Genomic DNA, 144,179 nt, shown 5'->3' with positions numbered 1-144,179 from the left:
TGCTCCGTTCCTCGGGGGAGGTGCGCGGTTGGCAGATTGGTCTCCTTGAAGAAAAAGTGTCCCTGTATGCAGATGACACTCTTTTGTATTTGGCTGACGTTTCCTCCTCCCTGCAGGCGGCCCTGGCCATTTTTGAAACTTACGGTGGGTTCTCGGGGATCTGGATTAATTGGGGTAAATCTGTCCTGTTCCCCCTGGATCCGGACTCCGGGGCCCTTGCAGCTCCCTCCCCTCTACTATGGGTTGATGACTTTAAATATCTGGGTGTTAGGATTACTAAAGATCCGGGGGCATACCTTGCTAATAATGTCCTCCCTATTCTGGAACGGTTGCGGGTGCGTTGCACTGGCTGGGCTGTCTTGCCTCTCAACATCTTGGGCAGCATCAATATCATCAAAATGTTTTTTTTTTGCATAAATTTCTTTACGTTTTACGTCACTCCCTGTCGTGGATTCCCGCCGCCTTCTTCCGAGACCTGGACAGCTGCATCAGTTCGTTTCTGTGGGCTGGTTCACATCCCCATCTGGCACGCTCTACCTTGCAACTCCCGATTGCCTCAGGAGGCTTGGCCCTTCCCCACTTTAACCACTTTACCACCGGAGGATTTTCCTGCTAAAAGACCAGGGGTTATTTTGCGATTTTTTACTGCGTGACTTTAACGGACAATCGCACGGTCGTGCGACGCTGTACCTAAACGAATTTCACGTCCTTTTTTTCCCACAAACAGAGCTTTCTTTTGGTGGTATTTGATCACCTGTGCGATTTTTTGATCACGCGCTATAAACAAAAAAAGAGCGTAATTTTTGCAAAAACAACAATATTTTTCACTTTTTTTTATATGAAATTCCCCCCAAAAAAAATGTAAAAATCAAAATTTTTTAAAATTTTCGGCCAATTTGTTTTACGCTACCTATGTTTGGTAAAAAAAATCGCAAAAAGCGTATTTTGATTGGTTTGCGCAAAAGTTATCGCGTTTACTAACAAAGGGAAAGATTTTTGTCATTTTTGGTGTTTTTTTTTTTAACGAGTAATGGCGGCGATCTGCGATTTTTTTTGCGGTACTGCGACATTGCGGCGGACAGATCGGACCCTTGACTGACATTTTTGACACTTTTGGGGGTACCAGTGACATTACTGCAGTAATCAGTGCTATATATATGCACTGTTACTGCAAAAATGACACTGGCAGGGAAGGGGTTAACAGTATTGGACAGGGAGGGGTTAAGTGTGTCCTAGGGGCGTGATTCTAACTGTGTAGGGACATGGCTACTAGTGTAAAAACAAAGATCAACAGTTCTACATAGTAGAACTGTTTGATCTTCACTTTTACACAGGGAGAACTGACAGGTGGCTTGTTTACACAAGCCGCTCTGTCTTTCTCCCGCTGTAGCGGCGATCGTAGTGTGACCGGCGGACATCGGGTCCGCCAGTCACACTCCCGCACTCCTCCGTGAACGAGCCGAGGCGGGCGCGCGCCTCGGCGGGCGCGCGCCCGCCCGCTATTGGCTCTGGAAGGAGTGACAGGCGAGCGACGTAGACCTACGTCACTCTGCCTGGCCGGGGCCGACTGCCGCAGTAAATATACTGTGCGCAGTCGGCAAGCGGTTAAATGTTATTTTTGGGCGGCCGTGTTGGTCACCATTCATTGGTGGTTCGCAGGGTCTCGGTCGAACGAGGCGACATGCCTGGAGGCGGCTTGTCTGGGCTCCTTGGCCGGCCTTGGCAACCTGGCCTACCGGGGCGCGGGTGTGTATCCGTCCCTTCCCCTTCCCACAAAAACTACTCTGCGGATTTGGAAAGTGGCCAGGGCACGCATTCTTCAGCCTAACACCTGGTCTCCTTACCAGCCCCTGTGGGGCAACCCATCGCTCCCTCACCTGCGGATGCTTCCTGATCCGCAGGTGAGGGCTCAGTGCGGCATTCAGCGCCTGAAGGACATTATGCCCCTCGGCACGCTTTGTACGCTCCCGATTCTGAAAGGTTTCCCCCGCTGGATAGGATTCTGTTATCTACAGTTGCGCCATGCGATTAATACTCAGATTCCGGTCACCCCTGTATTGCAGACTGACCTTCTGGAGGATGTGTTGGCGCAGGCTGAACTACCTAAACCACTCTCTACCCTTTATACTACCCTGCTGGCTACAGACTCCCCTGCATTGGAGCGTCTTTGGCAGAGGTGGTCTTCGGACCTACCTGACTTGGATAGGGAGGAGTGGAAAGACTGCTTGGGGAGTGGCTCCAGACTGGTAATTGCTTCTAGGGACAAGATCATTCAGACCAAGTTCCTCCACAGGGTTTATTTCACTCCGCAGATACTGCACAGAATGTACCCTGCGAGGTCCGCAATGTGCCCCAAATGTCTCACTGCAGAGGGTTCATACTTCCACATGTTCTGGACATGCCCATGGGTGGCAGAGTTCTGGGGGACGGTGTTTGACATCCTGAACACCCGTCTACATCTCTTGGTCACGCGCGCCCTGGAGCTGGCGCTCTTGGGCATTGCCGACAAGATCAGGCGTTCTAAGTATTCTCGTTTGTTGATTTATCTGTTGCTTTACTATGCTAAGAAGGAAATTTTTCTTCGCTGGGGTTCTCCCTCCCCCCCCCCCCATGACTACCGCGTGGGAGGCCCTGGTCAACGGGGCCCTCCCGATGTACAAACTCACCTACATTAATAGGAATTGCCCCCAAAAGTATGAGAAAATTTGGCAACCCTGGTTGGATAGTTCGGATTAATTATTGGTCTGCATATTGTTGTTTATTTAAGCTGTTTTTGTTATCTGTGGGCTATATTTTTCTTTTTTATATACTTTCTATTCGATTTTATGCTGTATCCCCCCTGATTGACTGTGCTTCTCTCCCAGCACACCTATTTTCCCCCTGTTGTGCGCGGTTGTCCACTGGCTACACTAATATTGTATGTTGTTATTTGACTTCTGTTTTCAATAAAGAGCAACCTTGTTTGTAGAAAAAAAAAAAGTGGTTGTAAACTTAACTTTAGCATTTGTAAGCCTATAACACAGCTTGCCTATAGGTTCTGTAAATATCTCCTAAACCTGCACTGTTTAAGAGATATTTACATTGCATGCAGCCGATGACATCATTGGTGCATGTGCTCTAAAACCTGTGCTGTCTCTTCAGAGCCCTGTGCCGTATCCGGCGGCTCCCACGTGCATGCACGCGAGTGATGTCACACGGTTTCGGCCAGTTACACAGCCAAAGTCCGCAGACCCGGAAGGAAGATGTGGCCTTCAGCTTATCTGCATTGTTAGGTCTGGTGTCTCATCTTCCTCTTGACAATACCCCACAGATTCTCTATGGGGTTTAGGTCAGGTGAGTTTGCTGGCCAATCAAGCACAGTGATCCCATGATCATTAAACCAGGTATTGGTACTTTTGGGGGTGTGGGCAGGTGCCAAATCCTGCTGAAAAATGAAATCAGCATCTCCATAAAGATGGTCAGCAGAGGGAAGCATGAAGAGCGCTAGAATTTCCTGGTAGAGGGCTGCGCTGACTTTGGACTTGATAAAACACAGTGGACCAACACCAGCAGATGACATGTCTCCCCAAATCCTCACTGACTGTGGAAACTTCCCACTGGACCTCATGTCACTTGTATTCTGTGCCTCTCCACTCTTCCTCCAGACTCTGGGACCTGGATTTCCAAATGAAATGCAACATTTTCCACAGTCAGTGATGGCCGGAGGACGCTAACCCGGTAGTGAGACGCCTGAACATTTCGACCTTGTTGCCGGTGAGCTGGCGGCACTTTGGGAGCTTTGTTCTAAGGTAAGTATTTCATAATCAGCTAGTATGTGATGCATACCAGCTCATTATGCCTTTGTCTTAAAGTTTTTTTTTTTCTGAGGTTTACAACCTCTTTAATATGGTGGAGGAAATGCGTATGGAACACGGGTTCCCAGCACCACCTTTTTAGGTAAAAATACTTACCGTATATACTCGAGTATAAGCCGAGATTTTCGGCATGTTTTTTCATGCTGAAAATGCCCCCCTTGGCTTATACTCGAGTCACTGTCTTTTAAAAAATGGCGCCGCCCGACACCGTGTCACCGCGCATGTGCCGCATGTCCGGGAATAGCCGAACGTGTACGGGCTTTCCCGAGCATCGGGGGCGCATTTGCGGTGACGTATTGGCGCCAGGCTGCGCAATTTTTAAATCGAAGGCGCCTCACCGAAAGGTAAGTGAGACTCCTCTGCAGTCCCTGCATTTCCTCATGCAGTGCTGCAGGCATGGTACAGGACATTCTCCTGTACCATGCCCGCAGCACTGCATCTCCTGTGCCATGCCTGTACATACTGTGCCATGCCTATACCATCTCCTGTACCATGCCCGCAGCACTGCATCTCCTGTACCATGCCTGTACCATGCCTATACCATCTCCTGTACCATGCCTATACCATCTCCTGTACCATGACCTGTGCCATGCCTATACCATCTCCTGTGCCATGCCTGTATCATGCCTATACCATCTCCTGTACCATGACCTGTGCAATGCCTATACCATGACCTGCGCCATCTCCTGTACCATGCCCGCAGCCCCTGTTTTGTGTCTCGTGGTGGTCCAGTAGCTGCTGCATTTCCCACCCTAGGGCTTAATCTCGAGTCAATAAGTTTTCCCACTTTTTTGTGGTAAAATTAGGGGCCTCGGCTTATATTCGGGTCGACTTATACTCGAGTATATACGGTAAAAAAGTATTATTAACCCTTTTACAGGCAGATTAACATATGTGCAGTGGCAAAAAGGGTGGGCTGTAACGACGCTCATGCACCGCGCATATGCCTTGTTGAGTGGCCGATGTTTCTTCCCTGAGATTGCGCTCCCAGCACAGAGACTGAGCTGTGAAAAACAGGTCTTCGTCCGCACTAGTGATTGGTAGCTGGCAGGACTGGAATTCAACCATTTGACCTTTGCGGCAGCCAATCGCGACACACATGCAATTGGCTGATCTTTCCCACCCCAAGGCATTTAAAACTTTTAAAGGGACGCCAGGGGTGGGAGGAAAAGGGATAAAGGCAAATCATTTGCATCACAGCCAGTCAACTAACATTAGTCCACCATGGCCTCCTTTATGTTTTTCTAATGATGAGTTTCCTTTATGCTCCCCAAATGAGCCGTAGTAGCTCCTCTAGAATACAGAGCTGAATCTGGTGTGTAGCTTCACTTTCAGGTGAGAATGCCCTGCGTTCCATGACCTTGTTGTATATAGACAATATATAGTGTATATACTGCATGTATTCTGTAAATAGTGATGTGTCATTCCTCTCTTATCAGCTGCTCACATTGCTCAGCTTGACGTAGAACCAGCTAGTAAGTGAACTCTCCTGTGCCCGAGACCTTCCTGCAGTACTTCCATAAAAACCATATATTGCATATTGCTTTTAACCACTTGCCGACCACCCCAGTTACTGCTACAGGGCAGCCACGCTGTGCAGAATCACGTATATACACCTGATTCTGAACTTCCGTGTTTTAAACACAAGTGCGCGGCACCGGTGTACAATTACAATGTTACTAAGACCAATTTAAAAAAAAAAAAAAAAAAAAGAGGATTTTTAATACAGAAATGTTGGCTTACTGAAAAGTATGCCCATGTACAGTATAGTATGCACTCAATAATTGGTTGGGGCTCCTTTTGCATGAATTACTGCATCAATGCAGCGTGGCATTGAGGTGATCAGCCTGTGGCACTGCTGAGGTGTTGTGAAAGCCCAGGTTGCTTTGATAGCGGCCTTCAGCTTATCTGTATTGTTGGGTCTGGTGTCTCTCATCTTCCGCTTGACCACATGTGTCAAACACAAGGCCGCGGGCCAAACCCAGCCCTCCAGGGCGTTTCATGTGGCCCTTGCACCTCTCCTGCAGCTGCAGGGGAGCTCCAGCCCCCCTCTGGTCCTCCTCCAGACCGTGTACTTTTTTTTGCTTTCCAGCAATGCATACAGCTTTTTCCCAGCAGCAGCACAAGATAAGGGGGGGGGGGTGCACTGTGATGTAAGGGAGGGTGGGGGACTCAATGTCTGATGGTGGGGAGGCTCTTGACATCTGATGTAAGGGTAGGGGACGTTCTGGACATCTAGTCTTACAGATACAACCGACCCTTTGGAGGTCAATCATAATGCTGATGCGGCCCGCAATTAAATTGAGTTTGACACCCCTGCTCTTGACGATACAGCTTTGGCTGTACATCTCCTTTGCGCTGCGCATGCACAGCTCAGTTTACATTCCAACACAGACCCTGTGTGCAGCGATGACTGAATTCCTGTACACATGCAGGAGTGAGATCAACCTCTGCTGGACGCATCCCGGCACTCGGAAGAAGCCAGGTAGAAGATTTCGCCAGAGGTGAGGGACTTAAGCTGGATACACACTATACAACTTTTGTTGTTAGATTTCCTTTAGATTTACCTACAAACTATGCAGTGCACAGGCCTGCCTGATTGCATACAAATTAAAAGTGTTTAGGTTTGAACTCATATTATATGGTTTTGGTAAATCTAAAGGAAAAAAAAATCTATAGAAAATTGCATAGTGTGGTTCCAGCTTTAGGATCATGGAAGGAGAGGCAAGTATTGTGGCCCTTAGTTCCACTTTAATGATGGGCCGGTGCTATGCGTTTTTACAATACATTGTACAGTTTACTTTTTTTTCTTTTTTTAACTTTATTGAAAAATGTCAGGAAATGACATTTCATTTATTCATATAACTTACCACTATAAAAAAAAAAAAACATTAAACCCCTTCCCACCCGCCCTGGTGTATAACCAATTCTGAACGCCTGGGGGGGGCTCAGCAATCAGATGACCTTGTCACAGGAGGTGGGGCAGAAAGGATCTGCAATCATGTGACCACTGTCACAGCAATATGTTTAGGTTTTAAAGTTGTTTTCAAATTCGATTTTTAGGCAGAATTTTGTTATTTTAGATTAGTTTAAATTTGTTACCACTGTAATTCAGAAATTAAGATACGCCTGAATCCCAGAATAACGAAAATTTCGTCTGAATTTAGATTCAGAACAAAACGGACCGCACGTTGAGCGGTCACATGGCTGGAAGCCGATCCCACGGGGGACCTAACATTAGTCCAGACCGAGAGCACTTTTGGACAGCTCAGTCCGTGTTGAGAGGGTGCAGGGTGCATACTCTCAGCACATAAACATTGGCTGCCCAGCGGCGTGTGGGCATTTAAGCCCACTCATGTGTTAGGTGATCCTAAAGGGTTACAATCTATTAACAAGACTGGTCAAATTTTAGTGATTGGTCACTCTAGGAAACTACACTTCCATGTTCCATCATAAGCCCTCTAGGGCCCAACTCACACTTTGCATTGTGGAAACTCACTTGTAATTTTGTGTGGGCGATTGTCACACGATTCCGCGTGTCACAAATAGGGCAGCTCCTTCACTTTAATGGGCTGCCCTATGCATTTTTGTCGCCCCAAAAGAAGCTCCTGCTGCTTTTTGGGCGGCAAGCATCATGCACATTTTAAAGCTGCATTTTGCTGGTGTACGACAACCGTGGCAAAAATCGCACCGTGTTTGAGGTGCCAATAAGAACGAGTGGCTCCCAAACACGAGTTGCCGGTTTTGCAATGATTTGGAATCACGGGGAGAATTGCGCAGATTCCGTCCCTGCTTCCAAATCGCTAAGTGTGAATGGAGCCTAAAATGTATATTTTACCCAGCTCTTTAGCATTTTGCTAAATAGGTTGGTGTCTAACGCTGATCAACTTTGTTATCATGGATTTTGCACCATAACCATTCGTAAACTCTGCAGGGAAACAAAATACAAAAAACACCCCAAAACCTTTTTTTTTTTGCAATGTTTAGATTTATTAAAAATTATTTAATCCTTTATATTTACAATTTCCATTCATTAAAAAAAAAGATATAATTCATACATTTCGAAATTAAAAAAAAAAAAAAAAAGTATCAAAAAAATGATTTGAAATATTAGAAAGAAAACCTGACCTGGCCTAAAATGTTTCAACGTGTGGCAACACGTTTTAAAAGATCTTTCAGAACTGTACAGTAATAACACTTATTGCTCAAGGAGCAGATGTGGAATATTGACAATCATTTGTAGATTTGCACGGGTGTTTTGCCATGCTGGAATCCCAGCGGCAAGAATGCTGCGATTTCAGTGGCTGGGATTTGACAGCTGTGTGCAGATAACTAAGCCGTTCCATGCAATGACAGGTTGTCGGTGGCCGCAGCCATTTGTGCCTGTTCACACAGCCAGTGATCACTTGCGGCAATCTCAGTTGGATGCATTTTGTGCACAAAAAAGACTCAGGGACCGCAGCTCTCCATATTCAGCTGTCAACCCCAGCAGCAGGAATGAGCAGATTCTTGCCGTTGGAATTTGCAGTGTGAAAAAACGCCTGTGTAAATGGAGCCTAAGGCGCTTTTCACAATACCCGACCCCAAAGTTGTGAGACTTTCAGTGTGACTTTGAGCCTGGGTTCACACTACTGCGAAGCAGGAACCAGTGCGATTCTAGTGTGGGTCCCCGCATCGCATCTCCCTCGCAGGCAGTTCACACTGCCCTATGCGGGTGTCAATACAAAGTTAATGACACCCCCAGATCGGTTCGCAGATCGCAGTGCAAACTGTCAATTCGGACAAGAATCGGATCGCATGGGTTCTTATTCCAGTGCGGGGGGAAAAAAAGGTCCGGCACTCAATTTGAGTTCAGTCATACAACTGCATGGCTGAATTCGCATTGCACAGACATCGCATGTGATCTGCACAGCAATGCAGTGTGAATCACATGCGATGTCTGTGTTCGCAATAGTGTGAAGCCAGGCTGAAGTGGGTCAAAGTAGTGCAGGAAACTTTTCTAAAGTTTCAGTGACTTCAGTAGTGTCAATTGGAACGGTTCTCAGAGATTTATAGAATTTCACATGTCCTGCGACTTTGGGTCTCACAAGTCGGATCCTAAGTCAGTCACACAAGTGTGAGAGGAGCCTAATACTTTTAATGAATCTGTAGTGAATAAAAAATTAAATATTTTAGATTAGTACCCATTTAGAATATTCAACAGTATATATAAATGCATGCTGGACAAAATAAAGCCTCAGTCTAGTGACCCTTAAAGCTCAACTATGGGCAAACAAAAAGTCCTCCCTTGCAGTTGGGCTGCACCCTGTCTGCCAAGGAAGCACTATTAGGGCTCTTTCACACGGTCCGCCTCCGTAGGCGGATCCTAGCTGCTCAGCGGGGATCGATCCGCGATCCCCGCTGAGCCGGCGGATGACAGCTCCGTCTCTGCTTGCAGTGCGGAGAGGGAGGTGTCACTACCCCCGCTGCTCTCTATGGGGAATCGGATGAGAGCGAACCGCCTGTCTGCTCTCATCCGATCCCCAGGACGGATGGAAAATAGGGTTTCCATCCGTCCGGATTTCACGGACAGGATCGGATGCGGATGGCAGCGGGGGTCAGCGGACATGTCACCGCTGACATCCGCTGCTCAATAGGGCTGAATGGGGCATCCGATCAGATCCGCCTAAAAAACTGACAGGCGGATCTGATCGGACCGCCCGTGTGAAAGAGCCCTTAGGCAAGTAAAAGTTCTCTTACTCTCCCCTAGACAGAACCAGCAGTTAAAGTATAGGGTTAACTATGTGGTTAATAACAAAGGTGATAACTGCGCTCAGCATAAAAAGTGCTATAGGTGCATTAATAAAAAGTGCTATAGGTGCATCAATGCATTAGTGATTGTTCACAATCAATAAATATGCAAATACAATGGTGTATAAGTAAATAAATAAATAAATATTGGCATTCATTAGGCTAAAAAAGTCCTTAAAGTGCTCTGTGCGACTGTGCAAATCTAAATCTTCAGCAATCTTGGATTAGATGGGAACCTCCACCACAAACACCTCCACCCAGTGGTCAGATGATATACTCCTTACCAGAATGCGATGACCCCTTAATTACAGGGGGTCAAACCCGGCATATCACTCCACATTGGCTCAAGGTTATCCTCATCACTGTTATCGCCTCAAAGGATTTTGCCCGAATGCTTTAACAAGGTTCCGGATCTCCGGACATTAAGGTGCAAAGAAAGATAAAGAAACTCCAATAGTGTAATACCGTTTGATACTGGATTTAATAAAGGATATATTGCACTTACATCATCGCGGTGTTTAAGCGCCTGTAGTACAAAGTAAACAGCTGGTCTGGTGGATGGGACGCCGCTCTCGCTCCACGCCTCACCGGAACTCTACGGTCTCACGCTCCCGACGCACGTTTCGTCAGCCGCGCTGATGTCATCAGATGATCCCCCTGATGACGTCAGCGCGGCTGACGAAACGTGCGTCGGGAGCGTGAGACCGTAGAGTTCCGGTGAGGTGAGGCGTGGAGCGAGAGCGGCGTCCCATCCACCAGACCAGCTGTTTACTTTGTACTACAGGCGCTTAAACACCGCTATGATGTAAGTGCAATATATCCTTTATTAAATCCAGTATCAAACGGTATTACACTATTGGAGTTTCTTTATCTTTCTTTGCACCTTAATGTCCGGAGATCCGGAACCTTGTTAAAGCATTCGGGCAAAATCCTTTGAGGCGATAACAGTGAGGAGGATAACCTTGAGCCAATATGGAGTGATATGCCGGGTTTGACCCCCTGTAATTAAGGGGTCATCGCATTCTGGTAAGGAGTATATCATCTGACCACTGGGTGCACTTTAAGGACTTTTTTAGCCTAATGAATGCCAATATTTATTTATTTATTTACTTATACACCATTGTATTTATTTGCATATTTATTGATTGTGAACAATCACTAATGCATTGATGCACCTATAGCACTTTTTATTAATGCACCTATAGCACTTTTTATGCTGAGCGCAGTTATCACCTTTGTTATTAATTATTCACGTTTTTACGTTCAGACTGCAGCTCGCAGTGTGGAAGCAATTCCCGGAAGTTAATTTATTATAATTTATAATTAATTTATAATTTATCTTACTAATTGAATGAGAAGTCCCTGGTGTCAAATAATATCCTTTGCGCAGGTCTTTTTGGTTAGCACCATTTTTTTCGTTAACTATGTGGTTACCTGTGTTTTACTACACTGTGGGAGGTGGGGAGGTGCTTTTACTAGAAGACGACATGGATCTATGTCCCTGCTTAACAGAGACACAGGATCCATGCCTTCCCTCCTGTCAGAACGCCAATTTGCCTTGTCTACTTAGACAGACCGCCGTTCTGGCTTTGTGCTGGATGATTGGTGAGTGTTCGCAGACATCAAGGTCGTGGTATCTGCCACTGGACTCCCACTGTGTATGACCACAGTGGGAGCAAGTGGCCGCCGCCGCATGTGCATGCCCCCTACCTGGAAGAGCCGGATCATGTATATATACAAGCAATCAGGGCACAGCAGCCACCCTGTAGCAGTAAAACTGCTATGGGCTAGACAGCAAGTGGTTAAAGCGGAGTTCCAGACAAAAATAAAACTAGGTCCTAAACAAAGGACCACCCCACTCTCCCCCTCGTTTTTGGATATTTTTATTTTGTACCTTTTGAAGTGTACAAATGTTTACTTCCGTCCTAACGCTGCCACGGCGAGGTACGTCATGTCTGCATCTGGATTGGCCCCCTCCTCCTTGCCTCCTGTAGCCTTCTGGGACCTGTGTGTGTCCCTGAAGAGGATGGGGCCAGTCAGGAAGCGCAGCATGACTTGCGCATGCGCAGTAGGAAACCAGCTGTAAAGCCTAAAGGTCTCACTGCTAGTTTCCCCTTAGTTGCAATGGCGACGCCAGCACCCGAGCCGATGGAATTGGCTTCGGGGGGGCCAACATCAAGGGATCCCTGGACATGCAAGTGTTCTTATATTAAAAGTCAGCAGCTGCAGTCTTTGACTTTTACATTCTTTTTTAAAGGCTGGAACTCCGCTTTACGCTTTGACAATAAATCCTGAAAACTGATTGGTTTCTATGCTGAGCTGCACCACATTTCGCACTCTCCACTTTTAGTGAATCAACCCCAATATTTTTTGCAGTTCACAGAAGTGACAAGGCTGCTGCCTTTCTGGCAGAGGTATATTTCCGTACTTGCTAAAATAAGTTCTTGGACTGAAAAAAAAAAAATGCAGCCACCACATCTATGGAGAGTAAGTTGCAATGTATTATATTTAGGTTTGAATATGCTTTAAAGACATCAAAATTGTTTACTAAGCCAGCTTGAAAACAGAACTGGGGGGTAATGGTTTAGTGTATTAGTTCTTGCCCATCACAGTCTACAGATGAGAAAATACTGCTAAATAGATTAAAGGAAACCTTCGGTAAGAAAAATGTGAAGAATGCCATTGCTGAAGCCATATCTGGAAACGTTAGCTGTCAAGCTTCATTACTTTCTGCTTCGTTGGCCTGAAACAAACAATGCTCCAAGCTAAAGCAGAGCGAAGTCAGAACTTCCGATCTTCATACTCATTCTCTGCCATTCTCGGCAATTATTAGGCTCTTTTCACACTTGTGGGACTTGTTCTGCGACTTGGGCCTGCAAACTCCATGATTTCCAATGAGTATCATTCATATCTGTACGACTTCAAAAGAAGTCCTTGCACTACTTTGTAATGCATTTTGAGGTCCATAGACATAGCATTGCTTCAAGTCCAGTCAAAATTGCGGCAAAATCACGGTTAAAAAAAAAAAAAAATCGCATGACTTTTAGGTCGCATAAGTGTAAAAGGGACCTTAAAACCACTGGATCAGTATGACACTGCCAGACAACTAGCATTTCAAGAAGGAGGGTAAGCAATGGCAACCTGTTTCCCTTAAAAGAACAGAACAAATAATATTATAAACTTTATTACTATGAACATTAAATTAATTATCCACAGGGGTGTGAAGTACAACCCCATTTCACTTCAATCTACAAACAATTACTTTTCATACACTTATCTGCCTTACAATTGCTGAGTATTGTAGTATACCTCTCTAAAAATAAATGGGGTACCAGGACAACCGTCTGATTCTCAACCGTATGCTTAGCATAGACACCAGGTTATGGAAAATATTCTCACATTTAAAGCTTATATACAGTGGTTGTAAACCCTTACATATACCCAGTGAAGGGACTATCCTCCTTAGGTGATACACAGAGATGAAACAAATCTTCTTGCGTGGGTTGTACCTGTTTATCTGCAGTATTCTATATTCTACACACATTCAAGGTGCTAATTTTAGAAGCTTGTCTGAGAGTTCAGAAAAAGGGGGCGGAGAGCTGAAGTTACACTCTGCAGAGCTCAGCGAGGAGAGCTGATTGGAGGGAAGAGAGACACACCCCTTTCCTCTCCACCCAGGAACAGAGCTGAGGCTGTCAATCAGCTGGAGGTCCCTTCCCTGTCACCATTTTTCTCTTGGTGTCAGGAAAACTTTTCAGAAGTGATTCATGCTGATAGCAGAAGAACTAAGCAGCAGACCAAAATTACACTTTTAATATAGACAAGTACACATTATAGAGCAGGGATCTCCAAACACTTTTACCGAAGGGCCAGTTTACGGTACTTCAGGCTTTAGGGGGGCCAGACAGTGAGGTGGCCAGTGTAGAAAATGTCCCAGTCTCAGTGGGAGTAGACAATGTCACTGGTTTTAGCAGGAGAAAAAGTGCCCCATGGTTGGTATCAATGGGAGGAATAGTGCCCCATTGATGGAGTCAGTGGGAAGAATAGTGCCCCATCACTGGTCTTAGTAAGAGGAACAGTGCCCCATCATTGTTATCAGTGGTAGGAATAGTGCCTCATTATTGGTCTTAGGATGAGGAATAGTGCCCCATTATTGCCCTCAGTGGGAGGAATAGTGCCCCATCACTGGTCTTAGTAGGAGGAATAATGCCCTATCAGTGGGAGGAATAAAGCCCTATCATTGGTCTTCGGAAGAGGAATAGTGCCCCATAAATGGTGTCAGTGGGAAGAATAGTGCCATCATTGATGATGGTTCGAGAAATAGTGTCCCAAGGGCCAGATAGATGCAAGCATGGGGCCTGCCTGTGGGCCTCTGGCTGTAGCTCGGAGATCAATGCTATAGAGGGATGTGTTTTGTTCATGTATCAGGACTAAGGTTTAAAACCATTAAACCACGTTACCTTCCCCTTCCCTGCCCCCCCCCCCCAATCAACAAATCATTATACTGTACTAGTGATCGACAGATGTCTTTTTTTTTTTTTTGTTTAATGCCGATACCGATATTTTGTCATCAGATATCGGTATCGGCCGATATTTTCGGGCATTTAAAAAATATTATTTCTTTTTTTTTTTTCCAGGTACTCTTGTGGAGGGATCTGCACTGAAAAGCATTCAAAACGCCAAGTTTGGCTGTCATGACATCACTTCTGGGTTTTTACATGGAGACCCGATCAGAACCGAATGTTCGGCGGCCATGCAGGTAGGATGCCCGGGTCTCCAGGTGGGACAGGAGATCCGGGCGAGCCACGGAAGTCGGCGGGAGGGGAACGGACGTCCCCTCCCGCTCCTTGTAATGACAGCCAAGCGGCTTCTCAGCTGCATCAGTTGTCATTACAAGATAGCCGACCATCGGCTATGGACGCCGGTACCGGGGTGATGCCTCTAGCTGTAGGCATCACTCCGGTACAACCACTTTCTGAAATATCGGCAATATCGGTAACCTCCGGGGGCCGATTCCGATATAATCGGGGAAAGTGCATATCGGCCCCCGATAGATCGGTGGTGCCGATAATCGGTCGATCTCTACATTATACATGTTTAGTAAAACCTTTACATTTTTATTACATACTTTTTTTTTAGATCCAGTGACATCACTTGGGCTCTGTGCCTCTCTGCAATACAGGAGGATCATGGCCAGTGGGGTGCTGCCCATAGCTTCCTAAAAAAAAAACATTACAGCACCCGGCCTCAGTACTCCTCTCAAGAGCCTTCATCCCTGATGCAAGCAGTGGGCTGGTTATTAGGATGCATTATGCAAATATATTGATGCCTTGGTGGGTGGGAGTGGAGAAGCGGGCATTCCTTTGCTGACTGTATTTGCACGCAGACCACCATAGGTGACACCCACAAGTGATGCTGAGCCACTGAGTGAAATAACTGAAATCCAAAAGAAAGAAAAAGGGGTGAGCCAGGGAGAATTATGATGGGGGGGGGGAAACCACAAGGAAATGAGAGATTGGACAGTGTGATGTGCGGATATTGGTGCATTATCACTGCACTGGTCCGGCAAAACCACACTACGGAATGGACTCTAAGGAGGATCCCCTCAGTTTTGACAGCTGTCACTGGAAAATGTTTTACCATTAGAAGATTTCCCTTCACCTCCTGTTCTGATGACATCTCAGAAATGTGGGATTTTCCATCACTTTGTGTACAGGAGGAAATGGCCTCCAGACAGCAATAAAAACCTAATCAGTCCACATTCTTCCACAAGGACACTCCACCAGCCTACTACCTGAATAATAATGATGTAACTGACCGGCTCACGGGGGAGATTTACTAAAACTGGTGCACACAGAATCAGGTGCAGCTCTGCATATTACCCAATTAGCTTCCAGGGTTTTTGGTCAAAGCTTAAAGCGGAGTTCCACCCTGGGACATTTTTTTTTTTTATAAAAATACCCCCGGAACAGTCAGGACTAGTGCATTCCACAATGGCTAGCCTCTGATCTTTCCCGGGTCGCACTTACCTGCAAGAAGAAAAACTTACCTTGAAAATGTATTGTCCAGCGCTGCCATCTCAGGTGTGGGCAGCTTGAAGCCAGCGCGATCCTCTTCTGTGTCCTCTTCCGTCTTCTTCGGTCCCACGATGCACTGCACCGGCCCCGCCGTCACTTCCGGTGCCGCAGCGTCATCCCTGCACAGCTTCTGGGCATGCCCAGAAGCTGTTTAGCAAGGTATGACGGCGCCCGCCCTGGAACTGACGTCGGGGCCGGTGCAGACGCATTGATTCCTGGGAGCGATGACGTTCAGCTCCCAGGAATCATTGCAAAGCCAGGAAGTGACGACTCGCCGTAGCCGCCGAGGGGAGGAAGAGGAAGTAAGGTGAGTATACTTTCTTCTAAACCAGGTAAGAAAAAAAATTGCGATTATCCATTTGTTTTTCAGGTGACCCGGAGCAAGAAGATGGAGGCAAGTATAATTTTAGGGTGGAACTCCGCTTTAATAGAACAAGCTGAAGATAGAAGCTAACTGACTACCATGCACAGATGCACCAAATGTTGCACTCTCCAGTGATAGTAAATCTCCCCCATAGTGCAAATGTTCTCTCTCTGCTGTGCATGGGGCTTTTAGAAACCCCATACAAATTCAGTTATTCATTGTTATTTAAATACAGTTAATTTGTTAAAGCGGAACTTCACTCTCTGAATCAACACTGACTATATTCTTACACTGCTAGCATTCGTAAATAGATAGGGAAGTATATCATATTTTATTTTTAACATTTCTTCAGTTACTTCCTGGTTTCTGGCCTAGGCAAATGATGTCATACACCCCAGGAGTCTTCAAGAGGGGGGGGGGGGGGGGGAGGAGGGTGTTTTCTCATTTAAAGCGGTAGTATACTAATTTTCGTGACTTTTACCTACAGGTAAGCCTATAATAAGGCTTACCTGTAGGTACAATTAATATCTCCAAACCTGCACGGTTTAGGTGATATTTGCCCTGCATGCAGCCGCTGACGCTAGCGGTGCATGCGCTCTTAAGGTCCGGTGGACCTTCAGAGTTCCATGCCGGGCACTTGCCGGAAAATGACTCCCACGCGCGATGCATACTAGCTCATTATGCCTTTGTCTAGCAGGGTTTGTTTGTTTTTCAGTATACAACCGCTTTAAGCACACCCTCCTGCCTGTATGCCTGAGCTAAGAGCAGACGGATTCCATGAAAAACTGCTACTTGAGTAATCTGTCCTTACTGAACATGGCCACAGCCAGAATGCTAGAGGGGGTGGGGTTCATGGATTGATGGGAGAGTTTGCTTTGAATATTAAAAATTTATTAAATGGTGTTTTTGATTTTTGGTGCTCAGATGCAGCGTAGTTCCGTTTTAATAAACGCATTAACTACTGTTATATAATGTCTGCTCAGAGTTCAGCTTTAACCCTGGTTTCACACTGCTGCGACTTGCGACACAAAGCTGCATGACAAGTGAAAACACATTTATTTCAACAGCAGCCATTTCAATCAATGCAGCTTAAGTCACAGTGACTTTTAGTGCTGGTTCACGCTAGTGCGATTTCTGATGTGACTTGAGTGGCACAGAATTAAATGAAAAAGGGGGGAAAAAAAATCATTTTATTCAATAGTGGCAATTCTTATCAATGAGAGCACTTTGTTTGTGATATACAGTGCAACTTGGCACCATAGAACATGGAAAACCACAGCCAAGTCGTATCAAAGTCGCACTTTAAAATCACGACAAAAATTGCATCACACTAGTGTGAACCAAGACTTAAAAAAAGGTTCCTCCACTACATTGATTTGACGTTGAGTCCCATAGACTTAAACCCCTTGGCACCGACAGTATGCATAATATGTGGCCTTTCAGCAGGTGGGCCTTAACGCCAAGCGGCCGCACATATCGCCCCTCGTGTAAACAACTTACTGTGCTGAGAATGCGCTCCCTGCACGCTCATAGTGCACTTGTGATCGGGAGGATGCATACTTGCAATCGGGAGCTATCCGATCAGGTCACCTCTGTGACAGCCAATCACATGGCTCAAATGCCCATCTCCACCTCCTGGCTTTTAGAACTTTTAGGGCCGGGAGACAGTCGGCAGGAAGGGGTTATTGTTGCATGAAATTCTCAAAGTCGTCAAACTACATAGTTGCACTGAAATTCGCACGACAATGGGGTTGCAGCCCTTTGAACCAAGGCTTACACTTACAATTTTACAGTTTTTACAGTGTAGCTTACACCTACGGTTTTATACCAGGAATAAACTGTACAAGTTTGCCGCCAGGGCAGTCAGAAAACCAGATCTGCATACCTATTAGTTCTTTAAAAAAAGAAGCCAGTGGATGAGCATGAATGCAGGTCTGGAAGTACACAGCTGAATACCTACAGACCAGAGGCACAGAATTAGTTCTAATAATGACACCTATAGTCACCTTGACCCTAGAGAATGGGCGGGAGTGGTTTGGAAATCCCTGTTCTTTACATTGAAGCTTCTGTTGCATTCTGGAAGGGCAGCAAACTCCCGGAAACTCTGCCCGGGGCTAAAAGTCTACACACCCATAAAGCCATAAATACCTGTCACAGATATATGCATACATGAGCAAATTATATCAGCCCAAGTCCAAAACCTTTTTTTTTCCTATGTTGTATAGAGTATGGAAGGGTGGAATCCCTAGCATCTAAGTTGTGGCCCTTTGGTACTTGTTACGCAGCTCTCAGACTCCAGCAGTAAGTAGTTGGGAGTATAAGTTTGAATTTGTATTAGGGTAATAGCAGTGATCTCTACTAATCTCATGTAATATGTCCATAGTACAGTGATGGAGAACCTTGGCACCCCAGATGTTTTGGGACTACATTTCCCATCATGCTCATGCACTCTGCAGTGTAGGTGAGCATCATGGGACATGTAGTTCCAAAACATCTGGGGTGCCAAGGTTCACCATCACTGCCCTAGAACCTGTAGCATGCCCCCAGTCCCTGACCACTATTCTGCTCGGTGTACACAGCCCTCTCTAGCATTACCTACACTGAACATTATGTGCGACCCTTTGGTGAAGTCAGGAATCACAGTTGAGACCCCTTTAAGCCAGAGGTCTTCAGACTATGGCCCTCTAGTTGTTCAGGAACTACAATTCCCATCATGCCTAGTCCTGTCTGTGAATGCCAGAGTTTACAATGCCTCATGGAATGTGTAGTTCTGCAACAGCTGGAGGGCCGAAATTTGAGGATCCCTGCTTCATGCTGTAATCACAGGTGTCAAACTGGCAGCCCTCCAGCTGTTGCGGAACTACAAGTCCCATGAGGCATTGCAAGGCTGACAATTACAAGCATGACTCCCACAGGCAGAGGCATGATGGGACTTGTAGTTCCGCAACAGCTGGAGGGCCGCCAGTTTGACACCCCTGCGTTAACAACAACTGGGTTAAAACCGCATGAAAAGAAAAGAATGTTCCTGCTCAGAGTGTCTTCCCAAAACTAATAAAACAGAGATATGAGGTAGAGAGCCGGCAACTCGCCCTTCCAAAAAAGTCACTTTATTACATCGAGTGCAGTAGAGGTGCACCAAATGGAAATTTTGGTGCTGAAACCGAAAATGCAGGATGCATTTTGCCGAAAATGACAGTTTTTAAAAAAAATATATATATATATATTTTTTAATATAATTGTATTATATGTGACTTTTTAATTAAAAATCATAAATTTAAATGATTAAATTTATTGTCAGCCATTATTGGCACCTTAAGCGCAATAAAAATGTACCCTTCAAAGTCTATGTATGTCTTTACACTGGTCCGTTGCGCTTCCATTGTGGCTTTTATAAAATCCTGCTTGCTGAATTTTTGGCTTAAAAAAAAAAAAAAAAAAAAAATCATGCCTCCCTGTTGAAATGCATTGAAAATGCATCAATAATGAACCGGGTTATGTTTTTGATGCAGTTTTTCAGTAACATGACCTGTGATAACCATACCATAAGCACAGTAAAATTGTGGTTAAAAAAAAAAAAAAAAATAGATTTTTTAGCGCGATTATCGGAACCCTTTTCTCTTGCCAGCAAAATGCCGATAACACCATTTTCGGCTGCCGAAATTTTGGTGCATCTCTAGAGTGTAGTGTACAAAATGCAGTGGCTTACGCATTTCGACAAAAAGCCTTAATCATAACCATAACATACGCCCCCGTTCACACTGGGGCGACCTGTGAGGCGACCTGGTCGCCTCACAGGTCGCCGTAGGTCGCCTGCCATACAGAAACTATAGACCCGTTCTAATAGGAGCGACACAAGTCGCTCCGACTTAGAAAAAGTGTCTGGAGCTTCTTTGGGGCGACCCGGAGCGACCTGCATAGAATTTAATGTTTTCAAGTCCGCGCCGGCCCGCTCCGAGGTCGCGGTGCGAGCAGCGCGCCGCGACCTGTGTGGTCGCCTGGGGAAGTCGGATCGCCCCAGTGTGAACGGGGCCTACATGTCAGGACACTATTTATTTATTTATATACAATTTATTTATATACAATAAAGTAAAGAAAAAACCCTCCCCTTTCTAACTGAAAAAAAGCTCATGAAATTAATTAGGCAAATCAGTTGGTCAATTAGCTGTAGAGGTCAAAGAGTATCCCTGACCTGTGTCCTGGCTTGTTTTTATGGCTAGGATTAAAACGTATTGCCCAAAACGCGCAAGCCATCACATTTTATACACTCCACTCAATGTAATAAAGTGACTTTTTTTCAGAAGGACGAGTTGCTGGCTCTCTACCTCATATCTCTATGGAAAAACCTCAGTAAGGTTGTATTGCAGTACCCCATTAGTGAGATCTTTCCTAATATCCTGTGTAGTCACTGAGAGAGGAAGTTAGGGAAATCTCTCCAACAGGGAGGCAGTAAGCCATTACAGCACAAGTTTAGAACTAAACTGCCGTGTTCACTGTTGGCGTTATTCTCTTTTTTTCCTGTGAGGTTACCAGGACAGGAAGTACGGGGAAATCGGTTACCAGGACAGGAAGTACGGGGAAATTGGTTACCAGGACAGGAAGTAAGGGGAAATCTCCCCAGCAGGGACAAAAGCAGAAGTAAAACCTGATAAAAATTCTAACACCTCCCACCTCTGTCCAAAACTAGAAAAAAATGGTTTGGGCTAGAAGTGGACTCATACATTCTGAAATCCTGGACAGTCAAGGTACAATATCAATCATCATGATCACTCCAACATTTTAGCCATTCAAGTATAAAGAGGTTTACCAATACAATCCCCAGCATTTAAAGGGGCCAATCTGCTATTTCAGTGCATCCTGCAGCGATATACAGGATTTATTTAACCTGCTTAGGCTTGTTGTATATCAAGAAGTCCGAGATGTCGTGCCAGATGTTGCTGTCATCATACAGATACGTCATGGAGGACTGCAGGGAGGGCTGCAGAGTATGGCGGTGGTATTCAAACAGCCAAAGCACAAATCCCCACACCAGGGCTGAGAAAATAGGGAAGACATCAAACTTGGGCTCCGGGATGATTCCCTTCTCTACTGCCAGCCGGGACAAGCCGAATAGGATCCGAGACAACAAGTACATGTTTATCTGCAAGACACAGAAAAGGGGCGAGGGGGGTACTTTGATTTAATGCCAAACTCATAAGGGAAAAGCGTTTCTGGTTGTGGTCTACAAATTTATAAACTGACATTTTTCGTCTTATTTTTTCCCTTGTCACTGAATAATAATATTATTATTATTATTATTATTATTATTATTATTACCCACTTGCCCCCTGGAAGATTCACCCCCCCCCCCCCTCCTCATGACCAGGCCATTTTTTTGAGATACGGCACAGCATTATTTTAACTGACAATTGCCCGGTCGTGCAGCGCTATAAAACATATCGAATTGAAAAAATAAAAAAAAATAAATCTAATTTCTTCATAAATGTAGGCCAATAATTATTCTGCTACATATTTTTGGTAAAAAAAAAAATCCCAATAAGCATATATTGATTGATTTGCACAAAAGTTATAGAGTCTACAAACTATGTGATATTACCAGTAAAAAAAAAAAAAAAGAAGAATGGCAGCGATCAGGGACTTATAGCGGGACTGCGACATTGCAGCGGACAAAGCAGACACCCAACACTTTTTGGGGACCAGTGACACTAATACAGTGATCAGTGCTAAACATATGCACTGTCACTGTACTAATGACAATGGGAGGGAAGGGGTTAACATCAGGGGTGATCAAAGGGTTAACTGTGTGCCTTGCTGGTGTTTTCTTACTGTGGGGGAGGTGCTTGAACCATGGCAAGGCATGGATCAGTGTCCCTGGTTTGCAGACACAGGATCCATGCCTTCTGTACTGACAGAATGGCGATCTGCCTTGTTCGCCGCCTTGGCAGACCGCCGTTCTCCCTCTGTACCGAAGGATCCGCAGACAATTGAGTCCACAGTACCTGCTGATCAGCTCCTACTGTCTATAATCACAGTGGGAGCTGGCCCACGCCAACGCGATTGGGTGCCCCAGACCCAGAAGTGTCAGCTCACGTACTAAGTACGTCATCTGGTGCAGAGCGGCTGCCCCGAGGCAGTATAGTTACAGTGGGTGGTCCGCAAATGGTTATTGTTGCACCGAATGTCGGTGCCAATACCGAGTATTTGCAGGAGTACTCGTACTTGTGCAAATGCTCCGATACCGGAAACCAATACCTTTTCAGTGCAATCTGAACCCATACAAAATGAACAGGCTCAAATCGCAGTTGCAAAGAATCACACGCGATTTTAAACAGGAATGCAGTGAAATTTCTGTTCGCATTGTATGTGGTTTCCTGCACCGCTCCTCTGTGCACTTGTCATAGTGACTTCAGCCTAAGTTCACACTGGGTGGTGCGGGAAACCGCATGCTATTCGGACAGGAACCGCACCCCATTCCTGTTCAAATTTCATGCCATTTTTTGCAGTGCGATTTGAGCTCATTCATTTTGTATGGGTTCAACTTGCACCCCAAAGGTATCGGTACTTTGCATCAGCGAGTACTTGACCGAAAGAATCGGTATTCTTACTCGCAAAAAATGGTATCAGTGCAACCCCAATTATTATTATTCTACAGGATTTACAAAAATGTAAAAAAAAAAATGGAGGTATACAGTGCAGTTACAATACAATTCATTCAAGAGAAGAGAAAGTAGGGTAGTTAGGCAGAGAAGTCATCAGGGAAGCTTGTTAGCGGTCCAAGAGGCCAATAGATTGCAGCAAACCCTTAAAGCAGTGCTTCTCAACTCCCGTCCTCAGGGCACACTAACAGGCCTGGTTTGCAAGAAAACTGAAATGCATCACAGGTGATATCATTTGCTGCTCAGTGATTGAAGTATTCTGTCTGCATCTCCCCAAGGTAATACCTAAAATCTGACCTGTTAGTGTGCCCTGAGGACCGGAGTTGAGAAACACTGCCTTAAAGGATAACTCCACTTTTGTGGGGAAAAAAAATAGCAAATAAAAAAAAACAATATAGCGTATACAATTGCAACACAAATCATATTGTAAGTGAATGTTATTAAAAAATTCCTTTTCCTATTTAATCTGCAGCCGCTGTAATCTTCTGAAATTGCAATGCAATATGGCAACCTGGAGCGGTTCTGTACACAGAATGTATACTGACCACACCCCAGAAACATAATTTCCTGCTTGTGTGATTGGCTCACCAATTTTCCCAGAAGTCTGCCTAAGATACAAGTCAGATTTCTGGCATCCCCTGCAAAAAATTTAATTTTTGGTGAGATACTCCCAATAGGAGCACGTCTAAAGGGATGCAAGCCCAGCAGCTTTCCTCATTAGTGCTCTGCAGCTGCACAGCTGGTAGATAATTATGAAACCACTCCCATTCGACCCACTCAGCACAGAGGAACAAACAGGGATTTCTTCAGAAGACCAAAAGGTAGGAATCTGCAACAAAGTTTGGTAAAATTCTTGTAATATACATAAATTACCCAGAGGGGAATGTTTTTTTCTCAACAAAAGTGGAGTTACGCTTTAAAGAATCTGTAGAAACTAGATGAATACAATGATCTTCAAAAAACCGAGGGAAAAAGGAGGGAGACAAGGGAATAATCTGAAAGGTGCGTTGTGTGGATAGAAAGATTTAGACTCCCTCTCTCTTCCATTCACTGGGTCTGGGTGGCTGAGTCCACCATAAGAGAGGGCAGCTGGTGAGACAGAGACAGATTCTTGAAGTCAGGTTTCAGTAACAATAAGTAGGTTAAAAGAATTTGTGATTAAACCGGAGTTCCACCCTGGGAATACTTTTTTTAATAAAAATATCCCCGGGACATTCAGGGCTAGTACATTCCACAATGGCTAGCCTCTGATCTGTCCTGGGTTGCACTTACCTTTTAGGAGAAATACTTACCTTGAAAAAGTATTGTCCAGCGCTGCCATCTCAGGTGTGGGCAGCTTGAAGCCAGCGCGATCCTCTTCTGCGTCCTCTTCTGTCTTCTTCGGTTCCACGATGCACTGCACCGGCCCCGCCGTCACTTCTGGTGCGCGCGTCATCCCTCCACAGCTTCTGGGCATGCCAGGGAATGACGCGCGCACCCCGGAACTGACGTCGGAGCCGGTGCAGGCGCAATGATTCCTGGGAGCGATGACGTTCCGGCTCCCAGGAATCATTGCAAAGCCAGGAAGTGACGACGGGCCGTGGCCGCCGAGGGGAGGAAGAAGGAAGTAAGGTAAGTATATTTTCTTCTCTACGAGGTAAATAAAAAAAAAAATAAAAAAAAAAAGTGATTATCCATTTGTTTTTCAGGTGACCCGGAGCGAGAAGATGGAGGTAAGTATCATTTTAGGGTGGAACTCCACTTTAAAGGTCATGGACAGAGCAGATTTATTTATTTATTTTTTCTTTACAGACTGAGTGGATATTGCAAGGGGCTAATGAGAAGGGGAGGCTTGTTCCGAGAAGAATAGAGAGGGGAGGGGGGTGAGGATCATCTGTTGGGTTAGCCTTACCTGGCTATTGATGTGATTATTCTCTCCAAATACCACCCATCCACCAACACAAGCTGCCAGGAAGGAATGGAACTGCCATTTGCTTCCATGTATTTTCTCCTGAACTGTCAAGAGGCTCTTATAAGTGAAGACGAAATAAGCAAGATTCCGCGAATGAGTTAATGTCGCCTGGAAGATGGCTTTCAGCTTGTCTTTTAGGCTAGGGAAACATGAGGTTAAGAAAAAGAAAACAGTTAAAGACCCATTTACATTTGTAAGGTGCGCTAAAGTGGTTGTAAAATTGACATGAAACATTAACAAAGCATATCCCTCTATAGTGTGTATTTGTCTCAATAAAAAGGAACAGTTCACCTTTTGTAAGATGTTAGACCCACATTAAGAGTGTAACATGCTTCAAAATGCACCAGCCCCCGCAACCCCTTCATCACCTGTTTTGACAGTAAGTGGGGGGGATCTTCTCCCCCCGCTCACTGTCACAATCTAAAAAGAATGCGTGCGGCTTTGTGGAGGCATCATTCATTCACAGTGTTCCGTGAATAGAAGAACTATAAGTACTGACATCCTTTGCAATTGTCGGTCGGTTTGTTGTTCTCAATGGACTACCAGGATGTTGTTGATTACTCTAGGTCACAGGTGTCAAACACAAGGCCCGCGGGCCGAATGCGGCCCCCCAGGCCATTTCATGTGGCCCTCGCAGCTCTCCTTGTCTCTGCCCCCACCTTGTCTCTGTAGGTGGCAGCAGAGAGGACAGAACTGCACTCCGCTGTGCGGCTGCAGAAAGGCTCGTCTTTGCCCACCCCCCCCCTCCCTTCTCAGCAGTCCGCAGCTGAGAGGAGGGCAGAACTCCTCCTACAGATCCACCACCTTGCCTCTGCCTCCCCTGGTCTCAGCATTCAGCAGACTCTGGAACTCCAGAGTCCAGACTCCAGGCCTCCTCTGGTTCTCCTCCATCCAGACCCTGCACTTCTTCCCATATCCATCTTCTTCCTGGCAGTAGCACAAGGTAAGGGGGTGCATTGTGATGTAAGGAAGGGTGGGTGACTCTTGACTTCTGATGGTGGGGGGGCTCTTGACATCTCATGTAAGGGTGTAAGAGGGCGGTGGGGTGCTCTGGACATCTAATCTTACAGGTATAACCGGCCCTTTGAGGGCAACAATAATGCTGATGCGGCCCAAGATGAAATTGAGTTTGACACCTCTGCTCTAGGTAGCTCATTGAGCTTCCTGTCAGAGTGTAACCGCCTGCTTGTTTCAGAGGTAGAGGCAGACAGATGCAAAGACCGTCTGCAGGACCGTGGCATTACACCTATAATCTGCTGATTGTGGGTGCAGTGCTTTACAGATTCCTAACAAAAAAATAATAAATGCATATTTTTTACCTGCAAAAAAAAAAAAAAAAATGTGCATTTATTTATTTTTTTTGTAAAAGGTGAACTTATCCTTTAGAAGCGCGGTGTCATTTTTGTCTGCTGCTTCATTCCTCTGCTATCAGAATAAATCACTTCCTGACACCAAGAGAAAAATGGTGACAGGGGAGAAATCTCCAGTACATTGACAGCCTCAGCTCTGTTCCAGTGTGTGGGGGGTGTCCCTTCCCTCCAATCAGCTCTCACTGAGCTCTGCAGAGTGTGACCTCCCTGCTGGCAGAACACAATGATTGCTATTGGTGGCTATAGCGGCCGGCAGTAATCACATGCACAAAAACCAAAAGGCTAGTTGTACTGAAGTCGCTTGATGAATGAACTTCAGTGCAACCAGGCTGCCCATAGACGGATCTTGCCTCAGCCGGGTCATAAAGAATGGCCGTGATTCGATCCATCTATGGCAGGTTAAAGTGTATTGCCAACTTTACTCTAACTTCTGCAGAACAGGTTATAAGATTAGAGGATGATTTTGCTTGACATTTTCAACAGAGATATTTCTTATTTCAGACACTTTGATAGATGAAGCCCACCCACAGTAACAGTTGCACATGCTCAATGCAAAAGACAGATACAGGATCCCATGACTTTCTGTATATACATTGGTAGAATAAAATTACCTTCCAGACTTAAACAGGAATGTCATCACCAGGGCATGCGGTGCTCGGATTTTTGCTCCATACCTTAAGAAAAAATAAAGGACAATCATGATTTCAGTGTTATTTCATTTACATCCCTAGTCATCCTCACATCTGTATGGTTCAGGTGACGGACTTCAAGCTGAGTATTGAAGAAACAGAATGGATGGCAATGTGCATTTTAAAATGGAAGTAAAGATCTAAATATACAGTCTATGTAACACGCACTTCCCGGTTAAAATGCTTTGAGAAGCCATCAATAACGCACCCGTGTTATGTTTTTGACGCGGTTTTTGAGTCACATGACCTATAAAAAAACATACCTTAAGCATAGTAAAAATGCGTGCATTTTCGGCACAATACCGAAAAAGTATATATATATATATACACACACACAGTGGGTACGGAAAGTATTCAGACCCCCTTAAATTTTTCACTCTTTGTTATATTGCAGCCATTTGCTAAAATCATTTAGGTTCATTCTTCTTCCTCATGAATGTACACATAGCACCCCATACTGACAGAAAAACACAGAATTGTTGACATTGTTGCAGATTTATTAAAAAAGAAAAACTGAAATATCACATGGTCCTAAGTATTCAGACCCTTTGCTGTGACACTCATATATTTAACTCCGGTGCTTTCCATTTCTTCTGATCATCCTTGAGATGGTTCTACACCTTCATTTGAGTCCAGCTGTGTTTGATTATACTGATTGGACTTGATTAGGAAAGCCACACACCTGTCTATATAAGACCTTCCAGATCACAATGCATGTCAGAGCAAATGAGAATCATGAGGTCAAAGGAACTGCCTGAAGAGCTCAGAGACAGAATTATGGCAAGGCACAGATCTGGCCAAGGTTACAAAAAGATTTCTGCTGCACTTAAGGTTCCTAAGAGCACAGTGGCCTCCATAATCCTCAAATGGAAGACGTTTGGGACGACCAGAACCCTTCCTAGAGCTGGCCGTCCGGCCAAACTGAGCTATCGGGGGAGAAGAGCCTTGGTGAGAGAGGTAAAGAAGAACCCAAAGATCACTGTGGCTGAGCTCCAGAGATGCAATCAGGAGATGGGAGAAAGTTGTAGAAAGTCAACCATCACTGCAGCCCTCCACCAGTCGGGGCTTTATGGCAGAGTGGCCCGACGGAAGCCTCTCCTCAGTGTAAGACACATGAAAGCCCGCATGGAGTTTGCTAAATAACACCTGAAGGACTCCAAGATGGTGAGAAATAAGATTCTCTGGTCTGATGAGACCAAAATAGAACTTTTTGGCCTTAATTCTAAGCGGTATGTGTGGAGAAAACCAGGCACTGCTCATCACCTGTCCAATACAGTCCCAACAGTGAAGCATGGTGGTGGCTGCATCATGCTGTGGGGGTGTTTTTCAGCTGCAGGGACAGGACAACTGGTTGCAATCGAGGGAAAGATGAATGCGGCCAAGTACAGGGATATCCTGGACAAAAACCTTCTCCAGAGTGCTCTGGACCTCAGCCTGGGCCGAAGGTTTACCTTCCAACAAGACAATGACCCTAAGCACACAGCTAAAATAACGAAGGAGTGGCTTCACAACAACTCCGTGACTGTTCTTGAATGGCCCAGCCAGAGCCCTGACTTAAACCCAATTGAGCATCTCTGGAGAGACCTAAAAATGGCTGTCCACCAACGTTTACCATCCAACCTGACAGAACTGGAGAGGATCTGCAAGGAGGAATGGCAGAGGATCCGCAAATCCAGGTGTGAAAGACTTGTTGCATCTTTCCCAAAAAGACTCCTGGCTGTATTAGATCAAAAGGGGGCTTCTACTAAATACTGAGCAAAGGGTCTGAATACTTAGGACCATGTGATATTTCAGTTTTTCTTTTTTAATAAATCTGCAACAATGTCAACAATTCTGTGTTTTTCTGTCAGTATGGGGTGCTATGTGTACATTCATGAGGAAGAAGAATGAACTTAAATGATTTTAGCAAATGGCTGCAATATAACAAAGAGTGAAAAATGTAAGGGGGTCTGAATACTTTCCGTACCCACTGTGTATATATATATAAAATTCTTACTCCGAAGAATAAAAATGGCCTACGTTGCAACATTTTATGTCATACAGAATTTGTTCAGTGGTCTTTCAAAAGATATATTTTGGGAAAAAATACACTTCGCTGAATTAACCACTTTACCACCGGAGGATTTTGCGGTCTTACGTCCAGGCCGCTTTTTGCGATTCGGCACTGTGCGACTTTAACTGACAATTGCGCGGTCGTGCGACGCCGTACCCAAACGAAATTTATGTCCTTTTTTCCCCACAAATAGAGCTTTCTTTTGGTGGTATTTGATCACCTGTGCGATTTTTACTTTTTGCACTATAAACAAAAAAAAGAGCGTAAATTTTGAAAAAATAACAATATTTTTCACATTTTTTTTATATGAAATTCCCCCCCCCCCCCCAAAAAAAAAATGTAAAAATCAAAATTTTTAAAATTTTTGGCAAATTTGTTTTCTGCTACCTATGTTTGGTAAAAAAAAAAAAACATCACAATAAGTGTATTTTGATTGGTTTGCGCAAAAGTTATTGCGTTTACTAACAAAGGGAAAGATTGTCATTTTTGGTGGGTTTTTTTTTTTAACGAGTAATGGCGGCGATCTGCGATTTTTTTTGCAGGACTGCGACATTGCGGCGGACAGATCGGACCCTTGACTGACATTTTTGACACTTTTGGGGGTACCAGTGACATTACTGCAGTAATCAGTGCTATAAATATGCACTGTTACTGTAAAAATGACACTGGCAGGGAAGGGGTTAATTTTATTGGAGAGGGAGGGGTTAATGTATGCCTGGTGCTTACTGACATGTGTGGGGGGAGGTGACTGAGTGACACAAGGACAAATTGCAGGTTCAGCTATGCTGAACCTTGCAATCTGACCCTGCCTGTCACTTAGGAGATCCGCCCGCTTTGTTTACACAAGCAGGCGGATCTCCAGACTTGATTCCCCGATGATTGGGGGAAGAGCAGTGGCGATCACCGCTGCTCCTCCCCTGGCCCGACTCCTGCTGTGACTGAATACAGCGGGAGCGAGCCTCCGGCGGCGCGCACGCGCCGCCGAGAAGGGGGGAGTGTCTGCCAACATAGGTCTACGTCATCAGACCTACAAGAGCCACTTTGCCGCAGTAGAGCTCTAGTGAGCAGCGGTAAAGTGGTTAAATAAAAAAAATTTTTTAAAAAAAAGGTAAAAATTAGCCCAATTTTTGGTATATTGTGAAAGATGATGTTACGCCGAGTAAATATATACCCAACATGCTACGCTTTAAAATTGCGCACATTCGCACAATGGCAACAAACTACGGTACTTCATAGGTGACGCTTTAAAATGTTCAAGAGTTACAGAGGAGGTTTTTCTCTAGAACTATTGCTCTTGCGCTAATGATCGCGGCGATACCTCACATGTGCGATTTGCACACTGTTTACATTTGCAGGCGCGACTTATGCATTAATTTTCTTTGGCACGTGAGCACACGGGGATGGGGCGCTTTAAAATTTTTATTTTTTTCATTTTTTTACACTGTCCCTTTCTGATCACTTTTATTGCTGTCACACGGAATGCAAACATCCCTTGTGAAAGTAATAGGCAGTGACAGGTACTCTTTATAGAGGAATCTGGGGTCTAAAAGACCCTAAACCCCTCCTCTGCACTTCAAAGTATTCAAAATGCCAAAATCATTGTTTATTCATTTGGATTTTTTGTCTTTTAAATCGGCGCTGTTGGCTGCCGAGTAAACCGCAACTAACGTTGTGATGTCGCTTCCGGGTTACTACATTTTTACTTTCTGCTATAAAACATATACAATAAAAAAAAAAAAAAAAAAAAAATCAAAATTCTTCATCAGTTTAGGCCAATTTGTATTTTGCTACATAGTTTTTGGGGGGAAAAAAAATCCCAATAAGCGTATATTGATTGGTTTGCGCAAAAGTTATTGCATCTACAAACTTTGGGATATTTTTATTTATTTACTAGTAATGGAGGCAAATCAGTAACTTATGACTGGGATAGTGCGACAGACATTTTGACACTTTATTGGGGACCAGTGGACCAATACCATGATCAGTGCCGAAAAAAATATGCACTGCCACTGTACTAATGACACTGGCAGGGAAGAGGTTAAAATTAGAGGCGATCAAAGGGTTAAACATGTGCCTAGCCGGTGTTTCTCTAAACTGTGGGGGGAAGTGCTTTTGCTAGGGGAAGGCACTGAGCCATGTTCCCGCTTAGCAGAGACACAGGATCCATGCCTTCCCTACTGACAGAATGGCGATTTGCCTGTGTACTGAACAATTGGAGGGTGCTGCCTCTTATTTGGGTACAGCATCGCACGATCACGCAATTGTCAGTTAAAGTAATGCAGTGCCGTATAACAAAAAATGGCCTGGTCAGGAAGGAGGATAAATCTTCCGGAGGTCAAGGAGTTAATCTGCTGCTGCTGATCCCTTCACTCCTCCATTGTGAGAAGTCGGGGGAGGGGGGTGATTATATTGTATTAGCTGTGCTTGCTCATCACATTGATTACAAGGCACAGAGCCCCTGGAATCAGCTCTGTACTTCATGTCAATGATCTGTGCCATCCAATGACAACCCGGGTCACAACCATTTATAGCTGCTGGGGGGGGGGGGGGTATTTTTATAATGTAGTTTGTAAACAGTGCTCCAGAAAAACACGCCCACCAAGTGGAAGTGTATACTCTGTCCTCACATTACTAACCCTCCCCCCCCCCAGTTGAAGTGTCCCTTATCCTCACACTACCCCCCCCCCCCAGTTGAAGTGTCCCTTATCCTCACACTACCCCCCCCCCCTCCAGTTGAAGTGTCCCTTATCCTCACACTACTCCCCCCCCCCCTCCAGTTGAAGTGTCCCTTATCCTCACACTGCCCCCCCCCAGTTGAAGTGTCCCTTATCCTCACACTGCCCCCCCCCCCAGTTGAAGTGTCCCTTATCCTCACACTACCCCCCCCCTCCCAGTTGAAGTGTCCCTTATCCTCACACTACCCCCCCCCCTCCAGTTGAAGTGTCCCTTATCCTCACACTACTCCCCCCCCCCTCCAGTTGAAGTGTCCCTTATCCTCACACTACTCCCCCCCCCCCAGTTGAAGTGTCCCTTATCCTCACACTGCCCCCCCCCCAGTTGAAGTGTCCCTTATCCTCACACTACTCCCCCCCCCAGTTGAAGTGTCCCTTATCCTCACACTACCCCCCCCCCCCAGTTGAAGTGTCCCTTATCCTCACACTACCCCCCCCCCCCCAGTTGAAGTGTCCCTTATCCTCACACTACCCCCCCCCCCAGTTGAAGTGTCCCTTATCCTCACACTACCCCCCCCCCCCCAGTTGAAGTGTCCCTTATCCTCACACTACCCCCCCCCTCCAGTTGAAGTGTCCCTTATCCTCACACTGCCCCCCCCCAGTTGAAGTGTCCCTTATCCTCACACTGCCCCCCCCCCCAGTTGAAGTGTCCCTTATCCTCACACTACCCCCCCCTCCCAGTTGAAGTGTCCCTTATCCTCACACTACCCCCCCCAGTTGAAGTGTCCCTTATCCTCACACTACTCCCCCCCCCAGTTGAAGTGTCCCTTATCCTCACACTACCCCCCCCCCCCAGTTGAAGTGTCCCTTATCCTCACACTACCCCCCCCCCCCCTCCAGTTGAAGTGTCCCTTATCCTCACACTACCCCCCCCCCTCCAGTTGAAGTGTCCCTTATCCTCACACTACCCCCCCCCCCCTCCAGTTGAAGTGTCCCTTATCCTCACACTACCCCCCCCCCTCCAGTTGAAGTGTCCCTTATCCTCACACTACTCCCCCCCCCCCCCCCCAGTTGAAGTGTCCCTTATCCTCACACTACCCCCCCCCCCAGTTGAAGTGTCCCTTATCCTCACACTACCCCCCCCCAGTTGAAGTGTCCCTTATCCTCACACTACCCCCCCCCCAGTTGAAGTGTCCCTTATCCTCACACTACCCCCCCCCCCCAGTTGAAGTGTCCCTTATCCTCACACTACCCCCCCCCCCCAGTTGAAGTGTCCCTTATCCTCACACTACCCCCCCCCCCCAGTTGAAGTGCCCCTTATCCTCACACTACCCCCCCCCCCAGTTGAAGTGTCCCTTATCCTCACACTACCCCCCCCCCTCCAGTTGAAGTGTCCCTTATCCTCACAATACCCCCCCCCCCCCAGTTGAACCTCACACTACCCCCTCCCCCCAGTTGAAGTGTCCCTTATCCTCACAATACCCCCCCCCCCCTCCAGTTGAAGTGTCCCCTGTCCCCACACAATTCCCCCCCCCCCCCAGTGAAAGTGTCCTGTGTCCCTTACACTATCCCCCCTCCCTCCCCAGTGAAAGTGTCCCCTGTCCCCATGTCCTCACACTGCTCCATTCCGGAATCCTTTGATCACGGCCAGGGCGGCTTGGTATCTTTTCTTCTTCAGCAGCTGGTTGACAACTCGGATCACAGACCTCGGTAATACAGCCCCCGCCATTCTGACAGCCAGAGAGAGCTTTGACACTTCCGGGTTCTTAACACACGTGCGTTCCACCGGCGTTCCAAAGGTCACGTCCGTTCATTAAAAGTCCCCGGGCAGCAACAGAGCACGGCGCACTCAGTTCCTCTTATATGACTCTTACCTCGGTTGCACGATCTAAATGTGAATTGAGGGCGAATCCCAATAAACTATAATAGAAAGGGGACCTGAACTTATAAGAATCCTGATAGTGTTTAGGGACTGTAATATTTTGGGACCATTCAGAGCCGTCCTTTCCAAACATACTCATTAGAGCGGAGTTCCACCCAAAAGTGAAGCTTCCACTTATCTGATTGCTCCCCTCCAGTAACACCTTAGGTACCTTTGGGGGAAGAGGGGGGGGGGGGCATGTACCTGTTTTTGACAGGTACCCTTCCTCACTTCCAGCAGACTTGGCCGCGGCGAGGTACGTCACAAGTCTGGCCCCCTTCTTCCACCGCCGCATCGCGCATGCGCAGTAGGGAACTGACACTGCCCGGTTACCTTACCAGCACCCGACAGCCGATGAAAACATCGGCTCGGGTGCCGACATCACTGGATTTTTAGGACAGGTAAGTGCCCTAATAAATAAAGTTAGCAGCTGCAGTATGTGTAGCTGCTGACTTTACATCTGGGGGCATAACTCCTCTTAAAGTGGAGTTCCACCCTAATTTTATACTTACCTCCATCTTCTCGCTCCGGGTCACCTGAAAAACAAATGGATAATCGCATTTTTTTTTTTTTACCTACCTCGTAGCGAAGAAAATATACTTACCTTACTTCCTCTTCCTCCTTCCTTGGCCGCGGCCCATCGTCACTTCCTGGCTCTGCAATGATTCCTGGGAGCTGAACGTCATCGTCCCACGATGCACTGCACCGGCCCCGACGTCAGTTCCGGGGCGCGCGCGTCATCCCCTTCTAAACAGCTTCTGGGCATGCCCAGAAGCTGTGGAGGGATGACGCGCCCGACCCGGAAGTGACGTCGGGGCCGGCGCAGGGCATCGCGGGACCGAAGAAGGCGGAAGAGGACGCCGAAGAGGATCTCGCTGGCTTCAAGCTGCCCACATCTGAGATGGCAGCGCTGGACAAGACGTTTGCAAGGTAAGTATTTGTCCTAACAGGTAAGTGCAACCCGGGACAGATCAGAGGCTAGCCATTGTGGAATGTACTAGCCCTGACTGTCCCGGGGGTATTTAAAAAAAAAAAAAAAATTCCAGGGTGGAACTCCGCTTTAACCACTTAAGGACCAGGCCTTTTTCTGACACTTGCTAGAAAATTACTTAGAACCCCCAAACATTATATATATATATATATATATATATATTTTATTTTAGCAGAGACCCTAGAGAATAATATAGAGATTGTTGCAATATTTTTTATCACATCGTATTTGCGCAGCGGTCTTCCAAACGCAATTTTTTTAGAAAAAATTCAGTTTTTTTAAATTAATAAAATAAGAAACCAGTAAAGTTAGCCCAATTTTTTTTCTATGGTGTTCACACCTATGCGATCCGATTCATAATGAAAACCTGTGGCTTTGTGTAACTGAAAGGCAGGCCTGATCCACCTGCTGGCCTGTACACAATTTTTGATACATTTTTAGGCATTTTGCCAAGGTATCCCTGAAGAAACCCCAAGGCACCCCAGGGAACCTGGGCACCCTGGTTGAAAAAAGCTGTTCTAGAGTGTGAGATAAGTCTGGATACATTGAAGAAGGGTGACATCTTGAAACGCAGTGCAATGCAGAAGCTAGAGGATATTGTCATTGATCGGAGGTTACGACTGCCCACACATATTATGCACCTACCCAACCCCCCACATGCCCAAAATCACAATGTGCTGGATGTCACCACCTAGAAGAAAATGGAATCAAGGAAGACTGACCACAACCTAGTGGTCCACCTTTAAACAGAGCTGAAAGCCATCATGGTTCCATGGGACAAGGCTAAACTGGCCGCAGCTGACAGAATTCGATGGAAAGCAATTACTACCCAATGCTCAAGATTGCTGGAGGAACTAATGCTGGCCATACACATTCCTGAATGATTTTTCAATGAAAAATCGCACCTTTAAATTTTAGATTTTTTTAATTTAGATTTGAAGTTTGATTTTCAAGCATTAATGAGGCTGCAGCAATGGCCGATTTTCGTGCGGCCATCTAATTTAAATGATTGGGCATGTTGGAAATTAAAAAAAAAACCTAATGAATTTCTAATTAATGATAGGAGGATTGTGCGAGAAATTTATAAAGAAATGTACATGAGCTGTGACCTAGAAAAAGAAGATTCCCAACCACAAAATGTATTTTCCATAACAACATAAGGTGAGATTGAAGGCTTGGTTGGTTGAATTTCAAAATGAATGGTGGCATCATCGGATTACAAAACGCACAAATTTTCGATCAACAAAATGTTTGGAATTCAAACTAGGTATAGCCCGTATTAGTCTAAGAAGAAGGGGAAGAACCTCTGTCAGTTTTTTTTTCAAGAAATAACCTGTAAGGTTGGTCCCATTTCCTTTCAATGTGGGGAGATTTCTTCTCACTTTCTGTCCCAGAGACACAGCTGGAACTAGGAGGAAATTTCTCCATTGTGGGGGAAATTACTCTTTAGCCCTCGTTCACATTAACGCGGCTTTGAAATCCTGCGAGTTTATCTGAACTCACACATTTTCAAAGCCGCATTTCAGTCCGACTTCCGAGGGCGATTTGAAAGACATCTGTGTGGGTTCATGCACAGATTGTCTATTGAAATCACCCCTGAAGTCGCCAAAAGTAGTGCGGAACTACCTTAGGAAATCGGTGCAGCACCGCAAAGTCAGTGTCGCATTGATTGAGACTCTCCCATTGCCGGCAAAAGGGTGCCATTTGACATGCGATTTGACCTGTCAAATCGCATGTCAGATTGCCTCAATGTAAATGGGGGCTTAAAGACAGTTGTTATCAGAACAGGTGTCCCCAGTGGAAGATTTCCTCTCACCTTCTGTTCCAGCAACAAATATAAAATATTCCATTTCCCATCACTGACTTTTACGGTGGTAATGGCCTCCAAGACAAACAGAGAGGGGTAATCATCCCAGCGAGGACAGCAAAAAAAAGCTGACAAAGATGTTAACCCAGACCTGGCAGCTTGAATGCAAGGTCTGTTTTTTAACCACTTGCCGACTGTATAACTTAGATATACAGAGGCAAGTTGGCCCTGCTGTGCCAGATCACCTAGTACATAATCTGACACTCCCGATTATGGGGCGCGCTTTAGCACATTACAAACAGCGGAAGCCGATCGGCGGGTGCCGTGTTCTCAACGTCCGCCGGCACCCACTGATTATCAGACAGAACTGCATTTGGTGTGAATGAACCCTGTAAAAGGCTGCCTTAAAGGAATGTACTTTAACCACTTAAGGGCTGCTCTGTAGCTTTACTGCTACAGGGTGGCACCTCTGCACCAGATCATGTATATACAGTGCCTTGCGAAAGTATTCGGCCCCCTTGAACTTTGCGACCTTTTGCCACATTTTAGGCTTCGAACATAAAGATATAAAACTGTAATTTTTTGTGAAGAATTAACAAGTGGGACACAATCATGAAGTGGAACGAAATTTATTGGATATTTCAAACTTTATAACAAATAAAAAACTGAAAAATTGGGCGTGCAAAATTATTCAGCCCCCTTAAGTTAATACTTTGTAGCGCCACCTTTTGCTGCGATTACAGCTGTAAGTCGCTTGGGGTATGTCTCTATCAGTTTTGCACATCGAGAGACTGAAATTTTTGCCCATTCCTCCTTGCAAAACAGCTCGAGCTCAGTGAGGTTGGATGGAGAGCGTTTGTGAACAGCAGTTTTCAGTTCTTTCCACAGATTCTCGATTGGATTCAGGTCTGGACTTTGACTTGGCCATTCTAACACCTGGATATGTTTATTTGTGAACCATTCCATTGTAGATTTTGCTTTATGTTTTGGATCATTGTCTTGTTGGAAGACAAATCTCCGTCCCAGTCTCAGGTCTTTTGCAGACTCCATCAGGTTTTCTTCCAGAATGGTCCTGTATTTGGCTCCATCCATCTTCCCATCAATTTTAACCATCTTCCCTGTCCCTGCTGAAGAAAAGCAGGCCCAAACCATGATGGTGCCACCACCATGTTTGACAGTGGGGATGGTGTGTTCAGGGTGATGAGCTGTGTTGCTTTTACGCCAAACATAACGTTTTGCATTGTTGCCAAAAAATTAGATTTTGGTTTCATCTGACCAGAGCACCTTCTTCCACATGTTTGGTGTGTCTCCCAGGTGGCTTGTGGCAAACTTTAAACGACACTTTTTATGGATATCTTTAAGAAATGACTTTCTTCTTGCCACTCTTCCATAAAGGGCAGATTTGTGCAGTATACGACTGATTGTTGTCCTATGGACAGAGTCTCCCACCTCAGCTGTAGATCTCTGCAGTTCATCCAGAGTGATCATGGGCCTCTTGGCTGCATCTCTGATCAGTCTTCTCCTTGTATGACCTGAAAGTTTAGAGGGACGGCCAGGTCTTCGTAGATTTGCAGTGATACTCCTTCCATTTCAATATTATCACTTGCACAGTGCTCCTTGGGATGTTTAAAACTTGGGAAATCTTTTTGTATCCAAATCCGTCTTTAAACTTCTCCACAACAGTATCTCGGACCTGCCTGGTGTGTTCCTTGTTCTTCATGATGCTCTCTGCGCTTTAAACGGACCTCTGAGACTATCACAGTGCAGGTGCATTTATACAGAGACTTGATTACACACAGGTGGATTCTATTTATCATCATTAGTCATTTAGGTCAACATAGTTACATAGTTACATAGTTAGTGAGCATAGTTACATAGTTACATAGCTAGTTGAAAAAAGACATCAGTCCATCCAGTTCAACCCATGATGTGTGTGCGTGTGTCTACTGTTAACCACACATTGTATACCCCTGTATGTTGTGGTCTTTAAGGTGCCCATCTAATAGTTTTTTGAAACTATCCATGCTCCCTGCTGTTACGACTGTTTGCGGAAGAGAATTCCATATCCTTACTGCTCTCAACATTGGATCATTCAGAGATCCTCACTGAACTTCTGGAGAGAGTTTCCTGCACTGAAAGTAAAGGGGCTGAATAATTTTGCACGCCCAATTTTTCAGTTTTTTATTTGTTAAAAAAGTTTGAAATATCCAATAAATTTCGTTCCACTTCATGATTGTGTCCCACTTGTTGTTGATTCTTCACAAAAAAATTACAGTTTTATATCTTTATGTTTGAAGCCTGAAATGTGGCAAAAGGTCGCAAAGTTCAAGGGGGCCAAATACTTTCGCAAGGCACTGTATATGTAGCCCTACTCCCTGAGGAGCTGCTTGAAGCGGGTTCCCCTGGGTTAACCATAGCAACAACTTAGCAATTCAATGTACTTTAAGCGTTTGGCTCAGTCAGAAAACAGTCCAGGGGATGTGGTTTTTTGTTGGTTTTATTTTAGAACTTGGATAGAAGGGATGAGTGGGATACTTCAACTAGATGAACTATGCACAATTTTAGGACTTCTAACTATGTTGAGTGCGGCAAGGCCTCTGTTTCACCTTGTCATTATAGTGAAGTATTCGATAAGCGAACTGTATAGTAAATTACTCTTCAAGGCCCTGCTTGGAACCCCCTTTACCCCTACTCTTGCTAACTGTGTGAGCTGACCTTCTATCCTCTGACTTCTCTGGAGTGGTCCCCCTTCCTGGGCGGACCCCTTGGCAAGCCCCCTGGTACTCATGGACACTGTTTTTCCAAGATGACTCTGTCAGCAGCTCCACCGTCAGCTTTCCAGGATCCTTCAGGCTCAGCTCCACACCTGGCTCACTAGGCCAACTGCCAGTGACCACCTTCCTCAGACAGCAGGAGGAGAGACAGCCATCACCCTCCTCCTGGGACTCTGCTTCCCGCCAAAGACACCCTATCACATGAGCCCTTGGCTTTTATGGTCAGGAAGCACTGCAATGGTGCCCTCCCACTGGAACTGCCACTGGCCAGGTTTCCTCCACTGTCCTATCTAGGAGGATGCTACATATATATATATACAAGATCCAAAACTTTTGGGTAGGGTAGGGGGAGCGCATGGGTGCCGATGCCGGGTGATCACTGTGGGTACCAGGGATTCGATGTCTGCCAGCACCTGCCGATCCTCCAACAGAGAGGCAGAATGGTGGTCTGTCTATGTAAATGTAGCACCCTCCTAGATAGGTGCTGGAGAGTGAGTATAGTTTTGGCTCTGTCTGCCTTTCAGAGGAGCAGCAGGTAAATTCTATATTGCTTTCTGCTTAACAGGGAGCAGGATCTGTAAGTTAGGTCTGCTCATGGTGCTCAGGGTGTGATTCATCTGGTCTAGGGGAGTGTTTCCCATTGGTCCAATGGGGAGGCATATGGGAAAGTGGAGTAAACCTGACCAATGGATACACAGGCTTTGATACAGCCCCAGTGATTGGTACAGACTGCTGTCTCGGTGCATTGTGGGGTGGAGTATAAAAGCCAGGAGCACAAGTAGTGAGCAGAGTCCCGGAAGGAGGGTGGTGGCTGCCTCCTCTTCTGCAGAGTTGGTGTATGGTCTCAGGCAGTTGGCCTGGTGAGCCAGGAGAAAGGAGCTGAACCCAGAGGTCCAGGAGAGCTGACTACGGGGGTTGAGACACTGAAGAACCTGGAAAAACAGTATTGTGATTACAGGGGATCATGTCTAAGGGCCTGACCAGGAAGGGGGCCACCCCGGAGTAGAATAGTCAGAGGACGGTAGTCAGCTGGTGGAGTGAAAGGGGGTGCTAGTCGAGTACCAGGAAGATAGTGTGAAACCAAGTCTGTTGTTCAGAGATTCATTATCTACAATTCATCTAGTGGCAAGGTGAAATTCGCAGCCTGGCTGCATCTTCAGATAGAAGTCCTCAGAATTGTGAAAAGTTCAAGTTCCAGAGAATCCCACTCTTCCCTTCTCCTATCCCTATTTAAAATAAAATAACAAAAACAACAACCGCTAGACTGTTTATTGACTGAGCCGGAAAGGAAAGTGTTAAGTTTTTGCATGCATTTGCTAATGGTAACCCAAAGGTGAGGAAGTCAGCAGCCCTCAAGGGGGCAGTGCTACATTTGTAAACAAGGCAGATTGCCATTTTGACAGTAGGGAAGGCATGGGTCCTGTATCTCTGCGAAGCAGGGACATAAATTCATGTCTTCCCCTAGTAAAATCACCTTCCACAGTACATATAACACTGGTTAGGCACACAGTTAACCCTTTGATTCCCCCTTCTCAGCCAGTGACATTAGCACAGTGACAGTGCATATTTTTAGCACTGATCACTGTATTAGTGTCACTGGTTCCCAAAAAATGTCAGTTAGTGTCAGAATGGCCGCCGCAATTTCACACTCCCCCTATAAGTCACTGATCACCACCATTACTAGTAAAAAAATAAATAAATAAAACTATCCCATAGTTTCTAGATGCTATAACTTTTGCGCAAACCAATCAATATACGCTTATTGGGATTTTTTTAAACAAAAATATGTAGCAAAATACATATTGGCCTAAATTTATGAAGAAAATATATTTGTTTATTTTTTTTTTTTTTATTGGATATGTTTTATACAAGAATGTAAACTACATTTTTTATTATTTTTTCAAAAAGAGCAAAAAATAAAAAATGCAGAGGTGATCAAATACCACCAAAAAAAAGATATATTTGTGGGGAAAAAAAGGACGTCAATTTTTATTGGGTACAATGTCGCACAACCACGCAATTGTCAGTTAAAGTAGCGCACTGCCATATTGCAATAAAATGGGCTGGTCGCAAAGGGGGGGGGTTAGTAGGCTCCCACTCCTCTAGGGGGTTCCACGGCTTCCACCCACAACGCCTAGGTGAGGGTGACGCCATCCTCCTTCCAGCAAGATCTGCAAAGGAAGAATACTCCCAATCTCACTGAGGACTCAATCCCATCTGTTCTGCAGCCTATTCCCACAAGATTTGGAGGACTTCCCATTCCTGGGTGATGTCCCCCACAAAGAAGCCAAAAGACAGAGAAGTATTTTAGAGTCTATTTTTTTCCTCCAATAAAGCATAAACTGATGCCAGTTTAGCTAACAAGGAATCGACATGCCAGTTACTCTGTTGTTAGCTGGACTAGCAAGATGTCACTCCCTCACTACTCTCTCACTAGCAAGGGGGGATTCGCCCATGTTTTTGGCCAATGAGGATGCAATTCTATTAAGGTATTTGGACGCCTCTCCTTGGTGATTCTGCCAGTGGCATTGTGTTGGCAAGCAGCAAAATGACACACATTACACGGCCCTTACCCTACCTGTGTATTGCACACTGGGGCAGCCCATTTATTTTAATAGTCTACCTAATGCACCAAAATAGGTGCATACAGTTTTTTCTAAACTGTTTTATAGCATTTTAATTGGTTATATAAAATGTGTATTTTACAAATAAAGGTTTAATACAGGGTACAGCCATGACATTCATTTTGCCCAACATTCTGGGATTTCTCAAGAGAGAGCCCAGTGATAGCTTTCTCCTTTGTGACTGTTTCTCTAATTTGAGCTGAGTGGGCAAGTAGGAGTCACTTAAGCCATTATACATGGTAATTAAGGGGTCTGTTTATCAATGTTTTCAGCCAAGAAAACACTTTTCTCTAATGGAAAGCAAAATGTGTGTGTATATATATATATATATATATATATATATATATAATACCATATATATATATATATATATATATGGTATTTATGTTCATTGTTCATAAATATCATCTATTTAGCTGTTAGTTAGGAAATAGCTCTGCTGCTGCCCTCTGCTGGTCACTTCTGTTTTTACACAAACAAAATCCTTTTCTGTGCGGATCTAACCCCATCCTAAAAATCTGAATATAACATAAATATAAAAAAAATATAACATAAATACATATGAGCTGTACATGTATGTAATATATATATATATATATTCCTTTAACTTTTTTGAGAAGTGTATATATATATATATATATATATATATATTCCTTTAACTTTTTTGAGAAGTGTATATATATATATATATATATATATATATATATATATATCCATGTATATCAAGCTTATAAAAAATATTGTGTATATATATATATATATATATATATATATATATATATATATATATATATATATATATATATATAAATTATAGCTTGCTATTTTTTCCCATACTCATCTTTTCTTACTATTTTTAACTAGTTTTGCATTTGGCTAGGGTGAGTGTCACTACTGGTAACATGAGGCCATACCTGGACCCTATAGAGGTTGAACAGGCATTCCAACTCCTCCAGGATGGTACATCAATACGTGCCATTGCCAGAAGGTTTGCTGTGTCTCCCAGCACAGTCTCAAGGGCATGGAGGAGATTCCAGGAGACAGGCAGTTACTCTAGGAGAGCTGGACAGGGCTGTAGAAGGTCCTTGACCCATCAGCAGGTTGGTATCTGCTCCTTTGTGCAAGGAAGAACAGGATGAGCACTGCCAGAGCCCTACAAAATGACATCCAGCAGGCCACTGGTGTGAATGTCTCTAACCAAACAATCAGAAACAGACTTCATGAGGGTGGCCAGAGGGCCAAACATCCTCTACGTCCTAATGGCAGTCAGGGTGCCAATGTCTAGTCTGTAGAGGTCTGTGTGTCCCTCCATGGATATTCCTCCCCAGACCATTCCTGACCCACCACCAAACCGGTCATGCTGAACAATGTTACAGGCAGCATAACGTTCTCCACCGCTTCTCCAGACTCTTTTATTTCTGTCAAATGTGCTTCAGGGTGAACCTGCTCTCATCTGTGGAAAGCACAGGGTGCCATTGGTGGACCTGCCATATGGAGTAACTGCCTGTCTCCTGGAATCTTCTCCATGCTCTTGAGACTGTGCTGAGAGACACAGCAAACCTTCTGGCATATATTGATGTCCCATTCTTGAGGAGGTGGACTGCCTGTGCAACCTCTATAGGGTCCAGGTATCACCTCATGCTTCCAGTAGTGACAATGACCCTAGCCAAATGCAAAACTAGTGAAAAACAGTCAGAAAAAGTTGAGTAGGGAAAAAAATGTCAGTGGCTTTCTCCTCTAAAACCATTCCCGTTTTGGAGGTCGTCTCATTGTTGCCTATTCAGTGCTAGTGCACCTGTTGTTAATGTCATTAACACCAAAGCAGCTAAAACTGATTAACAACCCTCTCTGCTACTTAACCGGTTGACAACCGCCGCAAGTACATATACTGCGGCGGTCAGCCCCGTGCAGGCAAAGTGACGTACCGGTAGGTCACTCGCCTGCGAGCCCATAGGGGGCGAGCGCGCGCCGTCAGAGGTGCGCTCCCGCCCCCGCTCGCTCACTCTGATCCCCACGCGTGTGACCCGATGTCCGCCGGTCACTCGCGATCGTCAGTTACAGAGGGAGAAAGGCAGGCGGCTAATGTAAACAAGCCGTCTGTCATTCTCCCCTGTGTAACAGCAGAGATCATACGGTCCTGCTATGTAGGATGGTAGATCTCTGCAGTTACATGAAAAGCCACATCCCTGCACAGTAAGAAGCACGCCCCTAGGGACACACTTAACCCCTCCTTCTCCAATAACGTTAACCCCTTCCCTGCCAGTGTCATTTTTACAGTAACAGTGCATATGTATAGCACTGATTTCTGTAGTAATGTCACTGGTATCCCCAAAAGTGTCAAAAATGTCAGTCAAGGGTCCGATCTGTCTGCCGCAATGTCGCAGTCCCGCAACAAAAACGCAGATCGCCGCCATTACTCATTAAAAAAAAAAACAACAAATATGACAAAAATCTTTCCCTTAGTTAGTAAACGCGATAACTTTTGCGCAAACCAATCAAAATACGCTTTTTGCAATTTTTCTTTTACCAAACATATGTAGCAGAAAACAAATTGGCCTAAAATGTTAAAAAACTTTGATTTTTAAATTTTTTTTGGGGAATTTCATATAAAAAAAATGTGAAAAATATTGTTATTTTTGCAAAATTGTCGCTCTTTCTTTGTTTATAGCGCATGATCAAAAAAATCGCACAGGTGATCAAATACCACCAAAAGAAAGCTCTGTTTGTGGGAAAAAAAGGACGTCAAATTAGTTTAAGTACAGCGTCGCACGACCGCGCAATTGTCCGTTAAAGTCACGCAGTGCCGAATCGCAAAATAGGGCCTAGTCAGGAAGGGGGTAAAATCTTCCAGGGCTTAAGTGGTTAACTGACCAGATCAATATCCCAGGAGTTTAATTGTCTTGATGCTATACTCTGATTAAAAAAAGTGTTCCTTTTCATTCTTTTGAGCAGTGTATATATATATATATATAAATAATAGCTTGCTACTGTAGATATACATATATATAAATATTTCTATCTATCTATCTATCTATATATATATATATATATATATATATATATATATATATATATATATATATATATATAAAGTAAATATGATAATATATAAATATAATTAATTTATACTGTATATAAATCCATATATAAATAGGAGCATATATATATGCTGGTTAGGAGAGCTCTGGCACCCTCTGCCGGTCACTCTTGCTATTACAGGAATGGGACATTTCCCATAATGCTGCTCTTAGGACATCTGCAGCCTGCAAGATGGCGCAAGCGATATTTGAGGCTTTTGAAGGTAAAATGCGGAATGTAATCCGTGCTGGCGATGTGTGGACGGGAGGGGATGAGGTCCGGATTCCGCGGCGGGAGGGGAACCCGGGGGTGAGAAGAGCCGGTGGAGGGAGTGTGCGGGAAGAGCTCAGGGGGGTTGTTCGGTGTAGCAGAGGGGGGGAGGATCCGGGAAGAGCCGCCATTGTTGGGGCGGAGGGGGCACAGTGAAGAAGTGGAACAGCAGCCTGGTCCATGTGAGGATCACCTTTGTCCTGTACATCAGATGTCACCAGAGGAGATGAGACCAGGACTGCAATCACTCCTCACTGCCATGTATATCCTCATCTCACAATCTGTTCTATCTCTTCATCTGCAATGTGTGTGAATATTCCACCCCCCCCCCCCCCCCATACAAACTTATAACTATAGCTGGGTTCACATTCTGATTATAAAATAGCTGTCCATAGACATCAGATGTGGTTCCATGGCTGTTATGTTATAGGTGGCCTCAAGGATGTCAGGGGTGGCCCCAAGGATGTCAGGGGTGGCCCCAAGGATGTCAGGGGTAGCTCCATAGATGTCAGGGGTGGCTCCATAGATGTCAGGGGTAGTTCCATGAACGTCAGATGTGGCTCAATGAACATCAGAGATGGTTCCATGAACGTCAGGGGTGGTTCCATAGACGTCAGGGGTGGTTCTTTAGACGTCAGGGGTAGTTCCATAGATGTCAGACGTGGTTCCATGGACATCAGAGATGGCTCCAAGGACATCAGAGGTGGTTCCATAAAAATCAGATGTGATTCCATTGATGTCAGATGTGGCTCCATGGACATTAGACATGGTTCAATGTACATTAGAGATGGCTCCAAGGACATCAGAGGTGGTTCCATGGATGTCAGACGTGGCCCCCATTGACATCAGAAGTGGCCCCATAAAAATCAGACGTGGCTCCATGGACATCAGAGGTGCTTCCATGGACATCAGAAGCGCTTCCATAGACATCATGTCATGGTCTTACCTTCTTGCTGTTCTCCTTCGTTTGACATGTGCTGGCGGCCATCTTGGTTTCTGGGTTTCTTGTAGCCTCCCACTCTGCGGCTCCTCCTTCCCACTGGGAGGAGCTGGATGCCTAGCTCATATATATAGGAGGTCTGTGGCTTCAGTTCCTTGCTTGGTCCTCCTGTGTTCACATGCTTCTAAGACTGCTGCTGCTTCTGGTTCCTGATCCTGGCTTCGTCTGACTACCCTCCTGGTTCCTGATCCCGGCTTCGTCTGACTACCCTCCTGGTTCCTGATCCCGGCTTCGTCTGACTACCCTCCTGGCTCCTGACCTCTGGCTTCGCAAAGACTCTGCTCGGTTTTGCCATCCGTTTGGACTTTTGCTTTACAGCTTGATTTTCAATAAAGCCTTCTTATTTTCACTTATCTGTTGTTGTACGTCTGGTTCATGGTTCCGTGACACATCAGAGATGGTCCATGGACATCAGAGGTGGTTACATAGACATTAGAGATAGTACATGGATATCAGAAGTGTCTCCATGGACATCAGACGTTGCTTCGTGGACATCAGAGTTAGTTCCGTGGACGTCAGATCCATGGATGTCAGAGGTGGCTCCAAGGACATCAGAGGTGGTTCCATGCACATTGGAGATGGTCTGTGGATGTCAGAACTGGTCCCATGGACATCAGAAGTGGTTCCATAAACATCAGATGTGATTCCATGGATGTTAGATGTGGCTCCGGCTCCATGGAGATCAGAGATGGTTCCATTGACGTCAGGTGTAGTTCCATGTACATTAGAGATGGCTCCAAGGACATCAGATGTGGTTCCATGGACATCAGAGATGGTCAATGGATGTCAGACGTAGCACCATCCACATCAGAGGTGGTCCCATAAACATCAGACGTGGTTCCATGGACGTCAGATGTGCTTCCATGGACATCAGAATTGCTTCCATAGACATTAGAGATAGTCCATGAATATCAGAAGATGGACATTAGAGGTGGCTCCATGGACATCAGAGGTGGCTCCATGGACATCAGAGGTGGCTCCATGGACATTAGAGGTGGCTCCATGGACATCAGAGGTGGCTCCATGGACATCAGCATTGGTTCCATGGACATCACACGTTGCTCCATGGAACCAATGGTTCAGAGGTGGTTCAATGGAAATCAGAAATGGTCCATGGATGTCAGAGGTGGCTCCAAGTACGTCAGAGGTGGCTCCAAGTACGTCAGAGGTGGCTCCAAGGACGTTGTCTCAATGGATGTCAGAGGTGGCTCCATGGATGTCAAAGGTGGCTCCATGGACGTCCGGGGTTACATAGTTAGTCAGGTTGAAAAAAGACACAAGTCCATCTGGCTCAACCAATAACCAATGGGGTGGCTCCATGGATATCCGGGGTGGCTTCATGGACATCCAGGGTGGCTGTATGGATGTCCGGGGTGCTTCCATGGACGTCCGGGGTGCTTCCATAGACATTAGAGATAGTCCATGAATATCAGAAGTGGCTCAATGAACATCTGAGGTGATTCCATGGACTTTAGTTGTTGCTCTGTGGACATTAGGGGTGGTTCCATGGACATCAGAAATGGTCTATGGATGTCAGAGGTGGCTCCAAGTACGTCAGAGGTAGCTCCAAGGACATAATGGGTGGCTCCATGGACAACAGAGATATGGCACTTTTCCACTGCAAGTACCGGCTCGGCTCCACTCGGCACTGCTTGGCCCTGCTCGGCTCAGTTTGCTTTTCCACTACGTGGTACGAGTCGGCACGTTTCAGCACCGTATAGGCTCTACTCGGCTCGGTTTGCTTTTTCACTAAAGTAGTAAGTGGGTGGGATTACAACAATTCTCTGACCAATTAGTGATTAGTAGTGACAAACAATCAAGGCTGCATGCAAAGCATTGTGGCATATGGTATAGGTACCGAGCCATACCATGTAGTGGTACTTCACAGGAGCTGAAAAATAAGAGAGGGGAGAGTATATGGATATCAACTATTATCATCAGGAGAGAAGAAAAGGGTCCATCAAAAAAAGTCTCCATTATAAATGCTTACCCAGTTCCCCAAGTGTCAGGAGTGCAGCAAATACTGGGATGACTGATACATTCACTCTCCCAGGATCAAATGGTAGCCAGAGCAGTCTGGGAATAGAGCCACTCCTTGTATACTCACCTAAATTGGACTCACCTGTAAGTGGGGGTAGTCAGTTTGTTTGGAGGAGAGACTAATTATCTCCATCTGGTCAATCAAGGGTGGAGATAAGCAATGGAGGCTGTGTATCCTAATCGGGATATTCCCCCTCCCCCCAGTATGTTTGAGGAGACATATCCACTCCATTTAATGAAGGACATCCCACAAAGCCTGCTAGGACCCCCGGGCCTGGTGGCGTCCTGCGCCACCGCGCAACAATGTGCGCGGTGACGTCAGACGTCGCCGGGCCGCCGACACGCAGAAATGCAGTCCCGCATGACTTCCGGGGGAGAGTGGAACGCAAACAAGGGAAGGTGCGCTGGGTGCGTCATCACTAGGCGCCAGGAAGAAGGCGGGGCCTGCATACAATAGGACGAACCATGTACGAGGACACAAGACGGCCTTTGCGTGGCGGGGGGTCAAAACAGCAAGGGAAGGGGTGCAGCAGCCATCCACGGCCCCCACAGTGGCCCACTATGGTGGTTAATGCCATATACAGCATTTGGATGTGGTCGTTAGTCAATTCCCCCCATGCATCTTGCACTTACTAAGAATCACATTAGATATTGTCACAGAAAACTACGCCCGGGAGGCTATGACAAAGTCTTATGACAGCGGGAAGCACACCTTGTTTGTACAAGAAGATCTTCCAACTTCTGTCCTTTTCTTACCCTTACCTTGATCAAACCAACAGATCTACACTTGATATTTGTGATGACCTCAGGCAACAGGTCGGTGAGGACAAGGCCTTGTAGAACTACCCTAGGGTGCTGTAACAAGGTCTTCTCAGTGGGAAGCACACCTTTTTTGTAGAAGATTTTCAAACTTCTCATCTTTTTCTTACCCTTGCCTTGATCAAACCCACAGATCTACACTTAATGAAATTCGTGATGACCCCAGGAAACAGTTCAGCAAAGGACCAGGTCTTGTAGAACTACCTTAGGGTGCTGCGACAATGTCTTCTAACACGGAAAAAAAACCCTTTTTTGTAGAAAAAGGTTTTCAAACTTTTCCTCCTTTTCTTACCTTTACCTTGATCGAACCCACAGATCAACATCTAATTAAATGTATGATGACCTCGGGCAACTGTTCAGTGAAGGCCAGGTTTTGTAGAACTACTTTATGGAGCTGTAACAAGTACTTTTGACAGTGGGAAGTAGGGCTGCACCATATTGGGGAAAAAAGTAAATTGCGATATTTGGTTTTTAACGATATATATCGCGATATTTCTCCCGGCCAGTCTCCGGAGGAGGGATCAGTGAGCAGAGCTCAGCTCTCCGCCAGGGGATCCGGCACACTTGTAGAACTTCTCCCGCCCGGACAGCCCGAGCCTTGTGTCGGAGCTGGAGTGTAGCGGAAGCGGGCTGAGTGAAGTGTCGGTAGCAGCCTTTGTCCCCCGGTGCTCCTCCGCCATGCTCCGGACGTCTCTCCCCCCTCTCCTGCTGCTTTGCACTGTAGCGCTCTGCAGCCTCTCCGCCGCCATGCAATCCGCCATGCAATCCAGCCCTCCCAGATCTGCCTCTTAGTCTCAAGCCGACCATTACTCCGCCCGGCTGGAGGGGCGGAGTTCCGATCACAGCCGAAAGCAAAACGGATGTGTCGGCTGCCAGCACTGTGAGTCCTCCTCCTCCCCCCGAGTCCTGACTTCTCCCTGCCTCCCTGCCTATGCTAAATATCGCATCTTCGGCGATATGAATATCGCCCACGCCCGCAGAACGATAGTCGATATCACATCGACTATCGTTCAGCCCTAGTGGGAAGTACACATTTTTTTTGCAGAAAAAGATTTTCAAACTTTTTCTCCTTTTTTTTTACCCTTACCTTGTTTGAACCTACAGATCAACATCTTAGGTGCTTTCACACTGAGGTGCTTGAAAACTGCAGATAAAATGCCGTGAGCTTTTGCGGCGCTTTTCATATGCTTTTTAGGTGTTAGCAGTGTGCTTTTTTGAAGTCTACGTGACTCCAAAGAACAATTTAAGGCACTTTTGAAGCGCTTTTCGTGCGCTTTTAAGGTGCTTCCTATTTATTTCAATAGAGAGGGGCGCTTTTGAGGTGTTTTTTTAGTGCTCCAATGATACTGCTTGCAGGAGTTTTTTCACCGCCCCCTTCAGTGCACCGCCCCAGTGTGAAAGCATTAATTGGTTATAATGGAAATTGGTTTTCGGGAGCTTTTCAGGTGCTTTTTTTTAGCGTGCCCAGAAGCTGTTTAGCAGGGAATGACGCGCCTGCACTGGAAGTGACGAGCGGGGCCGGTGCAGGCGCATTGATTCCTGGGAGCGATGACGTTCAGCTCCCAGGGATCAATGCAAGCAGGAAGTGATGGCGCGGGACGTATCAAGGTAAATAATTGAAAAAAAAAATCGGGACTATCCATTTCTTTTTTAGGTGACACTGAGCAAGCGGATGGCTCAAAGTGGATTTTGAGGCCGAAACTCTGCTTTAATGTGCTTCTTCTTCTCACTCCTTTGTTGCCTTGGCCATGTGTTTTGGGTCATTTTCACACTGGCATACCCATCCACGACCCATTTTCAATGCCCTGACTGAGGGAAGGAGGTTCTCACCCAAGATTTGACAGTACATGGCCCCGTCCATCGTCCCTTTAATGCGGTGAAGTTGTACTGTCCCCTTAGCAGAAAAACACCTCCAAACCATAATGTTTCCACCTACATGTTTGACGGTGGGGATGGTGTTCTTGGGGTCATAGGTAGCATTCTGTCAGGATGCCAGGTAACCAGACCACATGGGAATACAGGTAAGATAAAGCAGTTTATGGAAGCAAACAACAATAAACACACAGCAAGAGTGAGGAAGCGAGATCAGGAGTAAGCCTGGGTCAAGTCCAGAATCGGGTAGTCATCCTAGCCGTCCAGAAGCCGGTAGTCTGCCGATGCTGGGTCATCTGCCAATGCATGGTAGTCTGCCGATGCGGGATCGAGAGCCAGGAGAGTCGTCAGCCAAGCCAGGTCATGCGCGGAGGAACACATAGAACAGAAGACTGCTAGCAGAGATGCACCTTGGAGCACAAACGCAAGGGCAAGGACTGCAACTCATCAGGTGATAGATATAGTCAAATGTGCAGCATCATCACTGTGTGACACCCAGGCAGCAGGCGAGTGATGATGCAATCAGAGTTTATAAGAGGCAGCAGTCTGCACATGTCCAAGATGGCTGCCAACAGGAGGGCAAGGTAAGACTTTGACACATTCCTCCTCCTCCAAACAAGGCGAGTTGAACTGATGCCAGAAAACTAAATTTTGGTCTCATCTGACCACAACACTTTCACCCAGTTCTCCCTTAAATAATTTGGATGTTCTATAGCAAACTTCGGACGGGCCTGTACATGTGCTTTCTTGAGCAGGGGGACCTTGCGGGTGCTGCAGGATTTCAGTCCTTCACGGCGTAGTGTGTTACCAATTGTTTTCTTGTTGACTATGGTCCCAGCTGCCTTGAGATTATTGACAAGATTCTGCTGTGTAGTTCTGGGCTGATTCCTCACCGTTCTCATGATCATTGAAACTCCACGAGGCGGGATCTTGCATGGAGCCCCAGACCAAGGGAGATTGACAGTCATTTTGTGTTTCTTCCATTAGTGAAAAATCGCACCAACTGTTGTCATCTTCTCACCAAGCTGCTTGGCGATGGTCTTCTAGCCCATTCCAGCCTTGCGTAGGTCTACAATCTTGTCCCTGACATCCTTAGACTGCTGTTTGGTCTTGGCCATGGAGGAGAGATTGGAAAGTGATTCATTGATTGATTGCTTCTGTGCACAGGTGTCTTTTATACAGGTAACAAGCTGAGATTAGGAGCACTCATTTTAATAGAGTGCTCCTAATTTCAGCTTGTTACCTGTATAGAAAACACCTGGGAGCCGGAAATCTTGCTGATTGATAGGGGATCAAATACTTATTTCACTCATTAAGATGCAAATGAATTTATAACTTTTTTGAAATGTGTTTTTCTGGATATTTCTGTCTCTCACTGTAAAAATAAACCTACCATTAAAGTATAGACTGATCATTTTTGTCAGTGGGCAAACAAAAAAAATCAGCAGGGGATCAAATACCTTTTTTCGCTCACTGTAAGTGTCATATGTCTGCAAAGCCAAATAATAATGGGATATTTACTGTGTACAGAGCCAGACATATCACCGCTATGCATATTACCTGTGCTTTCATAATTAATGTATTCCGCCCTGACACCTATGGTGGAGACTGACAACCATCTTTCTTTTTCTCCAGGCATGGACAACCAGACAGTGCTAGCAGTTCAGTCCTTACTTGATGGCCAAGGTGGAGTATCTGACCCCAGCGCTCAAAATGTCAGCAGCAATGGACAAATCCAAGGACTCGGTATGAAATTCAGATTAAGAATACTTTAAAAATCCCAAGAGAAATTATTATTCCCAAGGGAAAATGAAAGTATTTTCTCTTCATTTGAAGGCTAGAAGATATTCTGGGTCTCATTTTAAGAATATGTTACTTCTTAAATGGGCTCTAGACATTCAGTAATTCAAAAGTCAGATCATTGTTCGCAGAGCTAAGTAATTTATGGGTTAAGCTGGCCATAGATAAGAGCGAATTTTGTCTGGTTCCTGAAGAACAGTTCATTGAGGGAACCATGAATGCCAACATGTACTGAAGCAGAGCATGATCCCATCCCTTTGTAGACTGGGCACACAACGATAACGACCCCCCAAACACACCTCCAAGACGACCACTGCCTTGCTAAAGAAGCTGAGGGTAAAGGTGATGGACTGACCAAACATGTCTCCAGATCTAAACCCTATTGAGCATCTGCAGGGCACCCTCAAATGGCGGAGGAGCGCAAGGTCTCTAACATCCACCAGCTCCGTGATGTCATCATGGAGGAGTGGAAGAGGACTCCAGTGACAACCTGTGAAGCTCTGGTGAACTCCATGCCCAAGAGGGTTATGGCAGTGCTGGAAAATAATGGTGGCCACACAAAATATTGACACTTTGAGCCCAATTTGGACATTTTCACTTAGGGGTGTACTCACTTTTGTTGCCAGTGGTTTAGACATTAATGGCTGTGTGTTGAGTTATTTTAAGGGGACAGCAAACTTACACTGTTATACAAGCTGTACACTCACTACTTTACATTGTAGCAAAGTGTCATTTCTTCTGTGTTGTCACATGAAAAGATATAATAAAATCTTTACAAAAATGTGAGGGGTGTACTCACTTTTGTGAGATACTGTATATGTACTGTATGTGTGTGTGTGTGTGTATATATATATATATATATATATATATATATATATATATACACACACAGTATATAATGTATTTATTTATAAAGAAAAAAAATCCTAGTTTATTGTCCACAAAAATACTGGTACATTGGTGTGAATGGGGCAAAGATGAATGTTCTCTCTCCTATTTCCTCTAAAAGTTAGAGTGGTTCATGAAAATACCAAATTTTTATTATATTATTATTACTATATAGTATTTATATAGAGGTGACAGTTTACACAGCGCTTTACAACTTGAGGGTAGACAGTACAAATACAATACAGTACACTTTAATACAGTAGAAATCAAAGGGCCCTAATATGGCCACTAGATGATGCTGAAGGTCATAAGAAACAAATACTGATCCTAAGCTCCTTCTAGTGGTCATAATGCGGTATTATCCCGAACCACTCTATTTTTTTTGTTTGGTTTTGGTTTTTATTAAATACACCTCTTAGACCCCGTTCACACTGGGGCGACCCGACTTTGCCGGGCGACCTGTGAAGTCGCGGTGCGCAGCTCGCCCCGCGACCTCGGACCGGCCGGCACGGACTTCATATCATTGAAGTCAATGCAGGTCGCTCCAGGTCGCCCCAAAGAAGCTCCGGACCCTTTTTCCTATTAGAACCGGTCCTGTGCTGCTCTATGGCAGGCGACCCACGGCAACTTGTCAGGCGACCAGGTCGCCTGACAGGTCGCCCCAGTGTGAACGGGGTCTTAGTCTGAATAGGCACACACAGTGGCACCAATATAACTAATGTTAATTGTATATTAACAGCAGAGGTATATGTTGATTTCTGATCTTCCTTATAGATGATGAAGATGTCTTTCTGTGCGGGAAGTGTAAAAAACAGTTCAACTCCTTGCCAGCTTTTATGATCCACAAACGGGAGCAGTGCCATGGCAATGCACCATCCCTGGCATCTGTCTCCTTGGGCAACCACAGTGTTTACACACCGCCTGTCAGCTCCGTGCAACAGCCGCCAGTTAACAGACAGGTGAGTATATTTTGTATCATCATTTTAGCAGCTTGCTTAAAATAATTTTTCATGTGACTTTAACATTTTTACATTTTCTCTTTCATACTTTTTTTTTTTTTTTAACTGAAATAAATAAAGCGTATCATGAAAATCATGAAATGCTGGTTGCCTGGTTGTCATACCCATTCCTAGGTTTTAGTACTGTAAGGGCTCATTTACAACATGCTGCTTGAGCTGGGTTGATCTGCATTGATTATTGAAGGCTCAAGGAAAGGGCTAATAGAAACATTTCTTCCCTATGAGCCCTGTTCACACCATATAACATACATGTGTGGTGGCATGCACTGCAGCATGTATGCATTTTTACGCAGCGCAGCTCACCACATAGCACGCCACTGTAGTTTATAGCGTTGATGAATGTCATTTTGTGACACTTTAATAGAAATAAAAGAGAAAAGTAAACAATGCAATGCCTTGTAACAACCACGCATTATTGCGCCCACAAAATGTACAGTGGTGCACATGCAGTAAAGAAAGATAAAATGTTAAAAAGAAAAAAAAACAAGGAAATCGAAAAGGAAAAGAAATTCAGGCGAATAAGAAGTATAAATTTTGGGTTAGGGTACCACAGCAAACCAATATATTCCCAGCGCTAGGAGCTGAAAAAACCCCCAAAAAACAGCGTAATTGAATGAATCTCACTCTTAGATTGTAAGCTCTAACAAACAAGGCCCTCTGATTCCTACTGTATTAAATTGTATTGTATTTATACTGTCTACTTTCAAGTTGTAAATTGCTGCGTAAACTGTCTGCGCTACATAAATCCTATATAATAATAATAATAATACATTTCCAAAAAAAAGGCAACCCTGATTGTCCGATTGTGGACCCCAAAGCTTTGTTAGACTGCATGTGGCATCTAAATACAAATTTGTGCAAAATCAGCACTTTAGATATTCCCAAAATCTACCCTAAAGGAATTTTCCCAGCAGCATCTTTACACCCCAAAAAGATTTTTAGATCAACACAATATGTTCCTAGCGCTAACAATTAAAAAATCGATGCATTAATCGTCTATAATAAGAATAACTCTAACATTCTTCTTTGTAGTGCTTTAACAATGTTTCTTAAAGCGGAGTTCCACCTAAAACAAAAAAGAATACATAAAAATACCCCCGGGACAGTCAGGGCTAGTACATTCCACAATGGATAGCCTCTGTACTGTCCCGGGTCGCACTTACATTTTAGAAGAAATACTTACCTTGAAATTTCTTGTCCAGCGCTGCCATCTCAGGTGTGGGCAGCTTGAAGCCAGGGCGTCCTCTTCTGCGTCCTCTTCGGTCCCACGGTGCACTGCACCGGCCCCGCCGTCACTTCTGGGCTGCAGCGTCATCCCTGCACAGCTTCTGGGCATGCCCAGAAGCTGTTTAGCAAGGTATGACGCGCCTGCACCGGAACTGACGTCGGGGCCGGTGCAGGCGCATTGATTCCTTGGAGCGATGACGTTCAGCTCCCAGGAATCATTGCAAGCCAGGAAGTGACGACGGGCCGTGGCCGCAGAGGGAGGAAGAGGATGTGAGGTAAGTATATTTTCTTCAAAAACAAGGTAAGTTAAAAAAAAAATAAAAAAAAATTGCGATTATCCATTTGTTTTTCAGGTGACCCGGAGCAAGAAGATGGACCGAAGTTAAATTTTACGGTGGAATTCCACTTTAAATTCTCACCAAAAACAGACCATCATACATCCATGGGTCAAATCAAGCATGTGTAATAATACCAGTGGCCACCAGGTGTCGCTCATTTTCACTATTTGAGATTCTTCCCTTTAAATTTCCCTCATGGGTGCAGAAAAGCAAACAAAACATCACAGCGCAATGATGTAAAAAATATATATTTATTTACATTTTTGCACTAATTATATTTACATTATTGCATGAGAGAAATTGAAAGAGAAAAGTTCCAAAAAGTGGATGCTGGAGAGAGTGAGCAACACCTGGTGGCCACTGGTATTATTACACATGCTTGATTTGACACTTGGATATATGAGGGTCCATGTTTTTAGAGAGCATTTATGAAATCTTGTTAAAACAGTACAAAGAAGAATGTCAGATGAGTGATTTTTATTATAGACGATTAATATATAGATTTTTGTATTGGAACTCTTAGCGCTGGGAACATATTGGGGGACATTTACTAAAACTGATGCACTCAGAATCTGATGCCACTGTGCATGGTAGGCAATCAGTGTCTAACTTCAGCCTGTTCAACTAAGGCCCCTTTCACACTATCCGTCCGTCACAGCTGACACAGCTGTCAGTTCCCCATGCATCTCTATGGGGGAAATCGGATGGGAACGGACCGTCGGTCCGTTCTCATCCGATCCCATCCGATCTGATCCAATCCGCTGGACAGATGGAAAATAGGGTATCCATCCGTCCAGATTTGATGGATCGGATTGGATTTCAGCGGACATGTCTCCACTGACATCCGATCCCCCATAGAGATGCATGGGGGGACCATTCAGATCCGGGGGGGGATCTGAACGGTCCGCCTGTGTGAAAGGGGCCTAAGCTTTGACAAACAATCCTGGAAGCTGATTGGTTTCTGCACAGAGATGCATCGGATTTTGCACTCTCCAGTTTTAGTAAAAACCCCCCATTGTGTTGATCTGAGAACCTTTTTGGGGTATAAAGGTTTTTCCAGCCGTTGAGAAAATTCATTTTGGCTGGATTTGGGGAATATCTTAACCGCATGCCGCCCGCCCCCCGTCATATGACGGCGGAGCGGAGCGACCATTATCCTGGGCCGCCGTCATATGACGGCGGCACTTTAAGCAGGGCAGGCGCGCGATCGCGTGCGCGCCGCCCTGCACTGCCGGTGTCGGGGTGTCCCCGGGACACCCCCGTCACCGGCAGGGGGGAAACAGCCAATGGGCGTGGCTGTTTCCCATGTGATCGGCTGTGTTCCAATGACACAGCCGATCACAATGAAGGCGCCCACAAGATGACCGCGCATGCGCGATCGGGAGCGCGCCGCGCGGTCATGTCGGTGGCACTATGTTCCGTAGGAACACAGCTGTCACCGGCAGTAGTAAACAGTCACTAACAGTGACTGTTTACTATGTGATCAGCTGTGAATCCATTCACAGCCGATCACAAAATGTAAACAAAGAGCAGTAACTCACTGTTACTAGCTCTTCTCTCCTCATACAGTTTCCAGTGTGAGGGGAGCAGAGCTAGAAATAGTGAGTTACTGCTCTGTACACATGTAAAAAGTAAAAGCACAGAAATAAATGTCCCCCCACACAGTCCTCAGCCCCCCCCCCCCCAATGTCACCTGTCACCCAACAGTCACCTCATCATTGCCCAGAAATTGACACCCATAACGTTCACATGTGAGCGCAGCGATCGCGGGCAGAATCACAGCGATTCTGCCCGCGATCCGGAAATCATTGCAAATTGCGGGGCGCCTGTGCGTTGCCCGTGATTTGCAATAGCACCCCAAACGCTGTGCGATGTTGCCGCCATTTCCGCCTGCCGAATCGCGGTAACATCGCGCAAACAACGCATGACGCCCAAAAACGGTACAACAGTTTCTTTGGGGCATCATGCGTTGTTTGCGCGATGTTACCGCGATTCGGCAGGCGGAAATGGCGGCAACATCGCACAGCGTTTGGGGTGCTATTGCAAATCACGGGCAACGCACAGGCGCCCCACGATTTGCAATGATTTCTGGATCGCGGGCAGGATCGCAGTGATTCTGCCCATGATCGCTACGCTCACATGTGAACGTAGCCTAAAGTTCACCGGTCACCAGAGACTGCCATCAGTACCGCCGTGCACCATCGCCCGTCACCTGTCACCCATCAGTGACCATCACCCGTCACCTGTCACCCCCATCAATCACCGTCACCTGTCACCCCATCAGTCATCGTCATCTGTCACCCTATCAATCATCGTCACTTGTCACCCCATCAGTGATCGTCACTTGTCACCCCATCAATCATCGTCACATGTCACCCCGTCAGTGACTGTCATCTGTCACCCCATCAATCATCGTCACTTGTCACCTCATCAATCATCGTCACCTGTCACCTCATCAATCATCGTCACCTGTCACCTCATCAATCATCGTCACCTGTCACCTCATCAATCATCGTCACCTGTCACCCCATCAGTCATCGTCACCTGTCACCCCATCAGTCATCGTCACCTGTCACCCCATCAGTCATCGTCACCTGTCACCCCATCAGTCATTGTCACCTGTCACCCCATCAGTCATCGTCACCTGTCACCCCATCAGTCATCGTCACCTGTTTGCCATATACATGCAATCACTTACTGACCGCCTAACGGCTATATGCGTCGGCCATTAAAAGCTAAATACTGGGGTTATGGCAGCAGATAGCCCCCATAACCCCGGTATTTTTTGAAACGGCGGGCGGTTGGCTTTCAGATAAGGGTGGTCCCAGTGGCGGATTCGCCGCGGAATTACCCTTACGGTGCAGGGGAAGAGGTGCCCCCCCCCCTCCTGCCGCGTCCCAGACGTTTTCCCAGCTTACCGGACCCGCCGGCAGCGGGGAAAACTATCCGGTCCCGGATCCTCAGAGACAGGAAGTCGAGTGAGGGCAAGATGGCCCTCACTCGACTCTATGGTCTTGAAGGACCGGAGCTACGTCAAAAGACGTTGCCTAGCAACCGGTTTAAATGGCCGCTTTTTTTTTTTTCTTTTTTTTTTTTTTCCTCTTTCAACAATTTTTTTTTTTTTTCTTTTTTAGTGTAGTTGTGAGGTCTTTTTGACCCCAGATCTCACAATAAAGAGGACCTGTCATGCCTATTTCTATTACAAGGGATGTTTACATTCCTTGTAATAGAAATAAAAATGATCAAAACATTTTTTTTTTTTTTAAACTGTGTAAAAATAAAAAAATAATAAAATAAATAGGAAAAAAAATAAAAAATTAAAGCGCCCTGTCCCCGTTAGCTCGCGCGCAGAAGCAAACGCATACGCAAGTCCCGCCCACATATGTAAACGGTGTTCAAACCATACATGTGAGGTATCGCCGCGATCGTTAGAGCAAGAGCAATAATTTGAGCCCTAATCCTCCTCTGTAACTCTAAGCTAGTAACCTGCAGAAATTTTTAAAATGTTGCCTATGGGGATTTTTAAGTACCAATGTTTGGCGCCATTCTGTGGGAATGCGCAATTTTGAAGCATGACATGTTGGGTATCTAATTACTCGGCGTAACATTATCTTTCACATTATGGAAAAAAATTGGGCTAAATTTACTGTTTTCTTATTTTTTAGTTCAAAAAAGTGAATTTTCTTAAAAAAAAATCGCATTTGGAAGACTGCTGCGCAAATATGGTGTGATAAAAAATATTGCAACGATCTCCATTTTATTCTCTAGGGTCTCTGCTAAAAAAAATATATAATGTTTGGGGGTTCCAAGTAGTTTTCTAGCAAAAAAAATGATTTTAGCTTGTAAACACCAAGTGTCAAAAATAGGCCCAGTCTTAAAGTGGATTAATGGACAACTTTGTGTAAAGCGCTACTTGGATGTTAGGCCTCTGTATGTGGCCAGGCTGTGAAAAAGTGTTACACATGTGGTATTGCCATACTCAGGAGGAATAGCAGAATGTATTTTGGGGTGAAATTTTTGCTATGTACATGCTATGTGTTAGAAATATTGCATAAATGGACAGCTTTGTGTAAAAAAAATGTGTTTTCATTTTCTTTCCACATTTTCCAAAAACTCATTATGCCTCAAAAATTATACGTTGGGCTGTTTGCTTTCCAAAATGGGGTCATTTTATGGGGGTTTCCATTGTCCTGGTGCTCCAGGGCCTTCAAAAGTGCGATAGGTTGTCAGGAAATTATATGTGTAATTTGTGCTCCTAGAATGCCGGACGGTGCTACTTGGATGTTAGGCCTCTGTATGTGGCCAGGCTGTGAAAAAGTCTCACACATGTGGTATCGCCATACTCAGGAGGAGTAGTAGAATGTGTTTTGGGGTGTAGTTGCAAGTATACATGTGCTGTGTGAGAGAAATAACCTGTTAATACGGCAATTTGTAAAAAAAAAAAAAAAAAAAATCTCCTTTTTGCAAAGCATTGTGGGAAAAAATTACAACTTCAAAAAACTCACCATGCCCCTTATTAAATACCTTGGAATGTCTACTTTCCAAAAAGGGGTCATTTGGGGGGTATTTGTACTTTCCTGACTTTTTAGTGTCTCAAGAAATTAGATAGGCCTTCAGTACATCAGGTGTGATCAAGTGTGATCAATTTTCAATGATTCGCACCATAGCTTGTGGACTCTATAACTTTCACAAAGACCAAATAATATACACTTACTTGGGTTATTTTTACCAAAGATAAGTAGCAGTATAAATTTTGGCCAAAATTTGTGAAGAAAAATTACTAATTTGCCAAATTTTATGACAGAAACAAAGAAAAATGCGTTTTTTCATGATATTTTCAGTCTTTTTTTATTTATAGCACAAAAAATAAAAAACCCAGTATTGATTAAATACCATCAAAAGAAAGCTCTATTTGTGTGAAAAAAAGGACACAATTTTTGTATGGGTACAGTGTTGCATGACTGAGTAATTCTCAGTCAAAGTGTGAGAGCGCTGAAAGCTGAAAATCGGTCTGGGCAGGAAGGGGGTGAAAGTGCACTGTAGGCAAGTGGTTAAACACTGATTTTGGACAGATTTTTTTAAAGATTTCACATGCAGTCTAACAAAGCTTTGGGGTCTAAAATGGGACACCTGGATTGACACATTTTTGGGAATTTAATTCATAAGCTCCAGAAGGTTTTACCTCCTTCATGACCGGAGCATTTTTTGCTTTTCAGCACTGCGCTACTTTAATTGGCAATTACGCAGTCATGCAACGCTGTATCCAAATTATATTTGTTTAATTTTTTACACAGGAATAAAGCTTTCTTTTGGTGGTATTTGATCAATACTGGGTTTTTTATTTTTTATTATACACTGCTCAAAAAAAAATGAAAGGAACACTTTGAAAACAAATCGGAACTCAATGGGGAAAAATATGCTGGATATCTATACTGGTATGGACTGGGTAATGTGTTAGGAATGAAAGGATGCCACATCGTTTGATGGAAAAGATAATGATCAACCTACAGAGGGCTGAATTCAAAGACACCCTGAAAATCAAAGTGAAAAAATGATGCAGCAGGCTTGTCCATTTTGCTGAAATTTCATTGCAGCAACTCAAAATGGTACTCAGTAGTTTATATGGCCCCCATGTGCTTGTATGCATGCCTGACAACATTGGGGAATGCTCCTAATGAGAGGACAGATGGTGTCCTGGGGTATTTTCTCCCAGATGTGGACCAGGGCATCACTGAGCTCCTGAACTAACTGAGGTGCAACTTGGTGGCGTCGGATGGACCGAAACATAATGTCCCAGAGGTGTTCTATTGGATTTAGTTCAGACGAGCGTGGGGGCCATTCAGTGGTAATAATTTTTTATCCTTCAGGAACTGGCTGCATACTCTTTCCACATGAGGCCAGGCATTGTCCGGCACCAGGAGGAACCCAGGACCCACTGCACCAGCATAGGTGATGACAATAGGCCCAAAGATTTCATCCCAATACCTAATGGTAGTCAGGGAGCCATTCTCCAGCCTGTAAAGGTCTGTGTATCCCTCCATGGATATTCCTCCCCAGACCATCACTGACCCACCACCAAACCGGTCATGCTGAACGATGATACAGGAAGCATAACGTTCTCCACGGCTTCTCCAGACCCTTTCACGTCTGTAACATGTGCTCAGGGTGAACCTGCTCTCATCTGTGAAAAGCACAGGGCGCCAGTGGCGGACCTGACAATTCTGGCGTTCAATGGTAAATGGCAATCAAGCTCCACGGTGCCGGGCAGTGAGCACAGGACCCACTTTAGGACGTTGGGCCCTCAGGCCACCCTCATGATGTCTGTTTCTGATTATTTGGTCAGAGACATTCACACCAGTGGCCTGTTGGAGGTCATTCTGTAGGGCTCTGGCAGGGCTCATCCTGTTCCTCCTTGCACAAAGGAGCAGATACCGGTCCTGCTGATGAGTTAAGAATCTTCTACAGCCCTGTCCAGCTCTTCTAGAGTAACTGCCTGTCTCCTGAAATCTCCTCCATGCTCTTGAGACTGTGGTGGGAGACACAGCAAACCTTCTAGTAATGGAACGTATTGATGTGCCTTCCTGGGGGAGTTGTAATGCCTCTGCAACCTCTATAGGGCCCAGGTATCGCCCCATGCTACCAGTAGTGACATTGACCCTAGCCAAATGCAAAACTAGTGAAAAACAGTCAGAAAAGATTAGTACGAAAAAAAAATGTCAATGGCCCCCAGATGTAAAATCATTCCTGTTTTGGAGGTTGTCTCGTTGTTGCCCATCTAGTGCACCTGTTATTAGTTTCATTAACACCAAAGCAGCTGAAACTGTTATTAAACTGACCACATCAATATCCCAGGAGTTTTATTGAATTGATGCTAAACTCTGATTAATAAGTGTTCCTTTAATTTTTTTGAGAAGTGTATAAACAAAAAAAGACTAAAAATATTGAAAAAAAAATATATATATTTTTTATATTCTGTTAAAAAAAAATAACTAACATGTTTAAACAATCCAATGTTTTTATAAATGTATACCAAAATGTATTCTGCTACACGTCTTTGGTAGAAAAAAAAAATAAAAAATCCCAATAAGTGTATAATTATTTGTTTGCGTTAGAGATGCACCAAAATTTGGCCCGCAAAAAAAAAATAGGGCGAAAATAGTGTTATCAGCATTTTGCCGATAAGATAAAAAAGGTGCCGATAATGGCACCGAAAACGCTTATGATGTGTTTTTCATAGGTCATTTGACTCAAAAACGACATAAAAAATGTAACAAGGGTGCGTTATTGATGCATGCTGCATTTTGAATGCATTTCAACGGGGAGGTGTGTTTTTAGTGTGGTTTTTTTTATCTGACCAAAAATGCAGCAAACAAGATTTTTAACACCACAACGGAAGCGCAACATTGTAAAGACATGCATAGAATTTAAAGGAGTACATTTTTCATGAGCTTTTTTTACGCTAAAAGTGCCAATAATGGGCAACAATAAATTAAACTTAATGATGATATTAATTAAAAATTTAAATATAATAATATTATATTTAGAAGTGTATGTATATATATATATATATATATATATATATATATATATATATATATAATATATATTTTATTCATTTAAACTCATTTTCGGGGCATCCGGCATTTTCAGTTTCGGCTCCAAAATTTCCATTCAGCGCACCTTTAGTTTGCGTGAAAGTTATAGCATCTACAAACTATGGTATATATACTGGAATTTTTTTTTTTTATACTTGTAATGGCTGTGATTAGTGACTAATAGTGGGACTGTGATAGTGCGGCGGACAATCTGACACTAACTGATACTGGGTGGGACCTTAGTAACTGACATTACCAGTCACACTAATACAGTTATCAGTGTTAATACTGTACATTGTCACTGTACTAATGACACTGGCTGAGAATGGGGTTAATATCTGGGGGCAATCAAAGGGATAACTGTGTGCCTAACAATGTGTAATGTGTGCTGGGCTCTGTACTGTGGTTTTTACTGTTGTTAAATCATTGGCCAGGACCTGCTAACCGACTTGTGGACATCAGAGATGCCTGGAAATGCTGCATCAGGTACATGTATGTGATCCAGTGTAGTGGGGCCACCCTGCCGCAGTAAAAAGATGGGGGGCGGTCCGCAAACGGTTATGAGAGTCATTTATTATTGTGATTTGTTTTTCGTTCACAATTGTTTCCACGTATTATATTTGTCTGTAGTTCAGCATATAGGTAAATATTGTGAATAATAACTAAAAATCTGCGATCTCTGAAAACGCTTGGCATGAAAATGTGTGTCAGTAAGTAGAAAACAGAAAACACGCCGGTTGTAAGGCTGAACTTTATTTCTTTTCCTACAGATCTCCACGTACATCGCCGTCCCCCCCTCACCGCTCATCCAGACTCTGGTACAGGGTAATGTTTTGGTGAATGATGAGGTCCTGCTGTCCGCAATGTCCGCCCTTACCTCCCTGGACCAGCCCATGCCTCCTGCCCCTGCTCCTGTACAGGTAACAGCATGTGCATCCTTCCTGACCACTCGAGTGTCTATGTTGCCTATAACAACCAATCAGAGTGCAGCTGTCATTTTTGTAGTGTATGTTAGAGGATCACAGCAAGGATCTGACTGCTGTGGGCTGTACTCTCACTTTCCTTGTGAACAGATACATATTGGTCAATTTACAAGGTTTTATGACCTGATATGTGATTTACTGCGTGTTACAAAAGTATCAAATTGGCTAATTTATAAAACAAGTTTCAAGCACATGGAAAGTCTTCCAGTTTATTATCAGATCACGTGATATTTTAGCACACCGTAAAAATGAATGCAAAAGTCAATTCACAAGGTTTATCACTCCCTAAGGCTTCTTTCACACGGAGCGGACCGTATTGCGATCCGCTCCGGCAATTTTTTTTTTTTCATGGACACGGATGACACTTGTGTCATCCGCTCCGTATGTCCGCATATCATCCCATCCGTTTGCGGATGTCTATGGGATTGCGGATATCACCGGGTGACACCGCTGACATCCGATTTTGCATGCGTTCCGTTTTTTAAACGGAAGAAAAATAGGGTTCTGTTCCGTTCCAAAAAATGGAACAGAACTGAAAGGACGAAAATCGGATGTCAGCGGATGGTCATCCGCTGACATCCACAATCCCATTGACATGCATTATGTCCGTATATCACCCGCAAACGGATGGGGTGATATACGGACATACGGAACGCCCGTGTGAAAAGGGCCTAAGGCTGAATTCACACTTTAGGCAGAATTGCAGCGATTTCAAAATGCCCAAGTGTGAATGACAAATCACACCACGCATATTTCAGATGCCGTTCATTCGAATGGCACCTAAAAATATAGTACGGTTCTACCGCGATTGTCAGGCAGTAAATCGCGGCAAACTGCATCACGTGAAGCATGTCGCCCAAAAGAAGCTCCTAAACATTTTTCAGGTGACAAGTCTCACATGATGCGGTTTGCCGCAATTGCAGTGCGATTTGTCGCACCAGGACCACTCTGCATTTTCAAATGAATGCTTTTGAAATGTGCCTTGTGCGATTTGTCATTCATACCTGGGCGTGTTAAAATCATGGCAATGCTGCTCTCAATTCAAAACACCCATGTTTAAATGCAGCCTGAGATTTTTCGGTGCCACTGTATTGTCAAAAATCTGCGAATAGGTGATTATGCGTTTCTAGAGTGCCGTTTATAAATGGCGCTTCAGAAAACAGAGGCAGCCAGTGCTCCCATGAATGGCGGTGATTTTAGCTTTAATTAGAGAGCTCAGATCATGATGTACAGAGCCAAGCAGAGTGTCTCTGTGTCTTGTAATCAATGTTAACCAATCAGCCATCACAAGGACAAACACTAATAATGTTTACAAATGTCCAGCTCATTCCAAGTTCCCCTTTCTTCATTGTGAATGGGCTGAATGTTTGCAAATACATCAAGAAGGAGAATCAGCAGTTTAAAGGTGGGGGGTCTTAAAGTGTCAGTGACCACCAATAATGATGAGTCCATTTTTGTAAAGGTGAGGGGGAGGTTAAAGTGCCATTGGATCACCCCCAATGATAATAGGATCATTTGTTTTTAAAGGTGAGGGGAAGGTTAAAGTGCCACTGACCCACAATGATAATGGAATCATTTGTTTTTAAAGGTGGGGAGGAGGTTAAAGTGCCATTGACCCCCAATGATAATGGGATCATTTGTTTTTAAAGGGGAGGGGGAGGTTAAAGTGCCATTGACCCCCAATGATAATGGGATCATTTGTTTTTAAAGGGGAGGGGGAGGTTAAAGTGCCACTGACCCCCAATAATGATGGGATAATTTTTTTTTAAAGGTGGGTGGAGATTAAAGTGCCACTGACCCCCAATAATGATAGGATATTTTTTTTTTTAAAGGTGGGTGGAGATTAAAGTGCCACTGACCCACAATGATATTGGGATAATTTGTTTTTTTTAAAGGTGAGGGGAAGGTTAAAGTGCCACTGACCCCCAAGGATGATGGGATCATTTATTTATTTATTTATTTTTTTTGGTGAAGGGGAGATTAAAGTGCCACTGACCCCCAATAATGATGGGATCATTTTTTTTTTTTAAAGGTGGGTGGAGATTAAAGTGCCACTGACCCACAATGATAATGGAACCATTTGTTTTTAAAGGTGTTGGGGAGATTAAAGTGCCACTGACCCCCAATGATGATGGGATCATTTTTGTAGGGCAGTTCAGCTGGGGAGACAAGGCAATAAGGAGGGCTCGATTTGACGTGCTGCAGCTTCTAATGCACACTGTGAGAAGCTCACAGTGTGCAGCGAAATCAGGGTAATTTCAGGACACGAAAGGAGCCTGTACAACTGTGCAAGTCTAAAGGGATGGTTGGAGTTTTCATTTCAGAAAAATGCATATAATGTGGGAGCGGGTGTCTTTAGGGTTTTGTTTCTATCCAGGGTTCAGTTTTCACCGTTTTTCAATAATACATTTCTTTTGTTCCCTGTGTGTGATATGTTTTATTACTTGAGCAAGCTTTTTAAATGCATCTCCTTTTAGTTGTTATGCTGGGCAATAAGGACCTAATTTCACCTTAAACTTACAGAGCAATCTGAGTATGCACTCTGGGGGCACCTACCTCCATACCCCGTCTCTGCCTCCACGACCTCCCCACCCACCACTGTCTGCACCAGGGCAGAGCCTCATGGGGGTTCCCGTCCAAGCAAACAGCGGCAGCTGCAGCACTGTAGTTCAGGTCTACAGCTCACCTATCAGCATGCCAGGGAACACAGGGATGGAGATCCACGGACTCGGCATGGCGCCCTACACCCAGATAGAGGTAAATGTGCATGTCTACAGCTCTCCTTGTATATTCATATTGTCTTTTGATGGCTTTCTAAGGCGAAGCGTAAGACTGGAAACACACAGGTGAGTTTTCTTAACAGATAAAATCTTATTGTCGATGATCGTCTCATGTATGGGAATGGTATATTGGTAACTGTTTGATCTAACAAACTTTCCAAGTTGCTGGCAGTCTCTCCTGGATGAATTTCAGTCATTCCCTGTTCCTTTAACATTTTCACTGCCAGAGCCATTTTGCACACATGCTTAACCACTTGCCGCCAAATCACGTACTTGGTACGTCATTTGACTCCCAAGTGGTTGTACCGGGGTGATGCCTGCAGGCAGATCGTTTTTTAGAGCCGAAGGACGGCACCCTTGTAATAGCAACCGGAGCAGCTAACTGGCTACTTCATTGCTATTACAAGCAGTGGAAGGGGACGCCACCTCCCATCGCCTTCCGCCACTCTCTCGTGTTCTCCCATCCCGCCGGGAGACCCAAGCTACTAGCCAGTGTGTCCACCAGCTTGTCGAAGACCCAAAGAAAGCCTGAGTTGGCTTTGATCAAGTGTCCGCTACGGTAACCCGGGAAGCAATAACATGACAACACTTCCGGTTTACCGGTACCTTAAAGGGATTGTAAAGGCAGAAGGTTTTTTTATCTTAATGCATTCTATGCATTAAGATAAAAAAACATTCTGTGGGCAGCAGCCCCCCTAATACTTACCTGAGCCCATCTCTATCCAGCGATGTTGCAGGAGTGTCTCGGCTTCCTAGGACTCCCCTCCTCATTGGCTGAGGCAATGGAGATTGCTGTCAATCATAGTCAATCATAGTCAGTCAGCCAGTCAGCCAATCAGGAAAGAGAGGGGCGGGGCCGGTGTGTGTCTGAATGGATGCAGCGAGCTGTGACTCGGCTTGGGTGCCCCATAGCAAGCTGCTTGCTGTGGGGGCACTCAATAGGAGGGAGGGGCCAGGGGCACAGAAGAGGGACCCGAGAAGAGATGGATTCAGGCCACTCTGTGCAAAACCAACTGCACAGAGGAGGTACAGTAAGTATAACATGTTTGTTATTCATAAAAAAAAAACAAGACTCTACAATTTAACGGCGCCATTTTTTTAAATTTAAAAGTATTCAAAAAAGCCGATGTTGGCTTTTAAATGCTTTCAAGTGCAAAGGAGGTATTTGGGGTCTTATTGACCCTAGATCTCTCCATAAAGAGTACCTGTTACGTGCCTATTGCTTTTACAAGGATGTTTACATTCCTTGTGACAGCAATAAAAGTGATCAAAAAAGAAAAAAATGTAAAACAACAGTTTAAAATAAAAAGAAAAATGAATAATTAAAAAAATAAATTTAGAGTGCCCCAGAAGTAACAAACTTCAGTACCTTATTTTTCCCATAGGCCATGCTTTAAAAGCCCCTTATAGGTCATCAGTTTAGTGTTACGGAGGAGGTATGGTGCTACAAATATTGCACTCAGTCCAGTGCGCAACAATATGTAACGTGTATTGCAATCTACATTTCTCTTCCTACGTGCATTACCTGGGGGTGGGGGGGCCTCAAAAAATGTTGGAGCAGGGATTTTATGCGTATGGGTGTAACGTTAATTTTTTTACAATTTAGGGGAAAAAAAATGTACTTCCCTTTTTTTTTTTTTTTTTTTATCACAGGGGACAAAATGTCTAAAAGACCCTGGATGCTGTACAAAATGCTGGACAAAATGTCTAAAAGGCCCTGGATGTCTCCCCTGTGCTCCACTGAATGTATTGCAATGCAGATCTCATTTCAATATATTCTTTCCTGGCCGTGCTAGCCGGGGACACTGACGGGAGAACAAGTGTCGCTTTCTGGGTCAGCAAGAAGGAGGGGAGGAGAGTGGACCTGTGTCCACTCTGCTCCTTCCCCTCTACCCAGTGTCACCTGTTATGTTGGTCCCTGGCCCATAGATGGCATGACCTGGCAGCAAAAAGGTTAAAGCCTTAGGAAGCATTAACACCTTGGTGTCTTGGTTTGCTGCGTTAACGCGCATACATTATTGCTGTCCATTTAGTTGGCAGCAAAACATCCCAATAATCAGATGTGCAATTTTTTGCAAAGCGGAACACAATGTATGGTAGTACATTAGTGTGTGTTGTGGTGCGCTACAGGGCATTTGGGTTACCTTACTGCTTTTAGGTGCCATTGAAAATAATTGGTACCGCAATGTTGCTTTGCTTTGCTTTGTGTCTTTTAGGGTCACTTTGCAGTAAAGCTAGGAAGAATTAAAAAATTAAGGACTGTATTTTTTGTGCTTTACTAAACAAAATGCTGCACATTCAACTGTAGGAAAAATAATATAGGATGTACAAAGTATTAGTGTTATAAAATACAGTGCCTTGCAAAAGTATTCGGCCCCCTTGAACTTTGCGACCTTTTGCCACATTTCAGGCTTCAAACATAAAGATATAAAACTGTAATTTTTTTGTGAAGAATCAACAACAAGTGGGACACAATCATGAAGTGGAACGAAATTTATTGGATATTTCAAACTTTTTTTAACAAATAAAAAACTGAAAAATTGGGCGTGCAAAATTATTCAGCCCCCTTAAGTTAATACTTTGTAACGCTACCTTTTGCTGTGATTACAGCTGTAAGTCGCTTAGGGTATGTCTCTATCAGTTTTGCACATCGAGAGACTAAAATCTTTGCCCATTCCTCCTTGCAAAACAGCTCAAGCTCAGTGAGGTTGGATGGAGAGCGTTTGTGAACAGCGGTTTTCAGTTCTTTCCACAGATTCTCGATTGGATTCAGGTCTGGACTTTGACTTGGCCATTCTAACACCTGGATATGTTTATTTGTGAACCATTCCATTGTAGATTTTGCTTTATGTTTTGGATCATTGTCTTGTTGGAAGACAAATCTCCGTCCCAGTCTCAGGTCTTTTGCAGACTCCATCAGGTTTTCTTCCAGAATGGTCCTTTATTTGGCTCCATCCATCTTTCCATCAATTTTAACCATCTTCCCTGTCCCTGCTGAAGAAAAGCAGGCCGAAACCATGATGCTGCCACCACCATGTTTGACAGTGGGGATGGTGTGTTCAGGGTGATGAGCTGTGTTGCTTTTACGCCAAACATAACGTTTTGCATTGTTGCCAAAAAGTTTGATTTTGGTTTCATCTGACCAGAGCACCTTCTTCCACATGTTTGGTGTGTCTCCCAGGTGGCTTGTGGCAAACTTTAAACAACACTTTTTATGGATATCTTTAAGAAATGGCTTTCTTCTTGCCACTCTTCCATAAAGGCCAGATTTGTGCAGTATACGACTGATTGTTGTCCTATGGACAGAGTCTCCCTCCTCAGCTGTAGATCTCTGCAGTTCATCCAGAGTGATCATGGGCCTCTTGGCTGCATCTCTGATCAGTCTTCTCCTTGTATGAGCTGAAAGTTTAGAGGGACGGCCAGGTCTTCGTAGATTTGCAGTGGTCTGATACTCCTTCCATTTCATATTATGGCTTGCACAGTGCTCCTTGGGATGTTTAAAGCTTGGGAAATCTTTTTGTATCCAAATCCAGCTTTAAACTTCTCCACAACAGTATCTCAGACCTGCCTGGTGTGTTGCTTGTTCTTCATGATGCTCTCTGTGCTTTAAACGGACCTCTGAGACTATCACAGTGCAGGTGCATTTATACGGAGACTTGATTACACACAGGTGGATTCTATTTATCATCATTAGTCATTTAGGTCAACATTGGATCATTCAGAGATCCTCACTGAACTTCTGGAGAGAGTTTGCTGCACTGAAAGTAAAGGGGCTGAATAATTTTGCACGCCCAATTTTCAGTTTTTTATTTGTTAACAAAGTTTGAAATATCCAATAAATTTCGTTCCACTTCATGATTGTGTCCCACTTGTTGTTGATTCTTCACAAAAAATTACAGTTTTATATCTTTATGTTTGAAGCCTGAAATGTGGCAAAAGGTCACAAAGTTCAAGGGGGCCGAATACTTTCGCAAGGCACTGTATGCATACAATATACACATGCACAAGCTATCTATCCTCCCTAGCAAATGAGCATGGAACAATGTTTGCAAAAGGCATAGGGATACATTAAACAATTACTTGACTTGAGTTCCAGCTGGTGATATGGCGTTTTCTTCCTTCTACCCAGGATCGCTTCCAAAACAGCTTCTTACTTCTTTGATTCCTCCAAAATGAGTTCTTTGTCTTCAACACATGGCTGCGTTCAAGTCCTTTATTCCCTCCCTTTACTTCCTGCCAACATCACTTCCTGTTGCTAGCGCTCCATGAACCAGTCAAACTAGTTCATTAGCATATGAACAGGGGAGGCCTAGCTTCTAAAATCACTTTTTTGAGGGGGTTTGAAAGGCAATGAGAAGTGTTGTGATGCCTCCTCACTGCCTGTTTTAACCCCAAGAAACCTGTTGTTTGGCCTTCATTCAACAGTGGGGATACATTTTGCCACACCACGGCCCATATATATACCCCTGTCCAATGCCTTTGAACCTTAATGGGGAACAGCTAGTGGCAGGTTAAAATGCAGCTCAGCCGCATGTTTTTACTGCACCCCAACCGCAAATGTAAACGATGCCTAATACCACACTGACACTTTGCAAATTTTAACTGAATCATCTTAATAATTTATAATCGGATTGTATTTTAGACTTTGAAGAGGGAGTGGTAGTAGGGACAGAAGGATTATTATGACTTCTTATATTGGCAGGTTCCAAGTCAGTGTGTTGAAAGCACAGTTTATAACACCCCTCCGGTATACAGCCCTGGGAAACAGGGTCTTAAATCAAAAACCACAAGTAGCTGCTCACCCTGCACTGACTTGAGTGGAAGCAGCATGGGGAGTATGGAGTCCGCCGTCCCTAACAAGACTCGCCGGCCGAAGCCTGACAACAGCAGCCCGAACAGTAAGGATATTAAGTCTTTCCCTGCCAGAGTAGTTATGGCCTTTAGGCCTGAAGATTAGGTTAAGTACTTAGGTGTAACGTTTTATTTTTTTATTTTTTTTTTCAGTTAATTTTATTTTCCCTCTGGGTGATCTAATTACATTACAAGGTTTAAAACAAACTTTGTTGCAGATTCCTACCTTTTGCTATTCTGAAGAAATAGCTGTTTATTTTTCTGTGTCCAGAGGGACAGAGAGGGTTCAGAGGGAAGTTGTATGGGATTGATTTTATAATTAATATTCAGCTGCTGCACCTGCAGGGCTCTAATGAGGAAAATGGCAGGGTCTGCATCCCTTTGGACAAGCTCTCCTTTTGGGAGTATCTCACCAAAAATGACACTTTGTTGCAGGGGATGCTCAAAATCTGACTTGTATCTTTGTGCAGACTTCTGGAAAAATCATTAGGCCAGTCACAAAAGCAGGAAATGACAAATCTGGAGAGCATTCTGTACACAATCTGCTTACAGAACCCCTTCAGGTTGTCATATGGCATTACATTTTACAGAAAATGACAGCACTGTCAATTGAAGTGGAAAGGTCATTTTAATAACATTTTATTACAATATGACTTATTATTATTGTTTTGCTATTTTTTCCCACAAAAGTGGAGTAACCCTTTAAGTGAGATTAGCCCCCTGAAAACATACTCCCTTCCTCTATTCCAGGATCCCAGAGGATGAGAATGCTATAGACTGAGGGTCCTGCACTTAGAAGGAATGATGCAAATATTTATGGCTGTGCAGAATTACTATACTCATGCCACAACAATTTCCAGAGTTATTTGTCCAGGAAAACTGTGGGAACATTCATTCTGTGCAAATGGGGCTAAATCAAATGTTACTAGGCTATTTTCTCTCCAGGTCGGATGTTCTTCTTTCATAAGAATAGCATGAATCAGGAAAATACTGCATTATGGCCACTAGATGGAGCTTATTATCATAGTAAATAAAGGTGTTAGCTTCATCTAGTGGCTGTAATGTGGTATTTTCCTGATTTATGATGTTCCTATGAATGAAAAAACGTTCAACCTGGAGAGAAAATAGCCTAGAAACATTTTGTTTGCAGGTATTCACACACTGCCTTTGTGACATGCAGTTTTTCAGGATAAATAGCTCTAATAATATATATTTTTTAAATTACTCCTGTCTTTTAAATGCTGCCCATTTTAATGAACCGATACTTGAAAATGAGCTTATGTAGGTCACCCTATCTAGGATTTTAAGTACAAGAATCATGGGTCCTTCTGGAGTTCATTCTGGCTTTCACCCTTATTTAGGAAAAATGAAAACCCCTAAACTGAAGTGTACCTTCTGCGATAAAGCCTTTGGGAAGAACTTTGACCTTCAGCAGCACATTCGGAGGTGAGCATCTTTCGTTTCCATAATATTTTATTAGGGAAGTTCATAGAAACAAGAACAGGTAGACAAACATTTTTACATGGGCCCATCGGCCTATTGATATGTTTGAGTTGCACAGTTATAACCGTGGTTAAAAAATGAAAAGCATAGAGATAATGCACTCACATAAGATAACAGTTGACAATACTCAGCCGTAGCATGTAAAATATACACAGGATCTGTTTACAGCCTACTTCTGGTTTTTGGAAGTGACGTCGCTCGGCTCCGTCCGATGCGTTGCGTCACAGATCACGTGGCTTCTTCAGTGCTAAGCTAGGAGCTTAGAAGTTTTCTCATGGTTCGAGAAACTATTTATTACATAAATGTTATAACTTGGTATAAGTAACTTTTTGCTCACATAAATACTTCTTTTCTTGAAGTCATACAGGAGAGAAGCCATTTCAGTGCATTGTATGTGGACGAGCGTTTGCACAGAAGTCCAACGTTAAGAAGCACATGCAGACCCACAAAGTCTGGCCAAAAGCTCCAAGTACAACCGGCTCACAGGGATCCATGACATTACAGGTGGTACCACTCAACACCTCTCAGTCAGAGGAAGAGTCTGCGGAGAATGAAGGTAGGTATCTGTCACACTGTATAGGAATAGAAGAACATTGTATGGTGTCTTCTTTCTCACAGAGAAAGTTGGTTAACATTATGTTTGTATTTAGCTGTCTCCAACCAGGTCCCAGTAGAAAATGCTCCATCGCAGGACTTGGACGCAGTCCAAGGCGGGTCATGTGATGGGACAGAAGCCAAGCAGGTGGTCGTTATTGACAGCTCCTATCACTGCCAGTTCTGTCCCAGCAAGTTTACCAGCTACTTCCAGCTCAAATCACACATGACACAACATAAACCGGAGCAGGTAGGTCACAAGAACAATTCATCAATATTTACGGAGTTTACTCAAAGTATATCTAAAGCCATAACCCTTTTTTTTTTAGACTGCAGAAATTTCAGGTTTTTCTATCTGTTTGTGTCCCTGCTATGGAGATCTCTCTGTTTGTCTTGGTGACCATTGTCAATGGGACAGAAAGCGACAGCAAATAGACATGTGCGATTCGTTTTCTTACAAAACTAAATTCAGGCGAAATTTTAATTCATCGTAGATTCGGCTGTGTCCAAATCTTTGAATCACAATAGTAATGAATCTCTACAAATCCGACATTAACCGCTTGATCTCCGGAAGATTTACCCCCCTTCATGACAGGCCATTTTTTGCGATGCGGCACTGCGTTACTTTAACTGACAATTGCGCAGTCATGCAACGCTGTACTCCAATACATTTATGTCATTTTTTTCCCACAGCTCAAGCTTTTTTTTGGAGGTATTTGATTGCCTCTGCGGTATTTATTTTTTGCGCTAAAACAAAAAAAGCCTGAAAGAAAGAATTTAAAAAACTAAACAAAAACAATATTTTTTACTTCCTGCTATAAGACCACATTCACACTGAAGCGGCACGACTTCGGGGCGACCTGTGAAGTCGCGTGCAGCGCGACTTGCACGGACTTCATAAAATGAATGTCTATGCAAGTCGCTCCAGGTCGCCCCGAAGTAGTACAGGACCCTTTTTCTAAGTCGGAGCGACTTGTGTCGCTCCTATTAGAACCGTTCCTGTACTACACTATGGACCGCGACGGTGCACGACTTGTCAGGCTGACCAAGTCGCCTGACAAGTCGTACCAGTGTGAATGGAGACTTAAACATATCCAATAAAAAAATTTAACAAATTTAATTTCTTCCTAAATTTAGACCAATATGTATTCTGCTACATGTTTTGGTAAACAAAATCCCAATAAGCTTATATTGATTGGTTTACGTGAACATTATAGCATCTACAAACTATGGGATATATTTATGGAATTTTTACTTATTTATCTTTTTAATACTAGTAATGGTGGCGATCAGCGACTTATAGCAGGACTTTCGGCGGGCAGTCGGACACTAAATGACACTTTTGACGCTTTGTGGAAACCAATGACACTAGTACAATGATCAGTGCCAAAAATATGCACTGTCACTGTACTAATGACACTGGCTGGGAAGGGATTAAACATCAGGGGCGATCAAAAGAATAGCGGTGTGCCTAGCCACTGTTTTTGTGTACTGTGTATGCTGCTTTTACTAGGGGAAGAAATGGATTTTATTCTCAGCTTTGTTGGAACACAGAATCTATCCTTTCCCCCGTCAGAACGGAGATCTGCCTTGTTTACATAGGTGACACTGTACTTCTCTGGTCACAGTATGTAAAAAAAATTGTAAAAAAAAATAAGCAAATTGTAATAAAAGACAACAAAAGTTAGAAAAATGTAAAAAAATATAGAGATTTTTTTTTTTAACATACTGCCACCAGTTAGTGCCCCTGATCACTACCACAACAGTTATAGGAGGAGTCTGTACTGATCTATTGGCAGTATGTAAAAAAAAAAATTGTAAATTAAAAAAAAAACTTGCCATGCTTTTTAAAAAATATTTTGCTCTGTCTACTTTCCAAAAAGGGGTCATTTGGGGGGTATTTATACTGTCCTGGCATTTTAGGGCCGTCAGTACATAAGGATTGATTAATGTTCAAATATATACTGTATACCATAGTTTGTGGACGCTATAACATTCACCAAGACTAAATAATATACGCTGATATGGGTTAATATTATCAAAGAAATGTAGCAGAACACATTTTGTTCTAAACATCATTAAAGGTCTCACGTGGGGAAGAGTACCTTTCTTCCGCAGGCTACTAAGGGCAAGGAACCACGTCGTAGACGTGGAGCTTCCTTCTCATCTCATAGGGGCGACTGACAAGGGCTCTAAGCCTTTCAGGACCTCCTCTGGCATATCCAAAACGAGCCTGGTCTGGCAAGCCGAGAGCGTGCTTCTCCAGACTAGCAGACAAGGCTCCTTCTGCATGAAGGTCCGCCCTCAGGAAGAAAGGCAAAATGTGTCCAATCCTGCACAACAAGGCGCTAAACTGCTTTGTGTGGGTACAGAAGTTCAGAATGGAGTCCATTCAAACTGTGGTGGCATGCCTGCGTCAGGGGGATTTCTTCGCCTCAATCGATATCAAGGATGCCTATCTTCACATTCCAATATGTGCCAGCCACCAGCGTTTTCGCCGCTTTGCTGTGGGAGAGAAGCATTATCAGTTTATGGCGTTACCCTTTGGTCTCGCCTCCGCTCCTCGGGTCTTCACAGGAGTGTTGGCTCCGGTGCTAGCATTGCTAGGCCAACCGGGGATCGCAGTACTGGGATACTTGGATGATCTCCTTCTGCGAGTGAAGCCTCCTTCTGCTCTGGTGGAGAACCTGGAGATCACAATACGAACTCTGCCAGAGTTTGGCTGGATTCTGAATTTTTAGAAGTCTGCCCTATTTCCATTCACAAAGCTGGACTATTTGGGCATGACTGGACTCGGCTGCAGCCAGAGTGCTCCTTCCTCTGGACAAACTCCAGAAATTGCAAGCTGCAATTCATCCCCTGCTGTCCAACAGATGGTCGTCCCTCCGGACTTGCATGCAGGTGCTGGACCTGATGGTATCTACCTTCGAGGCGGTTCCGTTTGCACAGTTCCATATGAGGTCCCTGCAAAGGGTTCTGACCAAGTGGGACAAGACTCCGCAGTCTCTGGACAATCAGATCCAGCTGAGTCGGGAACAAATGAGTCCCTGATATTGTGGGTTCGCACTCCAGGGCTTTGGCTGGGAAAATCCTTCCTCCTCTTGTATTGGAGAGTGGTCACCACGGATGCCAGCCTGGATGGGGAGGCGTCCTCAGCAAGCATTTTGTTCAGGGGATCTGGATGCTGGAAGATTCCAGACTATTGATCAATGCATTCAATCGGACAATGCCACGGCCGTGGCTTATGTCAATCACCAAGGGGGCACAAGAAGTGTCCTGGCGGCTCTGGAGGTAGCCGGCATTCTAAGGTGGGCAGAACGGTTCGTTCCTGCCTTCTCTGCCATACACATTCCCGGGATGCAAAAGTGGTAGGCAAACTACCTCAGTCGGCAGGCGTTGGACCACGGGGAGTAGTCCCTTCATATGGAGGTGTTTCATCAGCTGTGTCTCCGGTGGGGCACTCCCGAGGTGGATTTGTTGGCATTTTGGCTCAACAGAAAGGTGCAGATTTGTTACTCGGTCAAGGGATCCACTAGCAGATGCACTGGTGGCCCAGTGGGGTCAGTATCGTCTGCTAAACGTCTTCCCTCCTCCCAAACTTCTGGTCATATTAGTGGCCCCGGACTGGCCTCGCCGGGCATGATAGGCCGATCTGGTGCCGCTGGTCGCCGACGTTCCTTGGAAGCTTCCTCTCAGGGAGGATCTGCTGTCCCAAGGACTGATCTTCCATCCTGTTTTACAGTCGGTGATTCCTACGTCGTTAAAAGCTAGGAAATCTACTTTGATGAAGATCTACCATCGTACGTGGAAGACGTACATTGCGTGGTGGGAGTCTTTTGGGGTGCTTCCTCGCTCCTTCTCGTGGCTCGGACCTTAACCTTCCTTCAATGGGGGGTTGAACAGAAGTTGGCCTTGAGTACCATCAAGGGCCAGTTGTCAGATTTGGTGGTCTTCTTCCAATGACCTTTGGTCACACACTCCCTGGTGCGTACCTTTCTTCAGGTTGTCCAACATTTGGTCCCTCCAGGGCAGGCTCCGTTGCCGGCTTGGGAATCTCAATTTGGTGCTTTCAGCTTTACAGAAGCCTCCCTTTGAAAATATTTGGGATATTCCCCTGCTTACACTGTCCCAAAAGGTGGCCTTTTTAGTGGCTACTATCACTTCTGCGCGCAGGGTGTCAGAACTGGTCTCGTTATCCTGTCGTTCACCTTATCTGGTGATTCACAAGGATAAGGTGGTGCTTCGCCCCTGTCCGTCATTCCTTCCTATGGTGGTCTCTGACTTTCATTTGAACGAAGACATTGTGTTGCCTTCCCTGTGTCCCAGGCCTAAACATCCAAAGGAAACTGCCTTGCATGTCTTGGATGTGGTCCGGGCAATTAGGGTGTACTTGGCAGCTACCGAGTATTTCAGGAAGTCAGACTCTCTATTCTGCTTTCTCTGCGACCATTTCCAGATGGATCAGACCGATGGTGGTTCAGGCCTATTCCTTCAGGGTCAGATTCCTCCTTTTCCTGTCAAGGCGCACTCTACTAGGGCGCTTAGTGCCTCCTGGGCCTTCCGTCATCAAGTGTCAGTGTCGCAGGTTTGCAAGGCAGCCATCTGGTCGTCGGTTTTATAAAGTGGATGTGTTGGCATCTGCGGATGCTTCTTTGGGCCGCAAGGTTTTGCAGGCTGCTGTTTAAGAGGACCTGATCCTCTTTGAGGGTGTATTGTTTTTTTCAGGTGAGCTCCAGTTCTTTTGGTTGAGCCCCCGTTGCCTGGTTGACTAATGTTTAGCCTTGGGAATTTTTTTTTTTGCTGTTTCCCACCCTTCTTGTTTTACACTCCTTTGGGAAGTCCCAATGGTCAAGAATGACAGGAGCTGTGTCCGTCAATGAACGAAAGAGAAAATGGGATTTTTGACTTACCGTAAAATCTATTTCTCTGATGTTCATTGACTGACAAAGAACAAAACTGGGTGACTATAGCAGGGAGAGGGAGTGTACCCATTGGGACTGCCCATGGGTGAAGCCAGAAGATTTTTTCTGTCTAGTGTCCTAATCCTGTAGTTGGCAGTATAACCCAATGGTCAAGAATGACAGGAGCTGTATCCGTCAATGAACATAAGAGAAATGGATTTGATGGTAAGTCAAAAATCCCATTTTTTAGGCATTATAAAGAAAAAAATAAATTATGATTCATAGTATATGTTGTACAGGACTAAAGAGATGAAGAGGTGTAAGACTTGTATTGGACTTTACAGCATCTGACGCATTTCTCCAGGTATACAAGTGTGTGGTGAAAGGCTGCGTTCACACCTGCCAGAAGCTGGAACAGTTCTTGGAACACATCAAAACCCACCAGGAGGAGATGACCTATCGATGTCACATCTGCAACAAGGATTTCTCCTCCCTCTACGAGATGGGTGTCCACCAGTATTCTCATTGCTTGCTCCCCTTGATCGCCCCCAAGAAGGAGATGGCTGTATACAAGTAAATTGTCTCTACAGATGTATAATGTTACTTTTGCTGTGTTTAAAAGGAACGTACTGTATGGCGTATTCTTAATATGTAGGCATTACAAATAAACATCAGTATTTTTGTTTCTGGAAAATTACTTAAAACCCCCCAAACATTATATATTTTTTTAACAGAACACAGACCCTAGTGAATAATATGGCAGTCGTTGCATTTTTTTTTATGTCACACGGTTTTTGCGCAGCAGTTTTTCAATCGCAATTTTTCGGGGAAAAATACACTTTAATAATCTAAAAAAAAAAATACAATATATTGAACGTGCTAAGAAATTTGAATATTCCAGGAAGAGTCAATTTCCTAACAGAGCTCCGTTTCTCCTTGCCTGTCCTAGCCCTCTCCTCTTAATTACAGTATGTGCTGGCCCAGCTCCTCCATCCCTCCCTTCACACAACCTTTTATGTAGCAACTGAGGAGGAATAAAGGGAAATACTATAGTGTGCTGGAGCGGCTGCCATCGGATCCAAGCTGGCAGTGCCCAGCAGCACTTTCAGGGCTTTAGGGTAGCTATACAAAGGAGGATTTATAGGTAAATAATACAACTTTAAACGCACATGTGATCTTCTGCACTAAGATCCAGTCAGGTGTCCTGCATGTAAAGTGCATGTAGAATGAGCAGAAGCATGAGCTCATCAGTCTGCTACTGCTCCTTCACTGTCCAGTTATAGGCCAAGGGATGGTCCCTAGTCTGGCCAGCGAGTGCATGCAGACCTCAGCTCCGCGATAGGTCAACCTGCGAGTTATGACTGCGAGTATGCGTGAGGTCGCATACGACCGGGTTTCAGCCCTTCAGCCCGAGTTGCAGCATTCCTCCTGGCCGTCAGCCCCCCAATTAGATGGAGTGGAGGTTCTGTCTGGAGCAGTGCCCACCTGGTTCCTGGTATGGTAAATAACTGTCCCCCCTCTCCCCCTGGAGGGTTTTGGGGTGGACGTGGGCCCCTCCATGCAACTGTAGGACCCCCGGGTTCCCCTCTTTCCCATTAGGTACCCCCCTCATTGGTCTGGTGGTCCCAGTGGGCCATCTCGCCCCCTCCCCCCCATTCAGGTAAGCTGGGGGCTGTGGGGTGGCCTGGCCCACCTTTTGGGGTTGGGGCAGGGTGCTGTGCTGGCGATGGGGGCAGAGGGGTGCGCCGCCGACGACCAGGCGATCGACTTTGGGGGGGCTGTACCTGGTGGGGGCTCCTGCCAGGGCCCCCTCTTCCTGCCTGTGCCAGTTTCTGAGACCTAGGGATCCCTCCCGGACCCCTGAGAACCTTGTGGTGCCGCCATTTTCTTGTAGCCTGTGTGCCCAATGCAGGGCGGCCATGTTTGTGTAGTCCGGCAGCCATTTTGCGGTGGTTTGCCATTGAAAATAACGGCATACATGACAGTGGAGCCCTCTGGGCGGCGATTTCGGCAGTGTGAGCCCCTCCTCATCACCTGTTACTGACTCCTGGATCTTTTCACATCTTGATAGCCGCACGTGGAGTGCAGATTATCCTGGTGGCTGCAGGTGCCTGTTTCTGTTGTGTGGTGAGTCTGGAGGGGTCCTCTCCCTCTCTGCTGAGGATCGATTAGGTGCTCTGTTAGTGGCGAATGGGTGGTGCTGTTGGAGCACTGTGGGTGTCCCTTAGCAGTGTTTTTTTACACCCTTTTTGTGGGGTCCCCCTATTGACTCATAGAGTCCTTGGAGCATTTTCCCCCACCTGATCTCCTCTTAGAGGCAGGGGGGCCCTCCGGCTCCCAACCATCCATTGAGGCACTGACGGCGGTCCTGGAGTCCTTTGTTTCCCAGGTGAAGGTGGTTTTTGGGCGAAGGGCTAGCAAAAAGCACCCCCCCACCTTCCCCTGCCTAATCTGTCTTCTCAGATCCTGAATCTGATTCGGCTACTACGGACGTGGGTCACTCTGCTGGATCTGCGACTATGTGCCCTGAGTTCTCAGATAGTGAGGATGATTCCTCCACTCATGTAGTCGCACACGAAAAGGCGCTGGTCGATGCGCTGATTGTATCTGTGCGTGAGACCTTAAAAATAGAGGATGCAGCTGAAGCTGCAACGGGGGCGTTCGTTCCCTTTGGCACTTACAAGCCATCCAGAGCGGCTAGGGTTTTCCTTTTCCCTTTATTTTGACAGAATTGTCGCTAAAGAGTGGGAATGACCAAAACATCCCCTTGTGGTCCCTAAGCAATTTGCTATGTGGTACCCCTATGAGGAGTCCCTTCTTAAAAAGTGGACTGTTCCACCGGTGGTGGACCCTCTGGTCTCCAGATTGAACAAGGCGTCCATGATTCCAGTTGAAGAGTCCCCGGCCTTTAAGGAACTGGCTGACAGGAAGGCGGAGGCTGTGGCCCGCAATATGTACACTGTGGCTGGTTCGGCACTGAGGCCGGTATTTACCATTGCACTTGAGTGGGCTAAGCTTTTACGCCGTGACCTGGAGGGGGAGCAGCTCCCCACTGCCTTTGCTGAGCTCGCGGACCAATTGGTCCGGGGGCTGCATGTTATCTGTGAGGCCTCTTTAGATGTGGCTCCCCTAGTCGCTCGGCTCTCTGTTTCAGCTGTGGTCCTTCGAGGTATTTTTTGGCTTAAATGCTGGGCTGCGGACCAGACTTCTAAAAAGGCCTTGACTGGCCTGCCTTTTCAAGGAGATCGCCTGTTTGGAGCTACCCTGGATAACATCAGTAGGGTCTCACAGGGGGGAAGAGTATCTTTCTTCCGCAGGCTAATAAGGGCAAGGACCGTCGTTGTAGACGTGGGCCACCCTTCTCGGCTCATTAGAAGTTTTTTCGTCCCTCAGTGGCGACTGACAAGGGATTAAAGCCTTTCAGGGCCTCCTCTGGTGGATCCAAGCATACTTGGTATGGCAATTTAAGAGCGGGCTTCTTTAGACCAGTGAACAAGGCTCCTTCAGCATGAAGGTGTGCCCTCACCCGTATCAGCGGTGGGGGATGTCTTCGCTGGTTTCCGGACCCGTGGACTTTCCTGGTACAAGACAAGTGGGTCCACAAAGTCATGCGGTCTGGCTACAAGATCGAGTTTCTTTCTTACCCTCCGGAAAGGTTCTTTCCTTCCAACTAGTGCCTGTCCCTGGACCGCTTACAGGGTCTTATTGGGGTGGTGCAAGACCTGTTACTTCAAGGGGTGATTGTCCCAGTTTCGACATCGGACTGTTTTCAGGGGTTTTACCCAAACATATTTACAGTTCCCAGGAAGGAATGCAAGGTGCGTCCAATTCTGGACCTCAAGGCGCTGAACTGCTTTGTACGGGTGCACAAGTTCAGAATGGAGTCCATTCGCATGGGAGTGGAATCCCTGCATCAGGGGGATTTTCTTGCCTCTATTGAAATCTAGGACGCTTACCTTCACATTCCAATATGTGCCAGTCACCAGCGCTTCCACCACTTTGCCATTGAAGAGAAACATTATCAGTTTGTGGCATTACCCTTTGGTCCCGCCTCCGCTCCTCGGGTCTTCACAAAAGTGTTAGCCCCGATGCTAGCATTTTTACAGCAATGGGGGATCGCAGTACTGGGCTACTTGGACGACCTCTTTCTGTGAGCAGAGTCTCCTACTGCTCTGGTGGAAAACCTGGCGATCACCATACAAACTCTGAGGGAGTTCAGCTGGATTCAGAATTTTCAATAGTCTGCTCTGGTTCTGTCCAAAAAGCTGGACTATCTGGGTCTGACTCTGGACTCGGCCTTAGCAAAAATGCTTCTTCCTCTGGACAAACTCCTGAAACTGCAGGCTGCAATTCGTCATCCCGCAGTCCAGCAGATGGTCATCCCTCCAGACTTGCATGCGGGTGCTGGGCCTGAAGGCGTCTACCTTCGAGGCGGTTCCGTTTGCACAGTTCCATACGAGGTGCAAAGGGAGATTCTGGGCAAATGGAACAAGAATCTGCAGTCTCTGGACAATCAAATCTGGCTGAGCTGGGGAACAAAAGATTCCCTGATATGGTGGCTTCGTTCTCTGGTGCTTCGGCTGGGCAAATCCTTCTTCCCCTTGTATTAGACAGTGGTCACCACGGATGCCAGCCTGTCTGGTTGGGGAGGCATCCTCTGCAAAAATTCTGCTCAGGGGTACTGGACACTGGAAGAGTCCAGACTACCGATCAATGTCCTGGAACTCAAGGCACAAAAAGTGTCCTGGCGGCCCGCATTCTAAGATGGGCAGAACATTTTGTTCCAGTCCTCTCCGCCGTACACATTCCCGGGGTGGAAAATTGGCAAGCGGATTACCTCAGTCGGCAGGTGAAGGACCAAGGGGAGTGGTCCCTTCATCCTTGTCCATGATGTATTGATGTCCAGTTTGGATTTACAGTGGTGAATAAATTTCACATGTTTACTTATATCGGAGTGCGGTCATCACTTTGTGTTTGAGGATACTGCTGGAGACTACGGATCTCACCTGCACCTGATCACATCTTCCCACCTGAGCGGCTTACCTGCAATTGTTTTAGTCTTTCAGAGGTGTTTCAGTTGTGTCTCTGGTGGAGCATTCCTGAGGTGGATCTGTTGGCATCAACAGAAAGATGCAGAGGTTTGTAGCTCAGTCACGGGATCCTCTGGCGGACGCTACAGACGCACTGCTGGCCCCGTGTGGTCAGTATTGTCTGATTTACGCCTTCCCTCCTCTCAAACTTCTGTCAAGACTTTTACGCAGGATCAAGGCAGAAGGGATTCCGGTCATCTTAGTGGCCTCGGACTGGCCTCGCTGGGCTTGGTACGCCGATCTGGTGCGATTGGTCGCCGATGTTCCTTGTTAGCTTCCTCTCAGGGAGGATCTGCTGTCCCAAGGGCCAATCTTTCATCCTGCTTTACAGTCGCTGGCTTTGACGGCTTGGCTGTTGAACACCAGGTGCTGAAGGATAGAGAATTTTTTCGGAGTCAGTGATTCCAACACTGTTAAAAGCTAGGAAATGTACTTCTAGGAAGATCTACCATCGTACGTGGAAGATTTACATCGCGTGGTGTGAGTCTCTTGGGGTTCATCCTCGCTCTTTTTCAATGGCTCGGATCTTGACCTTGATCTTGATCAACGGTGGGTTGAACAGAAACTGGCCCTGAGTACTATCAAGGGCCAGGTGTCGGTCTTAGCGGGCTTCTTTCAACGGCCCTTGGCCACACACTCCTTTACACACATGCGTACTTTTCTTCAGGGAGTTCGGCACTTGGCTCCTCGAGTGCGGTCTCCATTACCGCCTTGGGACCTCAATTTGGTGCTCTCAGTCCTCCAGAAGCCTCCTTTTGAGAATCTTCAGGAGATTCCCCTGCTTAAGCTGTCCCAGAAGGTGGCCTTTTTTGTGGCTATCACCTCTGCGTGCAGGGTGTCGGAATTAGCAGCATTATCTTGTTGTTCACCTTACTTGGGGGTTCACAGAGCTAAGGTAGTTCTTCGTCCCTGTTCGTCGTTCCTTCCAAAGGTTGTCTCTGATTTTCATTTGAAGAAGACTTTGTGTTGCCTTCCCTGTGTCCCAGGCCAAAACATCCAAAGGAACTTGCTTTGCATGCCTTGGATGTAGTCCGGGCGATTAGGGTGTGCCTGGCAGCTACGGAGTACAGACTCATTATTTGTGCTCACGGAAAGGGTTGTCCGCTTCCTCTGCGACCATTTCCAGATGAATCAGACAGACGGTGATGCAGGCCTATTCCATCAAAGGTCAGGTTCCTCCTTTCCCTGTCCAGGCGCACTCTACTCTGGCGCTCAGTGCCTCCTGGGCCTTCCATCATCAGGCATCAGTGACGCAGGTTTGCAAGGCAGCCACCTGGTCGTCGGTGCACACTTTCACAAAGTTCTTCAAAGTGGATGTGTTGACATCTGCAGGTGCTTCTTATGGCGGCAAGGTTTTGCAGGCTGCTGTTTAGAGGACCTGATCCTCTTTGAGGGTGTATTTGTTTTTTTTTTTTCAGGTGGGCTCCAGTTGTTTTGGTTGAGCTCATGTTTATCTGGTTGGCTATAGTTTAGCCTTGGGAATTTCTTTTTCGTTGTTCCCACCCTTTATGTTTAACGTTCTGATGGTTAAGAAGATCAGGAGCTGTGTCAATCAATGAACGAAAGAGAAAATGGGATTTTTTACTTATCGTAAAATCCATTTCTCTGATGTTCATTGACGGACACAGCTCCCACCCCTCTGTGGAGTTGTAATTCTTCTGACACTGCTTGTAACAAATTATTAATACTATAAATATAAGAAAGATTCAGCGCTGAGCATATAATTATACAATCAACGGACCAGCAGCTGACACTCAAGGGCAATCTAAACACCTTTGACATACATATTAAACAATAGTGCAGCGCAGTCCTATAAATATCACAAAAAGCTGGAAAACAGATTATTTCATAAATATTAAATAATAAATGTGGGAAACCCAATTGCAGAGTCAGATAAGTGTGGAGGAGAGACAGTCCATAGTATCAGATGATGGAGAAAAAAGAGCCCACACACAGACTGGTGAACATTCAATATGGTGTGCCTTCTTAGTGCTCAAAGTTTCCCACCACCAGGCATTCTCTGCCTCTCACCTCAATGCCAAGACCCTGCAGGGTCAGAACGCTTATCACATCAATTCTCAGGGAACACAGCTTCCAAAAACTTAGTAAGCAGGCAATGCAAACAAATCTTCCCAGCAGGATGTCATACTGCTCTGTGTAACAACTCCGAACACCTCCCACAATATGTAAAGAAAATCAAAGGGATCTAGTGCTCTCTGTATATCGTTACTTTATTTATATAACAGAAGAAATATGCACTTACATGGTATCCGTTTTTTAAAAGCATTAATTTGCAGAGGGTGCAGCGTGCTGTGTTACTTCCTGGTTGTAAGAGATGGCCGTGGATCACATGACCTTCCCCTGTACGCGTTACGTCCTGGTGGGCGGGACTTCGTCAGCGGGGATAGGGACGTGTCATCGATCCGGCTCTTTATACTCTAAACTCCGTCCTAGTCCTGCCCCCGGCGTTCACCATCGCCTGCTTGTAACAAAACTGAGTACCTATAGCAGAGAGAGGAAGTATACCCCCTGGGACTGCCCATAGGCGTAGCCAGACTGTTTTTCTGTCTAGTGTCCTACGCCTGTAGGGAGCAGTATAACCCAATGATTAAGAAGTTCAGGAGCTGTGTCCGTCAATGAACTTTAGAGAAATAGATTTTACGGTAAGTCAAAAATCTCAATTTTTAATTTATAAAAGTGGTCAGTATTAGAGCCGGTTCACACTGGGGCGACTTGTCAGGCGACTTGGTCGCCTGACAAGTCGCCGTGGGTCGCCTGCCATAGATTAGCACAGAACCCATTCTAATAGGAGCGACGCAAGTCGCTCCGACTTAGAAAAAGGGTCCTGTACTACTTTGGGGCGACCTGGAGCAACCTGCATTGACTTCAATGATATGAAGTCCGTGCATGTCGTTCCGAGGTCGCCCGGCAAGTCGGATCGCCTCAGTGTGAACCGGCTCTTATACTCACAAAATGACAGATGCATCAAAAGCTCATCAAATGGAAACAGCAACATCCAGTCCATGATACGTCATTTAACATGACATTGGATATCCAACAGGCTGTTGGATGAAAAAAATATTATGTTTTAACCACTTGACCTCCGGAAGATTTACCCCCTTACATGGCCAGGCCATTTTTGGCAATACGGCACTGCGTTATTTTAACTGACAATTGCGTGGTTATGCAATGCTGTACCCAAATAAAATTGACGTCCTTTTTTTCTCACAATAGAGCTTTCTTTTGGTCACCTCTGCGGTATTTATTTTTTGCGCTACAAACAAAAAATTACCCACTGAAAAAAAAAAAACAATATTTTATACTTTCTGCTATGAAACATATTTTCATCAAATTTCTTCTTCAATTTAAGCCAATATGTAATCTGCTTCATATAAATAAATATAAATAAGCATATATTGATTGGTTTGCACAAAAGTTATAGCGTCTACAAAGTATGGGATGTGTATATACATACATATATATATATATATATATATATATATATATATATATATATATATATATATATATATATATATATATATATATATACGGAAAGGTACGGAAAGTATTCAGACCCCCTTAAATTTTTCACTCTTTGTTATATTGCAGCCATTTGCTAAAATTATTTAGGTTCATTCTTCTTCCTCATGAATGTACACATAGCACCCCATACTGACAGAAAAACACAGAATTGTTGACATTGTTGCAGATTTATTAAAAAAGAAAAACTGAAATATCACATGGTCCTAAGTATTCAGACCCTTTGCTCAGTATTTAGTAGAAGCCCCCTTTTGATCTAATACAGCCAGGAGTCTTTTTGGGAAAGATGCAACAAGTCTTTCACACCTGGATTTGGGGATCCTCTGCCATTCCTCCTTGCAGATCCTCTCCAGTTCTGTCAGGTTGGATGGTAAACGTTGGTGGACAGCCATTTTTAGGTCTCTCCAGAGATGCTCAATTGGGTTTAAGTCAGGGCTCTGGCTGGGCCATTCAAGAACAGTCACGGAGTTGTTGTGAAGCCACTCCTTCGTTATTTTAGCTGTGTGCTTAGGGTCATTGTCTTGTTGGAAGGTAAAGCTTTGGCCCAGTCTGAGGTCCAGAGCACTCTGGAGAAGGTTTTTGTCCAGGATATCCCTGTACTTGGCCGCATTCATCTTTCCCTCGATTGCAACCAGTCGTCCTGTCCCTGCAGCTGTAAAACACCCCCACAGCATGATGCTGCCACCACCATGCTTCACTGTTGGGACTGTATTGGACAGGTGATGAGCAGTGCCTGGTTTTCTCCACACATACCGCTTAGAATTAAGGCCAAAAAGTTCTATTTTGGTCTCAGCAGACCAGAGAATCTTATTTCTCACCATCTTGGAGTCCTTCAGGTGTTTTTTAGCAAACTCCATGCGGGCTTTCATGTGTCTTACACTGAGGAGAGGCTTCCGTCGGGCCACTCTGCCATAAAGCCCCGACTGGTGGAGGGCTGCAGTGATGGTTGACTTTCTACAACTTTCTCCCATCTCCTGACTACATCTCTGGAGCTCAGCCACAGTGATCTTTGGGTTCTTCTTTACCTCTCTCACCAAGGCTCTTCTCCCCCGATAGCTTAGTTTGGCCGGACGGCCAGCTCTAGGAAGGGTTCTGGTCGTCCCAAACGTCTTCCATTTGAGGATTATGGAGGCCACTGTGCTCTTAGGAACCTTAAGTGCAGCAGAAATCTTTTTGTAACCTTGGCCAGATCTGTGCCTTGCCACAATTCTGTCTCTGAGCTCTTCAGGCAGTTCCTTTGACCTCATGATTCTCATTTGCTCTGACATGCATTGTGATCTGGAAGGTCTTATATAGACAGGTGTGTGGCTTTCCTAATCAAGTCCAATCAGTATAATCAAACACAGCTGGACTCAAATGAAGGTGTAGAACCATCTCAAGGATGATCAGAAGAAATGCAAAGCACCTGAGTTAAATATATGAGTGTCACAGCAAAGGGTCTGAATACTTAGGACCATGTGATATTTCAGTTTTTCTTTTTTAATAAATCTGCAACAATGTCAACAATTCTGTGTTTTTCTGTCAGTATGGGGTGCTATGTGTACATTCATGAGGAAGAAGAATGAACTTAAATGATTTTAGCAAATGGCTGCAATATAACAAAGAGTGAAAAATTTAAGGGGGTCTGAATACTTTCCGTACCCACTGTATATATATATATATTATTATTTTACTAGTAATGGTCTCGATCTGCGATTTATAGCTGAAATGCGATATTGCAGCAGACAGTCAGACACTAACTGACACTTTTGACACTTTTTGGGGACCAGTGACACTATTACAGTGATCAATGCTAAAAATATGCACTGTCACTGTACTAATAACACTGGCTGGGAAGGGGTTAACATCAGGGGAGATCAAAGGGGTAAATGTGTGTGCCTGACCAGTGTTTTAGTGTGCTGTGGGAGGGGCTTTTACTAGGGGGAAGGCATGGATCCATGTCCCTGCTTTGCAGGAACACAGGATTCATGCCTTCTCAATCTTCCTTAGTTCTGCCTCTGTGCTGGATGATCAGCAGACATTGAGTGTACAGATTTTGAGAGTGCAGATTTTGTTGTGTTTGGTATCTTTTTGTATATCTGTAGACAAGAAGCAATTACATTTGTCGTTTCAAGTTTAAAATAAATAGATTATTTGTGATAAATCCAATTGTAAAAAAAAACTTTTGTAATTATGCTGTTTCAGCTTTAGTTATAAAATGCTAATTCCCTCCTTATTTTAGGTGTTTGAAGTGTATGAATAAATATTCCACACAAGAGGCACTGGAGCAACATTTACAGTCAGCCACGCACAGCTACCCCTGCCCACACTGCCAGAAGGTGAGGATATGTTTTCTGTCTAACATCTTCATCCTCTCAAAAGACCAAAAGAATACAAGAATATAATTGAAGGAGCAAAGAAAGTGGATATGTCTGACAGCAGCCACTTCGATTCTTCTTCCAAATTTGTAAGAAAACAATAAGTGGAATCTGGATACCTCAGGGGTGGGGCTTAATCTAGCCAGGCAGAAGTAATGTATAGGCACCAAGCACGGCCTTGGCCTGGGATCTAAAGGGCTTCAAAGGTTCGTGACAGCACTTAAAGCGGAGTTCCACCCAAAAGTGGCCTCCTGACCCCCTGACATGCCGCATTTGGCATGTCATTTTTTTGGGGGGGAGTGGGTACCTAGATTTGACAGGTGCTCCCCCTCACTTCCACGCCTAGGCGGCTCGAGCAGCAGTTCTCTTCTCCCCCTCCCTCCCCGCAATCTTCTGTGACACGTCACAGGTCCCGGAAGATTGCCCATCTATTTAGGACGCGCAGCGCGACTCGCGCATGTGCAGTGCACATCCAGCTGTGAAGCCGCAAGCTGTCACAGCTGGGTGCCCACGCTAGTGATGCCGGCGCTGCGGGGAGAAGAGGGAGAGAACCGAGGCTCCCGCCGGATGCATCGCTGGACCGTGGGACAGGTTAGTGTGTGTTTATTAAAAATCAGCATCTACACTTTTTGTAGCTGCTGACTTTTGAGAAACAAGAGCGGGTGGAACTCCGCTTTAAGATGATTGTAAAGGTTTAAATGTTATTTTTTTTTAAAACATACCTGCTCTGTGCAATCTTTTTTTCACAGAGCAGCCATGATCCCCCTTTTCTCAAGTCCCTCACTCCTAGCTCCTCCCCCACCGGCAAGTGCCCCCATAGCAAGTCGCTTTCTATGGGAGCACCCGTACTGGCTCGCTCCCGAGCCGTGCTCTATGTGTCAATAAGACAAGCACGGCTCGGCCCCGTCCCCCGCTCCCTCCCACAGCTGTCTCTGAGCCAATGAGGAGGGGGAGAGCAACTGATCTTGTACACATCACTGGATCAAGATTGGGCTCAGGTAAGTAAAAGGGGGTGGGAGCTGCATGAAAAAGGTTTCTTACCTTAAGCGCCCTTTCACACTGATACATTTTTTTTTGCGTTTTTACTGTGCAAGAAAAATGTTTCTATTCAAATACTAGGAGACTCATTGCGTTACAGGTGTGGTGCGTTTAAAAAAAAAAAAAGTCCTGCATGCTGCGTCTGTGGTGCGGTTTTAAAGATTGCACCAAAAGCACAACCTTACAATGAAATGGATGGAAATTTACGGTAGGTAAATCGCGGTTAAAACGCAACCATCACATATCCATGTGTCAGTCACGTGTCCACCGTTTACAGGTGCAGGCAACCCAAAATGCACAGGAAACGCATCTGAATCACAGCAAAATCCTGGTAAAAACGCATATCAGCTTTTACTGGGATTTTGCTACAGAGCAATGTAAAAGGGCCCTAATGCAGACAATGCATTAAGGTAAAACACAAAAAAACTTGAGACTATAGAACCACTTTAAAGTAAATCTAAAGACATCTTTTTGGGTAAAGTAGTGAATGGTTAAAGTGGAACGCCCAACTAAATACAACATTTCCATAAATATAGAATAAGAATATGCCTTTATTATAACTGCCTATATCTGCTACTTTAAAATAGAACTATAGGCAAACATGTTTTTCATTTTGGAGTAATGAAGGCTTATAGCCTCTGTTAGTTTTTTTCCCATTGGGGAGATTTCTTATCACTGCCTCATAGCCTACATGGGAAGTGAGAGAAAATCCCTTCAAAGTGGGGGTATCCCTGGTTGCCACCAGAACCAGTTGCCCTATTGGAAGTTTTCCCTTCTATTACTGTTGTGGTGAAAACCCAAAATTTGGGATTTTCTTTAACTTTCAGTGATAACAATAAACATGACAAATAGAGAGGGTGAATCTCTCTAACAGGAACACAGACAGAAAGAAAAACCTGACAGATGGTCTAATCCAGGCATGTCCAAAGTCCGGCCCGCGGGCCAATTGCGGCCCCCAGGCTGCTTTAATACGGCCCCACAGGTAATTTGGAAAAGTCTATTGTTGTGGCCCCTGTGAATCCCAGAGCACTGCTCAGGACCACTGGGATCTCTGGATCTTTCAACGCCAATGTTACTTGTGAATACACTAATGTTAACACCCACCGCCCATCCCCACCAGCTTTATATCCCTTGCTCAATATGGCCTCAGACTGATTAGGGAGCACTAAAAACACAAATAAATTTGGCGCTACTATGACAGGACCAGCGCTCTCTCCATGATAACTGGCATAACACCTGTATAGATTTGTCATCCATGTGACGAAATGGAAAGTATGCCATTTGCAATAAACTTTGCATAAAATAGTTAATTTGCATTTAATTTTAATGGTCCAAAGAATGTCAGGCAAAATGGTCGGCCCTCACGGATGTTCACTGTATCAAATCTGGCCCTCTTTGAAAAAAGTTTGGACACCCCTGGTCTAATCCATCTCAATTCTATCCAAGGAAAAATAAATGTTTGCATTTAGTTAGACTTTTATTTGTCCCCTTCGTTTTAAAGTATTTACCTGTTACCTGATCCTGACATTCCTCATATTGTGGCCTCATTTCTTGTGTCAGGCCGGTATCCTCACAGTCCTGCTGCTGAATTTTTAGTATTGTGGTCCCTATGTACTGCGTTTCCCCATTCAGGTCAGCAGTGACACCATTCTCCATAACACTTTTGTTGTCAGCCAGGAGATCAGTAGAGCCCACCCACTGTCTGGACAGGAACAAACACTTGTATGGGACTAAAAGCTTACACCAAAATAAAGGTATTTAGCAGCTATTTCTATAACAACTGGGAGATGGATCGATATAATCGGGCAAATAATGAGTTCATAATATGTTACTTGTTGGAGGCTGGCGAACAACTTTAACTCTGGTTCCCTTTTTTTTGGGGGGGGGGGTTTGAAGAGGAAGAGACATGAGAAAGAGGAAGGAGAGGAGGGGAGGTTCTGGAGGTGAGAAGGGGAAGGAGATGAGAAGGGTAAGGAAAGGAGGAGAGATTCTGCAGAGGAGAAGGGGTTCTGCAGAGGAGGAGAGGTTCTGGAGAAGAGGAGGGGCTCTGCAGAGGTCTGCAGAGGAGGAGGGGTTCTGGAGATGAGAGGGGGGAAGGAGAGGAGGAAAGGTTCTGGAGAAGAAGAGGGGTTCTGGAGAGGAGAAGGGGGAAGAAGAGGAAAATAGGTTCTGGACATGAGTGGTTATGGAGAGGAGGAGAGTTTCTAGAGAGTAGGAGGGGTTCTGGAGAGGAGGAGGGGGAAGAAGAGGAGGAGAGGTTATGGAGATGAGAAGGGGTTCTGGAGAGGAGGAAGGGGGAAGAAGAGGAAAAGAGGTTATGGAGATGAGAAGGGGAAGGTAAGGAGGAGGGGTTCTAGAGAGGAGGAGAGGTTCTGCAGAGGTCTGGAGAGGGGTCTGGAGAGGACAAGGGGTTCTGGAGAGAAGAAGGGGTTCTGCAGAGGAGGAGGGGTTTTGCAGAGGAGGAGAGGTTCTAGAGAGGAGGAGGGGTTCTGGAGATGAGAAGGGGGAAGAAGGGGTTGTGGAGAAGAGGAGGGGTTCTGGAGATGAGAAGGGGGAAGAAGAGGAAAAGAGGTTCTGGAAAGGAGGAGTGGTTATGTTATGGAGAGGAGGAGAGGTTCTGGAGAGTAGGAGAGGTTCTGGAGAGGAGGAGGGGGAAAAAGAGAAGGAGAGGTTATGGAGATAAGAAAAGGTTCTGGAGAGGAGGAAGGGTTATGGAGAGGAGAAGGGGGAAGAAGAGAAAAAGAGGTTATGGAGATGAGAAGAGGTTCTGGAGAGGAGGAGGGGGAATAAGAGGAGGAGAGGTTATGGAGACGAGGAAGGGTCATGGAGATGAGAGCTTCTGGAGAGGAGTAGGGGGGAAGGAGAGGAGGAAAGGTTCTATAGAGGAGGAGGGGTTACGGAGATGAAGAGGGGTTCTGGAGAGGAGGAGGGGCTATGGAGATGAGGAAGGGAGGAGAACAGAAGGAGGGGTCTGTGCTCTTTGTAATCTATCGGAAATTATGTAAGCAGAGCTGGCAACACATGCTTAGGAATTCAGAGTGTTGTCATATCAAAGAAGAAGGTAGGAGCATACTACATTTTTGGTATATTTTTGTGTACCCGCAGCATGTTTAAATGGATAAAACCTGGGGGAATGTGCACATATTGCAGAGTGGTAATAAGTATGTTTGTTTTTTTTTTTGTTAAATGTGCCTTTATACATGCTTTCAATTATCCGTACCTATAGGCTGTAAAACTACTCTGAATTTTACGTAAAACTGCTGTAATATAGCTCATAAAAAACACCTTTCATTTTTTTTTACTACAATTAGCGCTTTAGATAATATTTTTTTTTTTTTGGTGTCCATTTTTGTAGGTGTTTCCTTGTGAGAGATATTTAAGGCGCCACCTACCCACTCATGGCGGAGGAGGGCGGTACAAGTGTCCAGTATGTAAGAAGTTATTCAGGCGAGAACACTATCTGAAGCTTCACAGCCACATCCACTCAGGTACTGCTTATGTCTTTAAGTTGGCCATACATGGTTCCACTTGGTTAAATGGAAAAAACTGAACTCGTTCTCCCATTCTCTATCACACATTTGAGGTGGATGGGGGAATCCTCCCAGCTGTGCTAGTGTATTCTGAAATAAGGGAGATTCCTCCACTGTGAGAATGCAAATTTAGGGTTGCAGCCATTGGATGCAGGAGCTGATCTAGCAGCTTTTATCTGAGGTGGTTGAACAGAAGTTGGTCCGTGGATCAACTTCTGTTCACCGGCAGTTGCCACACAGGGATCAAAATTCAGCTGGGCTCTGCTGAACCAGCTGAATTTTGATCCATCTATGGTCACCTTTACTCTTTTATTATTATTCAATGCCTATAAACCCATACCTTAAAGTGGTTGTAAGGTCAGAAGGTTTTTTATCCTAATGCAATCTATGCATTAAGATAAAAAGCCTTCTGTCTGCAGCAGCCCCCCTAATACTTACCTGAGCCCCATCTCTATCCAGCGGTGTCCACGAGAGCCTCACCTGTCCTGGACTCCCCCTCCTGATTGGCTGAGACACAGCAGCAGCACCATTGGCTCCTGCTGCTGTCAATCAAAGTCAGTTAGCCATGAGAAGAGCAAGATGGTGCAGGGCGGAAGCTGTAGCTCGGGTGCCCCCATAGCAAGCTGCTTGCTTTCTGGGCACTCGCCAGGAGGGAGAGGCCGAGAGCACCGAAAAGGGACCCGAGAAGAGGAGGATCCAGGCTGCTCTGTGCAAAACCACTTCACAGGGCAGGTAAGTATAATATGTTTGTTATTTTTATAGAAAAAAAAAAACAAGACTTTACAATCACTTTAAGTCAGGGGTCTCCAAACTTTCTAAACAGAAGGCCAGTTTACTATCCTTAAGGATCTACGGGGGCCAGACTGTGGCCAGTGGGAAATACCAAACGCCCTATCATTGGGTTTTAGTTGGAGGGGTAGTGCCCTATTAATGGTGTCAGTGGGAGAAACAGTGCCCAATAATTGCTGTCAGTTGGAGGAATAGTGTCCCAAAGGCCAGATAAAGCCAGTCAAAGGGCCGCATCCTGCCCCAGGGCTGCAGTTTTGGAGACCACTGCCTTAAGTCATTACTTTGCTGCTGGGCACACTGAGTGGCAAAGTTGCTGTTTGTGTGCAGTTGTCTGTCTTAGGGCCTCGTCACACTGGGGACAGCTTGCCAGAAAAAAGACTGCTATATTGCAATATAGGGCAGAGAAATACTCTCCTATATGTATGGATGCACGGCTCAGTGGATATTCTAAGGCATTTTGCAATGAAGAAGGTAAAATGTCTTTATTGCAGAAGAGACATAGTATGTCTCTTCTGCAATGAAAATCCTTCCTACTCACAAGTTTTTGAATTCCCGGTTAGGTTCCGCTTTAGGAAAAAAGGAGAACAGATTATCCAAAACACATGTTCATGTTTGTCTATTGATGTTCTGTTCTAGCAGTTCCTCCAGGAAGACAGTAACTTTTCTGTGTCTTTGCAGGTGAAAAGCCATTCAGATGCACTCTTTGTGAGTCTGCGTTTAATCGTAAGGACAAGTTAAAAAGACACATGTTGATCCATGAACCCTACAAACAGTACAAGTGCCCCTTCGCGTATGTGGTTTGTAATTGTGTGCTTTTCTAACTGAAGATGTGTATAAAAAACATGAAGCTTTGACTATTCACATGATGCAAACATCCATCAGCTGATTTGGGAGCAAGTTTGCAGTCCGCGACAAGCTATAGGATGAGCAGATGTGTTGTTGCCCATCATTATCAGTCAGACATCCATCACCTAAGGAAGAAGTTTAACCAGAACTTGCAAAAAGCTTGTTGAATCCTCTAGGGGACAAAGTTCATGTAGCAGTTAGTCCTGTTCAGATCTGAGCTGTGGTTTAGAAATTAAAGCACTTTCTTTTACTTTGCTCTTCCCCAGGCTGAAGCCCAATTTATGGGTGTGCCTGTGGGGAGCTAAAACACAGCACCAAAACCTCTCCCCTTTCCTCTGAGTACATGATATGTGAGAAATATTGTAAAGATATAATAAATGCAAACCTACATTTCACACCGGATCATCCCTGCAGTCACTCCTCTGCAAAGTGTTCTCCATTCATTTGCAACTGTATTTCTGGCTCCTCTGTGTGCCTGTCCCATTGGCCCCTCTCCTCTGCAAGTGCTGTCTGTTTCTAGCTCCCCCTCCTTGGTGGGTGTTCTCATTTACTGACCCCTCTCCTCTGTGTGTGCTGTCTGTGTCCATGCCCCCCCCTTCTCTGTGTGTGCTGTAAATCATATCTAATTAGGTATCCATTTCTTTATGAATCATGTGATGGGACAACAGTGGAGGGGAAAAGGGGGCACACTGTCGACCACACAAGCTCAGCATCCTCAGCAATGACTGAAACGGGACAAAATGCTACAAGCACTTGGTCCCCTAGAGCAAGGGTGCTCAACCTGTAGCCCTCCAGCTGTTGTGAAACTACAATTCCCACAATGCCTCTGCCTTTGGGAGTCAAGCTTGTAACTGTCAATGGCTTGCAATGCCTCATGGGACTTGTAGTTCTGCAACAGCTGGAGGGCCACAGGTTGAGCACCTATGTCCTAGGGGATAGGATGAACAACATCCTTTTGGTAAGACTTTTTTTTAACAACTTGCCGACCAGCTGTCGTAGTTTTACTGCGGCAGGTTGGCTTTGTCCCACAAAACTACATACCTGAACATCGCTCCGGCGGTCGCGATTGCCTCCCATGGAGACAGAAAGGCAGTCTGCCGTTGTAAACACAGCAGACCGCTGTTCTGTTAGTTATAAATGCAGTGATCCTGTGTTCCTCTTATTTAGGAACACAGGTCTCTGTGTTCATGCAGCAAGCCCATCCCCCTACAGTTAGAAAGCACCCCCTAGGGACACATTCAACCCTTTGATCGCCCCTGGTGTTAATCCCTTCCCTGATAGTGTCATTAGTACAGTAACAGTGCATATTTTTAGCACTGATTACTGTAGTAATATCGCTGGTCCCCCCAAAAGTGTCAAAAATGTCAGGTGTTTTTAGCGGGACTGCAACATTGCGGCGGACAGATCGGGCCCTTAACTGACGTTTTTGACACTTTTTGGGGACCAGTGACATTAATACAGCAAACAGTGCTAAATATTATGCACTGTTACTGTATAAATGACACTGGCAGGGAAGGGGTTAACACTGGGGGTGATCAAAGGGGTTAATGTATGCCTAACTGTGCTTACTAACTAGCTGAAACTCTTGATCTCTCTCTGCCTGTCTCACAAAAGACTCACCTGCTTTTTTTACTTAAGCAGGCGGGTCTTCTGTCAGTTTATCTGACGATCGCGGGAGGAAGGCGGCAATCGCCGCCGCTCCTCCAGCGGCCTGCCTCCACCTGTGTCTAAACACAGTGGGAGCATGGCTCCGCGCCGTAGTACTATGTGATTTTTCGCAGCTGAGCCGCCCTGCCGCAGTAGTACTATGGTGGGCGGTCAGCAAGAGGTTAAGGGGGTAAAACCTTCTGGTCCAGAAGTGGTTAAAGTAAAGATGATCTTTTCCCAGGGCTTACAGCAGGCATGTCCAACCTGCGGCCCGAGGGCCGCATGCGGCCCGGAACCTCAGACAATGCGGCCCACTGCCCCCTGACAATTTTTTCTGGGGAGGTCCGAGGAAGGAAGTCAGGTCGGGGGCACGGCCACAGCAGCTTCCAACTAACGGTAGGAAGAGGCTGCCTCAGAGGGGAGGGGAGCATGTGCAGTGTTCCTGACTCCTACCACCATGACCACTTGAAATCACTGAAGTGTTCATGGTGGTTAGAGTGTTCCTTTATTATCACTCAGAAGAAGTAAACCTCTGTATACTGATTCAATTTAATTTGATTATCCTCTAGTTGTGTTAAATTAGTGCGGGGGCCGCAGTGGCGCGGGAAGGGCGCGGCGGCATTTTTTTACTTGTATACCTTAACTGTAGTATATATTTTATATGCGGCCCGAGAACATTTTTCTACACTCAATGTGGCCCAGAGAAGCCAAAAGGTTGGACACCCATGGCTTACAGTAACAGGCTCATGTAATAGCCCACCCTCTGATTTTTCACTCCATTGCTAATACGAATAGTAAAGCCTTTTGTTGGCTCTCCTGCCACCAAGATCAAATACATATATGGGAGCTGTATTACATGCCAAAGGATTTGTGTTTCTGTCCATTCAGTCCAGGGAATCACCAGTTCTGCCACACAGCCCTGTCTGGCAAGGTGTAGGTGATTTTTCTCTGCTGCAATTCAGTAACTCTTAGGGGTCGTTCACGTGTGTAGTAGGGACTGTCACTCCTCTCAAAAGCAATCCACGCTCAGATCACTTTTCAGAGGTGTTTGACAGTCAGTGAGGAGGCATATGTCTCCTGACCACCTGATTTGACCATTCTGCCGCGCCGCAATCACGTGCATTACATGAAGTTGCAGCGTGTCCCCATAGTACTGCTTTAGTCGCTTTCAGTGGTGGCATCGCTCGATGAAAGTGGCATGCTGTTAAAGTTTTGCTGCATGTGTATAGCCGTGAGTGCCTCTATATTAGTGTTCAGACAGGCAGTCTGGGGTTGGTAAAACCGCGGCTCAATCGCCTAGTTTTTCCTTTAAGTGTTTTTATTTGTTTTATCGAATACAAAGAGAAGCAGTCATAGGAACATTACATTCTGTTCAAAGAAAACAAACAAGTTAAGGAATAAGACACACATTTACAGTGTCAAACCACCTAGTTTTACTGCCTCCTGGCTGAACGTGTTCACGAAGCCTTGCAGGTTTCTTCCCTCTACCAGCAAGGGAGACCTGACAGTAAAAAGGAGAAGCAGCAGACTGATCGGCTCACCCCTCTGTCACTCTGCCCTCCCCTCCTATCATTGTGTTCCTTGTTGGCACATGAGCTCCGCAGTGCAACTGATTGGCTCCTTGTGCTTTTTCTCTTTCCCAGTCTAAGTTTTTTTTTTTACGTCTTGTATTAAAAAAAAAAAAAAAATTGGAGTGTGGTTAGCTCAAAGTTTAGAGTGTTATGGTAAAATTTAAAGTGGTATTAAACCCAGAACCAAAAATGTAATATATTACAACTTACCAATCCTTAAATGTAGTGGCTGCATTCGTTTTCTTTTCTTTGGCTTTCTTCCCCTCTGTTTTTACCTGGTGATCTGGCCAGTAACATACCTCCTGTATTAGTGAGACACAACTCTGGAGGAATGAGAAAAGGAGGCACAGCAGCAGCATTGTCAGTTGGGGGGGGGGGGGGAGAGTGGTAAATGTATTAGCAGATTTAGAACCACTAACAAATTGAAGTCAAACTCCAGCTCACACTTTATAAGCAGTTACAGCAAACAGGTTTTTCCTTTTGGAATAAAGGTTTTACATAAATAAAAGCTGATCATTGTAAGCACCCCTGCCAGTGTTAAGTGGTTTGTCCCCTCCAGGTAAACTGATACATTCTGCTAGAGAGTTTGTGCTGGGGAAAACAACAGACTTACTGGCTGGATTATCACATGAAAATAGAAGAAAGCCTAAAAAAAAAAAAAAACTAATGCAACCATCACATCTAAGAATTGGTAAGCTGCAATAAAATAAATGTTTGTTTTTGGGTTTAGTACTGTTTTAAGGTGGGGGTGGAATGTTAAGGTTCACTTTTGGGGGCTAATTTAGTTAGGTTAGATCGGTGCTTTAGTCAAAGGGGATCATTTATTTCTTCTTAACTTTAGGAGGTTTAGCTTTTCAGCTGTTCTTGGTGTCGGAGCCCCACATTAAAAACTACCAGTGTTAGACCCCCGTCACTAAGTGAAAGAAAATATAATCTGCACTATGGGCCAAGAACTATACTTAATAAATAGTTGGCTGTGTATGGAATGTGGAGACTATTACATGCTATAAGAATATAGCGAGCTGCTGCCCCCAATTCTCCCACTTCAGGAGTGGGATCTGGATTAAATTTTATATGCAGTATTGGGTTGAGGCACTGCCCTATTTATTACCTTTAATTTATTGTGCTAGATGCAAATACCGTATGTGCACTGATTGTTGTGGTTAATCTCAAACGTAAATTAGTGACTATTTGAATGCTATAAAAATCCTAAAAGTGTCATGCAAAAATCATATAAAGGCTACCATATTATTCATACAAATCCTTATAATAATGTTCAAATTATCACAAGAACAAAAGCAAAGTGCAAAACATGCAATAAAGTGCAAAGTGTCCAAAATATATTAATTATTCATCCAAATAGTTTATTTGTCCATAAAAAACTCAATTTCAAAAATGTGGTTCCCTTAAAAATGTTGCTGGGTTTGCTAGTCCTTATAGTGCCATCCATGGAGTGACATTGATATGTGTCAACACAATATATAGTGTCTCAGCATGCAGTGAACCTCGGTGTCCCCACTCGTGCCCCCCACCTGGTATCGCACTCACCAGAAATCCTACCCCTTTCAACAGGAGTGTATCACTTTTGGGTAAATACACTGGTGCTTGTGCCTTCTCCACGTCCGTTCACTGGTGTTCCCCCTCGCTATATCATCCTGTTGTTCTCGGTGGAATACAAACGACAGCCCCCTATAGCGTGAATATGATTAAAATTGTATTAATATAAAATATATACACTTACATGAAAGTATTAAAATCTGCGTTCGTAAATCACAGGAGACGATAAAAGGAACGCTTCCACGTTCCACGGCTGAAAAACAGAAGTTGCGCAATGACGCAAGGCTCCGCCCTACGCATTTCGTCACTCTGACGTCATCTGGAGTGGTGCCATCTTACTACACTCCGGGGAAATTTATACCAGTCAGTATCCTAGCAACCCGTAGGCGTGTGTATAGTGGCCATTTTCCTTCGCCGTATTGTATACACTACACCCACACTGAAAACATTTATCATGAAGTGGAGAAAATATGGCACAACAGTGACATTACCAAGAACTGGTTGTCCCTCCAAAATTGATGAAAAAGGAGAAGAAAACTGGACAGGAAGGCTACCAAGAGGCCCACAGCAATAGTAAAGGAGCAACCATATTTTTTTATTTTTACCTCCCTCCACCTAAAAAATGTCAGTTCTTTGTTCAACTGAGTTGGACAGTTTATAGATTACATTAAAGGTGGAAAAACTTCTGAAATTATTTATCATTTTAACAGGGGTGTGTAGACTTTTTATATCCACTGTAAGCTGCAGGAAAGAAAATAGCTTGATTCCCCTATCAACACAGTCAGTGTTGATGGGAGAATCCCTCCTGTGGAGCCATGTGTAAAGCCGTTGGCAATAAATGCATGTAAAATCTGACAGTCTGGTTGTACCAAAGTTGATCGATTGATCAACATAGGTACCAGGGGCGTAACTACAGGGGTTGCAATTGCAACCGGGCCCCATGCTCCAGGGGGCCTGTGCCACTCCCCTGTACACCTGGATAGGAGGGGTGGCGGGGGCAGCATGTAGAGAAATCACTGTCCTCCTTGCAGCTACAGGAGGAAAATGGAGAAGATTGGTTCCTCTGTATGCCGCCCCCGCCACTCCTCCTATCCAGTTCTCTTGTGTTCTGCTGTCTCTGGGCCCCTGTGTGCTCCCCTGGTCCCCCCTACTGTGATGCCCCCCCCCCCCCCTCCTCTGTGCTCCCTCCCCTCTCCTGCCAGCTGCTGAAGGGGATGTGTCACAACAGAGAAGCAGGAAGGTCGGTAAATATGTCATTTACCAGCTCCTTCCTTTTCTGAATGGACAGAGTCATAGTCAGTGACATTGTAAAAAAATAAAATAAAATGATAAAAAAAAAAATACAGTTAAAATACCAAAAAATAAAAACTACTGACACCAGTGGGTGAACTTCCAGGATCACAAAGGTCACACTTGTCACCGAGCCCTGGCATTCCGCCACCGTGGGGAGGCCCCAAGATGGCAGGAAGGTGACCCACTGCAGAACTTGTGAAAGGGTCCCGCTGTGGGACCGTAATAAAGGGCCCCGCAGCGAGAGTAAAGGGCCCCAGAATCTGTGGGAAGAGCCCCAGGCTTGAAGAGAAGGGCCCTGGCCAGGGGTCCAGGGGGGGGGGGGGCCCTTCATGGTTTCTTGCAGTGGGGCCCTGAAGGTTCTAGTTACGCCTCTGATAGGTACATTCAGCCTGCCCTTTCATGGTTCCTGCTGAACTGGCCGAGATTCGAACCATATATAGCCGTCTTAACCCTACATCTGCTTTCTTTTCTCTGTGGGTTAGAATAAGGGGCCCCGTGCATACAGTAGATGTATGCAAAAACAAATCCAACTTTATGTGTAAACTGAAATCTTTTTTTTCTCATTCCCCAAGGTCTCACACTGGCTGCAACAAGGAATTTAATCGTCCGGATAAGCTGAAAGCGCACGTTTTGTCACATTCAGGTGAGCGGGTAAAGCCTCTAGTACAATGCTTGTTGCTTTGGCTGTGCTAGGTCATAGTTTTAATAGCAGTTCTCCCATCATCTGAATCAGGGATGAAAGCACATAAGTGTCAGTACTGCTCCAAGTCATTCAGCCGGCGAGCGCATATGATAGAGCATCAAAGGAGCCATACAGGGAATTACCGCTTCTGCTGCCCCAACTGTGGAAAAGGATTCACCCGCCAGAAATATCTGAAAGAGCATAAGTGTCGACTGCTGGCCGAAAATGAAAAGGACCAGGTAAGGAGTTAGAGGGATCTGCCATTCCGAATTAACCTTTTTGCTGCCACGGCCATTTTGCAATTCTTTTTTTGCACATGTTTAAAAATTAATTTTAGGTCTGAAGATTACATAAAACCCCCAAGTGTTAAAACCCCCAAGTGTTAAATATGTACTGAAAGAAGATACCCTAGAGAATAAAATAGTGGTAGTTCCAATTTTTTATGTCACATGATGTCAAACCTTAACCACTTGCCGACTGCCGCACGACATGTTTACGTCGGCAGTCAGCCCCTCACAGGCAGAGTGACGTAGATCTACGTCGCTAGCCTGTGAGGGTCTAGGGAGCGAGCGCGCGCCCCCGGAGGTGCGCTCCCGCGTGGTCACGGACCCCCCCCCGCACATGTGACCGGCGGACCCGATGTCCGCCGGTCACTCGGCGATCGTCGCTGCAGAGGGAGAAAGGCAGGCGGCTGATGTAAACAAGCCGCCTGTCATTCTCCCCTGTGTAGAAACACTGATCATACGGTTATACTATGTAGGACCGTTGATCACTGTTCCTACAGCTCAAGCCACAGCCAATCACAGTTAGAATCACGCCCCTAGGGACACACACCACCCCTCCCTCTCAAAAAAGTTAACCCCTTCACTGCCAGTGTAATTTTACAGTAACAGTGCATATGTATAGCACTGATTACTGTAGAAATGTCACTGGTAACCCCAAAAGTGTCAAAAATGTCAGTCAAGGGTCCGATCTGTCCGCCGCAATGTCGCAGTACCGCAAAAAAATCGCAGATCGCCGCCATTATGCGTTAAAAAAAAAACAACAAAAATGACAAAAATCTTTCCCTTTGTTAGTAAACGGGATAACTTTTGCGCAAACCAATCAAAATACGCTTTTTGTGATTTTTTTTTTTTTTTTTTTTTACCAAACATATGTAGCATAAAACAAACTGGCCGAAAATGTTAAAAAATTTTGATTTTTACATTTTTCTTTGGGAATTTCATATAAAAAAATTTGAAAAAATATTGCTATTTTTGCAAAATTGACGCTATTTTTTTGTTTATAGCGCATGATCAAAAAATTGCACAGGTGATCAAATACCACCAAAAGAAAGCTCTGTTTGTGGGAAAAAAAGGACGTCAAATTCGTTTAGGTACAGCGTCGCACGACCACGCAATAGTCCGTTAAAGTCACGCAGTGCCGAATCGCAAAATAGGCCCTGGTCAGGAAGGGGGTAAAATCTTCCGGGGCTTAAGTGGTTAAATTGCGTGCGCGCGTGAAATGGCGACAAACTTCAGTACTCTGTATTTTCTATAGATGATGCTTTAAAAGCTCCATATAGGTCATCAGTTTAGTGTTATGAAGGAGGTCTGGTGCTAGAATTATTTTTCTCATTCGTGTGCAGCGATATATAACGTGTATTGCAATCAATGTTTTTATGCATAAGCGCCCCCAAAGTGTGTGTTTACATTTGTATATGTGGGGGTGGGGGGGTTTTATGTGCTTGGGTGTAACTTTTCATCTTTTGTTTGCCTAACTTTTTTTTTTTTTTTAATCACATAAGGGACAAAAAGTCCCCTATGTGATGATTTTTAGGTGATGGGTTCTCTTTAATGAGACAGGCTGGGTCTAAAAGACCGGGCAATAATCACATGTAAAAATCCGACGCACTGGTTGTATCCAAGACAATCGATGGATCGACTTGGGTACAATCAACACATAAACACTGGCTAGGCACACAGTTAACCCTTTGATCGCCCTAGATGTTTTGACAAAAAAACCTAGAAGCTGATTGGTTTCAATGCACCACTACACAAGATTTTGCACTCTTCAGTTTTAGTTATTCGAGCCCAAAAAGGTACATTTTGTCACGATACCGCTTAGGCACAATTAATATTTCTAAATGTTCTTTATAACATAGCAAATCTTCACTTTTTTTTTTTGTTAATTTCCACTTTATTGTGGACTCTGTGCATTGAAGAGTGGTCTAATGCTTTGTACTGTGATAACTATTTTTTATTCTAACACAATGTGATTAGGTCAGAAAGGTTCAGAGGAAAAGAGGGCGAGGGAAACAAGATGATGAGACTGCTGCGGAGGAAGAGACAACACTCACAGAACTGAAGACAAGACAACAGCGCCTGGATGACCCTGGGCCAGAAGAGAGCTTTCAGCAATCTGATGCTGTACTTTCCATTGTGGTTGAAGGGGCCGGAGCTGCCAGTGAAAGCTTAGATGTGTCCTCCGGTCCTGACAACACAGCCACCACCACCGTGACACTGGCAGAGCTGCAGAATGCCACGGACCCTTCGTGTTCTATGCTGGCAGTGCCTATATATATACAGAGCCAAGAGTGACTAGGCTAAGAGAACAAAAACATTGGACTTCTTGTGGCAGTATATTAACCAACACAAATCATGAATCTCCTAAATCTTGCTTTTGTTATGAGTTCCCATAAACCCCATTATAGATTCAATTTGGATGCATTGAAGTAGTACCATGAAAACCAGTGAGGTTTATCAACTCATTTTACAACACAATAAGATGTCTAAGGCACATTGCTAAATACACGAATGAAATTGATATATGTGAACTGTCTTATGCGACAAAAGGATATGTAATTCTGTCTGACCATGTTTATGATTTATACACCTCTGCGAAACAGCAAAGCTAAGAGGATGACATCACTTTCTTTGTTACAGTGGTGTCAACTCTCCATCTGCAGCCTGTTGATTGGACAATGCAGGAATAAGAAAACAAACTCTGCTCTCTCCTCCTGACAACATGTTCCCTGTAAGCACATGTATATGCAGCAGAGCCCAGCGCTGCCCCTCCGTCTCCCAGAGTCCTGCTGTGCGGGACATGACAGTGGCTCATATCAAAACAGATTCAAGTACTTATGCTGGTTGTATGTACAAATGAATTTCGTTATTTTTAAAAGACATGTACATCCTCATTAAATTGTGTTTTTTTTTTTAATATATGCCTTGAGTTTATCTTCAAAATTTTACTTATGGAATGGAATAGGACATGTTCTGTAGTACTGTAATGCTTTAAAAAAAAAACAAACAAAAGATCATAATTGGCTTATGCAACAAAACATCTAAAGCAGGCATGTCCAACCTGTGACCCGGGGGCCGCATGCGGCCCGGAACCACAGGCAATGCGGCCCACTGCCCCCTGATTTTTTTTTTTTTGCTGGAGAGGAAGGAATTCGAGTCGGGGGCACAGCCACAGAGGCAGCCTTGGAGGGGATCATCCACTAGTTGTGTTAAATTAGTGCTGGGGTGGACGCGGCAGCACGGGAAGGGCGCGGCGGCGTTTTTCTACTTATATACCTTAACTATAGTATATATTTTATATGCGGCCCGGGACAATTTCTCTACACTCAGTGTGGCCCAGAGAAGCCAAAAGGTTGGACACCCATGATCTAAAGGGTAACTCTACTTTCATGGGAAAATAATAGCAAATAAAAAAAATAATATAGCGTATACAATTGCGACACAATATTGTAATTGAATGTTATTAAAATGACCTTTCCTTTTCAATCAATTCTGTAAAATGCAATGCAATATGGCTACCTGGTAAAGAACAGAAAACAGGACACAACTTGTTTGATGTGGAACCACAGACAAAAATACGCAAGTGGAAAGAGAGAGGAAAAAAATAGTTTTTTTGTACTCAACGTAAAATCCTTTTTTCTGAGTTGACAGACACAGCTCCATATCCGTTATAGGACTAGGCGGAGTAGGACTAGGCAAAAGATAGGGTAGCCACCCTGTGGGCCATTCTGAGCTGGCATAATCCCCCCTCTCCACCTAGGGATACTCAGTTTTGTAAAAAGCAGTAACAGAAGCATAAAAACTCCTTAGAGGGGTGGTGTCATGGTCTTACCTTCTTGCTGTTCTCCTTCGTTTGACATGTGCTGGCGGCCATCTTGGTTTCTGGGTTTCTTGTAGCCTCCAACCCTGCGGCTCCTCCTTCCCACTGGGAGGAGCTGGATGCCTAGCTCATATATATAGGAGGTCTGTGGCTTCAGTTCCTTGCTTGGTCCTCCTGTGTTCACATGCTTCTAAGACAGCTGCTGCTTCTGGTTCCTGATCCTGGCTTCGTCTGATTACCCTGCTGGTTCCTGATCCTGGCTTCGTCTGACTACCCTGCTGGTTCCTGATCCTGGCTTCGTCTGACTACCCTGCTGGTTCCTGATCCCGGCTTCGTCTGACTACCCTCCTGGCTCCTGACCTCTGGCTTCGCAAAGACTCTGCTTCGGTTTTGCCATCCGTTTGGACTTTTGCTTTACAGCTTGATTTTCAATAAAGCCTTCTTATTTTCACCTATCTGTTGTTGTACGTCTGGTTCATGGTTCCGTGACATTAGGACCAAGCCATGAATTCTGACGGTACAGGGCCATCCTCGCTACCCACGCTGGTTGCCAGACTTGATCAGCAGGATCACCTGTTGGGTCGGTTCGCCGTGGCGTTGCAAACCCTGCTTGAACGCACGGCTCATCTCGCTCCCGTTGCCGATGGGTCGGTTGTCGCTCCTGGGCCCGCTCCTACTGCCGCTCCGGTTGTTGCGCCAGAGTCTACCCCGACACCTGTTGTTGCGCCTGCGGTGTTTCGGGGTATGACCGGCTCTGCCCCCCTTCCACAGCGCTTTGGGGGAGAGCCAACTCAGTGCTGAGGTTTCCTTAACCAGGTGGGCATTTATTTCGAATTGCTGCCACATGCCTTTCCCACTGAGAGATCAAAGGTGGGCTTCTTGATCTCGCTGCTCTCGGACAAGGCCTTGGCCTGGGCCAGCCCTTTATGGGAGAACAACAATCCGGTGGTTGCTGAGTTTTCCGGTTTGTTGCTTCTCTTCGGAAGGTATTCGATGTGCCGGCTCGTGCTGCCTCTGCTGCGAAGCTCCTTATGTCCATCAGACAGGGTTCACGATCCGTAGCTGAATACGCCATTGAGTTTCGTACCCTGGCAGCAGAGGTGGGCTGGAATAATGAGGCTCTGGTCGCTGCTTTCTCTCATGGTCTCTCGGATGCCTTGAAGGATGAGGTTGCAGCTAAGGACCTACCAGTGGAGCTCGAGTCCCTTATTTCTTTCCTGATTTTGATTGACACCAGACTCAGGGAGAGACCCTCCTTTAAGGAGAGTCTGCGGAGGCCTCCTAACAGATTGGCGCCTACCTTTGCTGTCCCACCCGTGCCTCCCTCTCCTCCCACGCCTCCTAGGGATGACTTGTCTGGGGGTGAACCCATGCAGCTGGGGTTTGCTCGCCTGTCCGAGGGGGAGAGGGTACTCCGGAGACGCGAGGGCCGATGCATGTACTATGGTCTCGGTGGGCATTTTCGGTTGGCATGTCGGAACCGTCCGGGAAACGCTCGCACCTGAGATCCTGTTGTCATGGTCTTACCTTCTTGCTGTTTCTCCTTCGTTTGACATGTGCTGGCGGCCATCTTGGTTTCTGGGTTTCTTGTAGCCTCCCACCCTGCGGCTCCTCCTTCCCACTGGGAGGAGCTGGATGCCTAGCTCATATATATAGGAGGTCTGTGGCTTCAGTTCCCTGCTTGGTCCTCCTGTGTTCACATGCTTCTAAGACTGCTGCTGCTTCTGGTTCCTGTTCCTGGCTTCGTCTGACTACCCTGCTGGTTCCTGATCCTGGCTTCGTCTGACTACCCTGTTGGTTCCTGATCCTGGCTTCGTCTGACTACCCTGTTGGTTCCTGACCCCTGGCTTCGCAAAGACTCTGCATCAGTTTCGCCATCCGTTTGGACTTTTGCTTTACAGCTTGTTTTTCAATAAAGCTTTCTTATTTTCACTTATCTGTTGTTGTACGTCTGGTTCATGGTTCCGTGACACCTGTCGGGGGCAGATCTTGGGTGGAGTCTCCTCGTCCCCGGTTTCCCGTGTTGACAAACCACTGATCACTGTTGTCCTCTCCTGGGTCGGGGGCTCGGTGACGACCCAGGCGTTGGTGGACTCTGGTGCTGGTGGTTTGTTCATTGATAGTGGGTTCGCTGCCGCCAATTCCTTTCCTCTGCAGGCTCGAGGTTCTCCACTGGCTCTTGAGGCGATAGACGGCAGACCCCTTCTGCCGCCACACGTGACTCATGAGACCCTTCCAGTGGGGATAGCCATTGGTGCCGTTCACAGAGAGTCGGTCTGCTTCCAGGTTATTTCGTCTCCACACTACTCGGTGGTCTTGGGGTACCCCTGGCTCCAGAAGCATAATCCGACTTTCGATTGGAGATCGGCCGAGATCCTCTCGTGGTCACCGCAGTGTGGGGCTAGTTGCATCCATGGGCCTGTCAAGTTGCTGTCTACTTCCTCGGACTCTCTGTTGCCTCCTGAATACGAGGAGTACCGGGATGTATTCGATAAGGTGCGCGCGGTTGCCCTACCTCCGCACCGCCCATACAATTGTGCCATCGAGTTACAATCTGGTGCCGTTCCTCCTCGTGGCAAAGTCTATCCACTGTCGGTAGCGGAGAATGAGGCCATGGAGGAGTACGTGAGGGAGGCGCTTTCACGCGGACACATTCGCAAATCCTCGTCCCAGGCAGGGGCTGGATTTTTCTTTGTGAAAAAGAAGGGCGGTGAGTTGAGGCCTTGTATCGATTACAGGGGTCTCAATCGCATCACGATCAAGAACGCTTACCCGATACCCTTGATTTCCGAGCTGTTCGATCGCCTTAAAGGGGCCACGGTCTTTACCAAACTCGACCTGAGGGCGGCATATAACCTCGTAAGGATCAATGCGGGCGATGAGTGGAAGACCGCGTTTAACACCAGGACCGGTCATTATGAATCCTTGGTTATGCCCTTTGGGTTGTGCAATGCGCCCGCAGTCTTTCAGGAATTCATCAACGATGTTTTCCGTGACCTGTTGCAGCAGTGTGTGGTGGTCTATTTGGATGACATCTTGGTATATTCTGAATCCATGGAGACCCACATTCTGGATGTCAGACGAGTGTTGCAACGGTTACGAGAGAACAAGCTGTTCGGTAAGCTTGAGAAATGCGAATTTCACCGATCCCAGGTAACCTTCTTAGGTTACATCATTTCCGCTGAGGGGTTCTCCATGGATCCTGAGAAGGTTTCGGCTGTCTTACAGTGGCCCCAGCCCAGTGGTCTTCGCTCCCTGCAGCGCTTTTTGGGCTTCGCCAATTATTATCGGAAGTTCATCAGGGACTTTTCCATGCTGGCCAAGCCTCTCACGGATCTGACCAGGAAGGGCAGTAATTCCCAGGTCTGGCCGCTCGAGGCCATCCGAGCTTTTGAGGCTCAAAAGTCCGCCTTTGTGTCGGCTCCGATTCTGTCGCATCCCAACCCTGGGTTGCCTTTTGTCCTCGAGGTGGACGCGTCTGAGACGGGAGTAGGCGCCCTTCTGTCTCAGCGTAGAACACCAGAGGGTCCTCTGCTTCCTTGTGGGTTTTACTCCCGGAAACTGTCTTCCGCGGAGTGCAACTATCAGATTGGTGACAGGGAGTTATTGGCCATCGTGCAGGCCCTTAAAGAATGGAGGCACTTGCTCGAGGGTTCGGTGGTTCCGGTCCTCATCCTGACGGACCACAAGAATCTGACCTACCTTTCTGAGGCCAAGAGATTGACACCACGTCAGGCCAGATGGGCTCTGTTCTTGTCACGTTTTAATTACGTGGTCTCCTACCTACCCGGTTCCAAGAACATCAGGGCGGATGCCTTATCACGGCAGTACTCCGACCTGTCCAGGGAGGAGTCGATTCCGACTTCGGTCATACCTCCGAATCAGATCCTGGCCGCCATTCGCACCAGCCTGACCTCTCCCCTGGGTGAGCAGATTTTGGCGGCTCAATCTGGTGCTCCCTCTGGGAGACCCAACGGCAGATGTTTTGTGCCTGAGGAGTTGCGCACTCGGTTGTTGCGAACCTACCATAACTCCAAGACCGCGGGGCATCCTGGAAAGAATCAGCTGTCCTGGGCTGTTTCACGTCTGTTCTGGTGGCCTTCCCTACGTTCCGACATCGCCGCATATGTAGCGGCATGCTCCGTTTGTGCCCAGAGTAAGTCCCCTCGGCACCTTCCGTTGGGCCTTCTGCAACCCATAGCCACCGGGGAGCGCCCATGGTCACACCTGGGGATGGATTTCATTGTGGACCTCCCTGCATCCCGAGGCCATACGGTCATTCTCATGATTGTGGATCGGTTTTCCAAAATGTGCCACTGTGTTCCTCTCAAGAAGTTACCCTCTGCACAGGAGTTGGCCACGATTTTTGCCAGGGAGGTCTTCCGGTTGCACGGTTTGCCCAAGGAGATTGTGTCGGATCGGGGGAGTCAGTTTGTGTCCAGGTTCTGGCGCGCCTTTTGCCAGTTGGGGATTCATCTCTCCTTCTCCTCGGCCTACCACCCTCAGTCCAATGGGGCCGCAGAACGATCCAATCAGGCCTTGGAGCAATTCCTTCGTTGCTATGTCTCCGATCACCAAGACAATTGGGTTGACCTCCTGCCTTGGGCTGAGTTTGCCAGGAACACGGCGGTGAACTCTTCCTCTGGGACGTCTCCCTTCATGGCCAATTATGGGTTCCAACCTGCCGTGTTACCGGAGGTATTCTCTCCCCAGGATATTCCGGCTGTGGAGGATCACCTTTCCGTCCTACGTGCTTCTTGGGTACAGATCCAGAAGTCCCTTGAGGTCTCTGCGCAGCGCCAGAGACTCCAGGCTGATCGCAGACGAGCGCCTGCTCCTTCCTACCAGGCCGGAGACCGTGTATGGTTGTCCACCCGCAACCTCAACCTTCGAGTGCCTACTCCCAAGCTGGCGCCTCGCTTTGTTGGTCCCTTCCGAGTGCTTCGCAGGGTAAACCCGGTAGCCTATGCCCTTGCGCTTCCTCCTGGCATGCGGATCTCCAACGTGTTTCATGTCTCCCTGTTGAAGCCACTGGTGTGTAATCGTTTCACTTCCTCGGTTCCTCGGCCTCGTCCGGTCCAAGTGGGCAATCGTGAGGAGTATGAGGTGAGCAATATCCTGGACTCACGCCTGGTCCGCGGTCGGGTGCAGTTTTTGGTTCATTGGCGTGGTTATGGTCCAGAGGAGCGTTCCTGGGTTCCCTCCGCAGATGTCCATGCTCCTGCCTTGCTCCGAGCCTTCCACGCACGCTTCCCTCAGAAACCGTTCTTTACTCCGCGGAGGAGGGGCCCTTGAGGGGGAGGTACTGTCATGGTCTTACCTTCTTGCTGTTCTCCTTCGTTTGACATGTGCTGGCGGCCATCTTGGTTTCTGGGTTTCTTGTAGCCTCCCACCCTGCGGCTCCTCCTTCCCACTGGGAGGAGCTGGATGCCTAGCTCATATATATAGGAGGTCTGTGGCTTCAGTTCCTTGCTTGGTCCTCCTGTGTTCACATGCTTCTAAGACAGCTGCTGCTTCTGGTTCCTGATCCTGGCTTCGTCTGATTACCCTGCTGGTTCCTGATCCTGGCTTCGTCTGACTACCCTGCTGGTTCCTGATCCTGGCTTCGTCTGACTACCCTGCTGGTTCCTGATCCCGGCTTCGTCTGACTACCCTCCTGGCTCCTGACCTCTGGCTTCGCAAAGACTCTGCTTCGGTTTTGCCATCCGTTTGGACTTTTGCTTTACAGCTTGATTTTCAATAAAGCCTTCTTATTTTCACCTATCTGTTGTTGTACGTCTGGTTCATGGTTCCGTGACAGGTGGGTTCAATGAACTAAGAGAAATGGATTTTACGGTGAGTACAAAAATCCTATTTTCTCTTCTGTTCATTGGCAGACACAGCTCCATATTCTTAACCATAGGGATGTCCCAAAGCAGTGCCAAACACGAGGGGTGGGAATAACAAACCCAAGGGTGAACACATTCCAATCCAGATAATAGTAGCTCAACTAGAACAACAGGAGCCCAACCTAAAATACACCCTCAAGAGGGAAAAACAGATCCTCTAAATCGCAGCCTGGGATGAGCCAGCCTGGGACACAAGGACGGCAGCACAATGTCCTTATTCAAATGGAAATCAGAGACAACCTTTGGGAGGAACGACACCTTATCCCCATGAACCACCAGATAGGAAGAAAGGCAAGACAAAGCCGCGCCATCTCAGACACCCTGCAAGCAGAGGTAATAGCCACCAAAAAAGACACTTTTCGAGACAGAGCAATTAAGGGGTCACGCTGGTCATTCTGCATTAAAGGGGTCACGCTGGTCATTCTGCATTAAAGGGGTCACGCTGGTTATTCTGTATTAAGGGGTCACGCTGGTCATTCTGCATTAAAGGGGTCACGCTGGTTATTCTGCATTGAAAGGGGTCACTCTGGTTATTCTGCATTAAAGGGTTCACGCTGGTCATTCTGCATTGAAAGGGGTCACGCTGGTTATTCTGCATTAAAGGGGTCAGGCTGGTTATTCTGCATTGAAAGGGGTCACGCTGGTTATTCTGCATTGAAAGGGGTCACGCTGGTTATTCTGCATTGAAAGGGGGCACGCTGGTTATTCTGCATTGAAAGGGGTCATGCTGGTCTCTCTGCACTGAAAGGGGTCACTCTGGCCATTCTGCATTGAAAGGGGTCACGCTGGTTATTCTGCATTGAAAGGGGTCACACTGGCCATTCTGAATTGAAGGGGGCACGCTGGTCACTCTGCATTGAAGTGGGCACGCTGGTCTCTCTGCATTGAAAGGGGCACACTGGTCTCTCTGCATTGAAAGGGAGCACGCTGGTTATTCTGTATTGAAAGGGGGCACGCTGGTTATTCTGTATTGAAAGGGGGCACGCTGGTCATTCTGCATTGAAAGGGGGCACGCTGGTCTCTCTGCATTGAAAGGGGGCACGCTAGTCTCTCTGCATTGAAGGGGGGCACGGCATGCTGGTCATTCTGCATTGAAAGGGGGCACGCTGGCCATTCTGCATTGAAAGAGGGCACACTGGTCATTCTGCATTGAAGGGGCACTCTGGTCATTCTGCATTGAAAGGGGGCACGCTGGCCATTCTGCATTGAAAGGGGACACGCTGGTCTCTCTGCATTGAAGGGGGGCACTGCATGCTGGTCACTCTGCATGGAATGGGGGCACGGCACGCTGGTCACTCTGCATTGAAAGGGGGCACACTGGTCATTCTGCATTGAAAGGGGCACGCTGGTCTGTCTGCATTGAAGGGGGCACGCTGGTCATTCTGCATTGAAGGGGGCACGCTGGTCTCTCTGCATTGAAAGGGGGCACACTGGTCTCTCTTCATTGAAAGGGGGCACGCTGGTTTCTCTGTATTGAAAGGGGGCACGCTGGTCTCTCTGCATTGAAGGGGGCACACTCTACCTTGATTACTGAAGGCCCCATTCACACTTTTGTGACCTCAAAGTCACGCAATTTTTTACAGCGTTTTTTGCCGCAAAGCAATGCCTATTACATTTTTCTGTTTGCGCCCCCCAAAAGGGGGCATTTGGGTTGGATGGAGCTGGGGGCATTTGGGGTGGATGGAGCTGGGGTGGGCATATGGGATGAATGGAGCTGGATGGGGGTTGGATGGAGCTGGGGTGGGCATTTGGAGTGTTTGGAGGTTGGATGGGTGTTTGGGATAGATAGTGCTAGGGTGGGCATTTGGGGTGGATGGAGCTAGGGTGGGCATTTGAGGTGGATAGAGCTGCTGGGGGCATTTGGGGTAAATGGGGGGGGGTGTATGGAGCTGGGTGGGCATTTGGGGTGGATAGAGCTGGGGGGGTGGATGGTGCAGAGTCCGACCCCTACATTCTGTACATTACATACTCCTGTCTCCTGCATTCTGTACATTACCTACTCCTGTCTCCTGCATTCTGTACATTACACTCTCCTGCACTATATACACAATACTGTACATTATATACTTCTCACCAAAGTCTTCATTGTCTCAACAGTTGCTGGTTACTATGCAGTCTCTGACTATTTTAATGAAGTTCTTCTTTAAGGTAGGCTGAGCAATCAAAGCATATTTTATGAGTACTAGGAAGTCTGGGTTTTGTTTACCCTATCCCTTAAGCCCCTCCCACTGATAAGCAATTGGCCACACCCACAATTTGCCGCATGTTTTATTTCTCTTTCCCTTTTACATTATTTTTAATCAGTGAAAAATGGAGTCCCAGGACAATGTTTCACCTACAGACCCCCTCAGTGTGGCTGTGGGACCCTCTGGGTCGCAGTCTCTGTCTGCTTTTACAGCAGTCCTGGAAAGCCTGGTGTCAAAGGAAGATTTTGTGTTCAAAAGTATTGATAGCGGCAAACGTCTGCTGCCTTCACCTCCATCAGTAGTATCCTCAGATTCTGAGGCAGATATAGCTGCGACGGACGCTCCCCATTCTGATGGATCAGCGTCCTCGCATTCTGATGGTGAAGAGGACCTGTCCTCTTCAGCCGCCGCGCATTGGTGGAAGCACTCCTAGTTTCCGTGCGGGGAACTTTAAAAATCGCAGCTGAATCTACAGCGTCATGTACGCAGGTGTCTTTTGGACCCCACAAAGCCCAGAAGGTCAGGCAAGGTGTTTCCTTTTTCCGGAGCTTTTTGACAATATTGTAAATTAACAATTGCGGTGCATCAAGCACATGCTAGTGGTGCCTAAGCGCTTTTAACGCCGTTATCCCTTTGCGGAGGTGGTTTCCACTCGATGGACCGTGCCACCAAAGATGGATCACCCAGTTTCCAGATTGAATAAGTCTACTGTGGTTCCGGTTGAGGAATCCCCAGCCTTTACAGACCCCGTGGATAAATGGGTGGAGTCTCTGTTCTGCAATCTACAAGTGTTGGCGGGTTCCATACTAAAACCAATCTTTGTGAACGTTCTGGTGTCACAGACGGTCACTGAATGGGTGAAGTTACTTAAGGGGAACTTAGAATCTGAACAGATTCCCCCGGAGATTAGTTGAGCTCCTGGACCAGATTGCTCAAGCCCTTGTGTTCATGTGTGATGCGTCCTTGGATGCGGCCCCCTAGTGGCCAGGGTGTCTGTAGTGGGGATTGCCATTGGACGCATGGTGTGGTTAAAAAGCTGGTCAGCAGACCAGGCTTCGAAGAAGGCCTTGACTGACTTTCCCTTCACGGGAGAGAGGTTGTTTGGTGCTTCTCTGGATGAACTGATCAAAGGGCTTACGGGTAAGAGTACTCTTCTCCCTCAATCCTCTAAGGGCAAGGCGCCACGTCCTAGACGGGGGCCTTCCTTCACTGCTCATAGGCAACCTTTTCGTACCTCCGGGTCGCAAGAAAAAGAAAAGCCGTTCAGGGCTTCTGGGGGTTCCAAGAAGCCATGGTCAGGTAAATCAAAGACCGGCCAGTCTGGTTCTGCAGACAAATCCTCGTCTGCATGAAGGGGCGCCCTCACCTGCTTCTGGGGTGGGGGGGCATCTTCGCTTCTTTCCAGAACCATGGACTTCCCTGATTCAGGACAAATGGGTTCACAAACTGATCCAATCAGGGTACAAGATCGAATTTCCGGTCTCGAACGTCTGACGGGTTCTTCCCGTCAATCTGCATCTGTTTCCAGACCGGTTAAAGGGATCTACGAGAGGCAGTGCAAGATCTGCTTGCACAAAGGGTGATTGTGCTGGTTCCCTCTCAGGAACGCTTTCAAGAGTTTTATTTAAACCTGTTTACTGTGCCCAGAAAAGAGGGCAAGGTGCGTTCAATCCTGGATCTCAAGGCTCTGAACCGCTTTGTGCGGGTACAGAAGTTTTGGAAGGAATATATCCGCACGGTAGTGGCGTCCCTACACCAGGGAGACTTCTTAGCCTCCATGGATATCAAGGACGCATATCCACAAATCCCTATCTACGCTGGGCATCAGCAGTTTCTTTGCTTTGCCATAGCAGAAGAGCATTATCAATTTGTGGCGTTACCCTTTGGTCTCGCCTCCGTTACCAGGGATTTTTCAAAGGTACTGGCCCCAATCGATAGCATTGCTGTGCCAACGGGGATTGTGGTACTGGGGTATCTGGACTATCTTCTATTGAGAGCAGACTCTCATTCAACACTGTTGGGCGATTTGTTGATCACTGTCAGAACCCTGCAAGAGTTCGGGTGGAATATCAATTTCAAGAAATCCGCCCTGATACCTTCATTGAGACTGGATTATCTGGGCCTGACTCTGGATTCCGCCTTGGCGAGGGTCTTTCTTCCCCTGGACAAGCTGCAGAAAGTTGCAGGGGACGATTCGGTCGCTGTTGGCAAACAATCTCTCCTCTCTGCTGATTTGCATGCGGGCCTTGGGTCTGATGGTATCAACCTTTGAGGCAGTTCTATTTGCTCAGTTTCACACGGGACCTTTACAAAGGGAGATTCTTGTCAAATGGAACAAGGATCCTAAGTCTTTGGACAATTTGATTCAGTTGAACCACAACACAAAGTGCTCTGTTGTGGTGGCTTCAGTCACCAGCACTAAGCCAGGACAATTCCTTCCTGCCATTGTTTTGGATGGTGGTGCTGGAAAAGCTCTGTGCCCAGTGAACCTGGACAGTAGAAGAGTCAAAACTACCGACCAATGTTTTGGAGCGCAGAGCAATAAAGCTTTATCTGAGCCAATGGTTGACTCATCTGCGAGATTGTCTGGTTCATATTCAATCGGACAATGCCACATCAATCATCAGGGGGGCACCAAGAGTGTCTAGGTGGCCAGGGAGGTGGCCGAGATTCTGGCTTGGGCGGAAAAGTTTTTTCCAGCCCTCTCTGCTGTACACATCCCAGGTGTGGAGAACTGGCAAGCGGATTACCTGAGTTGTCAGGTTTTGGATCAAGGGGAATGTTCCTTACACCCAGAGGTGTTTCATCTCCTGTGTGTCTGGTGGGGGGACACCCATGGTCAATCTGTTTGCTTCTCGTCTCAACATTAAGGTTCAGAGGTTCATAGCCAGGTCTCAGGATCCTTTGGCCGACGCCACAGATGCACTGGTGGCTCCTTGGGGTTGGTATCGGCTGATTTACGCCTTTCCTCTGCTGAGACTCCTGCTGAGGCTTCTACGCAGGATAGAGGTGGAAGGGATTCCGGTCATTCTGGTGGCCCCAGACTGGCCTCGTAGGTCTTGGTACGCAGACTTGGTAAGGTTGGTCGCTGATGCTCCGTGGAGACTTGCTCTCAGGGAGGATCTGCTGTCTCAAGGGCCGATCTTCCATCCTGCTTTACAGTAGCTGGCTTTAACGGCATAGCTGTTAAAAGCCAGGTGTTGAGAGATAGAGGTCTTTCTGACTGTGTGATACACTATTGAAGGCCAGTAAGTCGACATCCAGGAAGATCTATCATCGTAGGTGGAAATCGTACATTTCATGGTGTGAATCACTAAAGGTGAACCCTTGCTTGTTTTCAGTAGCTAGGGTCTTGGCCTTTCTACAAAAAGGGGTTGAACAGCGGTTGACTTTGGGCACTATCAAAGACCAAGTGTCGGCTTTGGCTATATATTTCTAACGCCCGCTGGCTATGCATGCCTTGATTTGCACTTTCATTCAGGGGGCGTGCCATATGGCTTCCCCGAAACTATCTCTGATACCTCCTTTTGAGAAGATTAGGGAGATTTCTCTGCTTTCTTTGTCTCAGAAGGTTGCCTTTTTGGTGGCTATCACTTCTGCCCGCAGAGTGTCTGAATTGGCGACGTTGTCCTGCCGCTCACCTTATTTGGTGGTCCACAAAGATAAGAAGGTGGTACTCCGACCTAATCAGTCTTTCTTCCTAAGGTGGTTTCTGTGTAGCACCACCCCCGCAGGAGCTGCTGATTATATTATTGGGTCTACACCCTGCCTAACAACCCAATCAAATTGGCTCGATCCCTCCTCAGGCACAACTGACCCAGAATAGGACTGGACTATCAAATAGATACACAGGTTGGAATACAATACTTCACTATGCAACAATACCTTGTTACCTTCTTGAATAGTAGTCCTTCTGGGTGACACAATGGAACAACGCACAAGATTGTAATTAACCAAACTTAGTTTACTATGTATCAAATTGAATAGGGGAGATACAATACAATACAATACAAGTCCATAAAAGGTTATTTAAAACAGCTTTAAAAAGGTAAAAGAATACCCCCACACTCCTCCTGCATTAAGGCTAGACACAGTACCAGGTAGGTGGGCCTATCTGAGTCCCTCCCCCAGAGTTCTCTTCTTTCTTGTTGATCTTCGCTAGCAAGGTTATTGAATAGAGCTCATTTGTAATCCAGATTAGGAATAAAGATCAAGAGAGAAAAAACAACGAGCTGTTAGTTGTCACCGCAGGGTGTCTGCGTAACTGAGCAATAACTTCTGCGAGAGAGATAAGCCTCTGGCGACTCCTTTACAGACCTTATTGTTTGTCTATGAGTCTCCTGAGAGAGTATGGTGATAAACCCCGGGGTTTTATCACCTCCTGCTGCGCTACCGCTATCTGTAGATAAAACTGTCTCTTCAGCAGATAAAGTCAGTTATTGGGCATGTGCCCTCTCACCAACAGAAGTTTCTCCTTCGCGCGCTTCCACTGCGGTCTCAGTCCTTTGGCTATATGCCAGCCGCGCGGGGTCCTTCTGGCGGATGACTTCCGGTCTCGGCAAACAGCAGTATGACCTCCAGGAATGTGCCTCGTGCTTGAGATGGGACGGTTCCACGTCGTCCCTCCAGGCTAAAAGGCTCTGGCCCAATATCCAGTGTCAGTCCTTCACTCTTGCTCGCTGGTTCCTCAGAGTCCAGCGCAGAAAGGCCCCCCCCCTTCGCGCGCTTCTCTCTTCCTTTAAATAACCTCCCCCATAGTGCCGTGCGGTGCAGCCGTGCACCCTGGATCTTGCAAAGCAGCCTGGGAGATGTAGTTTCTTCATCTTGTGAAAAGGAAGTCACAGCCCGGGAAATTCCATGCAGCTACCACTAGAGGGAGCCTAGTTCCTGGATCTTGCAAAGCAGCCTGGGAGATGTAGTTTCTTCATCTTGTGAAAAGGAAGTCACAGCCCGGGAAATTCCATGCAGCTACCACTAGAGGGAGCCTAGTTCCTTCCCACATATCAAACAGTGTCTTTAGGCATGTTTAACCCCGCTACACACTCCCCCCACTTGAGAAACTTTGGTCCCCAAAGAGGTCAACAGTATGTACCCTAGTGCATAGGTTGGCATTATACAACAAAAACATTAACATTTTGCTGAAATAAGTCAATCTGAATACATCCAATTTTGTATTCTAATAGCAGTGCAACAGTAAAACGATAAAGTGCAATTAATAAACAAATAAGTGATTTCTACAGTGTTAATATAGTGCTGATTTCTAGTGCTTTTATATAGTGCTCCTTTAAAAAGCACATGTGCCTTTGCAATTTCTTAAACACTTACATCTTAAAGTTTGTGTTGAAAAAAAACATCAAAAGGTGAGAAAGAGAAAAAAAACACATAGTGAGGTCAGAGCAACAAAATGTGCGCAAACATTAACTCACAAAGTAAACCAAATTGTGAACATCAAAAACTGTGCTTATTATAATGGCCAAACCCAATATCCTTATGTACAAACTTAAATGCAAACGTTTTCTACTTCAATACTTTGTTCTCATGATCTCTCACAGACCCCCCAAAACTTGGGTGGCTTGTACAGTTGTGCCTGGGGGTGAGCTAGGGTTGTCCCCCACCAAATCTACAGTGGAGGAACTAGGCTGGTCAGGAGATCTTTTGGAGGTAAAAACAGCTTCTTCCGAACATTCACCCAATTGATCATAGGTCAGTCTCTTAGGTGGGTGAATGACTCTCCTTTCCCTCTGTTCCCGTGGAGGCATGCTCTCAGAGGTGCTAGGATCAGGCACTTCTGAGGATTCTTCAATGTCCCCCTCCTCATGTTCCAACACAGAGGAACCTGATGGTTCAAGAGAGGTCAGTTCTTCTTCAGAGAAGGGTGCAACCTCCTCCTCAGGATCTTCATCCTCAGCTGCTTCTTCTGGAAGCATATGAAAGGGTATGAATTCAGGGGCTTCTGCCCGAAGGGCTCCTCTATCAGCCAAGTCAGATGAAGACAGGGAGGCAGGTGTGGGTTCTGGCAACTGAGATGACCACAACCAGTCGGGTACCTCCTCTTCATCTTCCAAATCTTCAGATGGAGAACTTCCCTCTCCCTCATCTGGGAGCGTCGTCTGAGATCTGGTAACTGGTCTGGACCGGCGAGAAGTCGAAGGGGCCTCTGACAAGTCTTCCACAGGGGGCATACGAACCGCTTCAGAGAGAGGCAGCAAATGGTTCCGATGCCAAGCCTTCAATGGACCCACACTTCCTTCAGGCCGAATTTGGTACACAGGAAGGTTTGGCAGTTGCTTGCAGATAACATAAGGTTGGGACTTCCAGCGGTCTGCCAACTTGTGTTTTCCCGGGACACCCAAGTTTCTCAACAAAACCCTGTCCCCTGGTTGCAGGTCATGGATCCGAACTTTTAGGTCGAAATTTTTTTTATTCCGCAGTCCACGTTGATCAGATGTGGCCTGAGCCTTGTCATAGGCCGCTTTCAGACTCTTCCGCAGTCGGTCCACATATCCTCTATGCGATGCTGAAGAGGTATGATCAGGCGAAATGCCAAAGGCCAAATCCACTGGCAACCGAGCCTCCCTTCCAAACATCAGCCGATAAGGGGAATATCCAGTAGCATCACTGACAGTGCTGTTGTAGGCATGCACAATGGCAGCTACGTGCTTGCCCCAATGCTGTTTCTTCTCTGAGCTCAAAGTCCCCAACATATCCAAAAGAGTCCTGTTAAATCGTTCAGGCTGGGCATCCCCCTGTGGATGGTAGGGAGTGGTTCTAGTCTTTTGAATGCCTAACATATCTAACAGTCTCTTGATCAGTCTGCTTTCAAAGTCCCTTCCCTGATCAGAATGGAGGCGTTGTGGTAACCCATAATGTACAAAGAACTTCTCTACAAGAACTTTGGCTACCGTTGAGGCCTTCTGATCCCTTGTTGGGAATGCTTGAGCATATCTGGTAAAATGGTCTGTTACCACAAGGACATTCCCCTGGCCACTCAGATCAGGCTCTAAGCAAAGGAAATCAATGCACACCAGCTCCATGGGTCCCTGACTTTGTAGATGGCCCATTGGGGCTGCTTGACGTGGCAGAGTCTTCCTCTGTATACACCGGACACAAGAATGACAGTATCCTTCAACTTCGGCCCTCATACAAGGCCAGTAGAACCTGTCCCTGACAAGCTGAAAGGTTCTTTCGGGCCCCAGATGGCCATGATTATCATGAAGAGCGGCCAGAACTCCCTCTCTGTATTTAGCTGGTAAAAACAGTTGCCACTTCTCCTCCAGATCTTCAGATGGACCTCTCCGGTAGGCCACTCCTTCTCTGATCTGTAACCGGGTCCACTCTCTATGCAACAGACGGGCCCCCTGAGGGGAGTCAGTTAGAAGCAACTCAGGGCTCTGGATCTCCAGAGCTTCCAAGAGAAGTTTTCCCAAAGGGTCTTCCAACTGCTCCTTCCGCAAGTCCCTTTTGGACAGCCGGGGCAAACCCTCCCCTTCAACTTGGGTCACCTGGCAGTAGCATTTGGGTACTCCGATAGCCGAAACCCCAATCTCTTCTGCTCTTGACCCTCCTCGGGATCGAAATTCAGTTCCCTGATATAGGGCACGCACCCCTTCTGGAGCCAAATGAGTCCATTCTTCCGCAGGTTCCTGTGGAACATGCAACCTTCTGGATAGGGCATCTGCATCCCTATTTCCGATTCCTGGCCGATACTTCAGGCTAAAATTGAAGCTAGAGAGGGCAGCCAACCATCGATGTCCTGTTGCATCCAGCTTGGCCGTAGTCAACAGATAGGTGAGGGGATTATTATCTGTCTTGACAATGAATTCAGCTCCGTACAGGTAGTCTTTCAATTTGTCAACCACTGCCCACTTCAAGGCCAAGAATTCAAGTTTGTGAGTAGGATAATTCCTTTCAGCAGGCAATAGGCTTCTGCTCACATAGGCAACAGGTCGCAGATGACCCTCATGCTCCTGATAAAGTACCCCCCCCAGCCCATCTCGGCTGGCATCAACATGCAGTTCATATGGTTTTGTGGGGTCCGCATAGGCCAACACAGGGGCAGTGGTTAGGGTTTCCTTCAGCTGGACAAAGGCCCCTTCGCATTCCGGGGTCCACTGATCCTGGATGGATTCCTTAGCCTTCCGGGGGCCTATGGTGGACTTCGCCGGCTTTACCAACTCAGGGACATCATCTTCTTCATTCTTCAGGAGCTCATTTAGGGGTCGGGCAATCTGGGCGAACCCCTCCACAAACCTCCTGTAATAGGAGCAAAAGCCCAAGAATGACCGGAGTTCGGTCACATTTGTGGGTCTCGGCCAGGAAGCAACAGCATCCAGCTTGTCCGGGTCAGTGGCCACCCCTTCTTCAGACACGATATGGCCCAGGTAATGGACCGAGGACTGATAGAATTGGCACTTCTCAGGAGAAAGTTTCAGACCTTCTTCATGTAGCCTCTTCAAGACCTTTTCCAACCTCTCCTCATGTTCTTCTAAAGTTCTGCCAAACACGATAACATCATCCAAGTATACCAGTACCTCTATCAAATTCATATCTCCAACGGTCCTCTCCATCAGCCTTTGGAAGGTAGCAGGGGCCCCGGACAACCCCTGAGGCATGCGATTGAACTCAAAGAACCCCACAGGGGTGATGAAGGCTGTTTTCTCCCGATCTTCAGGGTGCATGGGGATCTGATAATACCCACTCTTTAAGTCCATCACACTGAACCACTTCGCCCCTGACAGACTCTGTAGGGCATCTTCGATTCGAGGAGTGGTATACTGGTCTGGGATGGTTCTTCTGTTCAGCGTTCGGTAGTCGATACAAAGCCTCAAAGATCCATTTTTCTTCCGGACTACCACTATCGGGGAAGCATACGGGCTCCTGGATTCTCGGATAATCCCGATCTTTTTGAGCTCTGCCAGCTGTTGACGTAGATCTTCTAAGTCACCTAAGGGGACTCGCCGGACTCTCTCCCTGAAAGGCTTGTCCTCACTCAGGCGGATCTTATGAGTAGCGCTCCTGGCACATCCCACGTCAAACTCGTCCTTAGAGAATATTTCCCTACATCGAGCAAGTTGTGCCTTGGCCCTCTTCACCCATTCCGGCGGGAGGGCAGCGTTTCCAGAGCAAAGCTCCTCTATAACCGCTTCACCCTGTTCCTTTTCTTTGAAATCAATGGGGGCAACTGGGGTAGCCGGGTTGACTTGGCCCAGGAGCACTCTGGCCGGTACCTTCACTGGTGTAATAGAGGTGTTTCTGACACTCACTAAAACCCTTCCACGGTTTTCCTGTAACACCTTCAAAGGGATCACCTCAGGGATCACTTCTATCCCTCTCTGTCTCTCCTTTTGACCTGATTCAAAGATAATGAAGGGACCCGGCTGTTGCCATGTGAGTTTAACAGAAGCCTTAAAACAGGCCACCTCTCCTGGCTGTAAGACCTTTTCTGCTCTATCCAGCTTCCAGAGTCGTCCAACTCCTTCTGCGGGGGTCTCTTGCTCCAACACTAATCGTTGGTAGGCCTGCCGTAGCATGGGATGGATCCTTGGCGCCTGAGCATCTTGTCCCTGGACCAGTTGTATCAGAAGGCGCCTTACCAGGTCAGTGTTTGTTCCTACGATGAGAGAGCTTTTGTTGGCCCCTGGTGGACGAGGACAGACCACCGCTAAGGTGTCGAAGGTTTCCGCTTCACCAGCCACTGATGGATCAAAGGTCAACTTGATTGGCAGATACCCGTCATAGGGAAAACTTTGGGTCCCAATACCCCATATCTCCAGATCTTCCAACTTCTGCAAAGGTAGATGGGTAAGATATTTATCATAGAAGTCTCTATACAAAAGAGTCACCTGGGCCCCTGTGTCAAGGAGGGCTCTTGTGTAAATTCCTTCCACCTGAACCGAGACCACTGGGGAGGGCCCGACCAAGTTAGTTGGGAATTCTCTTGATGTAGCCTGGTTGTCTGATTCAGTTCTCTGTACCCTGGCCCTCTTCTCCTTTTTCTTCCTTGATCTGGGCCCCCGCTGAACCCGGTGTGCATTGACTTTCCTTCCCTCAGTAACCCGGAGTCTAGAACTGGGGGTATTATATTTGGGTCTGACCCCCTGACTCAGTTTCCCTGATCCTGCACCACTTCTGGAGTCCCTTAAGACTGGCGGACACCCGGTTGACTCCTTCACCGGTGTCCTCTGAAGTTTCCCGCTGGCTCGCGAGGTTTCGCGGCAGCATTTCCTGAGCTGGGACATACCCTTCTAACATGCCCAACTCCCCCGCAGTTGAAACAAGTTAACAATCTTGCAGGCCGTGGCTCTGGATCTGTGCTGAGACTAACAGGTTCATCTGGCCTCTCCGATATACTCCCCTTGGGTAGAGTGGATACCTGACCAGTCAGGATGGACACCATTTCTATCAACTGAGACACTTGGGTCTTTAGGAGTTCAACTTGAGAGTCACCCTCTTCCACACTTATCACTCCAACCCGGGCAGTTGAGTCAAACTGCCGACTTTTCTTCTTGTTGTCCAACATAACCTCTTCCTCTCTGACCATTCGAATCAGATCGGGGTATTCTAGAATGCCGCCATCTCGACGAGTTCGTAACAGTATGGCAATGGGATCTAAAGGTTGAGCCCCTTTCAGAACCTGTCGTGCACGAGTCTCATCTATTTTCCGGTGGTCTATTCCTTTCTTTAACAGAATCTGGTGGATAATCCTATCCAGACGTTTAATGAATTCGGACAACTTCTCCCCCTCTTCTTGATAACAGTGGTCCAACTGGTAGAGAAGTTCAGCCGCGTTCTCCGTCCGACCAAACACATCTTGCAGAATGTCCAAATAATCCTGTGCAGTGCAGTTCTTCTTGCTAAGCTTTAGATTACGTACAGCCTCTAATGCAGGTCCCCTTAAACTCTCTGTGATTCTCTGCTTCTTGTGCTGTTCTGGTACCTCCCATTCCTCCAAAGCCTGAGTGGCGGTATCTAACCACTCTTCGAACCCATCTTCTGCTGAAGGCACAGGCTGTTTCCCAGAGAATGTCCGGAGCTTCCTATATCCAGTCATCAAATAGCTCGAGGAGTCCCTACTACATTTTGCCACAATCTCCCCAAGAACAGCACACAGTTCTGAGCTAAAAGTCGACAAAGGTGATGACTCAGGATGCCCTTCTTGGACACCTTTTTCTTGGCTGGATACCCCAGGGGTGGTGGATGAGGGACCCGCAATAGGAACTCCTGGATGTATCAGGAAAAGTTCTGTTTGGTCAGTAGTTTTTACACTGTTTCCGTTGAAATAATCAGGGACCCCCTTCCTCCACTCACACAGTGCATACGTGTGTGGGACAGTGGTGTCAGTTTTCATGTTAATCACCCAAAATTTCCTGTCTGTGGATAGTGCCCTCAAAACAGGGAGGAGCTTTTCTTCAGTCCAGGCTTCTCCCTTGATTTCAACCACCAGGCCATTTTCCACTATGACATTCTCTTCCTTGCACCACTCAGCAGCAGCGACAGGATCCATTTCTGCGTGGGAGGGGATTCTATGGCTGAGAGGGTTGTATTGCAGGACTGTAGAAATCCCGGACGAGCCCCCACGTGTAGCACCACCCCCGCAGGAGCTGCTGATTATATTATTGGGTCTACACCCTGCCTAACAACCCAATCAAATTGGCTCGATCCCTCCTCAGGCACAACTGACCCAGAATAGGACTGGACTATCAAATAGATACACAGGTTGGAATACAATACTTCACTATGCAACAATACCTTGTTACCTTCTTGAATAGTAGTCCTTCTGGGTGACACAATGGAACAACGCACAAGATTGTAATTAACCAAACTTAGTTTACTATGTATCAAATTGAATAGGGGAGATACAATACAATACAATACAAGTCCATAAAAGGTTATTTAAAACAGCTTTAAAAAGGTAAAAGAATACCCCCACACTCCTCCTGCATTAAGGCTAGACACAGTACCAGGTAGGTGGGCCTATCTGAGTCCCTCCCCCAGAGTTCTCTTCTTTCTTGTTGATCTTCGCTAGCAAGGTTATTGAATAGAGCTCATTTGTAATCCAGATTAGGAATAAAGATCAAGAGAGAAAAAACAACGAGCTGTTAGTTGTCACCGCAGGGTGTCTGCGTAACTGAGCAATAACTTCTGCGAGAGAGATAAGCCTCTGGCGACTCCTTTACAGACCTTATTGTTTGTCTATGAGTCTCCTGAGAGAGTATGGTGATAAACCCCGGGGTTTTATCACCTCCTGCTGCGCTACCGCTATCTGTAGATAAAACTGTCTCTTCAGCAGATAAAGTCAGTTATTGGGCATGTGCCCTCTCACCAACAGAAGTTTCTCCTTCGCGCGCTTCCACTGCGGTCTCAGTCCTTTGGCTATATGCCAGCCGCGCGGGGTCCTTCTGGCGGATGACTTCCGGTCTCGGCAAACAGCAGTATGACCTCCAGGAATGTGCCTCGTGCTTGAGATGGGACGGTTCCACGTCGTCCCTCCAGGCTAAAAGGCTCTGGCCCAATATCCAGTGTCAGTCCTTCACTCTTGCTCGCTGGTTCCTCAGAGTCCAGCGCAGAAAGGCCCCCCCCCTTCGCGCGCTTCTCTCTTCCTTTAAATAACCTCCCCCATAGTGCCGTGCGGTGCAGCCGTGCACCCTGGATCTTGCAAAGCAGCCTGGGAGATGTAGTTTCTTCATCTTGTGAAAAGGAAGTCACAGCCCGGGAAATTCCATGCAGCTACCACTAGAGGGAGCCTAGTTCCTGGATCTTGCAAAGCAGCCTGGGAGATGTAGTTTCTTCATCTTGTGAAAAGGAAGTCACAGCCCGGGAAATTCCATGCAGCTACCACTAGAGGGAGCCTAGTTCCTTCCCACATATCAAACAGTGTCTTTAGGCATGTTTAACCCCGCTACATCTGATTTTCATTTGAATGAAGACATTGTGCTGCCTTCACTCTGTCCCAAGCCCAAGCATCCCAAGGAAATTGCCTTTCATTCTTTGAATGTGGTTCGGGTGATCAGGGTTTACCTGGTGGGTACTGAGTCTTTCAGAAAATCAGATGCTCTTTTTGTCCCTACCGAAGGACCTTGTAAAAGATTAGCTGCGTCTGATCCAGATGGATCAGGCAGACTGTTGTTCAGTCTTATTCATTGAAGGGCCAGGTTCCTCCTTTCCCTGTGAAGGCGCATTCTACTAGGGGGCTGAGTGCCTCTTGGGCTTTTTGCCATCAGGCATCAGTGATGTAAGTTTGCAAGGCAGCAACTTGGTCGTCTGTTCATACGTTTACAAAATTCTACAAAGTAGAGGTGTTGGCATCCTCTGATGCCTCTTTGAGGGTGTATGTTTTTTCTAGGTGAGCTCTAGTTTTTCCTGGTTGAGTTCCATGTTACCTAGTTGGCTAATTTTAGCCTTTGGGGAATTACGTTCTTCTTTGCGTTGTTTTTCCCACCATCTCTCTGCACTCTGGTGTGGTGATAGGGAGTGGACCACACCCTAGAGCAGGGGTGGGGAACCTACGGTCGGCGGGCCATATGCGGCCTGCAAAGTTATCTGGTCCGGCCCCTCGTGCAGCTGAGTCTGTGTCTCTCAGCTGATCTGTCAGAAAGGAGCCGATGCTTCCTGTATAGTTCTGGCTCTGTTCTGATAGTCTGAGTGAGTTACAGGCGGAGTGATATCAAATGCACTCCGCCTGTGACCAATACAAGAAACATCGCCCTTCCTCCAGTGCGGCGTTGCTACACTTCTCCTAGCCGGCATTTCCCGCCAGCAGTACCAGCCAGAGCCAGCAGTACCCACAGCAGTACCAGCCAGAGCCAGCAGTACTCACAGCGGTACCAGCCAGAGCCAGCAGTACTCACAACGATACCAGCCAGAGCCAGCAGTACCCACAGCAGTACTAGCCAGAGCCAGCAGTACCCACAGCAGTACCAGCCAGAGTCAGCAGTACCAGCCAGCTGTACCCACAGCAGTACCAGCCAGCAGTACCTACAGTACCAGCCAGAAGTACCCACAGTACCAGCCTGAGTAAGCAGTACCTACAGCACAGTACCAGCCTGAGTCAGCAGTACCTACAGCACAGTACCAACCTGAGTCAGCAGTACCCACAGCAGTACCAGCCTGAGTTATCAGTACCAGCCAGCAGTACCAGCCTGAGTCAGCAGTACCCACCAGCCATACCAGCCAGCTGTACTCACCAGCTGTACCAGCCAGCTGTACCCGCCAGCAGTTCTTTTCAAAACTTACCACCAGTCTGCGCTCCAGACTGACCGACGCAAACCTGGAAAACCAGTTGCGAGTAGCAACATCATCAATACCAGCTAACATCACACACCTCACCAAAGAGAAGCAGTTGCAGCCATCCCATTAAGGGTGAGTTAATTAAATGTTTGACCAAATATAACAGGCACATTTTTAAGTTGATAATTTTGTACGGCCCTTGAATGATTTTATAAATACCCAAATGGCCCTTGGCAGAAAAAAGGTTCCCCACCCCTGCCCTAGAGGGAAGCCTCACAGCCCCCCTTAGGGGAGAGGATCCACATTAGTCTCCCACTGGGACCACCACGGAAAACCTCAAATATATCCTGAATGTAAGTATATGTTATTATACAGCGGAATAAGGTGGAGGATTCCTCATTGATTTATCTGACTAGTAAGAGACACAATCATCATTACCTGTGCCTATTATTGTTATCCACAGTGCCTTCCATATAGATGAGCATACGATCCTCTATAGGAGGTATACAATGTGGAGGTTGCTTTTGCCCAGAAGGTCCTTGTGTGCATATAGAGGGATTGGATGTGCCTGCCTGGACATCACTGGGGGGGTTATTAAAATGTCCCAATGTTTTATTTGAAATAAGTTTACATGTAGTGCGATGACTATATATCACTGAATACACAATAGGCGCATACTTACTGATGGCCATTTACACTTACAGAGTGGTAAATAATCTCCTGAAGAAGACAAACTTGAATGTTGAAACGCGTTGGATTTTTCAGATTAATTGTAACATCCACCGTACCAGAAAGTGCAATATGAATTAATAATTTCTTGCATTCGCTGGAATTACCACACTGGGCTAAGCCATTCCACAAAAAAATTAAACAGGGTTTTTGTATGGGTTTCATATTTAAACTTTTGATTCTGTATTTATTTATTTACTTTTTTTTTGTTATTGCTGTTTTGTAAAAAATGATCCTTGTTGACTTTCATGATGAAAACCCTAAGGGTTTTTTTTTATATGTATTCAAATAAAATGTAAATCAATTTTATATAATTATAATATACTCTTTTCTTATTAAAAACATAAATTGCCTTTACAATCCCATAAAATAGAGGAATAAAAAAAATGTTTTGATAGCCTACAGCCTGTCAGCTTCCACATATACAACTTTTCAACTTTTACCAACCTCTTGCTCTCACAGACAAGAGTTGTCTGATTACCCAGGATGAGAGCACTGGCTGTCTGTCTCAGGTAAGTTTAAATTAGTCTGGGGGAGAGGACTGCGATCCGAACTGGATCGTGGATCAGAGATCCCTGAACGTGTATGAGAGAAGCCTGGGAGATGTATAAACCCCAAACAGGACTTTTCCCGGCTCTCTCTGGGACGCCCTGCTACAATATATACAGTATCTTACAAAAGTGAGTAAACCTCTCACATTTTTGTAAATATTTTATGTGACAACACTGAAGAAATGACACTTTGCTACAATGTAAAGTAGTGAGTGGACAGCTTGTATAACAGTGTAAATTTGCTGTCCCCTCAAAATAACTAAACACACAGCCATTAATGTCTAAACAGCTGGCAACAAAAGTGAGCACACCCCTAACTAAAAATTTCTAAATTGGGCCCAATTAGCCATTTTCCTAGTGTCATGTGACTCGTTAGTGTTACAAGGTCTCAGGTGTGAATGGGGAGCAGGTGCGTTAAATTTGGTGTTATCGCTCTTACTCTCTCATGCTGGTCACTGGAAGTTCAACATGGCACCTCATGGCAAAGAACTCTCTGGGGATTTGAAAAAAGAATTGTTGCTCTACGTAAAGATCTAGGCTATAAGAAGATTGTCAAAACCCTGAAACTGAGCTGCAGCACGGTGGCCAAGACCATACAGTGGTTTACCAGGACAGGTTCCACTCATAACAGGCCTCGCCATGGTCAACCAAAGAAGTTGAGTACGTGCTCAGCGTCATATCCAGAGGTTGTCTTTGGGAAAAAGACATATAAGTGCTGCCAGTATTGCTGCAGAGGCTGAAGGGGTGGGGGTCAGTCTGTCAGTGCTCAGACGATACGCCGCACACTGCATCAAATTGGTCTGCACGGCTGTTGTTCCAGAAGGAAGCCTCTTCTAAAGATGATGCACAAGAAAACCCGCAAACAGTTTGCTGAAGACAAACAGACTAAGGACATGGATTACTGGAACCATGTCCTGTGGTCTGATAAGACCAAGATAAACTTTTATGGTTCAGATGGTGTCAAGTGTGTGTGGCGGAACCAGGTGAGGAGTACAAAGACAAGTGTGCCTTGCCTACAGTTAAGCATGGTGGTGGGATTGTCATGGTCTGGGGCTGCATGAGTGCTGCCGGCACTGGGGGGGTACAGTTCATTGAGGGAACCATGAATGCCAACATGTACTGTAACATACGGAAGCAGAGCATGATCCCCTCCCTTTAGAGACTGGGCCACAGGGAAGTATGACAGGGCAACATATACCGACCCAAACACACCTCCAAGACGACCACTGCCTTGCTTAAGAAGCTGAGGGTAAAGGTGATGGACTGACCAAGCTATTGAGCATCTGTGGGGCATCCTCAAACAGAAGATGGAGGAGCGCAAGGTCTCTAACATCCACCAGCTCCATGATGTCTTCATGGAGGAGTGGAAGAGGACTCCAGTGGCCACCTGTGAAGCTCTGGTGAACTCCATGCCCAAGAGGGTTAAGGCAGTGCTGGAAAATAATGGTGGCCACACAAAATATTAAAACTTTTGGGCCCAATTTGGACATTTTCATTTAGGGGTGTACTCACTTTTGTTGCCATCGGTTTAGACAATAATGGCTGTGTTTTGAGTTATTTTGAGGGGACAGCAAATTTACACTGTTATACAAGCTGTACACTCACTACTTTACATTGAAGCAAAGTGTCATTTCTTCAGTCCCTGTTCACACTGGGGCCACCTGTGAGGCGACCTGGTCGCCTCACAGGTCGCCGTAGGTCGCCTTCCATAGGGAAGCTGCGGACCCGTTCTAATAGGAGCGACACAAGTCGCTCCGACTTAGAAAAAGGGTCCGGAGCTTCTTTGGGGCGACCCGGAGCGACCGTCATAGACTTCAATGTTATGAAGTCCGTGCCGGCCGCTCCGAGGTCGCGGTGCGAGCTGCGCACCGCGACTTCACAAAGTCGGGTCGCCCCAGTGTGAACGGGGTCTAAGAGGTGTATTTAACTACCTCCCATCCGCGCTGTAGCCGAAGTACGGCTGCAGCGCGGACACACATTTTCGGGAGGCCGTCTTTAAACGGCCTCCCAGAAACAGGCTCCCTGCGCGTTCCCGCGAGCGCGCATCGGGGAAAATCTGTGTCGGCTCGCACCGCAACCTCGGAGGTCGCCCCGGGAAGTCGGATCGCCCCAGTGTGAACGGGGCTTCAGTGTTGTCACATGAAAAGATATAATAAAATATTACAAAAATGTGAGGAGTGCACTGACTTTTGTGAGATACTGTATACACTGTTTTAAAAAAATTAAAGGAACACTTTAAAAACACGTCAGATCTGATTGGGGAAAAATATCATGCTTGATATTTATACTGATATCGACTGCGTAATGTGTTAGGGACAAAAGGATGCCACATCACTTGATGAAAATGAAACGTATCAACCTACAGAGCCCTGAATTCAAAGACATCCCGAAAATCAAAGTGAAAAAATTATGCAGCAGGCTAGTCCATTTTGCTGAAATTTAATTAAAACAACTCAAAATAGTACCCAGTAGTTTGTATGACCCCCATGTGACAACGTCGGGGCATGGGCCTAATGAGAAGACAGATGTTGTCCTGGGGTATTTCCTCCCAGATCTTGACCAGGGTATCACTGAGCTCCTGAACAGACGGAGGTGCAATCTAGCGGCAATGGATGGACTGAAACATAATGTCCCAGAGGTGTTCTATTGGATTTAGGTCAGGCGATCGTGGGGGCCATTCAGTGGTATCAATTCCTTCATCCTCCAGGAACTGGCTGCATACTCTCCGAAATCGAAAAACAAACGCAAGGGCGCACCGAACTAGTGCATTATCCTCTAAAAAGGTTTAATTGAATAAAAGGTATAAAAATACTCACAAACGAGTTCTTGATACAAGCATATCAAATGGGTATATTGCCATCAGCATCAAAATCAAAGGGTGTATCGTCCTCTGAAGCTGGAAAGGCTTACGCGTTTCGAGGCTTAGCCTCTTCCTCAGAGCCTGGCTATGGTATGCTACCAGTAGTGACACTGATCCAAGCCAAATGCAAAACTAGTGAAAAACAGTCAGAAAAGATGAGTAGGGAAAAAAATGTCAGTGGACTCCACCTGTAAAACCATTCCTGTTTTGGAGGTCATCTCATTGTTGCCCATCTAGTGCCCCTGTTAATTTCATTAACATCAAAGCGACTGAAACTGATTACTAGTCCCCTCTGCTACTTAACCGACCAGATCAATATCCCAGGAGTTTAATTGACTTGATGCTATACTCTGATTAAAAAGCGTTCCTTTAATTGTTTTGAGCAGTATATATATATATATATATATATATATATATATATATATATAGTATATATATATAATATACAGTAAAACCTTGGATTGAGAGGAACTTGATTTGAGAGCGTTTTGCAGGACAAGCTATTTTTTTTTTTTATAAAATTTGACTTGATAAACAAGCGATGTCTTGATATACAAGTAGCGTCATGTCACAACTGAGTATAAAAGAGAAGAGAGGAGCCTCTAAGTGTAACAATATGGTTACATTTAATGAAGGTACAACATTTAGCAACTCACATGGTTGATAATAAAAACAAGCACATCTAAGGATGCAGGCATCCGGGGTAAAGCTGTCCACATAGACCATCCTCCGCACCGCCATCAACATCATCTCTTCCACACTGCGCTCCACTGCGTTTCAAGCCTCACTTTCAGATCGCTCTACTGCAGGGTAGTCTTTCCGGTCACAACTGCAGACTGATTGCGGTGGGAGCCGGCGATGAGGAGGATGGTCTATGTGGACAGATTTACCCCAGATGCCTGCATTCTTAGATGTGCCTCTTTTAATCATCAACCATATAAGTTGCTAAATGTTGAACCTTCATTAAATGTAACCATATTACTACACTTAGAGGCGCCTCTCTTCTCTTTTACACCCTGTAGTACTGATCGACCGATATCGTTATTTTACCGCCGATACCGATATTTTGGTCATCGGGTATCGGTATCGGCCGATATCTGCCGATATTTTCGGACATTACATTTTTATTTTTTTTTTTTAATGTCTACAGGTACTGTGGTGGAGGGATCTGGGGGTCTAAAAGACCCCAAACCCCTCCTCTGCACTTAAGCATTCAAAATGCCAAGTTTGGCTGTTTTGAATGCTGTAAGTTTTTTGAATTAGGTGCCGCCAGTACCCGGAAGTGATGTCATGTCACTTCCGGGTACGTGGCGGTGTAACGTTAAAAAACCATACCCCGTGAAGAAACCATACCTTCGTCACTTCCTGTGTGAAACAGCTGAGCAGCGCAGCAGTGCGCATGCTCAGAGCCCCGGAGACGTAACTGAACAGCAAAGAAGATCACAAGTGCGCATGCTCAGAGGGTAGGAAAAACTCACGGCACTGTGTGAAATGTCATACTTGCGGCGGTATAATTAAAACAGTTTGGCTGCAACATTAAACATCTCCTCTTCTATCGCTGTGACTTCCCTGATCTCTCCTAATAAATATAAAAGCGGCGGCGGGTGTATGAGATGAAAATGACGCCGATCTCGGCAACGTGATCCGCTTTTATATTTATTAGGCGAGATAAGGGAAGTGACAGGGGAAGGAGCGGAGATGACTGACGTTGCAGTGGAGCTGTTTTAATGTAACGGCGGCAAGTGTAAGTACTGTGAGAAATCCATACCCTCCGTAGCAGCACCGGAAGTGACGAGGGTATGGTTTTCTCACGGGTATGGTTTTTTCACGGAACACCGGCACCGAATTCAAAGAAATGGAGACTCAGGTCAGACGGCGGTGGTGAAGGTAGGATTACCGGGTCTCCCGGTGGGATGGGAGACCCGGGCGAGAAGGGGAAGGCGGAAGGTGGCGAGGGGGAGGGGGATGTCCCCTCCCGCTCCTTGGAATGACAGCCAAGCGGCTTCTCAGCCGCAATGGTTGTCATTACAAGACAGCCGACCATCGGCTATGGACACCGGTATCGGGGTGATGCCTCTAGCTGCAGGCGTCACTCCGGTACAGCACTTTCCCTGAAATATCGGTAAATAAGCCGATTCCGATATATCGGGGAAAGTCCATATCGGCCCTCGATATATCAGCTTTGCTGATAATCGGTCGATCTCTACTCTGTAGCTCCTGCTGAATTTTGCTTCTAATCCCCCTGCGGAGGCACCTTTAGTGGATGGACATTTTATGATTACACAACCTATCACATTGCTATAATCTTTTTATATGGACTATAAACTGAAGGATTTATAAATAAATGGTTGTGGAACGAATCATCTGAGTTTCCATTATTTCTTATAGGAAAATTTGCATTGATATGAGTGCTTTGGATTTGGATTTCTGCTCACAATCCAAGTTTTTGCTGTACTTTAATTTTGTACTCACTAAACACTAACCACTACATGTGACCTACAAGTCCCCAGGCTTCACTCCATGAGGTTGACATCACAGCTCCTATTACACTTCCTCTTTCTGTGTGAGTCACCAGCCGGCCTGACCTTCCATGACCATGTCACATGATAGCGATGTCATGAAGTTTTGTGTGTGCTGAAACTCCCTGATCAGAGCGTCATGTGGTGAGGATACCAGAAATGTTGGCAATCAGTCCACACAGAAAGTGAACAGACACTACTGAGAGGTCCCTAAGCAGAAAAAAGTCATAATAAACCACTTCCGGCTATTAATAATACTTTGAAGGGCTTCAATTTGAACCTTTCCTGAACATGCTGCAGTGATCAGCTACAAATGTCATAGATCAGGGCTTCCCAAACTTTTTTGGGCTGAGACCCAGTGATGTATTTTGCTTTTGTGCTGCCCTAGGCAGGACTAAAATTGGGCCCCCCCCCCTCCCCCTCCTATGTAAATTTGCCCCACTCCTTTTTTAACGGATGTGGCTCCCTCCAAAATTGAAGGACTACAAGTCCCAGCATTAACCCCTGAGATCTCACCAGAGGGGAGAGAGAGGCGGATGAGAGAGAGAGGGGGGGATGAGAGAGGGGGGGTGAGTGAGAGAGCGTGAGAGGGGATGAGAGAGAGAGAGAGAGAGGGGGGATGAGAGAGGGGGGGTGAGTGAGAGAGCGAGAGAGGGGATGAGAGAGAGAGGGGGGATATGAGAGAGAGAGGGGGGATGAGAGAGGGGGGGGTGCGTGAGAGAGCAAGAGGGGGGATGAGAGAGGGGGGGGGGTGAGTGAGAGAGCTAGAGGGGGGATGAGAGAGCAAGAGGGGGGATGAGAGCGAGAGAGGAGGGGTGAGAGAGAGAGAGGGGTGAGAGAGAGAGGGGGGTGAGAGAGAGAGAGGAGGGGTGAGAGAGAGGAGGATGAAAGAGAGAGGGAGGAGGGGGGTGTGAGAGAGTGGGGGGATGAGAGCGAGAGGGGGGAATAAGAGAGGCAGCTCTAGCAAGCAGTGGCCAATAGAGTCTCAGGTGGAGGGGGGGGCGGCTTTTTTGCTGCCCCCCTGCAAAGTGCCGCCCTAGGCCTGGGCCTTGTTGGCCTAGGCCAAAATACAGCACTGCTGAGACCCACTTCTGAATACAGTTATTTTTCGGGATCCACTTGCTTGTAATTGAATATTGTAAAGCGCTACAGAATTTGTTGGAGCTATATAAATGCAAATAATAATAATAATAATTCATATTTTAAAGGGAGGGGGATGTTAAATTAAAAATATTAATTTACTACTTTTCAATTTATTATAATCAAATACCACCAAAAGAAAGCTCTATTTGTGGGAAAACAAGGACATCAATTTTATTTAGGTACAGCATCGCACGACCGCGCAATTGTCAGGTAAAGTAACACAGTGCCGAATCCCAAAAAATGGCCTGGTCATTAAGGGGACAAATCCTTCCGTGGTTAAACCTGCAGGAGGACTGGTATTTTTATTTGTAAATTACTTTACTACTGCTTGAGTGCCGGTTCACACTTATGCGATCACAGACATCGCACATGATTCGGAGCGCACTGCTCCTAAATTCACATGCGATGTCTGTGCGGTGCAAATTCAGCCATACAGTTTGTATGGCTGAATTTGCACCGCAATCGCAGTGAACTCGCACAGGACCCTTTTTTTGGTCGGCAGCAGAATCGGATCGCATACTGGTTCACAACAGTGCGATCCGATTCATGTGAGAACTGTCAGATCGCACTGCGATATGCGATCTGATCTGGGGGTGTCGTTAACTTTGAATTGACACCCCAGTGTATCGCATATTTCAATGTGGACTGCCTGTGCTGCGGATGCGATGCGGGAACACGCTGTATATTCGCAGTGTTCCCGCATCGCAATAGTGTGACTTAGGCCTGGTTCACATGTATGCCGGTTTGCGGCCCACATTTGCACAGGCTGCTATGCCCTCGTTTTTTTATTTTTTTATTTTGTTTTTGCTCTATTTGATTTTATATCTCCCCGTTCTATTCTCTCTCTTCTGTGCTTACTGTCCCTTTTTTCTTTCTTTTGCTTTAGAAAATCAAGAAGGAGACGAAATGGATACCGTTGTCTCGGCGGCAACTAAACCTTATTGAACATTGTCCTCAAGTGCCTTGCGGGCTTTTGCCCTAGTTTTGGTTGCTGCCTTGCATTTGTCTGTGTGTTTTGTTACACTGCTACCAATGTACCTCTGTTGATGCATGTTACCATTATATGTTCACTATTGACAAGTGTTGTATTTATTTGATCCGGTTCGTCCATTTTTGCATAAATAAAATATTTGAAAAAAAAAAAAAAAAGGTGCATGCAGCATTTAACCGGTTGCCGACTGCGCACAGTATACTTACTGCGGCAGTCGGCCCCGGCCAGGCAGAGTGACGTAGGTCTACGTCGCTCGCCTGTCACTCCTTCTAGAGCCAATAGCGGGCGGGCGCGCGCCCGCTGAGGCGCGCGCCCGCCTCGGCTCGTTCACGGAGGAGTGCGGGAGTGTGACTAGCGGACCCGATGTCCGCCGGTCACACTACGATCGCCGGTACAGCGGGAGAAAGACAGAGCGGCTTATGTAAACAAGCCGCCTGTCAGTTCTCCCTGTGTAAAAGTGAAGATCAGACAGTTCTACTATGTAGAACTGTTGATCTTTGTTTTTACACTAGTAGACCTGTCCCACTACAGTTAGAATCACGCCCCTAGGACACACTTAACCCCTCCCTGTCCAATACTGTTAACCCCTTCCCTGCCAGTGTCATTTTTGCAGTAACAGTGCATATATATAGCACTGATTACTGCAGTAATGTCACTGGTACCCCCAAAAGTGTCAAAAATGTCAGTCAAGGGTCCGATCTGTCCGCCGCAATGTCGCAGTACCGCAAAAAAAATCGTAGATCGCCGCCATTACTCGTTAAAAAAAAAAACACCAAAAATGACAAAAATCTTTCCCTTTGTTAGTAAACGCGATAACTTTTGCGCAAACCAATCAAAATATGCTTTTTGCAATTTTTTTTACCAAACATAGGTAACGTAAAACAAATTGGCCGAAAATGTTAAAAAATTTTGATTTTTACATTTTTTTTGGGGGGAATTTCATATAAAAAAAAGTGAAAAATATTGTTGTTTTTGCAAAAATTACGCTTTTTTTTGTTTATAGCGCGTGATCAAAAAATCGCACAGGTGATCAAATACCACCAAAAGAAAGCTCTTTTTGTGGGAAAAAAAGGACGTGAAATTCGTTTAGGTACAGCGTCGCACGACCGCGCAATTGTCCGTTAAAGTCACGCAGTAAAAAATCGCAAAAAACCCCCTGGTCTTTTAGCAGGAAAATCCTCCGGTGGTAAAGTGGTTAAAAAAAATGCAGTGGCCTTGAAATCCATCCTGCTTTTGCACTATGCGACTTACCTGCAGTTTCTGCACTGGCAAGCTTTTTGCGTTTTTATATACATGGGCCCAGCATTTAAAAACACAGTTTGCGTGTGCAGGAACTGCAGGTAAGTCGCATGGTGCAAAAGCAGGATGGATTTCACGGGCCACTGCATTTTTAAAATTCTGCATGCCCCTTTTTTCTGCGGAAAACGCAGGCATAGCAGCCCATTTGAATCAATGGGCTGCTATGCCTGTGCAAATGTGGGCCGCCAACCCGCATACATGTGAACCAGGCCTAAAATAAACCATCAAGCAGGGTCTGGTCTGGACGTCTGGTGGCCCATACTGCTCTCTAAAAAATAAAGCCACAGCCTGTACTGATCAGGATTTTTAAACTCAGTCCTATGGGAATTGGGAAGCCAAGGGAGGAGAAAGACCTACCTGGTGACTGGTTCTAGCCAGCTCAGCTCCGATGCACTCTGATAATGGCTCCACTGTGCAGTCCGACTCCTACCCCGAGGCGCCGCCCCCCGTACAGAACACAGCACGCACGGCACGGGGCGGGGTCAGAGTGTCAGAGGAGCCCAAGGCCACGCCTGCTCCTTGTAGCACAGTGCACCGCCGATGCCGGCCCGGCTGTCACTGTCTAGACGGAGCGGTGGATTGATCTACAGCGCAGCGCTGATGGGGCTCCCGATTTGCGGCTTAAGGCTACATTCACACATGGGCGTAGCGGATCACGGGCAGAATCACCGCAATTCTGCCCGCGATGCGGAATCATTGCAAATCGCGGGACGCCTGTGCGATGCCCGTGATTTGCAATGGCACCCCAAACGCTGTGCGATGTTGCAGCAATTTCCACCTGCCGAATCGCGGTAACATCGCGCAAATAGAATCGCGGGATGCATGACGCCCAAAAAAGGTACAAGAGCTCCTTTTGGGCGCCATGCGCCCCGTGATTCTGTTTGCTCGATGTTACCGCGATTCGGCAGGCGGAAATCGCTGCAACATCGCACAGCGTTTGGGGTGCCATTGCAAATCACGGGCATCGCACAGGCGTCCCGCGATTTGCAATGATTCCGGATCGTGGGCTGAACCGCTGTGATTCTGCCCACGATCCGCTATGCCCACATGTGAACGTAGCCTAAGGGGCAGCTCTGCTTCGGGCCCCAAACAATGACAGTAATTTGCGTGGGCTCGCACAGCACAATTTAAGTAAAATCCAGCTCAGCATGACCCACTCAAACGCAGCTGGCGATCCACGGTTTGGGAACTCCTGTCATAGACATCTATGGACATTTAACCACTTAAGCCCCGGAAGATTTTACCCCCATTCCGACCAGGGTTTTTTTTGCGATTCGGCACTGCGTGACTTTAACGCAGTGGTTCTCAAATCCGGTCCTCGGGACCCACCAACAGGCCAGGTTTGCAAGATAACTAAATTACATCACAGGTGATCTCATTTGCTTCTCAGTGATTGCAGTATTCTAGTCTGCATCCCCCAAGGTAATACTTAAAATCTGGCCTGTTAGTGGGTCCCGAGGACCGGATTTGAGAACCACTGCTTTAACGGACAATTGCGCGGTCATGCAACGCTGTACCTAAACTAATTTGGCGTCCTTTTTTTCCCACAAACAGAGCTTTCTTTTGGTGGTATTTGATCACCTGTGCGATATTTACTTTTTGCACTATAAACAAAAAAAGAGCGTCAATTTTGCAAAAATTACAATATTTTTCACATTTTTTTATATGAAATTCCCCCCCCCAAAAAAAAAAATGTAAAAATCTAAATTTTTTAACATTTTAGGCCAATTTGTTTTATGCTACATATGTTTGGTAAAGAAAATTGCAAAAAGCTTATTTTGATTGGTTTGCGCAAAAGTTATTGCATTTACTAACTAAGGGAAAGATTTCTGTCATTTTTGGTGTTTTTTTTTTAACGCATAATGGCGCCGATCTGCGATTTTTTTTTGCGGTACTGCGACATTGTGGCAGACAGATCGGACCCTTGACTGACATTTTTGACACTTTTGGGGGTACCAGTGACATTACTGCAGTAATCAGTGCTATAAATATGCACTGTTACTGTAAAAATGACACTGGCAGGGAAGGGGTTAACTTTATTGGGGAAGGAGGGGTTAAGTGTGTCCCTAGGGGCGTGCTTCTAACTGTGATTGGACATGGCTACTGGTGTAGGAACAGTGATCAACGGTCCTACATAGTAGAACCATATGATCACTATTCCTACACAGGGGAGAATGACAGGCGGCTTGTTTACATAAGCCGCCTGCCTTTCTCCCTTCACGGCGGACGATCGCGAGTGACCGGCGGACATCGGGTCCGCCGGTCACTAGCACGGACTTCCCCGCGAACGACCTGGGGCGGGCGCGCGCTCGCCCGCTATTGGCTCACATGCAAGTGACAGGCGAGTGACGTACCCATACGTCACTTTGCCTGGCCGGGGCTGACCACAGCAGTATATGTACTTGCGGCAGTCGGCAACCGGTTTAAGAGGCGGTCCTCTGCAGTAGAAATGTAGAGCACAAAAGGCAAACGAACTGTGAAGTTTCAAGAAATCGTTACAGCGAGATATATATTTTTATAAGCCGGTTCACACTACTCCGACTTGGGATGCGACTTGTGTGCCCTCAAGTCGCCCCAAGTCTCTTGTCATCACAAATGTAATGTAAATGAATGAGAGACGTCTTAATATGCACTACTGAAGTCGCTCCGACTTCAGAAAAGGTTCCTGTACTACTTCAAGGCAACCTCTATCCGACTTGTGCACATAGACTTCAATGGGAGTCGCCTCTAAGTCGGATCCTTATCTATTTTCAAGCGACTGTGATCAGACTTTCCAGGAAGAAGAAAAAAGATTAGCCAGGCATTCCCCACAGACAAAGTCGCCTATCATTTAAGTCTCTTCAAAGTCGCGCTAAAGTCGGTGCTAAAAAGTCGCTCCTTCGTGGGGCGACTTTGAGTCGGAGTAGTGTGAACCGGCTCTAAAAGTCTCTGCTAAAAAGTCGCTACTTCATGGGGCTACTTTCTGGTCGTGGTAGTGTGAGCCGGCTCTTACTGTCAGTCCCTTTCACACTTCAAAGTCGCGCGATTTTACCGCGATTTTGACGCAACTGTTTGCCGCGATTTTGATGCGAGTTCGACTGGGCTTATAATGTCTTTTACTCAAAACACATCACAATCATGTCAAAAGTAGTGCAGGGACTACTTTGAAGTCGGTGCGACTTCAAGCTGCACAGATATGAATGGGGCTCATTGAAAATAATGGAGAACGACTTGTCATGCAATTTTGCAGTCCAAAATCGCATGACAAGTCGCACAAGTGTGAAAGGGGCCTAAACCCAAGAACAAAAATGGAATATATTCTTCTCCAAAGGTTTAGCTTTGTTCACATAGGCGTTGGAAATAGGCAGTTGGGTCACGCTTTTACCAATGCCCAACCGCCAATCAGTGCCACTCACAAATGTTAACAGAGATGGGATACCAATGTACATGGCAGCCAGTGGCGTAGCGTGGATTGTCAGCACCCGGGGCAAGGCAAGTAATTTACGCCCCCTAACCCGTGGGATTTTAGCACTCAAGTCTCTTCCACTAGATTAAAAAAAAAACCTTACCCCCTAAGCACATGTATTGTTTGTTATGAAAATACTGATGTAATTAAAGTAAAATGCATCTAAATACAAGTTTGAATGACCAGCGTGCCCCCTTTCAATGCAGTGAGACCAGCGTGCCCCCTTTCAATGCAGACTGACCAGCAGGCCGTGCCCCCTTTCAATGCAGAATGACCAAGGTGCCCCCTTTCAATGCAGAGAGACTAGCGTGCTGTGCCCCCTTTCAATGCAGAATGATCAGCGTGCCCCCTTTCAATGCAGAATGACCAGCGTGCCCCCTTTCAATGCAGAGAGACTAGCGTGCCCCCTTTCAATGCAGAATGACCAGTGTGCCCTCTTTTAATGCAGAATGACCAGCGTGCCCCCTTTCAATGCAGAATGACCAGCGTGCCCCCTTTCAATGCAGAGAGACCAGCGTGCCCCCATTCAATGCAGAGAGACCAACGTGCCCCCTTTCAATGCAGAATGACCAGCGTGCCCCCTTTCAATGCAGAATGACCAGCGTGCCCCCTTTCAATGCAGAGAGACCAGCGTGCCCCCATTCAATGCAGAGAGACCAACGTGCCCCCTTTCAATGCAGAATGACCAGCGTGCCCCCTTTCAATGCAGAATGACCAGCGTGCCCCCATTCAATGCAGAGAGACCAGCGTGCCCTTATTAAATGCAGAATGACCAGTGTGCCCCCTTTTAATGCAGAGAGACCAGCGTGCCCACTTTCATTGCAGAGAGACCAGCGTGCCCCCTTTCAATGCAGAATGATCAGTGTGCCCCCTTTCAATGCAGACTGACCAGCGTTCCCCCTTTTATTGCAGAGAGACCAGCGTGCCCCCTTTCAATGCAGAATGACCAGCATGTCCCCTTTCATTGCAGAGAGACCAGCGTGCCCCCTTTCAATGCAGAATGACCAGCGTGCCCACTTTCAATGCAGAGAGACCAGCGTGCCCCCATTCCATGCAGAATGACCAGCATGCCCCCTTTCAATGCAGAATGACCAGCGTGCCCCCTTTCAATGCAAAGAGATCATCGTGCCCCCTTTCAATGCAGAGA

General features: G+C 46.0%; 2 protein-coding genes across 2 annotated transcripts; one reads left to right on the top strand and one right to left on the bottom strand.

The window, feature by feature from the left end:
* Positions 1 to 20,738: 20,738 nt before the first annotated feature.
* Positions 20,739 to 33,228, bottom strand: PXMP4 (peroxisomal membrane protein 4). Its single transcript, XM_082271377.1, has 4 exons — positions 33,090 to 33,228; positions 26,671 to 26,733; positions 24,630 to 24,828; positions 20,739 to 21,222 (listed from the first exon to the last, which is right to left on the bottom strand). The coding sequence occupies exons 1-4, from the start codon at positions 33,200 to 33,202 to the stop codon at positions 20,959 to 20,961; spliced, it is 639 nt and encodes a 212-aa protein (XP_082127503.1). The 5' UTR covers positions 33,203 to 33,228; the 3' UTR covers positions 20,739 to 20,958.
* An 11,584-nt stretch (positions 33,229 to 44,812) lies between these two features.
* On the top strand, positions 44,813 to 105,954 carry ZNF341 (zinc finger protein 341). Its single transcript, XM_082271838.1, has 16 exons — positions 44,813 to 44,891; positions 52,305 to 52,415; positions 54,132 to 54,316; positions 64,307 to 64,456; positions 67,043 to 67,276; positions 72,002 to 72,197; positions 73,512 to 73,596; positions 74,013 to 74,209; positions 74,304 to 74,497; positions 79,513 to 79,721; positions 90,003 to 90,099; positions 94,532 to 94,664; positions 96,174 to 96,285; positions 102,982 to 103,052; positions 103,143 to 103,330; positions 105,353 to 105,954. The coding sequence occupies exons 1-16, from the start codon at positions 44,861 to 44,863 to the stop codon at positions 105,668 to 105,670; spliced, it is 2,511 nt and encodes an 836-aa protein (XP_082127964.1). The 5' UTR covers positions 44,813 to 44,860; the 3' UTR covers positions 105,671 to 105,954.
* Positions 105,955 to 144,179: the final 38,225 nt, after the last annotated feature.

This window comes from Pelophylax lessonae (assembly GCF_965119305.1).
Source record: "Pelophylax lessonae genome assembly, chromosome: 11".
Classification (NCBI taxonomy): Eukaryota; Metazoa; Chordata; class Amphibia; order Anura; family Ranidae; genus Pelophylax; species Pelophylax lessonae.
The sequence above is the reverse complement of the archived record's forward strand: the minus strand, read 5'-3'. Positions and strand labels throughout refer to the sequence as shown.

What these genes read in the sequence shown, in the direction of transcription:
- PXMP4 (XM_082271377.1), bottom strand. Translation starts at nt 33,202, where the DNA reads ATGGCGGGGGCTGTATTACCGAGGTCTGTGATCCGAGTTGTCAACCAG. An exon ending in GGATTCCGGAATGGAGCAGT is followed by an intron (nt 26,734 to 33,089) that starts GTGAGGACATGG and finishes TTTTTTCTTAAG; the next exon opens with GTATGGAGCAAAAATCCGAG. An exon ending in ATAATCACATCAATAGCCAG is followed by an intron (nt 21,223 to 24,629) that starts GTAAGGCTAACC and finishes TGTGTCTTGCAG; the next exon opens with ATAAACATGTACTTGTTGTC.
- ZNF341 (XM_082271838.1), top strand. Translation starts at nt 44,861, where the DNA reads ATGGCGCAAGCGATATTTGAGGCTTTTGAAG. An exon ending in CACAACATAAACCGGAGCAG is followed by an intron (nt 74,498 to 79,512) that starts GTAGGTCACAAG and finishes GCATTTCTCCAG; the next exon opens with GTATACAAGTGTGTGGTGAA. An exon ending in GCACGTTTTGTCACATTCAG is followed by an intron (nt 103,053 to 103,142) that starts GTGAGCGGGTAA and finishes CATCTGAATCAG; the next exon opens with GGATGAAAGCACATAAGTGT.